Source organism: Colius striatus, chromosome Z, assembly GCF_028858725.1.
Source record: "Colius striatus isolate bColStr4 chromosome Z, bColStr4.1.hap1, whole genome shotgun sequence".
Taxonomy (NCBI): domain Eukaryota; kingdom Metazoa; phylum Chordata; class Aves; order Coliiformes; family Coliidae; genus Colius; species Colius striatus.
Window position 1 is genome coordinate 53,725,566 of NC_084790.1, and position 123,247 is coordinate 53,848,812.

The 123,247-nt window shown below is 38.0% G+C and overlaps 1 protein-coding gene and 1 long non-coding RNA gene across 19 annotated transcripts; both read left to right on the plus strand.

Annotated features, from left to right (window-relative positions):
• Nucleotides 1–13,522: 13,522 nt before the first annotated feature.
• JAK2 (Janus kinase 2) lies at nucleotides 13,523–108,694 on the plus strand. Of its 18 annotated transcripts, none has more exons than XM_062017515.1 (26): nucleotides 13,672–13,836; nucleotides 14,453–14,517; nucleotides 59,930–60,074; nucleotides 65,099–65,349; nucleotides 74,035–74,158; nucleotides 74,944–75,061; nucleotides 75,632–75,777; nucleotides 78,348–78,669; nucleotides 80,981–81,100; nucleotides 83,754–83,911; nucleotides 85,307–85,418; nucleotides 87,625–87,811; nucleotides 89,071–89,198; nucleotides 89,670–89,804; nucleotides 91,341–91,428; nucleotides 92,890–93,017; nucleotides 93,789–93,927; nucleotides 95,201–95,352; nucleotides 96,402–96,552; nucleotides 97,167–97,303; nucleotides 98,512–98,701; nucleotides 99,630–99,754; nucleotides 102,145–102,317; nucleotides 103,451–103,568; nucleotides 104,021–104,134; nucleotides 106,213–108,694. In XM_062017515.1, the coding sequence occupies exons 4-26, from the start codon at nucleotides 65,145–65,147 to the stop codon at nucleotides 106,318–106,320; spliced, it is 3,378 nt and encodes a 1,125-aa protein (XP_061873499.1). In that variant the 5' UTR covers nucleotides 13,672–13,836; nucleotides 14,453–14,517; nucleotides 59,930–60,074; nucleotides 65,099–65,144; the 3' UTR covers nucleotides 106,321–108,694. The 18 variants fall into 18 exon arrangements, with proteins under 18 accessions (XP_061873515.1, XP_061873514.1, XP_061873503.1 ...); XM_062017518.1 differs by lacking the exon at nucleotides 13,672–13,836 and adding an exon at nucleotides 13,942–14,216; XM_062017514.1 differs by lacking the exons at nucleotides 13,672–13,836; nucleotides 14,453–14,517 and adding exons at nucleotides 51,386–52,414; nucleotides 52,656–54,352.
• An 8,050-nt stretch (nucleotides 108,695–116,744) lies between these two features.
• LOC133628737 (uncharacterized) lies at nucleotides 116,745–120,082 on the plus strand. The gene is made up of 3 exons (XR_009820812.1): nucleotides 116,745–117,135; nucleotides 117,973–118,138; nucleotides 118,466–120,082. It is a non-coding gene; the product is annotated as an uncharacterized LOC133628737 (long non-coding RNA).
• The last annotated feature ends 3,165 nt before the right edge of the window (nucleotides 120,083–123,247 follow it).

Below are 123,247 nucleotides of genomic sequence, written 5' to 3' on the forward strand. Positions count from 1 at the left end.
TTTGTATCCCTTTTTTTGATGTTGTAAAAGCCATCTTCACAGCTATTTTGTATGTCTCATTAAAGTATTTCTATTTTGTCTAGATCTTGGGGGGTTCCAAGTGAGACATGCAGCTGTGTCAGGGCAACTCTTAAGTAAAAGAAAAAGGTGGAAGTGGCAAACCTTTACAGCTCCTGCTTTGGTCTTGGCAACCTCTGTCTTAAAAGATCACTCTTAGTGGCATATGCAGTTTTCCTTGTGTCTGATCTAGAAGCAGCACCAACAAGCTCTGAAAAACACCTATTAACCTGTTGTCAGTGAGAGGGGTAAAAAGACAGAGTCCCGTGGAGAAGAGAGTATGTGGGCTGAAGTCTGCAGTGACAGCACTGTACATGCAATGAAAGTAACTCATGCACTGCATCAAATCATCACAATGTCCAAGTAGCACCTGTGCTGGGTAAAGTTACGTTGTGACGCTGTTATATCGTTCATCTCTCTCCTGGGAAAAATAAATTACATATACATATCAAGAAGAATGCCCAGACCTGTATTGTATTGCCTGTGTAGTAAAGAAACAACTGTGTTTGTGGAGGTAGCAACAGACCCATAAAGAAAATGTTTTATTATAAACTGGTTTTGGTCAACTGCAAAAAAACAATGGCCAAACACAGCTCTTTAGATAGGGTGAATGGTGCCTAGGAGCCCACAAAAGTGAGGAGCCTGACACTGCTGGCAACCCCTCTGCAGAGATGTGCAGCTGCAGAGAGGGACCCTTTGTGCCCCTCCAGGGCAGACTGGTGTCTTTGGACATTTGCTCTCATGCTCTATGTCTGCCAGACTGTCCACACTCGCTCCACTCTACCATTTTGGCCACGCTTCCCTAACAGCCTCCACTGTGCTGCGCACATCAGCACCCCTTTAACAGTGGGCCCGTGGTGAAAATCTGTAGAGTTCTTGTGGAGACTGATCCATCTTAACTATGGATGAGCTAGTAGGACTGAGGGCTTGATTCCAGTGGTGATCAGTAGGTGCCAGTGACAGGTCCCATTACACAAAATGTGATGGGCCCATCAGGGCACAAACGTTTGCAGGCTGCATTAAAAGTGGCAACATCTGAGCACATATGTTGTGCTCCTCCTTACCTTGCTCCTAACCTGCAAGCACTCTGCTCTATGAAAATTGCTTACATATTTTCCAATCTTGAAGTGTCTCCATGGATAAGAAGAATGTTTCTTTACCCAGTGATGAATGTAAATATATCCTGTAAGGTAAGGCTTTGGAATTCCTTTCCACGTCTCTGGAAATGTATTTTTGATTGTGTATAAAGTATTGTTCATCTACAAGCTGAGTCTAGATCAAAATATGCATGAGTTTTGATTATTTATTCTCTCTCTGCTTCTTTTTTCACCTAGGTGAAAAAAATAGGGAAAAAACCCTCCTCCTTACAGCACCAGCATTCAGAAGGCAGGAGATACCTGATTCAGTAAGGCTTTCTGAGAGATTTAAGTATGTGTATTTAGAAACACATCTATGGATTCAGAACGCACCTGTGAGAAATGGTTTCAACTGCAGTGTTTCTGATCACTGAATGTAAAAATACACTTAATTTACATCACAGGTTTATTATCCACTATTTTCACCTTATTGTTTGTGACTTAATGTATGTAATGTACTTTCAAAGAACACATCCACAGTATAACAGGGCTAAATCAGACAGCTTATTAAATGTTATTCTTGTTTCTTTTGAAAGCCCATTTGTCAGGTTGTTAATAAAAATACTGTTTCCTCATCCATTGCTATCAATGCCAGTAGCAGGTTTCTCTTGAAACAGTGTCATTATCTTGTTCTAGTTTTTTCTCAATATCTGTAGTCATCTTCTTAATAATGTGTTGTCATGGTTTTGTAAGGAGCTGCTTTTGCTTGGTAACAGGGGGATGAGGCTGCAGTACAGACCCGGTAAAGAGTTCTCAGACTTTCCCCCAGCTCTGGGGTTCACACCCACCTGCAGCCTGGCTGGGCCAATATGAGGCTTCTGCCAGCACTATTTAAGGATGGGAATTTGAGGTGTGGAGAAGGAAGTGGAAGGGAAGGGCAAGATGCAGGTGCCCATGGGGCCCCCACAGTCAGGAAAAGACAGGAGTGATGCCAGACCAGAGACATCCTTCCAGCCCACAACAAGAAGTAGAGACCCTGTGACAGAGGGGGTGAGAGCTGGAGACTCTGAGTCAGAGGGAGTGAGCAGTTCAGACCCAAACCTGGAGAAGATTGAAGTTGCAGCAGCCCATCAGAGTGGCCTGTGCAGGGCTGCCCGGTGTGTGGGAAACCCCAAGCTGGAACAAGGGAGGACTGGTGAGGAGCACTTCTCAGGAGTGCCATAAGTGGCAAGAGACGTCAGGAAAGGACTGACTGCACACCCCATTCCCTGACCATGGCACTACTTGTGGGGGGAGGAGATAATGACACTGGTCTCAGGGCTCTGAGCCTGGGAAAAGAAAAGGAGCGGGAGAAAGGTGACCTTACAAGCTGATTGCACTTCTGTCATTCACCTCGCTCTGTATTTTTTTTTCCTGTTGGATATTTTTGTGTGTTATGTTGTGGTTGAAGGCAGAACAAATTAAGTTTCATTTTCCTCTCCAAGCTGAGTAGCCTTGTCTATTTTATCTGGGACCATAAGCAGCAATTAAGCCCCGCTGTGCTTAGGGAGTTTCAGGGTCTGTGGTACTTAATTGTGGTCTTTTATCGCTGGATGGGCCTAAACCAAAACAGGTGTAGATTCAAAGTGAAGAAGAGCTGATTTGAAAAAATCTGACTTTTTCTATGGTATGTTGAACATCTTGGAAGAGCAAGTTATTACACAATGCATATGCTCCCTACCAGCTTCTTAGTCAACAAGAGAGTGATGGGAGCTGGGGGGCTGTAGGGTGTGCTGAACTAAAGCTACACCATCTGGGGCTGCACTTGTCACAGAAAGAATGTGGCAGCTGTCTAAATAGTTTTTCTTCTTAATTTTCAGTTTCAAGGTACAAATAAAGAATGAACATCTGTTTCAACTTGCAGAGTCAAATAGGTGTCATAGTTGGACATGACAGCTGTTTCTGGTAAGGAGGAAGGAGCAGATGTTTTTTAAGACTTGAATTTCACAGTAAAAAGTGTTCATGAAAAGAGGGTGTAACTAATAATCAAGGAGATGGACGTTACAGAACTTTATTGCCCTACTTTTCCCCCACCAGCCCTACAGGTTTATATAGAAAAGAGCAATTTGGTCAGACATTGCTGAATAACTGTTGAGATGTTGTAAGGAAAATACAGGAAATTATCAAAATCCTCACTCACCTGGCTGAAACAAGGGGTCAAAACTTAACCATGCATGGCATTTTCTTAATTGACTCAGCTTTTGAAGAGCTACTGTGAGAGAACTTGACTGGAACTTCTATTTTCACACTTGTTCAGATTTTAGTAAAGTCTCTCATTAATTTCCTCAGCCCTATGTTTTCCCCAGGCAAGAACAGTACTATTAATTAATGAACTAATCTAATTGTTTTTGCAAAGTCATTGGCATATAGATATAAAAATGTATATTGTTTGCATTAATGTAATGAAACTCTTGGCTTTCTGGAATTTTGTCCTCTGTTCCAAAGTCTGTGTTTTGGAGAGCTGCTTTTGTGCTTGTGATACAGAAGAATGAAGTGACTCACTTATATCTCACAGAAAGCTGGACTAGAAAATATCATAAACTATGGATTCTCAGGTCATTGCAAACATTTCCCTCACCTTATGAGGGCTGTAAGCATGTTGTAGCTCTACAAGTCCAAATCTCCCTGGCTTATTTCTGTTCCTTTTTTTTTTTTCCTGTTTGTTTGTTTTGTTCATAAGATCTATTTGGGTTATTTTGGCTATGTTAGATTCTTGTGAAGACTAAACCTTGTCATTTCTAATTGAGAAATGTTTCCTTTGTGGCACTTTTCTCTGATGATTTGTTCTCTCTCCTGTTAGCTCTGTGGCTTTCCCTCTATGCTATGAGCTGGAAGAACAGCCCTCACCATACTGTTGTGTGGCTTTGAGTTGCTGGATCTTTTCCCTTCTCTGCTTCCTGGCATGTACACGGATTTCTCTGCAGGCTGTCTCCCTGGCCACTCACCCAGATAACTTCCTTCTCTTTTGTACAGAGGTCATTCATCTGCCTCACTGCAGAGACTTTCATCTAGGGTTCATAAAATTGAAAAGCAAATAGATACATTGGAGCTCTTCTAACTAAATGTGCCCTGGTGGTCCCTGCTGTGGAAGCAAAGCATCGTCTTCATTTCTTCCATCTCAAAAGTCTCTTTGAAGGCTTGCAATCTTGAAGTCAGAGAGTTTATGACCAAGACGGGTTGCTAATTACAGAGTTTGACCTCCTGTACGTTACCATGCTCTTTCTTCTTCAAGGGAAATGACAATGTTCAGAAGGGACTTCAGTCTTCAGCAGGAAAACTGAGACACAGTATTTCCATTACAGCTTTGTGAATTTGTTCTAGCATTTAATCACTTGCTCTTTAAAAGCAACTACTTATTTTACTTGGTCAGCTTTCAGGTCCTGGTTCTTACAGTGTGAGATAGCCTTGTGGATCTTATATATTTCCGACCCATGATTAACTCATGAAAGTCTGCAAAGGAAAAATATTTCTGCTTTGATATCAGAAAGCTTTATCTGATACACAGATGAAAAGTTTTCTAGCTGGATGCTCTGAGTTTTAAAGTGGATCAAGAAAATAAACTATTTACCAACGCTCATAATCAAAGTTTCTTGCTGATTGGCATTAAAATGCATGGGCTGATTTAAAACCAGCAGCACATAATGGACAATGTCCATGTTCCTTTAAAGTCCTAGGGCTATGGGTTGCACAGAAGAAAAATCTTGACACATGGCTCCACTCTTACAAGGCTGAAAGACTGCATTCTTTTAAGACCCTCTGTTAAGGAAGCAGACCTAGTGTTGTGTTTACTTAGCAATATTGTGGGGGTTTCTCTCATTGACTTTCCACTAGCTAACGGCCAGGCTGTGTTTCATTGTATAAGGTGTCCACCACTGCTACTACAAAGACTATTTCCAACACAAAGACAGTGTTGGCTTAACAGTAGGACTTCCAGGGACTAGATACTGCTTTTTAGCTCCTTGCTTTCCAAAAGCAGCAGGGCAAGGGAATACAAATTAGAAAAAAACAAATGGGGAAAAAAGTCATAGAGATACAAAAGCGCACAATATTCCCCTTATATTGAAAATATTTCAAAATATTAGTTTTTATCCCATTAACATTTTATAGGGAATAAAAAAATAATCAAAACCCTTGCCAGAATATTTTTGCAGCACTAGCTGATATAACAAACTAAGAAATGGAGATGCTAACGATTTCAGTAGCTGTATCTCACCCATCACTCTCATGACAATTCACTCCTGCTGGTGTTACTACAGCTGCTAGCCAAACATTAAAATACTCAGGTTGTATGTGTGTGTGGCACAACATGTTAGTTTCACTTTTGGGAGGAAGCAGAAAAGTGGTTGTTCCAAGTAAAAGCAGCCTCCTTTGCAATCTTTCCAGCTTGCTTCCTCTGACACTGAACTGCAGTCCATCAGTAGAGTATTTAGTTCTGTTGCCTGCTGCAGCATTTCTTCTATCCAAACAAACAACTTTCCAGCTTTGGCTGACTCAATTGGGCAGCAGCAGAACAAGCTGAAGACATTCAGATGCCTGAGAGACGGACTCACATGGCTTCTTTCAGAGGACTGGGCTTGTCTCCAGGGGCTACAGGGCACTCTTGTGGCCCCTACAACACCAAGAATGCCAGATTCAACATTTTTCATCAAGGGATAGGGCATTTAGCAAAACACTGAAAAACAGCTTTCCTTCAGTTCTGTGGATGAGCGCTAGTTATGCTCCTTCAAGCAACTAGGTAAACATTTCTAATTGGCTTGGTCTGTCAAGCGAAATTTACCTTGGGAATCACATGTTTTGAAGCTATTTCCTGTAACAGTTAACTACTGTTTCTGCCTTCCATACAGCTACCTCAGGGATGTGTTCTCTTAATTCCACAGCAGGCAGGTTAGGAAGCTTGATAGCTAGTGATACATACCCTTTTGCCTAAGGGAGACCTTTCATGCTGTGTTCCATGTGTTTGACTCAGTGCGAGGGAACAGTTGCCGGAACTGCCTATCTAAAAATCTTCCTTCTCCAAGAAGGAAGATTTGTAGGAGCTATTTCTAGATCCTGAATTGCCCTCCCTGAGAGCTCCAATATGTTATTTATTTCCATTATGCTACAAAAAGTGGAATGAGGAACCAATGCTTTTAAATATAATAGTTGCTGGTTGCCATTTTTTTGGAAACAGGAAATGAAAATAACTGAATTTTATTTATGTTTTAATTTCAAAGAAAAGACCTAACCAATGTGACTGGAGTTCAAAAACAAAGAAGAAAAAGAAGAGCAACCAACACGGGTTTGATGTTGTAATGTAATTCCAGAGCAATAATGAAAGTTACTAATTCATTAAAATTATGTAGAGTCTGACCCCACAATTGATTAATTAAAGCAGTGTTACCCAAGTGGTGGCCTGTGAGACAGACCGCTGTTTTTACAAGAAGTGCTTCTTATCTGCTTTGCACAGGTACCTAACAGTGTACCTTTTTGAATTCGGGCAGGGAAATTTCCTTCTTTGTGAAATGCCTATGCTTCTGCTAATTTTCACTGAAAGTGACCAAGAGATTAAAAAACAAAACAGCTATGCTAAAGATACTTGATAGTTTACATTTAACCTAAAATGTTTTGAAGTTACGGTTTTAGCAGTGTACACATTTGATGCCAACATTGATATCTGGATGCTTTCTGAAGTAACTTACTTTTTCTGAAGTACTGATAAAGTGTCTCATAATGACTCTCATTTGAGCAATAATTACCTATCACTTTTGAAAAATCAGCATGCATATTTTCATGATTTTACTTCAAACTGAGATATGTTTCTGATTTTAAATTAAATGCTACTTATCCTTTTCCAGGACTGTAAATCAAAACACAACTTACTATTACTTTGTACAATTAACCAGAAGTAAAACTGAGTAGAAACAAAAGTGAAACTCAGTGTCTTCGCTTCACAAAGAAGAGAACACCAAGCAGAAAAATAAACTGCAAACAAATTAAATGTTTCACTTTGAATTTACTGTAGGCAATTTAAAGAGTTTTGGAAACAGTTCATGAAAGGTTATTGTTCTTACATATATGTGTGTGCATTAAAGATTCTTGCTCCTCAAAGTCTCTGGTGACTGATGTAAATACAGTAGGCAGTTTGGAAAATGTAAAAGATAAACTTGGTTCAACTTTATGACATTAGTTTCTGTATTGCATTCAATCGCCTGGTAATTGTATCTTAATCATAAATAAAAATGACAAGAGAAACTTGTTCAAAAGTATCATTAAAATTGAATTCTTCAGTGAGAAAATTCCAAAATTTCAGCAGTTGACATTGAAGAGATTTAGCCACCTTCTTCTATTGTCTTTTGTCCATTCAGTTGCTAACTGTATCACACTCATGTTTTGTCATGCTGGCTAAAGCAGATTACATTACAAAGTTTATATAAATTTGTTTCATTCAGTAATTTCATCATTATTATTATTATCATCATCATCATTATTATTAATAATAATAGTTCATTGCATTTAAAATCAGGTACCACAAATCAGTACATATTTGACTTCTAGAAAACTCAATTTGAAAAATCCGTAACAGAAGTTAAGGATTTAACTTTGCATCTAAAATGTCTACAGATACCTTGAAACATGAGAAAAAAAAAATCTAACATGCATGCACATTTGAAAATCTCTATTTCAGACTTACTTTCTATAAACTGATGCCAAGTTATTATGCAATCCTGAACACTGCATGGGATGAAGCCCCGGAGAAGGTATGTACATTAAATGAGTGGGAAACTTTAAATTTTGTATTAGAATACTTCTGGTCAATTTTTAAGTCCCTCTAAATGTTTGGAAACTTCAAGCCTGAGAACAGAAATACAAGTTTGTGTACATGAGGGAAGTGCGCTGTTCCCCTTGTTTGACTAATCTAAGAAAGGTTGAAATGATTTTGATTATTTTTTTCAAAAGTAAAAAAACTCAAACCCCTTTCTCTCAAATGACACTAAAAGAGATTTTTCAAGACAGTAGATTTCCCTATTGCCAAGGGATATTCAAATATATTTTTGAGGGAGTTCTAACCTACTTTCCTGGTGATAGATAGACCCAGGAAGGGGTAAGTTTATGTCCTCTTTATTATGAACACAAATAAATTCAATTTGTATAACAATGTAACAAAGACCCATATAAGATCCCATGTCACTGTGCTTAGGCATCGTTGAAACACAGGATATTCTGCTTTCACAATAAAACAGCCTTGGGGGAAAATACAACAAAACAAGGCCTACCAAGCAAAATTTGATCAGGAAACAAGCGTAACTCTATGGAGACATGTACTGATGGATGCAAAAGCATCTGTGTGGCAGTCACTAGGAGTTTTGACTGCAGAGCTGCTGCCAAGCACTGCAAGCTGAAGGGCTGCAGTGTGTACACTTCAGCTTTCTCCTTCAACTGGAGTTGCAGTTTTATTTATTTTGTTTCATTTCATTCTATAAGCAGATTTTTGTTAAGGAAGAAGAACCTCAGACTTTTCTTACCGACTCTTTTTCTCATTGATGGTGCTAGCATACATTGCCATTTACTATGATGCTAAACAAAAACAGTAAATTTGTGGTTCCTTGCAATGCCATTTATACCACACCACTTCCTATCAGTGGATGGTATTCCAAAATTTATTTTCAAGTAGTTCTAAAGTCAAGAAAATTGCTTGCACTTTTTGCCTGCCTGCTTTTTCCAGCTATATAACTGTTGGCTGCATGCTAGGTTTTATCCTATAATAGGAAAAAGGCACATGTTCCCTAAAAGGAATCCCATGCTGCCGCTCAGTTGTGACTCAACTAAGTTGTCGAGAAACGAATTTGCTTGTCTCCTGAGAAGGTTCACACCAAACTGTGCTGAGCCACATGGATGAGAAGGTTCAACATTTGGAGTCATGGGCAGTGTGGAGATTGGCACAGGCATTGCTGTTCACATGGGCCAATCAGTTTTATTAGAGAGTAAATTTAAAAAAGCACATAATCTTTATTTACAGAAAATCTATCAGAATCTACTGAAATCAACAAAACCAGAGTAACTCAATTTGAAAGAGACAGATGAAAATCTTCTGTACTATGTGTGGTTGATCTGTAGGTACTACCGATAGGCAAGCTATACAACATTGTCACTACATCCTCTCCTTTTAATCCAAGTTTTATTGCCAGGGCACACCTGGCAGACCCTCACGCTCTCCCCCACTACAGAAACCAAGAATCTGTCAGGCAGAGCACTAATCCTGATGACTATTGGCTATTAAGTGCACTTCTTCACTGTATTCTCTAAAAACGTTTGGAGGAAGTCCTGGGGAGCTGTTGGAAATTGGCAGCTTACCTTGCCCCTGGGAAATGTGGTGGCCAGGATGTAGGGCAGTTATGGAGGCAGGAGAATTATCTGATTTTATTCATAGAATCATAGAATCACAGAATGGTAGTGGTTGGGATGGACTTTTAGTCCAACACCCCTGCTAAAGCAGGTCCACCTAGATCAGATCACACAGGAATGCATCCAGGCAGGTTTTGAAAGACAAGGAGACTGCACACCCTCCACGGGCAGCCTGTGCCAGGGCTCCCTCACCATCACAGTGAAATAGTTTTTCTTTGTGTTTAAATATAACCTTTTATGTTCCAGCTTCTTTCCATTACCCCTTGTCCTGTTGCTAGCTACTATAGAAGAAAGGGATGCCCCAACCTCCCGACACCCACCCTTTAGATATTTGTAAATATTAATGAGATCCCCCTGCAGTCTCCTCTTACCTAGTCTAAACAGCCCCAGTTCCTGCAGCCTTTCCTCACACTTCTGTTTTATACAAGTCCTTGTACTGCATTAGTCATTGCAGCATCTGAATACTTCTCAGTTGCTCAGCACTTGAACTGGTGCCTGCTTTTGCAGGTTTTTCTCCTGTTTTATTGCTTTAGTTTTGGTTTTCTTACTTTTTCTTCTGGGACTGTTGTACGGTGAGGCATTTTGTACCCAGTAAAGAACATAGGGGGCTGCTAGAGAAGATATTATCAAAGGAATGCATCTTCCAGGAGTGGTATTCAGGATTGAATTTAATGTCTGGGAAGTACATTTTATATTCTTCAGCATATGATCCAAAAGCAGTCTTTGCAGAAATGCCTTATGCAGTTTTTTCTTAGGTGCTATCTACTCTCTTTCAGGGGAACAATTATCAAGTGAGTGTTCTCCAGAAGACAACAAACTTGTGCATACCATTGAGACACTCAAAGCAGAAAGATGGCTCAGTTTCCTGGGCTTTTCTTCCCTCCCTAAAGTGTATTAATTAGAAGTGTGTTTGATTTCAGGAGACGAATCATGCAAAAGCCTATATTCACAGATGCATGTTCCTCTTTTCTCCTCCAGGAAGGAGGTATTCACTCATATCACTGAAAGAAATAGATTTCAGAGGAAGACTATAAATAATGAAAAAGTTTCCTTCAAGAGTGTTCTTTGTGCCTTATATTTAAAGCATGGGTTTTTAACCAAAATGTGTTTTTTCTCTAAGCCTGACCTACACAAAGAGGAGAAAAACTATGACAACATAGTTATCTTTAAACATCAAGAATTTTACATGCTACTCCAAAAGCAGAAGGAAAAGTGCAGACAGTGCAACCATACTTTTGACTTAAGTAACTTTCTTAGCCTTACTCTAATTTGCAAAGGTTTTTCAAATAATAACCCCCATCCTGAATACAGTATGTGCTTTGATTTTCATTTCATCTGAAAATGACAAATTTAAATACAACTGTGAGAATTTTTAAAGCAACTGCAACAACAAAACTGCTTTTATTATTTTTAGCCATGTGAATATCAGAATGAAACAAAATCTGTTTCCTGGTCTGTATGCTAATCTTGGAATTTGGAACACGGAAGTAGTGAGGAAAGTAAAACAATCCTTTTGCACAGATGGCAAGTTTTGTAACTTGCTTTGAAAAGCAAACTAACTCTGACGGAGTTGTTACATTTCTTGTATAATTATTGCTACTTCTATCCATTATTTGGGGGTATGTTTACCAAGCTTAGTGGTTTGCATCCCTGCTTTAGGGTCCAGTGGTTACACTTGAGTTACTACACCCTACACATATTTGTGTTCGACAGGGTGTGAACATGTGAAACTTGTCAACAGGATGTAGGTAAAGAATACTTTGTTCCTTTTAATTTCCCACCTCAGTGGTACATTATCATAAAAATGCAAACGTATTTAGATTGTGTATAGTCACTTAGCAAAGCGAAAGGGAAATGCTTCAATGGTAGCAAGATGAAAATCTGAGATGATGACAGTTTTTGGGTGTAGATGCCTTCAAAAGGACTTGTTAAAAACTAACAGAATAAACATTGTTGAAAATTCTGAATAAAGAGATTAGTGTAGAGGGATTCTTCACAGGACAGTAGTGTTGCTAAAATGTGTTTGGACTAATTATGATAGAAAATAGAAGTAAAAATGGCTGGTATTGTCAGATAAACTGCAATGTTTGGAGCCCCAACACAGACTGGACTTTCACAATCGGGTCAACTGATAGTGTGCCTTATCAGCCAAGGGCCTGGCAAGTTTTACAGGTCCAACTAAATCTGACCCTGACAAAATGTCGAAACTTGGTAATATAAGGATTTCCCATCTACTTCAGTAGACTTCTTTGCATTTGCAGGGTTCTGTCTGCAGAGAACTTGATGACCTACAGTGAGCACAGTCAACTCAGTATGCCACTCTCCTAGTCTTTTAAGTGATGTGGACACCAGTGGTTTATTAGATTATTATATCTGGGACGCATAAAAATATTCTTATCTTGCAGTTCGTTTCCTTTCTCCATTTGCAAGAAGTTTTTGGTGTCACGGTAGTACATATTTGTATGACTTTTTGCCACATTGCAGCCTGGAAAGACAGACATATCAAAAAATGAAAAGCAAGTTATTAGAGGATATCGAGCCACAGAAACTTCTAGTGCGGTCAGGGACTAGATGTACTAGAAGAAAACATTCAGTAATTAGTTTCATTTCAAAATCAGCAGGTATTCCTTAATCTGTATGCTAAAGTAAACAAAAGACGCAAAGCAATGCACACACTGAGCTAAATTCGAGTTCTGAATTGGCCTAGATTTTGATTTCTCTAAAATGATGTCGTTTGACACCGGCATACCCTTTTGTTCTGCTCAAAGATTAAAAAACCCACACATAACACTGTTGAGCCTAACAGTGGTAAGCTTATCCTTGAGTAATAATTTATCTGTCAGTACCAAATCATTAGCTGACAGTTAATATCTTGCTCTGAAATCTGTGAAAGTTATGAGTCTGTTGGTGGTTTTGAGACTCGTCATGTAAGAAAGTTCTACACGGCTTTTCAGTTCTTCCCTGTCCCAAGTTCTCCCGGACAGAGTTCACAGTATGTATTTTGTATTTGTCAAGTCTTCTGGTTGGTGTATTTTCCTTGACTCAGCGTATCTTCAGGTCAGCAATCAAGCTCTTTCTCTTTTTGCTTGTCTGTAACAGACAATCTAGTTCCAGAGCTTTCAAATGAAGCACGTTTACTTGGCTTGGACAGGAACACAAGGAACAAACTAATCGTGTAAGAAGTTACCGCTAAGTGTTACACTGGCAAGGCTCGAACTGTGCAATAAATCCCACGAGCTGGACAGAACTAGCACACCACGCACTGCTTAGAACAACCCGTGCATTTTTCCTTTGGCCCAACTAACACATGCGCGGCTGCAAAGCCAGACCACATGTGCTGCGTTTGTTTACCACGGCCGAACAAGGCAAGGTCTGTCCCTCAGACTCGCGCGCGCTGGTCCCAAGGCCCTTTGCCTCACTTCAACTCAGTTTTTACCCCCACAGCGGCTCCCGCTTGTGAGGGGCCGAAGAGAGCCGAAAAACCCCCGCACCCGCTGAGGACAGGGCGGAAAGTAGCAGCAGCCACCAGCAAGGGAGATATTCCCGTCCCTGCATTCACAGGACCCCGGTACTCTCTCTGGTGCCCACGAGGGACGCGGCCGCCTCCGTGGGCCAGGAGCTCCGTGCCGACCCCGGGGGTCCGGAGAGGGCGGCCCCAACGGCGGCTTTCCTGAGGCGAGCAGCAACCCGCCGCGTGTCGGGTGAGCGCGGAGCCTAGGCAGAGAAAGCGCTCCCTCCGCACGGCCGCAGAGCCCTTCCGCCGGGCCACGCGGGGCAGGGGAGCGCGGCCGGCCCGCGGGCCGAAGGGGCCTCGAGCCCCGCCCGCCCCGCGCGTCGCCTAGCAGCTGCGTGCTGACGCAGCCGCGGGAGCCTCCGTGCGCCCCGCCCAGCCCCAGGCCGTCTGCCCGCCCCCCCCGCCCCCCCCCCCCGAGTTGAGGGCGGGGCGGCCGCGCGGAGGCAGCGGGCTGAGCGCGGCTCGGCACGCGCCGCCGCCGCGTCCCCCGGCGCCGTGCATGGAGAGGGAGCGGGCGCCGAGGGGGAGCCGCGTGCGCGCGCCGGTCCGCCCAGCCGCCGCCGAGGTGAGTGGGGCCAGCGCCGCCCGGCGGCCGCGGCCCGCCGGCCCGAACGGCCGGGGGCGGGGGGAGGTAAGAGAGTAGGCGGGTGAGAAGAGCGGCCGGGGCGGCGGTTACGCCTCGGCGCGTCCCGTCCCGCCGACAAGGAGCAGCGCCGACCGGCCCGAGAGCCGTGCGGGGCCGCCGCCCCTGCCCGGGGCCCGCAGTGTGTGAGTTTGGGGGGCGCGAAGGCGGCGGCGCGCGGCGGGGCTGGCGCTAGGCAACGCGGCGGGGGGCGGCGGGCAGCGCCCGCGGGACGGGGCGGCCGCCCCGCTCTAAGGCCGTACCTGGGGAGGGAGAGGGGCAGGAGGGCTGTCGGCCGGCACGGAAGGCCCTCCTCGCCCGGCGGTGTGTGCACGGGTCACTCCCCTCCCCTTTCCCCCGCGCGTGAACACAAGCGAGATCGGGCGTCCGACCGGGCCGTGTCCGAGCTGCCCGGTGGACGATATGGATGTCCGCGGTCCCTGCCGCGCCTCGGCGGAGGTGGTGTGTTCTGCCGCAGAACTTCCTCGACAATACTGAACTTGTGCCGTTAAAAAAAAAAAATACGGTATGGTTGCAGAACGAGGGCAAACAGTTACAGGCATCTGTGGCTTTGCTCCGTATGTCTGCGTTGCATTTGCTTCTGGGTGGGGAAGTGTTCCCTTAGACGGGGGTTACGAATTAATGGATTTCATTCTCACAAGAAGAAATTTTTTAAGGGGGGAATTGCAGATAGAACTTCAGATTTCCTTATTTTCTTTGTTTTGTTTTGTTTTGTTTTGGGTTTTTTTGTTGCAACTGAAGTCTAATCAGAACCTGATTGGCTCTGTCTTCGGATTTCCCCGTCCCACCTCTGCAGTCTTTGGCAGGTGAAAAAATAACGCCTCGCTTTGCTTATTCGTAAATAATTTGTTGTTGGAAAGAATTAGACTCTATTCTTTTTGGTTGTTGGGCAGAAGGAGATTCTGTGAAGACTGTGATGGCTCGTTACAGTTTCAAAACGAGTCTATTCTGGAGATTAGTTGCTTAATGGTCACTCTGTCTGACATCTTAACCCTGGACAACTTTCCAGTTTATCGTCTAATTCTCTGTTGGTTCCATTGTTAGTCAAACTTGTTGACTAGTTTAGATGAGAGAAAAATATTTCTAAAGTTTGTGTTATGGAATATCATTGTTAACAGGATATTGTACAGAGATTGTGTGCACTGTTAAAGGGGTAATTTGGATCAGTTATGTGGATTAACTTTTTTTTTTTTCCCCTCTGCTGAGTCTTCTTGGCAGTTGTTATGGGAGTAATAATGTAGTGTTGTTTATTGGGCATGCCTGTTTATCTTCGCTCCTTAGGACTGGTGACAGTAATTTGAGGATTCAGTAGGAACATAGTAGCTGTCACTGTTGTCTGCTTGATAAGAATGAGTCCCGAGTGACTTCAGTGGTGGAAATGGAGCACTTTGTGGTAAACAACTTCGGTGCTACACTGTGAAGTGATAGGGTTTTTAAACAGTGATGAAGTTTCCAGAGAAGCCTTAAATCTGAGCTATTTACTGAGCTTTTCATTTTCATAAGTGCTAGCAACAGCAATGTAGAGAAGCTGTATTTACTGCTGGGAGGGGAAGTTTTAATGAGCAATACATTTACACAATACGGAAAACAGTTAGACATTCTTGTTGATCAAATCGGATTGACTGAAACTGCAGAGTGGAAAATGAAAGCTGCTCCTTCTCATGTGTAGCTGTGAAGAGTGGTGATTGGGCTAATAAAAAACAAACAACCCACAAAGTTGAAGTCTCTTTAGAATAACCATTTCCAAACTATGTGGAGTTCATGTTATGAGTGACCAGAGAATACTGACAAAGTGAATGTCACTGCCATCTTGTACTAGCAATGGCATGAAGTTGCTATTACTGAAGCATAGCAGTTACTGAAGGGAGCTGTCATTTTTGCCATTGGTCTCTGAGCTTTGAGGCATTTTTATGGTATGATCTTGTGTAAACAATAAGCTAAGTGATGACGTTTGCAGTTACAGGAAATAATATAGCATCTCAGCTGAAAGAACCTGAAGAGGGAAGTAAAAAAAGATTTAGAAATTAGTAATATTAAATTGATATGTGGATTAAATGGTATTAGTTATGGATAAAAGGGAACTACCACTGAACCTTACAAAACTGTCATTAAAAAAGCAGATTAAAGTAATTAAACATGCAATAATTGGAAAAATATATCTTTTATTGGTTTTTAAAATATCTACTGGTGTAGCAGAAAGCAACAAAGACCTTGTGGCTTCTTTTTTTTTTTTTTTTTTGTAAAAGTAACTGAAATTTTGGGTAACTGGTGGTTGAGGTAGATGACCTCCTGAGGTGTCTTTCAACCCAAATTATCCTGTCCTGGTGCTACTATGCTGTTACAGGCTAGCATTTGTGTTGTAACAACCCCTGTTCGTTTTACCTAGGCTTGTATGCAAATGTTAATGCTTATTAGGCAGTATGCAGTTATATTTTTTCCCATTTAACTTAATAGAGCTGCTGTTTCAATGCCTCTGACCCTGGCTGTGCACTGATTTCAGTGGGTTCTGTGTGAATTCATATGTCCACCCACAGGTTTCTCAGCATGAGCCCAGTAAGATGAGTAATATGACTAAGACTAGCAAGATCTGAGTCAATATTTGAGCTCATGCTTACATTTCTGTTTCTCTAACTTGTTTCAGATGTGATTTCTTTATCAGAAGGTAAATTTGAAGTTTTCTTGACTATCTGGAGATGAGGTTTTGCAGATTATTCCATAAGGTGTATCTGTCTTTATGGAGACTTGGAAAACAATTAAAAAAATGTGTATATACAAGGAAGCTTTTTTGTAGTAGTTCTGCTGGGAGAACAGCAATCAGTTTTATTTATCACCTAGGAATGGGTGGTAAATGGCTTCCTACTGTGTTGATCCAGAGAGTACATGGTATCTCTTACTTAGACGGGTTATAGGCCCTGTGGTGTGGAGAGAGCTACAAGTTGCAAGTGTAAGGTATCTTGTTGCTTTCAGTTACAACCTGTTAGGTGCTGGAAATAAAAAAAGTGATACCTCACTCCAACTCCAAGGTTAACCTGTCAGGGTTGCGCAGTATTGAGTTCAGAGAGTCTTGGTACACGCAGACAATGATATAATCCCCTTGTGTTATCATGGGTATTGAGATACATCTGGTTTGATCTTTAAAAGCATTTCCTAGCGTTCTTTCTGTCCTGCTGACCTGTGCAGTTTTCTGTGGAGGAGAAATTCTTAAGTACTTTTTGAGTAGACAAGTAGAATGACTTGTCTGGAAGATAACTGTCCATCTGATTTTGGTTATATACTCACTGTATCATACAGTCACACATGAATATTTGAGTCTGACTGTAGAAAAAAAAATTCAGTGTGGTGCTGTCAACTATGGATTTAAAATCAATACAAGCATTGTCTAGAAATGACGTGACTTGTCTCTGCAACTGTGTCTTTGACAGTGACTTTCATGGTAGTATTACGTGGTTCCTTTTGTTGTTAGCAGATTGCATTTTAATAACAGTTGAACATTTCCTTGTATTAAGAATAGAGACATTGGCTCTTGATGTTTTGATTTTTTCATACCTCTATCCCTTCTTCTGGGCTTTCTTCAGTTTTTTATTTTGCTTTTGATTTTTGTCATCCATGTCATTGCCCCCCACCCTCCCAGTATCTTTAGTATTTCTCCATAGCTCAGAAATCCATGAATTGATTTAGGATTTTTATGTTTTCCTTGTTGTCACAGAAGACAATATTCCAGGTGATATGAGATTGTTTTCGATCTCCTTCTTTGTTCTTTGGAACACACTGTTTGTTGTCTTGCTTGTGCCTGTATTAAGCAAAGGTTCTGTTGAGCTGCACATTCTGTGCATGGTTATTTTTTTTATCTACTTATGTTTGGCTCAAAATTAAACACCATGTGGGAATAGCTGCAAGTTATTCTTTCAAGAGCTTATTCTTTTGTGTTTGTTGACATCGGATGTTTTCTGTCTTCTGTTATTTCACTCTCATTTTTGATCCAGCTCATGTTAACCAGTTATCACCAAAGCTGGTTTTTGTTTACTGTTCAATAGCTAGTAGAGAACTGACAAATACATTCAATGGCAGGCCTAGAAAATAGAGCTGGAGCATTTTATGGACTTACTAAACTGAAGTTTGATTGCGTAGGCTGGGCCTTTGAAAGTGCTTATATGCTTGCATAAATATGTATAGTGTGCTATTTCTTACTCTGTATGCATCCCTGTGTGGAGACTTTTCAGATATTTACCTCAGTTCTTGAATGGTGTGTTGTGTGTGATGTAAAATCTTTTGCTGTCAATCTAGTGGACCTGTCTAAGCCAATATTCCCTTTATATATTTGCTGAGACAATTGCAATAGATTTCAGACTTTAAGAAAGCTTTTTCTGACTTTTAAAATAAATGATTATATTATATATGCTCAAAGTGATGTGATTACAGTTACTTGCCTTTATAATTAAGAATTTCAAAATGTATGTGACTTTTTCATCTCGATGACTCCTTTATTTTTTTTTTTCCCTGGACTTTAATTAGATAATTATTAAGTCCTTTGAAATCGATTTGTAAGACTTTTAGCTCAAACTAATTCATCCCATTTCTCAAAAAGAGAGGATGAGGGCAAGAACTTTGACTGAGATTTAAAAAAAAAAATAGAGGAATAATGTTAACACTTCTTAGTTCAGTGTTGACACTTTATACATACAAAATAAGTCTTTAAGAACATGTCCAGTAGCCTTTAAATGAGTATTTTCTATGTTTGTTCACCATTAATCATAGTTGACTGCTAGGATTTCACAGTTGTGATCTAAATGTTCATCATTCTTTGACATGCTGTGCTGCAGCCTGAGTTTACAACACTATAAGACATTTTTAAAGTAAGAAAAACTTTGACTAATATCTAACAGTAAATTTGGTGCCTATATTTCTTAAACAGTTTTGAGAGGTCTTAGTTGTTGAAGGGCATTTAGACGGGGAGCTCTGTTAATTTCAACATGATATTATGGAATTGCTTGCATGGATTCAGTTATAGAGATAGGGCTGCAGGTGGTGTCTGAGTTTTACTGAATATATTAGGTAAAACTTGACTAGAAGAGTAATGCAAGAGTATTTGAGGACAAAGACAGCTGGAAAACAACCATTGATTCCTAATAAAAGACAGTTTTTTTGTGAGTTAAAAAGGTGCTTTGGAAACCTATTAAGGTAATAAAATAACATAGGAGGCTCTGAGGTTATAAAGACAAATGCCTCTTAAAAATACAGCTTTCAAGTATTGGAGTATGATGGTCAGAAAAAATATGAAATCTTTTATGTGTGGTGTTGTTGGTGTATTGCATACTACAGTAGGCAGTATAAGCCAGCAAAAATATCTTTTGCAGTATTTCCCAGCTGTGGGAAATTCAGATGTTCTCTGATATTTGGTACGGGTTTTGCAAAACAGAACAATACTGTATAAAGTTTGTTCATAAGTTAACTGTAACACAGTTGCAAGTGACAGCAATCCCCACCTCTGTATTTCTCTCTGAAGCAAAGCAGCAAGAGATTGTTGTAATGCAGAGAGGAGATAAGGCCATTTGTGTGTTTGTGACATCCCGTTTATATGAAAGAGTACTTCTCTGTGCTCAGAAATGGGGAGTCAGGGTCAAATAACACCTGGGCAGTATGAGAGGGCAAGCAGTTAAAAACATTCCTATTCCAGTCCTATAGTCTACAAATGTAAAGAAGGCAAAATGCTATCCTCAGAAAAGTAGTTGAATTAAGTGAAACCTTTAAAACTTTTTCATTCTCGTTGAAGGAATCAAAATTTGAAACAAACCTCAACTATTTCCATTTTATAGGTTGCATAAAGGCTGTCAAAAAGATTGGTGAACCTGAAAGCTTGTGTGTTTTTCAATTTTATCATGAACTACTGAAAAAATTTCTCTCATTGTGTAATGTACCTCACATGGAGAGAACTGCTTCGTGTACAAATCAATTTTGGAAATTATAACTGGCATTTCTGTTCATATTCCTGATACTGTTTTGCCATACTTTGCAGTACTGACACTAAACATTCTCTCTTTGGATTATTTTTTTTTAATCACTAGATATTTTATTTTAATATGATATGTATAATAATATGTACATAGAAATATCTTCAGTTTTTATTGTGAGTCAGATTGTGAAATCAGATTTAAGACTGTTCTACAAGATTATACTCTTTAGAAACTCAGAATAGTTGTGTGACATTTGGTGCCCACTTCTGCAGATTAAAATTAGTGTTAATATGCATTTTTAAAGAATCAGATTAATTTCTTATTATTATTATCATCATCATAATCACCATCATCAAATTTTATGCTATGCATATTTTTCAGATTTCTGCACTGATTAAATCAGACATTCTTAGGGTTTTTATAATTTGATTACTTGAGGCTTTGGTCTTTGGAGCAGTAGTAAGCAAACTCTACATATTTAGCAGCTGATGGCCAAGAATCAGGATTGTTCTTAATGCTGGGGAAAATGAGTGAGGATCCAAGCAGACTAAGAGTTGTGGCCTTTCTATCAGGTATTATTAACCATGAAGTGCAAGAGACCCAAGAGTAAGATAGGAGTTGTAGTTTTGTATGTGTTAAGTGTCCTCTTAAAACTGCTTGTGGTGCACAAGATGTTTCTTTCCTCAGCCTCTCACACACACTGGAATTTTCTGTTCTCTCAGTTTTGGAAACACAACAGCTTTTCATAAGGCTGTACTGTAAACTGCATCACCACTGTGATGGGGTTGGGGTTTTTTTTCTCTTTTGGAACAAGTGGCACAGGGGAAGGGAAACGGACAGGATAACTTCTTAAGCTGATTTGCAGTGCCAGAGAAAATGTTGTATAACAATATCCTGGGTAACCTCAAAGATGGGCTGACCTAGAAAAAAAGAAAGTTTGGGTTCCCAGTGGAATCCAAGGACATGGGATTGCTCAAGACCCATATCCCCAGCTGTGGGCAATAAAGCATGTATCAATCCACAGCTGTCTCCCGACAGCTTGGGACCTTGGAACTATTCTAACAACTGTGTAAATAGGTGCACGGTTATCTTTCAATTGCTCTATACCTGAGTCTTCAGAAATCTTTGTAACTATTCTATCTATCCAGCATTTTGTGAATAAATACCTCTGACTGCTTTTATCTCAACCTGGCTTCAGTTAAAGGTGATTTCAAGGCAGCTGGCTAACATTAGGACATTCTATTCTTATGATTTTTTTGATCCCTAAAACTGGAGCTTGGCACACAAAAATAGTGGTTTGGACATTGAAAGGATGAGGGAGTTGCACCGAATTCTAGTGAGTATTTTGGAAGCATGCTTGTACAGGTTGGGGAGAAACGTGTTAGACTTAAGCTTGTGATAATGAGAGTACAAAACTGTTAATAGAATGTGTGGGCCCTCTGCCAACTGGGTATAAAAAATGAAGTGGCGTCTTCCTTGTTCATTGTTATGCATTGGCAGACCTGAGAGTAGTGTGATGAAATAGATTCAGGTCAAAGTAGAGAATGAATAAACTACGGGTTTTACAAGATTGCACCAGTATAAGTCAGAACCAAAGAAATTTGAAGCTGTGTCTGCAATATAGACATATGGATGTACCTGAACTGGCTTGTATTACAACAGCTGGAGGCCACAGCAGTGTAAATTACCAGTGATAGTGAAAATTTTGTGTCGCTCTTGCTACCCAAACTCGTTCAGGTATATTAACAGTGTTTAGAAGGATATCTTTAGACTTCAGGAGGCTTGAGCCATACCATAATTTTGTTGGCTTTGGTACTTTTCCAAGTCTGTTTTCTTAGAGCTCTGCCACTTGGTCACCCTGATAGCTTATCAATATTCTTGCCCGTGAACACACAAAATAGAATATTAAAATGTTTTTACTTTTTTTTTTTAAAGAGATTGTAATAATTGTGAATTTTACAGTGTTCTGTGAGTTTTGACACATAATGTTTTGGAACCCTTGAATCTGATGTAAAAAATTTTGAGTAAGTTGGTACATGCTGTCTTTTTTTGTCATTTAAGGTACTATGCTGTGATTAGAAAACAAATTTGCAAGGTAGTGAAATAACATTTTTTTACCATCAGACTATTTAGAAGGAAATTTGAAGTTTTATTTATTTTACTTGAAGCCATTTCTGGAAACACGGAAAAGCTTTACTTTGGAGCAGCACAGGGCACTTGGTGCTTTTTGTTGATGTGTCAAACCACTTTCCTCCTCCTCCCACATCTGAAGTTGTCTTGGCTAAGAAACTCAGTATTGTTTTGACTTGCCACAGTGTAGCTGAAGTATTTGTGACTGAGAATGCCTAAGGGGAAGTGACTGAGTGCCTTTTAACCTACTGTTAAAAGAGTTTAGGTTAAATGTGCATGGAGCCAGGTGGTCTCTTTTCATGCTAAACGAAACGGAAGAAGGAAAACAGGAGCATATCATCCCTGATCTTGGGTGGACAGGTGGTTAATATAGACAAAAGGAATTTTTTTAAATTACTCTTACTTGCTTTAAAAACTAGTTTGCTTTAAAGAAAACCATTTGGAGGTTGTTATTATGATTCTGCTAAGGCCTAAACTTAGTCAAATAATATAGATTTTCAGAATAGAATTGAGAATAGAATCATTGAAAAATTTAGCATGGAGGAGACTCCAGTAGATTTCTGCTCCAAGTTCCTGTGAAAGGCAGAGTCAATAATGAGATCAGAATGGGTATTGAAGCTGTATCTAGTCAGGTCATAAAAACCTCCAAGGATGGAGACAACTACATCCACTGCTGGGCTGTCCTCAGGATGAGACACTTTTTCCTTATATCCTCTCTGAACCTTTTGTGCTTCACGTCTGTGTCCTCATGTCCTGTAAAGAGTCTGACTCTCTTCTAAATAACCTCCTTGTTGATACTGGGGACTGCTATTCTAGATGAGACAGGCCCTGACCCTCCAGCTATCCTCACAGAGTCAGTGCTACAGTCACCAGCTGTATTGTTGGCCTCTGCTGTGAACTATTTCCTGTTAATCAGTATTTTTTTCTGTTTTAGGGTGATGGATTAGGGCCTGGATGCAGAATTTTAAGTTCAAGCAAGATCTGAATATTGGCAGGACAGAATACTGGCAGTCAGAAACTGTTCAACAACCAAACTAGGAACATTTTCCTCTCCCAGTTGTATAAAAATAACCATAAGATGATGAGATACATTGGTTTTTAAACTTTGAAGAACCCCTGACCAGAAGCAATCTGTTCAGTCGAAATAATTGAAGTGCTCAGTTTGAAATGTAAAATGTGTTTCAACAAATTTATTTGAATATGTAGCATTTCTTTAAAATTGTTCTATTTAATAATGTCAGCTGCATATTTTTCTTTGCTTTTATGTATGTTTTTGTTACATTTCAATTTTCTAAATGCAGCATGCCAGACATAAGTTAAAAACTACTGTCTTGAAAACCACAGCCAATGTGCTTGTTAGCAAAATGTGATTAACTGGATCTCAGAGTCTAGATAGAACACATAAAGTTCTATCACTTATTACGGAAAAATGCAACTTAATCTATCTTGTTTAATTAAAAAAATAGTATAAAGGACTATTTGACTGCTTCAGTGATTAAATGTACAGAACAGCAGCCTAGAAAAGAAATGTGTGAAACGAGGTTTCTATGAAATGTTCCATTCAGTTCCAGTCATAAATTAAAGAAGCTATTCTAAATTAATTCAAATAAATTAATCTGTCGTGCTTTCAGATTGCTTAGTACTTATTTATATAGTTTATATGCAGGTGATACATATATTTAGAGGGTTGTTTATTTTTTTAACTTCAGGATATTGGCCTTTTGTTTTATAGCTTTTTTTTTTTTTTTGTCTAACCATTAAACTTCAACCAGTGAGACCAATGCATTCTGTTTTGCTGAAATGTCTTCCAAAGCTAGTGGCAAGGCTGTGCAGGTGGGATTTAAGTCTTTCATCAAGCTGGATTCATGAGTATGAGTTTACAGGACATGTTTGGTTTAATATTTACCTTACTTAACAGTTGCTCCATAACTTCTTTGCTTACTAATAAAATTAATTGTGGAATGTAAGTTTCTTCCTTTGAGAAATATAAATATGTGATGAATCAGTATACAATTTCTTGCATAATTTAAACACACGGGAATTTGTTTAATAAGAGCTTGTGCTATTGATATTATTTATTCCTAAAGTTCTTTTATTTACTGTTGTACTTGAGAAATGAATTACATATGTAATGTTAGAACTCTTGCCTTCTGTTTTATATTTCTTTTAACATTTTGTGTTGCTACCTCTTACCTGATTAAAATAAGATAAATATTAGGCAGTTTTCTTGATTATTTAGGATTAAATGAAAAGGGATTAGAAATTTTAATAAATCCCAAGTAGTTAATCAAAATATTTTTGTCTTAATTGTTTTCTTCAATTTATTTGGAAGCAGTAAGCATGCATATATTGCCTCTGGTGTTACTAGTTGAAACTGTCTTTGCATATTTCTGTTTCGAAACAAATATAAGTTCTCATGTAATTGTTCATTGTAATAGATTATGACAAATTAATTTGGAGTACTGATATATTGTTTGTTGCAGTATCTTTCTTAACTTGATGTAATTTCCTGTTACACTTCACTGAACTCAGTAGTATTCTGGAAATAAAATGGCTTAAAATAAGGAGGGAACAAGTATTTAAACAGCTTTGTCTCCTCATCTCTCCAGATGCCTCTCTGTTCTTTACTTTCTTACCATGTCTTTACTCTTACTTTTTGTAACTTTTCTGTCATGTTCAGTCACATCTCACATTTTATTGTTTCATTACTTTCTTATGTTTCTTCCTCCAGTCCCATTTATAAGAGCCATTCCATGCTGCTATTCTCAGAGTCAAGTAGGTTTGAGGATCACTTTCTGATTTTGACAGTAGTCAAGGTCTGATCTACTTGGAACCAAACTTCAGGGCCTAGGTCTAGACAAGTGTTCTGTCTCTCAGATTACATTGTTAAAACAACCCTTTTTCTTTCTGGATCTATTGTCATCCTCGTATTTGCCAAATCAAGCTCCGTAGTCCAATTTTGGATGCGTCTGGATAAGAAAAAGTGGAAAAAAAAAAAAAATAGCTAATCAGCACATTATATAAAAGAAATAATAAGATCAGAAACTATATGTCAAATATAGTTATATTTGCCAGATGGGCTAAAATATATTAAAATTGCCCGGGAGGTTGGAAAATTGATTTTCAGTTGGAGAGCTATTGCTGGTTCTGAAAAGGAAGTTAGTTTGATATGTTTGTGGAATAAACAAATTGCTTATAAAAAAGATTGTGAGAAGACTCAGTTCTGTTAGCTTCAGTGGATAAGGGTGTGGTATTGTAATTAAAATACATTTTCAAATGTGGTGAATGAGAAGAATCAATATTTGTCTGGAAGGAAAGAGACTACCAGGTGGCTTGGCAGAAGACAGGACAAGAACTGGTGTTTAGTCTAAATATAGATAATGTAAATATAAAAAACATGAGGGGAGGAAGTCAAAGTGTATTATGAATGAGGGTAAAAAACTCCTTGATGACAGAGATGCGTAAAAAGGTGCAAGAAAGCATAGGTAGATGAGTGGTCTGTACTGGAAATACAGACAGTGCAAATGCTTGTATGTGTCTCTTTAATCTTAACTGTTAATGTAGATGTTTAATTATTCTGGAAGCTATAGCTGTTGGAAGATACTATGTAATTTTAAATTTCAGTGAAGGTTGGTGAGATGAAGTCCTTTCTTGTGACAAGACACTGGAAATTTTCTTTTGTAACCTCAGTATAAGCAATTGATCTAGGGAAACATTGATGCCAGTAGACTTTTGAGGCTGCTCTTCATGCTGTGCTTGAGAGTCTTGTTCACTTCTGATTCACCACAATTGAGAACCAGACATTCTGACTATATTAAAGAATAATTAAATAAGAATATTGAAGCATTAATGAATTCTTAATTAAAATGAAGTTTATTTCTAAAATAGAATATGTTTTCCCAACAAATTCTTTACCTAACACGTATGCAGGGACACACTCCTTTCTTATTTTTCACCAAGTGCTCTGTAGTTTCATAACAGTGGAATGAGAAGCCATATGTATTTCAGACTGGTTCCTTCCTTATTTGTACTGTGTGGTGGAATAAAGTAGCAGTTTGACAAGCCTTTTTGTTTTGTCACATCTGTTTTACTGTTAGAGATGATGTACAGGATCAGTTTTGCAATTGTAGTTCATGATCTCCCCTTTCTTTTATTTCCTTTTCTTTTATCTGTGTAGTGTGTGAGGTGATTTTAAAGGCATAATTAAAATACCAGATCACAGTACTAACAACGGGTAGTAAGTTGTTACATAGGACTAGGTTACTGAAACAATTCTGTACTCATAAGTACATAACTGTACATACGTTGTTCATAGTAGACTGTTACACAATTGAAATGTTTTTTACAAGAGAATCTAGTAAGTATCATTGCATGCATACCAATTATTACTCTGATATTAAAATTATTTTATGGAACATGGAAGTTAATCTAGGCGACAGAAAATTTTACATGCTTTCAAAATGCAGCTAGAGTATTTACAAATGTATTATTACTAAGCTACTGTTTCTTCTAGTTTCAAAACATTTCAAAAGTATGCTCAGTATTTATCAAGTACATAATAAAAATCTTCCCGTTGGACTAGTTCATACAAAGTCTGGCTTTGGCAAATCTCATTATATGATTACAGCCATACTTAGTGTTAAATGGTGTATACAAGTAATGAAAGAAATGGCATGTCAGTCATGGATTACTCAGACTCTGTGTGGGAGGGGCAGTTAATTGTTGATCTTCTTGGTTTTACCTTTGTAACCTGGAAGTCCTGATTTAGTAAAAACAATGTTTGCTGTCACATCTAGTATGGTAATTAGACTGTTTATTTGGAACAAATGCATGACATCTGGAGTCAATAACAGTAACACATCATTTGACACCCGCAATTGTGTTTCTTTCACACAAAAAGATGATGAAAGAAAAACATTTTTTTTTGTCCCACTGATAGTGCTAGAACTAATGAAAGTAACACTGTAACCTGAACTTGATCATAGTTTGGTAGAAATGAAATAATTTGCAGTGCATGAGCAGTAAAAATTTGTCACAACTACTCTTAATGGTAGCATAAAAATATTTTTTTCTAGAACCTTTTTCTAAATATATTTTCTACATGTAATTCTAGGGTTTGTATAAATATCTAAGTTAACTTGTTTTCCCATTGGAAACCAGTCTCTGAGTGCAGATTGTTTGCAGTTAATTCTGTTGTGTAGAGTTCAGTGGTTACATAAGTAGCCTCATCAATAATTTACACTTTTGATGAATTATTTGTAATTATGGACTTGACAGCCATTACACAAAATGGCATTGCAGACTATCAACTCCAAAAGCAATTTGTATGCTCTTCATTGATAAGGAAACAAAATATTATGGAAGACCTGGCTTTTTTGGTCTTCTATAGAAAGAAAAAACCCAGAATTCTCAAAGGCACAGAGTGAGTTCCTTTAAGGAGTTCTGCTGCTAGGAAATGAAGGAGGAAATGAGAAACAGAGAATGCCCAAAATAAACAGAGAAAAGGAATTTAAAGTGGGGAACTTTTACAAAGTGCAGAATAGAGCAGAGATATAGGTTTAAGTTGAGAGAACAGAAGAGGGTGTGAGGTTTCTTTTTCCTCGCCTTTTTTTCTCTCTTTTATCTGTTTGTCTTTTTGAAATCAGGGAGAAGATTGTGATGTATAGAAGGTAAGAACATAAAACCAGAGGAAAAAAGTTGAAGGAGTGTTAGCTGCCAACGTAATTTTAGTACTGCTGGATTATATTTTTCAGTTTGAGAGTGTTTTGAGGCTTTGCAGGCCCACTATAGGCAATATATTTGCATTTTTGTGGTAAAGGATGAAATATTTAGTCACTTAGACATCTGAGTCATGCTACCACATTGGAAAAGCTTGTGGAATTAAGGCCCAGTAAAGGGGGTCCTCAACTACTGAACAAAAGCAATACAGAAAGATCTGACCTGAGAGCAACTGCAGCATTAGGAAGACACTTGCAGTATGTATGGGACAGATTTGAATTTGTATTTAAAAAAAAAAAAAAAAAAATTCAACTGTTTTGGCCATGGTGAAAAATATACTTGTTTTAATTTGTCATCTTGTCCATTCACCAGGATCTGGCACTGGCATATAAAACCTTTGACTGGCTATAGCTCTATCTCCCATATTAGTGATGTGACACACGTTTCTCATCCACTGTGTCAGCTACAAACACACAAAAGCAGACAATAAAGGAGAACAACAGCACAAACAGTTACTGTTTTTGTTTGCTTATAGAGTAAAATTGCTAATAAGGTGAGGCTGACGGTTTAAGGGGAAGAGGTTGGCAAGTCTGGGATGAGAAGGTATATGGAAGTTTAGTGTCACTGTTATCAATGCTTCCTTCAAGCAAGCCCGATAAACAAGAGGAATGAGGCCCTTAAGTAGAAAGCTTGAAAAGTTGAAAGTTTTGAGTACTGGCACTTTCTTCTGTTTTGGAGGCCTAGCAGATAGGTAAGGCCATAGTACTGCAGCTGTTCCTGAAGAGCTCCACAGGGTGGGGTTTTCAGTGCTGCATTCTGTACTCAGTTGACTAAGCCAAAGGACAACTGAATAGAGGGTAGCCCTCTGTCTTAGGGAGTGTCTTGACTGTTTTGAGGTCAATGGTGGTGAGGATTAGGAGTGTTTATGGGTCAGAATAAAGTGGAATGACATCAAGGGGGATGTTGTTTTAGGAGTCTGCTATAGACTGTCCATCTAGGATAAGGAGATAGAGAAGCTGTTCTTTAGGCAACTGGGAAAATCTTGGGATCACTGGGTCTCATTCTCATGGGGGACTTTAACTTACTGGATGTCTGCTGGGAATACAACAGCAGAGAGGAGACAGTCCAAGAGGTTCCTGTAGTGTGTGGAAGATAACTTCCTCACACTGCTGGTGAGAGTCAACAAGGGAAGATGCTTTGCTGGACTTGGTGTTCACAAATATAGGTCTGGTGGGGGACATGATGATTGGAGTCTGCCTAGGGAATAGTAATCACAAAATGATCGAGTTCTTAATCCTCAGAGAAGCAAGGAGGGGGATCAACAGAACTGCCACCTTAGACTTCCAGAGGTCAGAGTTTGACTTGTTTAGGAAATTGGTTGCCGATGTCTCTTGGGAGACAGTCCTGAAGGGCAAAGAAGTCCAGGAAGGCTGGATGTTCTTCAAGAAGGAAGTCTTAAAGGCACAATATCAAGCTGTCCCATTGTGCAAGAAGATGGGCCAAAGGGACAGAAAGAAGACCATCCTGCCTGAACAGGGAGTTTCTGCTGGAGCTCAGAAGGAAAAAGAGAATTTACGATCATCAAAAGAACAGTCAGGCAACCCAGGAGAACTACAAGGTGTTGTGATGTCACATGGGGAGAAAATTAGACAGGCTAAGGCTCATTTCAAACTTAAGATGGCCACTACTGTAAGAGATAGTAGAAAAAATTCTACAAATGTATTAGCAACTCAAAGAGTGCTAAAAGGAATCTTCACTCTTTAATGGATGAAGAGGGATCTTAGTGAACAAAGATGAGGAAAAGGTAGAGGTACTTGATGCCTTCTTTGTCTCAGTCTTCAATAGCAAAACCAGTTTTCTCTGGGCACCCATCCACCTGAGTCAGAAGACAGGGACAAGGGACAGAATGAGACCCTCATAGTCCAAGGGGAAATGATGTCTGACCTGCTGCTCCACCTTGAGGCACACAAGTCAATGGGGCTGGATGGAATCCACCCAAGGGGGCTGAAGGAGTTGTTGGAAGTGCTTGCTGAGCTACTCTCAATCATCCACCAGCAGTCCTGGCTTACCAGGGAGGTCCCAGTCGACTGTAGATTGGCAAATGCGACCGCTGCCTAAAAGAAGGGCTGGAAGGAACTACAGGCCTGTCAGCCTGACCTTGATGCTGGGGAAGGTTATGGAACGGATTATCCTGAGTGCCATCATCAGGCACATAGAAGACAGCAAAGCGTTCAGGCCCAGTCAGCATGGGTTTATGAAGGCCATGTCCTGTTTGACCAATCTGATCCCCTCTTATGACCTGCTTAGTAGATGAGGGAGAAGCTGTGGATGTGGTCTTCCTGGATTTTAGTAAGGCCTTTGACACAGTCTCCCACAACATCCTCCTGGAGAAATGAGCTGTCCATGGCTTGGATGGACCTGCTCTGAGATGGGTGGAAAACTGGCTGGATGGCTAGACCCAGAGAATGGTGGGGAATGGAGTTCACCAGTGGTGTTCCCCAGGGCTCAGTGTTGGGAGCTGTTTTGTTTAACATCTTTATCAATGACCTGGATGAGGGGATTTAGTGGTTTTGTCTGAGCCAGGTTCTGTTAGCAGGGGGCTACAGGTTTGTCTTCCTTAAAGAGCGAGCTGCCAGAAGCTGCCTCAGTAGCTGACAGGGCCAATGCCAGTCAGTTCTAAGATGGAGCTGCCGCTGGTCAAGGCCTGGCCAGTTAGTGACTGAGGCAATGCCTCTCTGAATAACGTATTTGAGAGCAGAAGAAGTTGCTGTACAGTTGCTAAACTGCAGCAGCAGCAGAGGGGAGTGAGAGTGTAAGAACAAAATCTCTGCAGATACCAAGTTCAGTGGAGAAGGAGGATGAGGAGGTGTCCAGCCACTGGAAGAGAGATTCCTCTGTGACCTATGGTGAGGACCATGCTGAGGCAGCTGTTCCCCTGCAGCCCATGGAGGACCATGAGGGAGCAGAGATCCACTTACAGCCCATAGAGGATCCCATGCTGCAACGAGTGGATGCCTGAAGGAGGCTGTTACTCCGTGGGAAGCTCACCTTGGAGCAAGGACCTGGGAGAGACCATGCCAGAGAGCAGGTTTGCTATCAGGACTTGTGGTCCCATGGGAGATCCATACTGGAGGAGTCTGTTCCTGAAGGACTGTTCTTCCAGTGGATAAGCCATGTTGGGGCAGTTAGTGAAGAGCTGCATCCCACAGGAAGGATCCATGCTGGAGCGGTTTGCGAAGAATTGTAGCCCATGGGAAGGACCCATGCTGGAGAAGTTTGTGGAGAACTATCTCCCGTGTGAGGGACCCCACACTGAGCAGTGGGAAGTGTGAGGAGGCCTCCCCCTGAGAAGAAGCGGTGGCAAAGTCCATCTGCAATGAATTGACTGTAGTCTGCGTCCTCTGCTGCTGGAGGGGAGAAGGGAGTGTCCTGGGAAGAAGAAAGGGTGAGGAGCGGTGTTCTACGATTTGGTTTTATTTCTCATTTTCCCTGCTCTGTTCTGATTGTTCATGAATAAATCAAACCATTTCTTCCGAAGCTGAGTCTGTTTTGCCTGTGACGCTAATTGCTGAGTGATCTCTCTGTCCTGATCTCGACTTGTGAACCTCTTATTATATTTCTGTCTCCCCTGTTCAGTTTAGGAGAGGGAGTAATAGACTGACTTAGTGGCCTTCTTGCACCCAGCAGGGCTAAACTACCACAGGGTACTGAGAGGACCCTTAGTAAATTTGCTGATGACACAGAGCTGGGCAGGTGCATAGACCTGCTTGAGGGCAGGAGGGCTCTTCAAAGGGACCTGGATGGGCTGGAGTGATAGGCCAACTGTATGAAGGTCAACAAGGCCATGTGCTGAGTCCTGTACTTGAGCCATAACAACCTCATGCAACGCTACAGGCTTGGGGCAGAGGGGTTGGAAAGCTGTCTGGCAAAAAAAGATCTGGGGCTGTTAGTCAACAGCCTTCTAAATATGACCCAGCAGTGTGCTAAGGTGGCCAGGAAGGCTAGTGGCATCCTGGCTTGTACCAGATGGTATTGTACTTGACACTGGTGAGTCTGCACCTTGAATACTGTGCCAAGTTCTGGGCCCCTCATTACAACAAGGACACTGAGGTGCTGGAGTGTGTCCAGGTAACAAAGCTGGTGAAGGTCTGGAGAACAAGTTTTATGAGGAGCAGCTGAGGAATCTGGGGATATTTAGGCTATAGAAGAGGAGGCTAAGAGAAGATACAATCACTCTCTACAACTGCCTGAAAGGGAGTTGTAGTGAGGTGCAATTGATCTCTCCAGAAATGAATGATAGGGCACAAGGCAATGGGCCCAAGTTGCAGCAGGGAAGGTTTAGGTTGGCGATTAGGAAGAACTTTTTCACCAAGAGGGTTGTTAACCACTGGAACAGGCTGCTTAGGACGGTGGTGGAATCAGTATCCCTGGATGTATTCAAAAGATGCATAGATGAGGAACTGGGATTTAGTTTAGTGATGGGTTTGGCAGTGTTAGTGATTCTGGACCCTGCACTTGGTTTTGTTGAGCCTCATGCAATTGGTCTCGACACAGTTTGTTTAATTTTTTTGGTAATATTTTTGCTGTCAGGATTCAGATACTGTTACATTGCTTGGGCTTTCAGTCAAAGCCTTATGAAATCAGCAAAAATAATTTGGATGCTTTGCTGTTTTCATTTCAAGCTATGTGGACATGATAAACAAAAATATTTTAGTAATATGTGACTTGACTAGTAGCTGGATACATCCAAGTTAGGTTTTGCTGAGGTAATTGAAAGATTGGTTCTTTAGACAGAGAAGATACAGCCTTTTGGAGACAACCATCAGTATATTTAGCTCCCACTAGGCTTGTTACTTTGAGAACATTTCTGTGTATCAGATCCAGTTGTTTATTGTTAAAGCCTTGAATTTCTTGGTATAGATTTAACAAGCTTCCTTGTCCCAGATATTTCTTGCAATGTAAGTTGAGTTCTGTGAAGAGGTATGAGAAAACTCCCATACCAGTTTCCACTTGACTTGAGCCCTCTAAAGGTAATAAGGGCTAAAGGCAGGAGGGCAGAGTGGGCAGGAAGAGTAGGTTACAGTCCTTGCTTTTATTTATTGGCAAACGAAATTGCAGGGGTAGACAAATACCCCTGCAATTTGGTATATCTCTTCTTCCCTCTGAAATAATTTAATTCCATTGTCAAATAGAGAGTGCTTACTTGTTGGTTGATGTAAACATCCTACAACCTGTCCTGGTAAAAAGGGTCGGTTTGAATCTTTTTCAACCTTTGTATAAAAAGAGTGTTTTTGAATCCTCTTCTGGCCTTTGTGTAGAATCAGAAAGATACTGTGTGTTTTCAGGCATCAGTCCATGTCTCTGCCTTAACTTTTTTTTTTTTCCATTTACAGATTCAATTTACTGGCTATTGATGTTATATGGAGTAAAAGATGAGTTTCACTCATGTAGTCTAACAACATGTATTGTAAAGTACTATGAAACATCCTTCGAGTTTGAGGGAAGGGATTGTCTTATTGTAAAGTTTGATTTGGTTGAAAAAACAATAAGTCACATTATCCCAAAGAAATGTTAAAACTGAACTAGCCACTTTGTGTTTGGTTTTTGTTGCATAGCAAAGGTTTTGTGTAAGCACAGAATTTTTGGTTACTGTTCCTTGTTTTTCATGCAGGTCTTGCAATTATTTTGCAGATTTTTACTCCAGCAAATTCAATGATTGCATCAAATGTCTGCAGCTTCAATGATGCCGACAAATGCTTATGGCAATTTTATTCTTTGATTAATCTTTACTTTTTACAGAATAGAATAATCCTAAATAAATGTCACTCCAGCAGGATCTAGTGGACTGTATTCCAGTTTTGGATTTTAGTTGGGTGGGAAATAAAGATAAAATTGTTTCCACCCCTGATGACTAAGTCATATGTGTATTTTTATATATATGAAGTTTATAAGTGAAATTGAATGTGTGTAATGTTTTACATAGAAGACATAATCTGTAGGATATGTTTACTGCTGAATTACATAGTTCTTATTCAAACTTTCAACTTTTCAGGGCATACTCTGTTGTTTCCTAGGTGTAGGGTATTTATCTAACCTTGGGTATCTGCCTTTGCATTTATATAATTAAAACATACTTCTTTTGAAATAATGTTTTATTTGACAGGATGTTTTATTTGAAAGGGGAATAATTTTGTCTGATAGTGCTATTCCAGTTCAGAGCTTCTTAACACTAGATCAACAGTGGCATGCTGGAATGAATACAATGAAGGACTGCCAAAGATGGATAGAGGTGGAGTGCATGATGCATGAGGGATTGAGAGAACTACGTGTTTCCATTTGAGGAAGTCTGAGGTGACATCTGTTTGCTGTCTTCAGCTATCTGATGAGAGGCTATGAAGATATGGAGCTAGACTTTTTTTTGTTGGTTACATGGTGTTTGGATGAGGGACAACAGACACAAGTAAGAACATGGGAAATTTTTGTTAGATATTAAGGAATTTTTTTCAGCAGGAGAGAGGTCAAACACTGGAACAAGGTATCTGGAGGGGTTGAATTGCACCTGAGTATAAATAATCATAACCCCAGGGCAAGCAACCCTACTTGGTTTTAATTCCCTGGTGATAAGTTGAGACTCTAACTAGTACATATAACAACCCATCCTAAAGTGTATTTTTCATTTGTTTCTTGAAGTGGAATGTAATATGACACCAAGCTGAAATCCTTGCAAAAGCTTGCTGAACCTGTATAGATATTTAAGTGGACTTCCTTCTATTTATTTAAAAGCTTCTCTGCTTTTTTTTTTTCTTTTTTTTTTTTTGGTGAGGTTTAAATGGTTAAATGTATCTGTTGATGTACTGAAAAGCTATTGTGTAGAACAGTTAATGTAAAACACATACTGGAAAAGATCAGGTTCAGTTTGCCTTCTTAAACTACATGTGGATCCCTCATGTGTTCAAAATACTTCATTTATAGTTGGAATAATGCAAACTCTGCCTTCCCCTGACTCCTTGGCTTTGTTGGCAGCTCACTTATTTCAGTACTGTAAATTGTGTTGATGACTTGAAAAACGCATCTTTATATAAGAATTTTTTCTAAACTCTTTCAGAGCTATTTGCATTCTCCTCATATGTTAGCAAGATGCCTAGCCTTTGTGTCTGAGAATCGAATGTGTTTGAGTTCTATTTGTGTGTGCACCACCTATGCATACCTAATATCCTTAATCATATGTTATTAATTTAACCCTGTCTCTACTGCTGTTTGAGTTAGTCTGTACTGACTAGTGCCCTATGAGAGATGCAGGCTTTCCAGTTCATGCAGCTCTCTCTGTTGGTCAACCTGAATAATTGGATGTGCCTTAATAAAAGCACAACCAGGATTTTTCATTTAGTGTGCCTGTCTTTTCCTACCTAAAGGTCAGGAAGTGTCATTGGGAAAGATCAGTTGCTGCCTTCTTCCAGTTCTTTTAAAATTTCTGAATAAGTAAATTGTATAATTCTGCCCCACCCCATGCTGTGTTCCAGAGTGAGTCACTGTCCTTGCCAAGTGGATTTGCTCTCCTTTCTAATCTTGCTGTCATGTTCTGTACCTTTTCTTGAGGAAACAGCCTACTTTCTTTCTTTTCTTCTCTTCTCTTGCCCTGTTAACCCATTTATTTTAGTATGGAGTTCTTACTCTATAATGACTTGTCTACCTTAAGTGATGCACAGAATGCTCACAGTAGCTATTTTTTTTTCCATGTCTGAAAATATTTGTCAGGTGTGTTGCTTTGAGTTTGATTTCATTACTCTGAAGTTGACTTGTTGAGTAGCTGATAATGACTCTGTCTTCTAAGTTAGCTAAAGGATAGGAGGAAAAAGCAGTGTATAAAGTGACAAGCAAAGATAGAGAGAAGAGACATTAGAAGAGAAGGAGAAAATTATGTGGAAATTAGGAATGATGTGGGATCTTAAGGTTAATCATTTGAGGGAGAAAAAAAGTGCAAAATGTCTTTAACGTAATGCTAGAGGTCTGGCTTTCTTTTGCTCTGATGAGTTGTGTGTGATTCAAAGGCTAGAGGGATTTTCAGAACTGTCAAACATGCCTAATGTCCACTGAAATCGATTAATTTTTAAGTGACTTTTATATTTTACTTCAGCTAAGTGCACCCTTGTAAATCTCTTTTTGAAAAGAAGATAGAAGTTGGCCAGAAAATGAAACAGTCCCAATCTGTGACATACAATTGACAAGACATAGATGCATAGCCATCTGAAATATTAATCTGGCAGATAACATTGCATGTCCGCATATTCCTACAAGACCTGTTACTGCCATTTTTTTTGTTCCCACCAATGTACCCCAACAATTATTTCAATACAAAATTGTCTTTATCCTGAGTCCAATACTAGTATTCGGTGAGAAATGAACATTGAATTGAATTGAGTGGAGACAGAGATCTGGAGTCTTGCAGTTATAAAAATACCATAATACTATGTTTTTGTCTTTTAGCAGAACACCACGTATGATTTCTAAGTACTCATTTCCTTTTATTTGCCATCATTATTACAGTGCCAAATGATCAAAATCAGTTCAGTCCCATTCCACGTACTTCATTGCACATGCCTTATATATTTTAGTTTAGGGATGGGATTCATCTCTCCTGTAAAGGCACTGGATTATTTAGGAGTAGACTAGCAAATTTAATAAAGAGGTCTTTAAACTAAGGGACTTGTGGGGTGGGGGGAGAAGCAAAACAGAACAAGCTGTCCCCTCTAGCTGGGAAACAGGGCAGGACAGGGAAAGCAATGATAATGCCCTTCATCTGCACACTGGGCTGAGATACGGAAGGCTGATCACCCTGAGAAAGAGCCAAACCAGGGAGGAACCTCCTGCACCTGTCCAGGAGAACCTGTGTGTTTGAATAAGCCCCTGCGCTGCCTCTACACCAATGCACGCAGCCTGGGGGATAAGCAGGAGGAACTGGAGATGTGGGTGCGGATGCGGGGCTACGACCTCATTGCGGTCACAGAGACGTGGTGGGACAGCTGCCATGACTGGAGCACAGCCATGGAGGGTTATGTATTGTTCAGGAAAGACAGACTGACAAGGCGTGGAGGTGGAGTTGCTCTCTATGTGAGGGAGCAATTAATGTGTACTGAACTGTGCCTGGGTGGGGATGAGGAGCGGGTAGAGTGCTTATGGGTAAAAAATAATGGGCAGGGCAAGGCAGGTGATATTGTTGCAGGAGTTTGCTGCAGGCCACCTGATCAGGAGGAGGATGTGGATGAGGCCTTCTACCAACAGCTGAGAGCTGCCTCACAATCAAAGGCCCTGGTCCCCATGGGGGACTTCAACCACCCTGATATTTGCTGGGACAACCACACAGCCAAGCACATGCAGTCCAGGAGGTTCCTACAGATTGTTGATGATAACTTCATGTCGCAGGTGATTGAGGAAGCAACAAGGAGGGGTGTGCTACTGGATCTGGTACTGACGAAAAAGGAGGGCCTGATTCAGGATGTGAAGGTTGGAGGCAACCTCGTCTGCAGTGACCGTAAGATGGTAGAGTTCAAGATTCTGTGTGGAAGAGGCAGAACACAAAACAGGACCATGACTATGGATTTCAGGTGAGCCGACTTTGGCCTCTTCAAAGATCTACTTGGATGGATCTCATGGGATATGATTCTAGAAGACAGAAGTGCCAATGAGAGCTGGTCAATCTTCAAGCACCACTTCCTCCAAGCCCAGGATCAGTGTGTCCCAATGCGCAAGAAAGCAGTAAAAGGAGGTAGGAGGCCTCCATGGATGTGGAAAGATCTGCTGGGACAAATCAGGCAGAAAGCAGCCATATATGAGAGGTAGAAACAGGGGCTGGCTTCTTCGGAAGAGTATAGGAACGTTGCCAGGGCATGCAGGGGTGCAACTAGGAAGGCTAGAGCCCTTCTAGAATTAAATTTAGCCAGGGATGTTAAGGACAGCAATAAGGCATTTTTCAAGTACATCAGCAGCAGAAGGATGGTGAGGGGGAATGTGGGCCCGCTGCTGAACACTGAGGGTGCCCTGGTGACTGAGGATGCAGAGAAGACTGAAGTACTGAATGCCTTCTTTGCTTCAGTCTTTACAGCCAAGGCTGACCCTCGGGAAGCCCAGTCTGGCAAGGATAACAGGATGGTCAGGACAGCAGAGGACTTGCCCTGGGTGGAAGAGGAAGAGGTTAAAGACTTGTTGACCAAGTTTAAGGCTCATAAGTCAATGGGACCTGATGAGATGCATCTGAGAGTGCTGAGGGAGCTGGGTGATGTGATTGCTAAGCCTCTCTCCATCATTTTTGAACAATCATGGAGGACAGGCAAAGTGCCTGAGGACTGGAGAAAGGCCAATGTCACTCCAGTCCTCTCAAAGGGCAGGAAGGACGACCCAGGAAACTACAGGCTGGTCAGCCTCACCTCCATCCCTGGATAAGTGATGGAACAACTCATCCTGAATGTTATCACTGAACATATGAAGGATAAGATGGTTATCAGGGGAAGTCAACATGGCTTCACCAAAGGGAAATGCTGTTTGACCAACCTGATATCCTTCTATGAGTGCATAACTGGCTGACTAGATGAGGGGAGAGCAGTGGTTGTCATCTACCTTGACTTTAGCAAGGCTTTTTACACTGTCTACCATAACATCAGAATGGCTGAATGAAAGAGCCCAGAGGGTGGTGATCAATGGCACAGAATCAAGTTGGAGGTCTGTGGCCAGTGGAGTTCTACAGGGATGGGTTCTGGGGCCAGTCTTGTTCAACATCTTCATCAATGACCTGGATGAGGGGACAGAGTATACCTTCAGCAAGTTGGCTGATGACACCAAACTGGGAGGACTGGCTGATTCTCCAGAAGGCTGTGCTGCCATTCAGTGGGATCTCGACCAACTTGAGAGTTGGGCAGAGAGGAACCTCATGAGGTTCAACAAGGACAAGTGCAGAGTCCTGCATTTGAGAAGGAACAACCCCACGCACCAGTACAGGCTGGGGGTTGAACTGCTGGAGAGCAGCTCTGCAGAGAGAGACTCGGGAGTCCTGATTGATAATAAGCTAAATATGAGCCAGCAATGTGCCCTCATGGCCAAGAAGGCCAATGGCATCCTGGGATGCATCAAGAAGAGTATGGCCAGCAGGTCAAGGGAGGTTCTTCTCCTTCTCTACTCTGCCCTGGTGAGGCCTCATCTGGAGTCCTGTGTCCAGTTCTGGGCTCCTCAGCTCAAGAAGGACAGGGAAGTGCTGGAGAGAGTCCAGCGCAGGGCCACCAAGATGATCAGGGGACTGGAACATCTTTCATATGAGGAAAGGCTGCGGGAGCTGGGGCTTTTTAGTCTGGAGGAGACTGAGGGGTGATCTAATTAACATTTATAAATATCTAAAGGGTGGGTGTCAGGAGGCTGGGACATCCCTTTTTTCTGTTGTATCTACCAACAAGACAAGGGGTAATGGGATGAAGCTGGAACACAAAAAGTTCCACTTAAATATAAGAAAGGACTATTTCACTGTGAGGGTGAGGGAGCAGTGGCACAGGCTGCCCAGAGGGGTTGTGGAGTCTCCTTCCTTGGAGGTCTTCAAGACCCACCTGGACATGTTTCCATGCAACCTGATGTAGGTGAACCTGCTTCTGCAGGGGGGTTGGACTAGATGATCTCTAAAGGTCCCTTCCAACCCCTACCGTTCTGATTCTGTGATTCTAGTTTTCTTTCATTTGAATTATAAACTTAATTTTCTAAATGCTACAAATCTTCTCTATCAGGAAAGTGGATGAAAAAAATTAATGTACTTTGCAAATTATTAGTATCCCACTAGGACAGACAGATGTTAGCTCTTATTTTTCTTGCACTTCTTTCTTTGTAAGGAGGAAAACAGATCTATTTTGGAAACTTTCTAGTGCTCAGATTTTTATTACTTGTCTCCAAAGGCCAGTAATTATCATCTACCTCAGAAATTAGAACTCAGGGTTTTATGCAATTGAAATATCATTTCATTTTAATTGCTTGAAAGAAAAAAAGCAAAAGTAAATAACATGTGGCAATTTGTATGCGTTTGGAACAAAAATAAGTTAGTCATCTAAATGTTAACATAAAAATGTCTAGTTCATCTTGGTATTAGTATTTATCACTTAGTAGGAAAGCATCTTTGTAAAGTCAAATAATTAAGATAATGGATCAATTGGTATGTGATTCATCTTCCAGTCTATTGTGACACACAAAGCTAAAGTGCAACAAATAGTCTTTTGTTGGAGAAAACAGTAGCTCTTAAGTACTACACTCAAGAAGTTGTATCTGTCTTGCAAGACTTTCTTAAACCTATTAGGTAGCTTTAATTTGTGCAGTTTTTTCTGTATAATGTATTTTCCTAGGTATAACCAATGTTTGTCCAACTTCTCAGAAACTCTAACTTGGCTGAGGACTCTGCTGCATAGGCAGAACAGAAAAATTGGCCTAGACTGTACACACAGACAGTATACAGCAAATACAGCTGGGTGAAGAGAAAGGGCAGGGGGCCAACATTGATTGTTGGCAGTGTTTAAATTTTTTTTTTTTTCCTTTTTTGGGTAGACACTCAAATCTTAAGATGGAAACTGAATGCATATGCATCACTAATATGATGGATGTTTTAAAGCACGTGTGTCTGTTGTCAAGAGAAGCAGAATGAGAGAGTTTTATTTCAAATGATAATTGGGATAGGGAGAGTGGGTTTTTGCATCAGTCTGGTGGGGAAGGAATTGGAAATGGAAACTGCTTGTGAAGATGAAAAGAGTAGAACAAGAGGAAAGAATGAGCAAGATCAGAAAATGGAATGGACTTAGTGAAAATAGAGAGATCAAAGGACAAGATCAAATAGGTCACTTTGTGTCATCATCAAGTAGACAAAAAGTAATGTAATGAAAAAAACACTGAGAAGGGTACAGAGATAAGACCATTCAGCAGTTTGTTTGCTCTGGGAAAAAAATGGGGTAGGAAAAGCAGAGGTAAGAGAACAGAGTTTGAAGTACAAGTTAAGCAGCACTGAGGTTCAGTTATGTTGGAGAGAATGTTTTTTCCCTAGAAAAATCACAACGTTAGAGAAGAATCATACGTGTTGGAAACTCATGCTGAGCATTTGTAAGGTGATCTGCAGCTTTGGGTGGAAATAGAAGCTTATGGAGGTGTTAAAGTGAGGTGAGAGATAGAATGAGACATGTAAGGATGGTCAGAAATAAAGAAGTAAGTGGAGAGATTCAATAATGTGAGTAGACTAAGAAAAGAACAGAAAGGAAGTAAAGTGAGAAGTGGCTAGTGCTGATGGAGAGAAATTGAGGAATGGGCTAAAGACTGTAGAAAGGTGTGTTGTAAGAGAGCAGTTGTTCTGTGGAGGTCCTTTGGCTGAGTGTGAGAATTAATACCTGATTTGGCTCTGGGAGAACAGATAAAGACAGGAATGCGACAAATGTGAACCAAGGTGCAGAATTTGAAGTTCTCTGGACTGTCAGGGGAGCTAGAAGGACTTGTTCATTTGCTTTTGAATGAGGGTAATATGAATAGAAATTGAAATGAGTGGAAGCTGAGGAGGAGAAAGGATCTATATTATGATAGGTGCTAAGAGTAGTGTGTAAGGCATTGTACAGAACCATAAAAATATCTTCTGTGTACTGGAATAAGCCCAGTTAACTTTGTTAGTATTAACAGAAATGATTGTATTAAGAAGTTTGAATAATTGAAATTGGGAACGTTTCGATATTTACTGTAGTCGTGATTAGGCAGCACAAAATAATTTAATCCATTGTCTGACAAAGTGAAAATACATTATGTGACATTGTTTCAAAAATACAATGAAGGGTTTTACTTCTTTTGAAAGGTTTTATATGTTATAACCAAATAATGTATAACAGCACTGATCAGTCACTTTTCACTCAGAACTGGCTTAAGAAAATGAAATGCAGTTATTGTTTTTTTCCCACGTTCTAGGACAACTTGATTGGGGGATTTTGTTTGGGTTTTTTGTGTGAGGGCTTTTATTTTATTTGTTGTTTGATTTTTTTCTTTTTTTCCTGCCTTTTTTTTTTTTTTTTGCTTGCCAACTGGCAATATCTTTTATCTGCCAAGTGCTTAAAACTCTCCTGTATTACAAGTTGCTAGTCTTGATCAGTGCCAAAAACAATACTGTATGCTTTTGGCAGGCAGGTGGGAATGGTGCTCCTGGGTAAAGGATTAAAGATACAAGGTGATGTGCTGTTAGAGTAAAATATATAGGGAAGGAAAAATTAGTGAAACTCTCAAATAAAACATCTTCGAAGTACGAAGTCTGTCTATTGTAAAATCAGGAAAGAAGGAAGGCAACAGAATGTGTGAAGGCAATCCCTGCAAATAATAGAATCCTCTTTGGTCTTAAACATAAGAGATTTTCTGAAAATAGAGGAATACAAGGAAGTCTTGAGTGTGGTATTAACAAGGATTACAATAGATATACTGTAAAGAGCATGACCAACAAACAAGCACTTTGTCTACCTCCTTTTAGGTCTTATTTGGAAGGAACACAAAGATGATTTTGTGTTCATCCTGGCTTAGGCTTTGTGTGCATGTGCTCGTTTTGTCTGGGACAGAATTAATTTTCTTCCTAGTAACTGCTACAGGGCTATTTTTTTTTTGGTTTACACTGAAGAGAATGTTGGTAACAGAGGGATGTTTTGGCTATTGATGATCAGTGCTTCCACAGCATCAAGGCTGTTTCTGCTTCTCATCCTACCTTGAAAGTGAATGGGCTGAGGGGAATGAGAAGTGGGCTGGTGTGTATACAAGAAACTGGGAAAGTACATTGCCAGGACAGCTGACCTGAACTAGCCAAAGGGCTATTCTGTACCATGGGTATATAAACTGGGGTGGGCTGGCCAGGCAGGGTGGATCACTGCTCAGGCATCAGTTACTGGGTGGTAAGCATCACTTGTCTTTTTCTTGGGTTTTGTTTTTCTTAAATTGCTATTGTTATATTCTATTCATCTTACTGTTATTATATTTTAGTTTAGTTATTGTGCTTGCTCTAATCTTAACCCACAAGTTTTGTTTTCCTTTTCCAGTTCCACTCCCCATCCTACCAGAGACGTGGGGAGGGAGAGTGAGTGAGCGGATGTGTGGTGCTTTGTTGTCCACTCGGCTTGAACCAAGACAAAACCACCCCAAACTGCTATAAATGTATGTTCATAAAGAACTACAAAAAACCCTTACTTTCTGTAGCTAAATTCTTTATAGATATTTTTTAAAAAAGGGTTGGATTTACAGATGTCTGGATGGTTGTTGTCTATCAGTTTGCAGTAAAGGTCTGAGTCCTCCATATAGCTGAAATAAATGGAAGGGATAAGCTAATGAAGAACTATTTCGTAACTAGAGAGTGTGAAAAATTGAGCCTTTGTGTATTAGTTATCACGGAGTGCAGATTTTCCAGAAATATTTATTGATACTCCTTTATTGTATGAGTACAAGTACCATCTCAGACTTTGAAGATCAAGAGACATTAAAGACCAGAGAATGGGGTTGATTTGGAAGGAAGCAAATATTTAGGAGTTCAGTTTTTGAATCAAGAAAGATACATGTTCTGGGTGTTCAATGAAAAAGCATGAAAAGAACGTAGTTAGGAGATGGCTGTAGTACAAAAGGCATGCAACAAGATAGCTTTTGATGATGTGTCTGTCCAGAAAATATAGCCCATGTTTGTTGTCTTTGGTAAGTTCACATAATTGAAAATGATGTAGTCATAAGCACTTATTAATTTCTGTCATACTCTCTGTGCTAGTAGAGAATAGCCTATTAGTGGTTTTGTCAAAAACTGGGATGTATACAGTGGCCACTGGGCTTCAAGCAACCACTGTGAGGAACATCCAAAGAAGTATTAAGTAGTGATAATTAATTAGTAACTTACTAGACCTCACTGCCCGTTTCTTTCCCTGTACAGTAGACAATTGAATCTTGGCAGTAGTCAGTAAGAAATTCATATCATATACTGCTGATGGAACAAAGTGAAATTTTTCAAGTTCATCACATTCGTATTCTAGAGAAACTGTTAATAATCATAAAATAATTTCTCATGAATTGTATCCCAATCTGATACTTACTGATCGTAAAGCTGGTACTTTACTGATCTAAAAACTACATACTGTTGATTAAAAAACTCGACACTAGTCTTACAGTTTAGGCAAGTGCTTGAAATAAAAAGGCAGTTTTCTTTAATTTCAATTCTTTCCAATGTCTGAAAAAAATAGCTACTTGAAAGGCAGATACCAATCTCTAGCTTTCCATAAATCAGTCATATATATTTTATAATGGTATATAAAACAGCTGAGAGAAGATGTACCACAAGTGCATTTAGTTTACTTTGACAGCCCCTTCAGTGAACAGATAAAATATATGCCATGCATCATGGGAGGATTTGGTGTGTTGAATATGCTACAACTTCTCTCAAACTTAAATGAACAGGGCAGATGAGGAACTGAACAAAGGAAAGACCTATATGAACTTAACATTGTCCATCAAGACCACCAGTGAGCAGAGCACTGAGAATTGTTGTACTGATTACATGTCTGGCTAGAGAAGAAATTGTCTGACATTTTTGTATTTGGTATACTGGTTCAAAGATAATGTGTAGAATCACTGGAATAATTGACACACCTTGCTGAAGCATACTTATATTTAGACTGGATGTTTTAAAAATTCTATGGAAATCTAGCTAATTGCTTGTGTCCAGGAAGAGGCAAAACTGATTTATCTGAATAGATGTTTGTGTAGGCTGCCCAAGAGAAAATGGAACAGTTATTAAATCCACACATGCGAGCTGGTCAACTGAGCAGAACCATTTCTTCAGTTTTATTTCGTATGCACTTGTGAGATAGCCAGATTATGATAATCATTTTGTAGTTTGGCACATTCTATATTCCAGGTGGTAAGAAAATAACACAGCTACTTCCCTATCTCTCAGTTCTGCTTGAGAGTTGCAGATCACAGAGTACCTGGCTGGAATTAGAGCTATTTTGTTTTTCTGGGGGAATATGTTGCTACAAGTATTAACTGATCTGGTTTCTTTCAGTAAGATTGGTTGGCTGTTGTCATGATTTAACCCCAGCCAGGAACTAAGCACCTTATAGCCTCTCTCTCCTTCCTCCCCCTGTCCAGTGGGATGGTAAGGAGAATTGAGGGGAGGGGATAAAAAAGGTAAAACACATTGATTGAGATAAGAACAATTTACTAACTAAAATGAAAGAACATATAATAATATTAATAACAACAACAATAATATATATTATTAAAAATAATAGTAAGGAAACTAAATACAACATAGAGATAAATAAACCCCAAGGAAAAAACAAAGACAAGTGATGGACAAGTGAGCAGTTGCTCACTACCTGCTGACTGATGCCCAAGCAGCAACATATCCCTCCCTGCGTAACACTTCATGTTATGAAACAGTCCATTGGCTGGCTGGGACCAGCTGTCTTGTCCAAGCTCCCTCTCAGCTTCTTTCACAACCACAACCTGCTCACTAGCAGGGCAGTGTGAGAAGCTGCAAAGGCCTTGATGCTAACTGCTCAGCAATAACCAAAATATCTCTGTGTTCCTAAATCCAAAAGCTAGCCCTGTAGCACCTACTAGGGAGAAAATTAACTCTCTCCCAGCTGAAGCCAGGACAGCTGTGCAACAGGTAACATATATTAGTAGTTGAGACTACTTTTCTGTAATTGAGAGTTATGTGTAGCATGTCCTCTTGTTCCATGCTGGCTCAAGTTTATTGAGGAATAACAATCACTTTCAACTGTTAGTTTTACAGGGTTAGTTTTACTTCCATGAGTCACCTCTGAGGGTCTTTCTTTGTCTCATGAAGATCTTTTCTCCCACTTATTATCTATCTGCTTAAAATATTATTTTATAGGTTTTATTTATCCTGCCTTCATAAGAAAAAAAAGGTCTGTAAATGTCAGTAACAATGGGGTGGCACTTGTAATTTTAATGCTCAAAGGCATTAGCTGCTTTCTAGGTGTCTCCCATTTACTCACTATGTTTAAAGAGAAGGAAATGGCAGAAATGGCTTAAAGGTCCTAATCACCACCCCCTGAGGCTCAGCAATGAGATTGAGTCCTCCATCAACTTTTTCCAGCCCTCTAAAGGAATAAATAAATGTTGCTTGAAGAGTGGTGGAAGAGCCAAGGAAACATTTGAAAGGGTTAAAATAATAATTTCTTCTTACATCCAAAAAGGAGAGAAGTGGAAAAAAAACACCCAACCACTTGTGGTATATTTTTAACACCATCTCTTCCTGCTACTTATATCTGCTTACATATAGCTATAATTTGGACACTGTAAAAATAGAAAAACTAATAGAAAACTAATGAATTTGTTACCCTGTGGTATGGGATGTGTTCTCTGCACTATCTCATTTAGTAACCTGGAAATGCTGGACAGACTCATAGAAAGTAAGGGACCTGGGCAAAGTGAATACTTGATGAGAAGTTGCATAGAATTAATTTGCTTTGTTAAGTTTGGGACCTGATTAAGAGAGTTTGTATCTGCCAGAGATGGGATGGGAATGAAAAAGTCCTATATATGCTTTCTTACAAGACAAGAATGCGGAGGTGTAGGAGATAAAGTAGGGAGAATATCTACCCTTCTAGTAGTTTCTTGATTTCTGTTCCACTTACAACTCTGTGGGCTGTTTTGGTCTTCCACTTGATCTGAGCTCCTGTATTTATTTTACTCATTTTCCATTGTGCAGTATCTCATCCTTCTGTTGTCTGCCACTGCCTCCCAGTGAATAATCACTGTTGAGAAGGTATTTTCTTCTCAAGAGTAGATTAAACTTCTTCCCAAGTTTTCATTTATGTTCAATTACATTTCCAAAGGTTAGAAGAGAATGCTTTGGCAGAAGTTGATTGTGGCAGTGTGCCTTAATTTCCTTCTTTTTGTATTTTTCTAGGAATCAAAGGGAGTCCAGACTTTTGGTCACATTCAGTAGTTATGATATATTTTCCTGTACCTACTGAGATCAAACAGGTTCCAACCTACTAGTTTTTCTTCATTTGCCTGTGCACAATCATGTTTCTTCTTGTGTGTATTAAGGTTATGCCTGCCTAGCAATCCACTCTCTTTTAACTAGTTTTAAACAATTTTAATTAGTTTTAAACAAGGTGGAGTAAATGCTAAATAGCTGAGATTATTTCAGTTAAAACTCAAACCTTTTTCTGGACCCAGTTGTGGGTGGGAGGTGAGAGAGGAGATTTTATCTCTATTAAAGAAGCTTGGTGATGAGGTCAAATAGGGATGAGGAAAAGAGGAGACGCAGATGTGTCCTAGTTTGGCTAGGACAGAGTTAATTTTCTTCCTAGTAGCTGGTACAGGGCTGTGTTTTGGCTTTATTATGAGCATAATGTTGATAACACACTGGTGTTTCAGTTGTTGCTAAGTAGCACTTATCCTGAGTTAGACTTTTCAGTTCGCCGTGCTTGAACAGGTGCACAAGAAGCTGAGAGGGAACATGGTCAGGACAGCTGACCCCAGGTAGCCAAAGGGCTATTCCATACCATAGAACGTCGTGCCTGGTATATAGATGCAGTGGGGGGGAGAGACTGCATTGTGCAGCACTTAGTTTTGGGGGTTTTTTTCCCCTTAGGTTTTTATTTCTCTGTCTTTTTACTATATCCCTTTGTGTTGTTGTTACTGTGTTTTATTTCTGTTATTAAATTGTTCTGTTCTTAACCAATGAACATATTTTGTTTTTCTCATATTTATTTTCTGATTCTCCTCCCTATCCCACAGGCATTGTGGGGAGGAGTGAGCAAGTGGCTGCATGGTGCTTAGTTGCTGCCTGGGGTTAAACCACAACAAGCTATCTTCTAGAGACATCTGGGCTCAGACTTGGCATACTAATCTGTGCGTTTGACCTAATAACACATTCCAAACTTAAGGACTATTCAAGCAACACCAGGTTTTAGATTAAGGGATTCTCAAATCTTTGTGGAAGATTTCACATTCTGTTGTAGTTGTCAGTTTCTGATATGTCATCCTGTCTCCTTTTCTCTCGATTCTCTCTTGTTTTACTCAAGGATTTCCTTGTTTTTTCTGTGTCCAGATGTTTTCTTTATGGCAGAGGCTATGTACAACATGAAACAGACTGAAATTTTCAGGTGTGACTCAGCTGCTGTGCATACATTGCTTAACAGGACATGATCTGAAAGAGATAATTTGGCACTAGGAAGTTTCCACATCAGATGAGATGGAATCCCTCACCAGAAGATGAATCTTTCCATTACACTGCCTTGCTGTTGGCAAAAGCATGTAGCTGGGAAAAGGAAGTGCAAGGAAAGACTCTGTTATGCTCTACCACTTTTTACATTAGTTTTGGTTTAGAGTGCTTGTAACTTTTATGAGAGTTACCAAACTACCTTGACTTCTTTTCTGAAAAAAACCCTACTATACCATTATGACAGCTGTACTGCTATGACTGTATCTGTCTGAAGTGACTGGCAGGATCTGTTCCATCTTATACTATCCTTACATGTGGTCATGGTGATGTATGCTGCTTATGCCAGTAAGCTGATGAGGTCAAGTGTTAAATGGTGATACTGTCTATGAACAGTTTTCAGGGGAGTGGGAGGGGAAGCATCTGCTAAATGAGATAACCTTCACTTCATTTAGAACCTATGGAACACTAACAAGAGCCTGTTTCTGTGAACTTGTTTTATTTACTGCTTGAAATAGTGCAGAGGCATTAAGTCTACATGGTAGTGGCATTTAAACAGGTTCAGTACCACAGAGCCACTAAGAATCCTCTTTCTGTTGAAGGCATGAGGGATATCTAGGTCACTTATGAGTTACTGAACAATACACTTAACAGGTTTCGCTACAGATGTTCACAGTAGTGTCACATTTGTTGCCTAATTGTCTTTTTACTGAACTTTAAAGAGTGATTGAGACTAGAAGTCTGAAGCAGAATCATTGTGCTGTGTTGTTTTATCTGTTAAATATATCTGTTTATGTGTTAAATATATTGCACCTATGTCTTTCCTTTGTAAAGCTTTTTTTTTAATTTGGTGTGGTTTGTTGGTTTGATTTTTTTTCTTCCTTACACATGCCTTTTGTATTGAACTCTGCTTAGGAGCATTTATTTTTCTTTCCCCTGCTTGAGATTTCCTCTGTATACTAAAACTGAAAAATGAAACTGAGATACTGTGAATGGCAAGAGTTATGGCAAGGGTTGAATTTTAAAGTGGATTCAGTGTTTAATCAGTTTGTACATTTCAATAGCAGTTGCTTTATGGTGTTACTTAATTGAATGAAAGAGCCCAGAGGGTGGTGATCAATGGCAGAGTCCAGTTGGAGGCCTGTGGCCAGGGATCAATTCCGGGGCCAGTCTTGTTCAACATCTTCATCAATGACCTGGATGAGGGAACAGAGTATACCTTCAGCAAGTTGGCTGATGACACCAAACTGGGAGGACTGGCTGATTCCCCAGAAGGCTGTGCTGCCATTCAGTGGGATCTCAACCGGCTTGAGAGTTGGGCAGAGAGGAACCACATGAGGTTCAGCAAGGACAAGTGCAGAGTCCTGCATATGGGAAGGAACAACCCCATGCACCAGTACAGGCTGGGGGTCGAACTGCTGAAGAGCAGCTCTGCAGAGAGAGACCCGGGAGTCCTGATTGATAATAAACTAACCATGAGCCAGCAATGTGCCCTCGTGGCCAAGAAGGCCAATGGCATCCTGGGATGCATCAAGAAGAGTGTGGCCAGCAGGTCAAGGGAGGTTCTTCTCCTTCTCTACTCTGCCCTGGTGAGGCCTCATCTGGAGTCCTGTGTCCAGTTCTGGACTCCTCAGCTCAAGAGGGACAGGGAAGTGCTGGAGAGAGTCCAGCGCAGGGCCACCAAGATGATCAGGGGACTGGAACATCTTTCATATGAGGAAAGGCTGCGGGAACTGGGGCTGTTTAGTCTGGAGAAGAGGAGACTGAGGGGAGATCTTATTAACATTTATAAATATCTAAAGGGTGGGTGTCAGGAGGTTGGGACAACCCCTTTTTTCTGTTGTATCTAGCAACAGGACAAGGGGTAATGGGATGAAGCTGGAACACAAAAAGTTCCACTTAAATATAAGAAAGGACTATTTCACTGTGAGGGTGAGGGAGCAGTGGCACAGGCTGCCCAGAGGGGTTGTGGAGTCTCCTTCCTTGGAGGTCTTCAAGACCCACCTGGACATGTTTCCATGCAACCTGATGCAGGTGAACCTGCTTCTGCAGGGGGATTGGACTAGATGATCTCTAAAGGTCCCTTCCAACCCCTACCATTCTGTGATTCTATGATTCTGTGAAACTTGTCTGAGATTGGAACATAAATGAAAGCCCTAGACTTAAGGACTCAGAAGCAAAATATGTTTTAGAATTTTACTTACTGAGAGATTTGACTGTTTTTTTTTTCTCCTAGTTTTCTGTCATTGGATAGACTTTTAAGAATAATTGAGTATTTGCTGATTGGGAATTTTGAAATATACTTGTTTATAAACAGTGTAGAATTTGAAAAATACTGTAATGCTATAACTGTTTAATCTTTATTTTGTAATGCCTTCTCATAAAGGAACTGATAATAGCATAATCTATAGAAGTATATTTTGAAATCCAGAAAAGAACACCATCTTCTTATCTGATCTTTTGTATATCATAGAGCAGTTATATTTTGTCTTTCTTCCTCTACCAAGCTCAGTAACATGGGTTTATCTAAAGTCTGTTTGCAACAGTGCATCTATCCTTAACCTTTTAAACTCAAGAATTTGAGAATCGACTGCTTTCTTGACCATTTTTTCCAGTAGTTTGATATTCTTGTTTCTTAGAGAGAGAAAAAATGTTGTATTTCAAATAGGTATTTATTCTACAGATATCCCCTATTTAAATCATTGTGTACTTTTCCATTATGTGGGTTTTTTTCCTGAATCCATGTCAGATAGTCTGCTGGAGCTTTTTGATCTATTGGGGTACAATTTCCACAGTCTTGCTTTCTGCAATTTCCTTATGCCTTTTCAGGATATAGTATCAAGCGTCATGAAAAAAGTTTCCTGTCATTCTTTTTTTAGAAGTTGGGGAAATATGCAATATGAAAATAGTGAGCTCTTTGTATCGTGAATGGTAATACTTTCCTTTGTCTTTAAAAGGAAAACATAAAACTGAATTACATAATCATACTTAAACCAGAGTTCTGTAAGTACTGGATACATATGACATAATTTGATTTTTCCAGTGTGTGTGGGGTGCATCAGTCTGTCTTGGTTTTGTTTGTTTTATTTGTTTATTTGGGGGTTTTTAGAATGTATTAAGAGAACACTGAACCTTTGAAATGTTGTGTTGTGAAGATACATTTGTCTTAACTAAATTTTTCTTTCTCATCTGTCATTTTCTTTAGAGTTTTGCAGAATCTCCGCTAGTGGTACATTTTATGACGAATCTTTGTTTACTTTCAGAGCCCTGGGTTTTTTCACTTCCATTTTTTTTCTGACAATCTGTGTTTATAGAGATAACATGATCTTGGCAAAGCATGTAGAGCTGTATCTTTGTAGAAGCTGGCTGGTGTTTCAGATAGGGAGCAAGCAGAGAGCTCTCAGGCCATTAATGATTGAGGAAGCATTAAGTAAACTATCAAGCAAGTACATTTCCCTGAATTATAAAGATAAAATGTCAACATTGCTATCACAAATAATTCACCAATATGAAGCATTAAAATAGGGTTAAAAAACATATTCCCTTTCTAAAAATACTTAAAACTTTCTATCAAAGAAAACCAGAAAGCGCAGTATTTATACATATGATAATTAAACTCTAAATCATTATTTGGTAGGCTTGTAAAAGCATTTATATTGTTTTGGGGTTTAGAGTATTAGTATTTAATCAAAATTTCCTTTACAGAATTCATTTGGTTTCATACAGTTTTGTGTCACTGTCTTGTGATTGTTGCTTGAATGTCTCAGAGGATCTTTTTCTTGGTATTATTTGTACTGCATTATATTGTCAGGCCCTGCTTCTGTAAGGATTTATAAATGTGATTTAGTTCATGCATAATGCCCACTTGTAGCTTTATTGAATCTGTATAGGATCAAAGTTGAAGGGCAAGGAGGAGGATTTTGTGGTTTGGGGGTTTTAGTGGGTTTTTTTTTGTTTTGTGTTTTTAAGACAGGTTTTTTTATTTAGCTGGTTTAGAGCTTTAGGCTCTAATCTTGCCTGGGTTCTCAGCTGCTCCTGCAATACCTACTGAAACTTAAATAAAAATGCCAGACATTTTATATAGATTGCATTGCATGGAATTACATTTTCTGAAAACAAAGATTATTAAAAGTAGATTATTAAAAGTCAAGCCCTTTTAATTAATATCAGTGTTCCAGGATTCTACATCTGATGTACCATTGTAAAGAGCTAGCTTTGTTTCCACTGCAAAACTGGAAACACTTTTCCAAAGGTGATGTGGAAGAAAACATTAAAAGATCCTAGAAAGTCATGCATATTGAGGAAGAAATTTGTACATGAAATTTGCATCAGATCTGCCCTGTCAATATTCAGTTTCTAAAATGAAACTGAAAAAGCAGGGTAGGCTGCAGACAAAGAGAGTCTTTCTGCACAGTCCAAAGGAGACACTGGCATCTGTTGCTCTTGGCTGTTTGGTAGAGATTGCTGATTCACTCTGACTTATGTTATCCTTACATGCTAACAGTTATTTCTGCAAAGGGCTAGTTTACTGTAGCATATTTTCAGATTCTCTTCAGATAGTGTAAAGCTGGGATAGAAGTAGAGGGACAACTTCCTTCATCCAGATCATAGAATCATAGAGTGGTAGGGGTCAGAATTGACCTTTAGAGATCATCTCATCCAACCCTTCTGCTAAAGGAGGTCGCACGGGAATGAGTCCAGGTGGGTCTTGAAGACCTCCAAAGAAGGAGACTCCACGCCCTCCCTGGGCAGCATATGCCAGGGCTCCGTCACCCTCACAGTAAAATATCTTTTTCTTATGTTTAAATGGAACTATTTGTGTTCCAGCTTCATCCCATTACCCCTTATCCTGTTGCTAGATGCAATAGAAAAAAAGAGATGCCCCAAACTCCTGACACCTACCATTTAGATATTTGTAAATATTAATAAGATCCCCTCTCAGTCTCCTCTTTTCCAGAATAAACAATCCCAGTTCCCGCAGCCTTTCCTCATAATGAAGATCCTCCAGTCCCCTGATCATCTTGGTGGCCCTGTACTGGACTCTCTCCAGAAGTTCTCTGTCCTTCTTGAGCTTGGGAGCCCAGAACTAGACACAGGACTCCAGATGAGGCCTCACCAAGGCAGCGTAGAGGGGAAGCAGAATCTCCCTCGACCTGCTGGCCACACTCTTCTTGATGCATCCCAGGACGCCATTGGCTTTCTTGGCCATGAGGGCACATTGCTGGCTCATGTTTAGTGTATCATCAACCAGGACTCCCAGGTCTCTCTTTGCAGAGCTGCTCTTCAGCAGGTCAATCCCAGCCTGTACTGGTGCATGGGGGGTTGTTCCTTCTCAAATGCAGGACTCTGCACTTGCCCTTGTTGAAGATGTTTTCACATTTTTGGTGACACTCTTAGATTTACTCTCTCTTCCCCCTTCACATTTTTGACCAAAAAAATGTTAAAGAAAAAAAGGTCATGCATATTTTATCATGCAGCATATTATGCAATGTTCTTGTCCAAGACCACTTTATCCTTTGCTTTTGTCAGTAGTGAAAACTGGGTGAAGAAAGAAACAAGCCACAAAAGTAGGAGCAGCAAGGGGAACACCTTATTGTGAAGAACACAGTGAATCTCTCTTTGTTTTCTCCTTTTGTAAGCAGAAAAGGTAGATGGACTTGTGGTTACATTCTCCCTGGTATTTACCCTGTATAGTAAATTGTACTTTTAATTTGTAAAGGTAGAGGTTTAGAAGTTTGACATTGAATAGTAGTCTCAGTCACGTTTTTCTGGTTATTAATATAGAATAATATAGGAAAGAGGTGTAACAATACTGTTCTCTGCAATTGTTTCTCGCTATATATAAGGTGGCTGAAAATTTCCTTAATCCATCTTTGAGGTTTAAGTACAATCTTTTCTTAAATTTTTCTGATATTTGGCTAGTAGTAAGAAGAGAACAAGCCATGAAATAACAGTGGCGTAACCCATGGAAGGAAAAGAAAGGTTTAAATGTTGTTTTGACAGTTTTTGTCTTTATTTTGAGTCTTCTGCCTTCTGTGTACCTCCTGCATGCCTACAGGAGACTAGCAGTGGCACTGCCCTTCCCTCCCTGCCATGTAGTGTGCTACACCAGGTTTACAGGAAGAAAATTCTAGCTCTTCAGCCCTTGTGAATTTCTACACGCAGTGTAAACACATATGACAGTTACTGTAGAGGCAGTGTTCTACTAACCTCTGAGGAGGGAAGTTGCCAGACTGGGGAAGTGAGATAAGAGAGCAAGAAAAGAGAGATGACAGAATTCAGAAGGAGAGTCCAAAAGATTTAACTCTTTAAAATCCAGGTCTTGGGAAAAGCTTCCTGAAAAATTGCAAGATGGGCAATTTATCTTAATAGCACGTGGCAACCAGAAGAAGTAACGACGGATTTTCCTTACAGAAATATTTGCTGTGAGACACTCTTTAATCTTCTGTGAAGGAGGAGAACCTTATATTTTCTACCAGGATATAACTCTGCTTGATGAAGCTGTTCATTGTTATTTACCTAGAAGATACAATTTTTTAATAGACCTGGAACTCCAGAGCACCCCCTTAGTTGGAGAGGAGAAAGAACTTTGTCAATGGTCTGACATTCTTCCAAAGAAGTGCCAAATTACCACAAGTGGTAGGTCTTGACTGTTCCCTTTCTTCCACAATTAAGCTGTTGAGGGCAGACACATACTTGAGAAATCCTTGCCTGCCACAGGAAAAAAAGGACAGGTCTTTGGAAGTTGAGGGAGGAGTAACAGTTTTGGAACCTTCTGCATCGCAATATGTCTGGTGACTGCTGTGCCACTGTTCAGCACTCTCAGACATCAACATGAAATGCATATGGCTTTGGATAGCTCAGTGTAGCTTGGCTCTTGACAGCATCTGCTATACTGCTATCTTGTTCTACAACTGTCTGCTATTTTTTGGCCATGAAGTACTGTAACAACAACTGTTGGTTTGTTTTGACAAATCCTTCTTCAATTATGATACTGGAAATCACATTTAGAAAAGGATAGCTTGCTTTCTTCAAAAATGTCTTCCAGCATCACCTCTCTGCTATCTCAGTCCTGCAATGTTTAAGAAAAATCAAGCAATCTGACATGCAACTTTGCTGCTGTACTTATTGCTTTTGTTTACACTTTCAATATATATCGGAATTTGTGAGTGTAGCTATAACTGTCATGTGCACTCTTTAGAGGTTGTTGAAGGGTTTTTCCTCTAGACTGTGCTTTCAACAAAAATGCTTTTGAATAGAAGTTTATATTTTTCCATTTCAGTAGCAAGTCAGAATATTTTTTTCCACTTCAAAAAGGGGATTTTTTAAAAAAACCTCTTCGTAATTGTTTCCTGATTTCTTAGTAATCCACTGTTGTTGTTGTTTTTACACCATTCTTTGATGGTTCAGTGTAAGACACTAATTTTCCGTTTCTGTTAAAACCAAAAGCCACCAAGCAGAGTGAGACTGTTAGCAAACAATGGTCAGAAACACGTTTTAATTTCAGATTATTTGCTCTATGCAAACAAGACAATTGGCAATTACTTTTTAATGTCATTTTGAAAGAAATCAAAGAATTAAGGAAGACTTCTGCTCTACTGACTAACCCTTATTTCATGGTCTGAGCTACTGAACAGAGTTCAGTTTTCTGTACAGTTCATGAAACAAAGTCTAGCGTGATGTGGTATACTTGTGAAACTGTCACTTAGTCCTAATTTTGCTGTTGTCATCTTTTATTGCATCACTTTAGAAGAATTTGTGAGATATGTGGGAAATGGTGACATTCCTGTTACTTTTCCTACATCATCTGTGTATATAAAGCTGTACAGCTAATGGTGGCTTTGAATGGACTGAGGATCCTCAGATGCCATTGACCTGGGAGATAATCTTTGCCAAAATAATTGGGCGACCGTTTAGATTTCTTGGATGTTTTCTGAGGAAATAGCCTTTTACTGAAATTTATCGGCATGGTGAAATTGATATGTTTTTTTGACACAGACTGACTTTTGCAAAAGTTCTGAAGCAAACTAAGCAGAGCTGTTGCTTGTGACAGATGTTTGATTTGATTGCTTTTCTGGTAACTCATCCACTTGGCAGGTTGCTGTGATGCTGAGGCTTCTAAAATGTATTGTTCGTTCTGCTTTTTTTAACAGCATGTCCAGGCATATTTTTTCCTGGGATAAGGTAGAGCAAGGGTTTCATTCACTCTTAAAGAACTTAGAAATAATGTTTACTTTTTTTGTTCCTAATATTGAAATCCTCATACTGATAGCTTCTGTCCACTTAGTTGTTGTGTGTCGTGTAAGTGGCTCAGACCAGGATCATTACTATTTCTTTGTGCAAAAGTTCATGGACTCTTGCTGAATTGCTGATACACGTAGTGGTTTGCCAAGTGAAAACTGTATTAAATGTTATCTTTGCTTCTCCACTTTTTTTAGTGTATTGACATGTTAATCTATCATCTTCCTTCTGTATCTGCTTGCTACCATATTCAATCAAATTTTAATGTATTTAAAATCCTTGTGTGATATTAATGTATAGCTGATAAACCACAGAAATATCTTTGGAGTTATTTAACTTTTTGCAGTTTATTGTATGAGCAATAATTTTTTTATATCAGTGGCGTTACCTTGTGGCAGGGCAACTTTTAGGTCCCCCAAAAGGCAGAATATGGTAGAAAAAGACAATGGAAACTGAATATATGCTTTCTCTACAAAATACCTTATATTTTTGTGAAAACTATTTTTAAAATCAGAAATATATTATCTGGGAAAATACAATAAATGTTTTCTTAATGCAGATGATGCATTGAAAGCATATATTGACTTTATGTGTAAACTTCTTATCTATTGTTTAAGTGATGGAAAAAGTTCTCAGATTTTTCCAGATTGCTTAGTATTTTTAAAAGTATTGCTGAACACTTTAATAAAGTTAGTCAGAAGGATGTTTTTTAGTGAATAGATGGTGGAAAGATGTGGATCTGTTGCTGTAAATTTTTTCTGAAGTAGCTGATGTAATACATTCTATCCAAAAAAAGACCTCAGAATCTGCCGTTGGTCCATTAAGGAGCAGTGGTATTTCTGAATATACTGGTGTTTGACAGTTAATAAAGTATATTTTTTAAAGTAGCTTATGGATGTGGTTATTTAAATTGTGTATGCTTTTGTGTTTAAAAAATGCCACCAAACCAAATCTGCATGCAAGCAAATCAGATCAGATATGCAAGGAATACTGCATGTTGTGTGCAGAATATGAATACTATTGTTATATTTTCAAAGTTTTCATAGCATTACAGGCCCTGCTGGGTGCATGTTATGGGTAAGTTTAGTTGAACTCCATTTGTCTGTATTTTCAAAATGAACTATGAAGACTGTAATTAAATACTGCATATACATATTAAATGTAAGCCAAACAAACTAGCCAAAACATATACAAGTAGGAAACTGATTCACTGTTCTTGGTCTAATCTTGTTTTTTGAGGTAAAAAAATATTTTAGTGATCTTTTAACAAGACACACAGTATTCCTTAGAACTTAATGTTGTTCTCCTATTACTACGCACTAATGTAAGACCTCTTAGCGCTCTGTGAGACTTTTCTGGTCTCTTACCTGCAGTCTTAACCACCTACCTACCATTACTTGAGAAGGCTTTGTGATTAATGTTTACAATGTTTACTCAGATTTCTTGTAAGAAGGATGTGTGTATAAGCAAATGGAATGTGTACACATTTTTTTAATCTTCAGTTTACACAAGTTATAGTCTACTGGCAATAAACATGTTGAGTTGTTGGGTGACAACCTAAGTCCTTGAGGTCTTACTTCAATAGAAAATGCTATTTTGTTCTTTCTCCTCTCTTGCTAGTAAATTTGAGTATTCAAGGTACTCGGTGACACAGGCACAATAAACACTAACTGCATTTATAGGAATTCTGAAGGCTTGCTGAGAAGTGTCTGTTTCAGATTGTAGAACCTCCTCTGCGTAACAAATTCTGCAGATTGTGGCAACTTGGAGATGGTGGACTAATTTATTTTGACTGAATTTCATTAGATTCTAAGGTCATTTTGAAATTGGGCATTTAAATTTTTGTAGCTGCCAAAAATGTTAAGATGGTGTAGGCTTGAACAAATTGGAGGGAAAGAGGAAAAGGGGAGCTAGGTCACTGTCAATACAGCACAGTCAGATTGGTTCTGTCAGGAGTGTAGGTAACATTCCTTGTAACTATGCTGCAAAAAGGACAAGTTGTGTCAGATGAGACTTACTCAGCTTGAAAGTATTTAAACTGAATAGTTCGTAAGGTCTTGATGCAGATCCCACAAATAGGTATGTCTGTAAAGGTGTGCCAAAGAACAACTGGTTGACTCTAAGAAAAAAACAAAGGGAAAGTATTGTGTTGCTATAATCTTTGTAAGCCTGGTCAGCTTGGAGTTTTAATCACCTAAGTTTGTCCAGAGCTATGAGCTACTCTTTCATAAGCAAGCACTTGTTTTTCTGTTTGTCATGTGAAGAAGGATAGACTTGATATTAGGCTGCTTTATCTGGATTTTGCATTTAAAATGCAAACCACAACATCACTGAGCTTATTCAAAATGTTGAAAACATTATTTCAGTGTGCTGTGCTTGGCAGAGAGTTGAAGTGGCTTGAGTTTTTAGCTTAACCTGATTTGTCCCATCAGTTAATTGTCAACTGTCTCCTGTAGCTGAAGATGTTGTGCAATTGATCTGGAGTTTCTAAAAAAACTACATAATTAACTACAATCAAGTAAATATTTTTTACTCCAAGTCAAGAGCCCGACAGAGAAAGATGAATGCAAGGCAGTTCTCAGCATGTACCAGTACTTTTAAAATAGAGAAGAGTTTAGAATACTCGCAATGCCCCTAGATCTGAAACCTCTATGAGCAGGTGGTGGTTCTGTGCTTCCTTTCAAGCTGGTGCTGTCAGATCATTGTACACAGAACGCATGCTCAGTAGGTCAATGATAGACTACTCTGCCCCAAAAAACCTCTCTGTCTCCTCCTTGGCACTTTAATACAGGTCTGGAAAACTTGTATTAACTTGGCTTTGGATCTTACCTTAATTGGCTGGCTAGACAGCGCTATAAGGATAATCCCTGGAGGTGTATTGAAAATATGTATCTGACCAAACAAAGCAGAATTGCTTCTCTCTGAGGCCAGTATTGTATTGCAAGGGGAGAAATACTAATCATTTCCTTAACAGTCTGACTTATGTGGGGAGAGCTCATTGAGATGGATTCCTTTTTCTTGGAGTATTGGTAGACTCGGTACATATTGCTGAGGAAATTGTGTTGATTTCCTTCTCTCCTATCCCGGGAGATTTCTGTCTGAAGAGTCATCAAATATAAAACTTGCAGAGTTCTCCCATTCTGCATTCCTGTCCCCTTTGAACTTCCATTGTAATTTCCCCCCCCTCTATTAAGTTTTTGTGTGATTTTTTTTTTTTTCTTTGTTGAGCCCATATATTCGGAAGGTCACAAGAGGGAATTTGTCATTTTTTTCACTGGTTGAGGAGGCCTATGTTGTGCTTAAATACTTTCAAGTGGTTCTTGCAACCACAGAAATGTTGTCTAAAGAGAGCAACTGAGGGTGTTCCTTTGTCCTTCCTGCTACAAGGCACTTGGTCTTAACTTCCACATGAATTAAAGTGAGTGTCTGATACCAGTTTCCAAATAGAATTAGTTGTTTTGGCTGAAAGGAGTGTTACTATCTGAAGTGAGTGTTACTATCTGAAGTGATTATACCATATCTCTTTTTGTAGATATTTTTCCTTTTTCATTTATCTTTTCTTCACGTAATGCCATCAACAGTTCTTAGACTGATGCTGTATTCACAGCAGAAGAGAAAAAAATTTTCTCACACAAGAGAAAAAACATGATAAATGTAAAAAATAGATTGGTAATTATTTTTCAAGTAAGTTGTCTGTTCTATAGACAGTTCTATAATTCTTGGTAGAACTGAGGAGCAACCTCATTACCAAAAATGTGAGGTTAGGTTTTATTTATTTTGTTTTTAAAAAAGATTTTTAAATTTAGGTGTTTTAAATGCTAAGTTCTTGGCAAAGAAGATGGGAATGTTGGGAAATAAGTTAGGAGTGGATCACTCTATCTGTACCTAAATACAGATTTGAATTCTTAAATAGTGATGCATTATGTATTGTTCACAGCCATTAATTTTTGTTAATATTGTGTGGTTTTATTGCAGTTACATTATGTTTCACTGCTGCTTGTGTGCCTGCTTTTTCTGACCTCCAGTGGATACCAGCAGCAACTGGGTGACTTGTGAGGTGTTTATTTAGAGGGCTTTGTCACTCTCCTGTTTCATACAGAGATTTCTCAAATGATAAAAGGTAATTGACAGGTGGGGATTTATCTGTGTTTATCTCCAAAGCTGTATTTGAAATTACAGGACTTAAGATACTAGCCTTGGAGGTTTCTCTAGAAACTCACCAAAAAAAAAAAAAAAAAAGAAAAATAATACAATAATTGAAGGCAAGGGAGGATTATTTTTAAGAAGAGAGTTTAGATTTCACAAAACTGATAGAGTCTGTAATTCAAATTGTCCATAAGAAGAAAAAAAATATAGTTCTGAATGCAGCTGTGAGTGCCATGTATTACTAAATAACAAGGATTTTGTGTGTCTTCCATATTTTAATGAAATTACTTGTGTGAGTGGTGGTTCTCAGTTTATTCATTGATTTCTTCCCAATTGACTTTAAAAGAACAACATGATTTAGTGCAGTCTAATTTAGCTGGTAAAATTAATCCTCAGTTAGGTGCAGTGGAAGTAAAGACAGCAACAGAGAATTGCATGTAAACATGTTGCATTATAGATCCTGGTACTTGTGGATGGAGCAGTGTGGGAAATTATTAATCAGATCTTTTAGAAGCTTGGACTTGAAATATTATACAGATTAAAAACATTAAAGTAATTCTGTTGGTTCACATCCTCTTTTTATCAGTACCAGAATCAGATCTGTTATAGTTAGTAGTTTTGATCTCTAAGTTAAGATGTTTATATTCCTTGAAGATTTTGTTACACATTCTTTTTAAGTGGGGAAATGGACAGGGCGTTTTTCACTTTCACCGAGTCTTGATTATGCAAGACATCCACTTTCGGACACATATGGATCCTTTTGGTTAGCAAATACCTCTATGGTACTGTAACTTACCTACAAATGTCCCATTGTGGGTATATTAAATATTTTATACAGCTTTAGAAATTCTTTACACAAACATTTACATTCTTTACAACACAAATTCCTTTGAATTACAGTATGATAACAAGTCTATTCTGTATACCCCAGAAAATGATACTCAAATATGTTCTGCAGACACATTAATGTCTCCCAGTATATTTAGTCTCTATATTTAGATGACTAGATCTTATATATTCTAGATGAACAACATTTTTTGTCATTGAGTCATAGAATGGTAGGGGTTGGAAGGGACCTTTAGAGATCATCTAGTCTAACACCCACACTAAAGCAGCTCACAGTAAAATAGTTTTTCCTTATGTTTAAATGGAACTTTCTGTGTTGCAGCTTCCTCCCATTACCCCTTGTCCTATCACTGGATACAAGAGAAAAAAGGGATGCCCCAACTTCCCAATATCCACCATTCAGATATTTGTAAATATTAATGAGATCCCCCCCTGCAGTCTTCTCTGATCTAAACAGCCCCTGTTCTTGCAGCCTTTCCTCATAAGAAAGATTCTTCAGTCCCCTGATCATCTTGTTGGTCCTGTACTGGACTCTCTCCAGATGTTTTCCATGTTTAATATTTCTCTTGTACTGATACGATGGTCTCTGGATACAGCAAAGAAAGGGGAAACCAAGACTTTCCTATTGGAGAGTTGTCTGCTAAGAAATACAGATGAAAGCAATTTTGTTAATGATGCTCTTTCACACCACCAGTGAGACGTGACCATGTGTTTCAATTACTGCACATGTGAAGTTCTTTCCATAGAGCTGACTTACTTGGATATGTAGGAGAAAGGCCAAAAAAATGTGTGTTCTATTTTTCAGTGAAGAAATTGATTTAAGGTTAGTTCTTGTTTTCACTTGTTTCATTAGCACTTTGACATAAAAGACGAAGTTGAAACTTGAAAATTATTTAAGTTGAAATGGTGGCATAGTTATATGAATTTTTGAGATTTTGAGATTTTTTCACATTGTCACATGGAAAGTTTGAAATTAGCCCAACAAAAGAGCAGCGTATGGTATTTTGTTATAGTATTTACTTTGAATTTTTTACTACATTTTGATATCTCACATTCTCAGATAGCAAGTCTCACTTGGTTTATTGAGTTCTTTATATAAGAATGTGGAGAGAATGATAATTTTTTTGTAAAAAAATGAATGTTATGAAGAAGAGCTAGGCACAAGTGTGTATGTTTAGTTCATTTTTGAAATTAGACATGTTTTCAGTTAGTTTTAGAAACAATATTTCCAATCAATGTTGAGTAGACATAATACCAAGAGACCAAGGTGAAAGAATCTGTCAGTTCAGGTGAAGGTTTTTATTCAACAGAGGGTTAACCTTAGAGCATTTTAGCTATATTACTGTGATTATTAAAGGCAGCTTGCTCTGGAGATTAAAGCGTGAAAGTTTTATATAACCAAGTGGTAGATCACAAACATTGCATCTTACATATTGTTGACAGAAGTAGTGAGAAATCTTTTAAATATGTCTCCAGAAAAGAAACTCATCCGTGATGGGTGAAATGAAGTGCTTTTTTTCCCCCTAATTGAACACTTACTTGTTAACCTGTATGCTGCCTTTGCAGCTCAAATCAGAAATCTCACTTAAAGGTGGCTAGCTCCATGAATGAGGCATAGGGAATTCATATTCCCACCCTAGATCAGTACCTAAGGCATATAGTTAGTCACACTTGTACCTACAAAATTCAGATTTATATGTCTGTGATAGACTGGCTCTGTGTTATGTCACTTGGGAAATTAAATAGTGCACTTTTCTCGTGGTGATGGTGTCTTTTTTCTTTATCCCAGAATTACCATCATGCTAGCATAGTTCTGTCCTGTATGTATAGCCATACACTGATCCTTTCCTCAGTAATTGTAGTTAGGTGCAGAAAATTTAAAAACAATTGTGTTCCAAACAGCTCTTCTACGGTAAAGCAACATAGTTTAATATGAACAAAAGCAATTGAAAATTGCACTTCAAGAATGTAACATCCATCTGCCTATGCAAAACAATAATCATATTTTAAGTTAAACAGTAACAATTTTAATTCAATATCTTAAACTATTCTGTATATTCACCAATGATATACAGCAGAATTGAGTGCACCCTCAGCAAGTTTGCAGATGACTTTAAGCTGAGTAGTGCAGCTGATGAGCTTGAGGAATGGGATGCCATCCAGAGGGACCATGACAGGCTTGAGGAGTGGGCCAATGTGAAGTGCCACAAAGCCAAGTGCATGTGGGTTGGAACAATCCCCAGTACTGATACAGATTGGGGGATGAATGAATTGAGAGCAGCACTGGAAAGAGCTTGGGGATATTAGTAGATGAAGAAATGAGGCATAAGCTCTCAATGTCTGTGTGCAGCCCAACAATCCAGTTGTATCATATGAAATGAAGCACGGCTAGCAGGTCAAGGGATGTGATTCCCCTCTCTTTTGTATATGTGAGACTCTACTTGAGTTTCTTGAGCCCTGCATCCAGTTCTGGAGTATTGAGCTCAAGGTGTGGAATGGTTGGAGTGAGTCCAGAGGAGGGCCACAAAATTTCAGAATACTGGAACACCTCTGCCATGAAGAATGGCTTAAAGAGAGTTGAGATTGTTCAGCTTTGGAGAAAAGAAAACCCTGGGGAGACCTTATTGAATCTCAGACTGTTTTATGATGGTAAAAAATAAAATCTTTATAACTGATGTCTTGTTTAGATCTATTTTACAGTTTCAAAATACAAAACGTGGAATTCCAGGTGGTAGCTACTTGGAATTAGTTTTAATAAAAGCAAGCCTTCTAGACTGTGGTCAAAACTTGTATCATAATCATGATGTATACTAATCAAAATTACAATGGAGTTGTGGAAGAGCGAAGGCGTTATTCAACTGGCTGTTGGAATATGCTGTCAATCTCAATTTTTTCAATTTTTTTTTTAAAAAAGGTTGTTGTCATTTTCAAGTATACTTGTGGTTAAATAGAGTCCCTAGTTGCTTATTACATTGATTACATTGATCAGAATTTTTAGCTTGAGTTTCATATGAATAGATGATTAATCTGAGAGCCAGTCTTGGAAGTCCTCCCATTTATAGATATAAAACAAGTCTGCTTACTTACGAGTCTCACTTCCCTTAGCACGTATTTTAAGTGTCTGCTTAAGACTAAAACTCAGCTGAAAGGTATTGTTCTTACCCTCCTGTTTATCAGTTCGTGACCCAACTACTTGTTCTGTCTTACAAGTTCTTAGTGAAATCTTTGCATTTAAATTGTGAATATAATGAGTTGCACAAATGTCATTGTGGTAGTTTGAGCCTGGCTGGATGCCAGGTGCCCACCACACCGCTTTATCCCCCACCTCCTCAGCAAGCCAGGGAAGGGGACAAAATAAGATGGGAGTCTCATGGGTTGAGATAAAAGCAGTTTAATAAATAAGCAGCAAAGCCGCGCGCACGGGAAGCAAAGCAAAAGAAGATAAGCTGTTACTCTCTACTCCCCATCAGCAGTGATGTCCGGCCACCTCCCGAGAAGCTGGGCTTCAGTACGCGTAGTGGTTGCTTTGGGAAGGCCAGAAATGAATCTCGCCTCCCCTTCCTGCTCCTCTCCCCCAGTTTCTATTACTGAGCTGACGTCATATGGTATGGAATATCTCCTTGGTCAGCCTGGGTCAGCTGTCCTGGCCATAGTCCCTCCCAAGATCGTGCCCACCCACAGCTATTGGTGAAGGTGGGGGAAGGAATGCTGGAGGGACAGCCCTGATGCTGTGTGAGCAGTAGTCATAATATTGATATCAACAGTAAGCACAGCATTGCAAGAGCTGCTGTGGAAAATCACTACCATCCCAGACCCACTACAGTCATCAACGGGATTATTTTGGCTTTTGGATTTAGCTAGAATGTTTCAATTGGACAAGTGATTACACCCTCTCTAAAATCCAGTGAGAGATTATAAATCTTCTAGATGGGTTCCCAATGTCTTTGTTTTTCCAGTCATGATGTCTCCTTATTTTTCAGAATAAGGCTATGTAATAAATGAAATAGAAACTCAGCTTCTAGTAGACCTTCTAAGCCATTCTCTTATCCTCAGCTGTAAACAGTTTTTTTTCTGTTTCAGAATGGTACTGTCATTAAATAGGAGTATTACAAGAAAAACAAAACACAGTCAGTAATTTTATATTTCTTTTAGGCAAATGCTCTGAACAGAACCAAAACAAACTAAGGCTTGTCTTACAATGAGAAATATGGAAGGTACAGCAACTGCTACTGTCCACCAGAATGGTGACATCCATGGGAATACCAGTGCACCCAAGCAGATGGACCCATTGCTTCGAGTGTACCTTTATCATTCTCCTGGGAAGACAGGAGGAGATTACCTTCAGTTTCCAGCTGGAGAATATGTTGCAGAAGAGATTTGTGCTCTTGCCTGTAAAGCCTGTGGTAAGTACATATATAACATATATAATTTTCCTAACAAAGGAGTCAAATATAACTTAAAGCAAGAAAGTTTTTAATAACCCTGAGCTAATCAAAATGGTGACATTTGAATGGAAATACTCATCTCATTGTCCTTTCAGAAGTAATCAGTATCAGAAGTAATTAGTAAATTACTGCTAAGGAATTCCTGTCAGAATGGTTGTGGAACTGAGATTATAATTGAGTGACTACCATATTTTTCCAAATAATTTGAGAGTATACTACCCTTTACTTGGAATTCTTTTGCTGGCCTGAGATGCACTTTGAAAAGTTTAATCACAGCAAGAGCTGGGAATAGTTTGAATTACTTTCTGATGCAACCCTGAGAAACAAATTATTCTTAGAAGTTTTGTGTATGTTGTATATTCTACATGCTTAATCACTTTGCAGACACAAACTCTTCTATTAAATAAAATTACTTGTTCTGTATCTGTAGCTAATACTTCTCATAATTGTTTAGGAAATATAATAAATGACAGGGTAGTATATTTGAAAGAAAGAAAGAAAACATTTATCTCTAAGAATGCCTTTGAATTGTTAAATTTACCTGGAGTTTATGTGAAGAGGTGCTGAGACCTGTAGTAAAATAGTTCAAAGATGCATTTTGTGTCATGTGTTATTCATTGCAAAAGTACATTAAATTTGTGAATATAAAAATTCATTACAATAAACTTCAAATATTAAAGTGACTGTCTTTTTGTTCCCTACACACATTTGTGCACACACACATTCACAGAGTATCTTCATACCTTCCCTTGGGCTGTCAGTAGTGTAAGGCTGGATTTGTCTTTTAGCTTTAAGTGCCATATTTCATGTGCAAATGAATTTAAATGGATTTAAAGGAAAGGCTTAGTAGTTCAAGGTATTTCTTTTTCAGTGGGTTACAAACACAAAGCGCTGACTCAGTATGTTTTTTATCTTATACTTTTGTAATTTTTTTATTACTATATTGTTTTTAATTATGTTTTTAATGACTTTCTTTTTGAGAGGGATCTGTCGGTTTTTTCTCTGCTGTTGAATGTCTTGTACTAACTGCATGCATGCTGCAAGTTGGTAATTTGCTTGTATATGCTAGCTTCACAAAGATTCTTTTGAGTTTCAGCTCCTTTGTTTTTTGGGGCTCTTTAGGTGTGCAGAATCTAAGATTGGAGTTTGTAGAGTTGCTCTTCATGTCATATGAGAGCTTTAGGCCGGTAACCACGTACAACGAATTTATCAGAAGCACGGTCCAGGATTTATTCTGGAAGACCACTAGGAAGTAGCGTTTTCAAGTTTTAAATGTGTGAGATTCTGATGCTGTAATGACTTTGTAGGACCTGAGAGTGTTTTTGATGGTGGCTCAAAACAAGATCTTCTAGATAGCCTCCACTGTGTCCCTGAGGTTCTCTGTCTCTTTCCTCTAGAAGAAAAAAAAAAAAAAAAAGCAAGAAAGAAAATTACAATTAAAAAAAAGTATTGTCTCACCACTTTAGAAAATATACCCACAATCATTTCTGTAATAGTGATAGATTTCTTACCATTAGTGGCCATGTGTTTAGGGGCTTTATTTTTGCCTCTGGTAGTATTTTTTAGTGTAGTTCAGACCCTCCGGTACAGCATCTAAAGGTGTATAAGGCTGGGGAGTGTATGTGTGTGTTTTTCACTTTCTGAGTGTCAAAGTGGTATTGAATCCTTATGTTAGGTGATAGTTAAGTATTTTTTAATGGAAATAAATACTGTTATAGTCACTGAAGGATAGTGCCAACGAAGTGAAACAGATGACAGTTTTACTGGGTGGTTGTGGGACAAAATGCTTCTTGTTTAACTTAGATATTCATTGACCAACTTGCCAGAATGTTAAACCAATTAGAGATTGTATCCATCAAATTCAGTATGTTCAAAACAATGCAGTCTTTGAAAGAATATACTGTATTATCAACCGTGACATCAGGTGCCTTGCTTCATTTTCTTGCCATCTCACTTTTTTTTTCTTTTTTTTTTGTTTGGTTTTCTTTTTTTGTGATAGGGGAATAACAAGTCATCTGAACACTCTTCTAATTACTCTTCTAATAAATCAGTTAGATATCGTTCGCCTTCCAAAAAAATCTCCCAACGTAGTCTGGATTCTCTGGAATAGTAACTTCCATGGTAGTCTAATTAGCTGTTTCTACTGTTATTACCGGCCTCTCTGCATTTTTCTTCCTTTTTCTCTGGTTTGAATTTTCTTTGAATCAGTTTTTTCATGTTGTTTTTTTATTAAATTCTTCTTTGACCATCACCAGCCCTAGGGAGATATTTGTGTGCCATAATAAAATTATCTTTAGATCTTCTGTTGCTAAAACTGAAATGGATTGATTTCCTTAGCTTCAAATCATAGTTGTTTTCATTTTTACCTATGTTCTGCACTATCCTGTTTCCCAGGAAGTGTGCAGCCCGGGCCATGTGTGATATTCTCACAGCACAAACATACAAAATTCAATTCCTGCTAATTCAAAAGTTGAATTAGTCGTATTTCATGTGACACCATCTGAAGGTTTCATACTCTGTTGCTTAAATATGCCTTACCAATCATCCTCAAGGCTTCTAGCTTTGTGAGGTACCAGTTTCTCTTATGCTGGTATGGCAAGTACCCAAGACCTAGATGTATCCTTTTATAGTTTATTGTTTAAAAAGTAATTTTGTATCAATAGTACTCCTTATCAAGTTGATTTTATATTTTTTCCATTGTTCCAGTATTCTTCACCAGAGTTCCTCAAATATGTTGCTAGTGATTTACATTTGTTTGTATTAATAAAATGTTCTATCATGTTGAGCCTTTATTCTTGTAGAGCTGAGACAGACAAAGTCCTTTGAATATTAGTTTCTACTTGGCAGCTACTGTGTCAGTATTATACAATCTTTTTCTCCAAGGAATTTATAACCTCATCTTTTTATAAATTGGTGGGAAAGACTGAAATGGATACAGGTTTTTGTTCTCTTTCATAACAGTTTTACTGCTTAAATCATTAGGTACTGCTTCTTATTATTTTCTGTTTTTTCTAGGCAGTTTTGTAGCTGTATTCAAGAACACTTAGGTCTGCAAACTTCATACAGTCAAATGGTGTTTATGTTGGTAACACATATGTTTATGTTGGGAGGTAGCTATGAAACAGAATACTTCAGAAAGAGAAGAATGGTTCTGGTAGTAGGTGCATCTAAAATATAACAAACTTGGTAATTGTTAATGAACTTTCTGTGTGATCTGAGCAGTTGTTAGGTCTCTAGATAACAAAGCTGGTTCCATCATAGTATGGCTGTTATTGGTGGCAAGCAGTACTGGTTTTAGGCAAACATCAGCAGTCTTGGAGTCAGTCTTGTTATAAAACATTTACACAGTTCAAACAATTGAAAGTTTTCCAGTCTGTGCTGACTTGTCTTTAGATCTGTTGCATATGGCATGTATTAGCTATATCAATATTTGTCTAAATTTTATTCTGTAGCTCCTTGCCAGTTTGAGGCATGCGTGCAGAAGCAAAGTCTTTTCTTTAAAAACAATGTTCCATTAAAAAAATACAATAAACAATAAATACAGAACTTTCAGTAGATCTATATTTTCACATGTCTGAAAACTGTCTGAACATTAAACTGAATAGCACATTTTCTAATCAGAAGTGCAAGAGTAAATGAAGTGTCTTGAAATAATTTCAAATTGATTAGTCAGTTTTGTGTTCAGCTCTTGCATGTTAGCTGGTATGTTAATTGCCATGTAAGAAATTGTCACGGCAAAAGCAAGGGGAGTCTCTGCTCTCAGCCTAACAGAAAAAGTGATATTAGAAAAATAGTGGAAATGATGTATACCAGAAAAATGGTTCTAGAGAACACAGAATCATTGTGTTATATATGTCTTCTAAATTCAGTATGAGAGACTTGTTTTCCCAAGTCGTAATCTTAAACCTTTTGTTTTCTCCACTCTTTCAAATAACCCTAAATGAAATTTCTCTTCTAGACTGTTTTTAATGTGTTTACAGTCATTTGATTAAACTATCAAGCAGTCAAAGGCATTTGAATATTGGTAGTAATAATGGATTTATTCCATCAGCTGAATGAGTAAAAAAATACAGGCATAATTTGTATGTGTAATCCAAATTGCTACTGAATTAAAAGTAACAAGGTGAAGGTATTCTTATTTCACACCAGTTAAGTATGTTTGTAAATCACATTTAAAACACTTACAAATATAAGCAAGACATTACCTTGGTGTTAGCAAAATAAATTTGTGCCATGTTCTTGAATATCTTAGTAAATTATCAGCAAGCAGAGCTAGTGGCTTTATTTAAATGTAACTGTAGCAATTAAATAACACACTGAAAAATGTTTTGACAAATCCAAACGTAGAGCATAGTTTTCTTTAGCATCTAGCATTTCTGCCATGGCTTGCCTGGTGTATATGAACCCTAAATTTCAGTATATAACTTGATCTGCTTTCTGACAAGCATTTGGTCTGATTTCCCTCTTTCCCTTCTGTTACAATCGTTAAACTCTGAAACTGTAACTTTTAAGTGGAACTAGAATCCCAAGAGGGAACCAGTTTGATAATCCTGACTCAGTTGCTGAGTTACAGGCAGCTAACAATTAACAAATACCTTGAATTTGTTGGCTTCTGTGTTTATTTGGGTTTTTTTAATGCTAATATACTGAAACTCCCCCTAGGAACTGATTAATTCTTGGTAATCTGTTTGCAAATCAGATGGGAAGTTCCATGGTACTTTCTTTGAAAACTGCTGATGCCTCTCAGAAAGCTGTAAGATAAACGGAGAATTTATAATTCTACCAAATTAAAAATGTTTCCAAACATTTAATGTGAATTCGTGCTGACAGTGTCTGGAGGTAATTAAACATTTTCAAGGGAGCAACTGTGTTGCATAATGTGATGACAGTGATGATCTCTAGTACCTCTTTGCTTTTATGGTTCAGAGGCTATTCCTTGTTAGTATCTGGAAGGTTTTAAGCAGATTTTCCTTAATGTGCTGATTTTCCGTAATTCTCATGGCTCATAGTTATTGGTTATAACTGCCCCTTAGGGATTTTGGAGGTTTTATTTTGAAAACACAAAGCCACAGACCCCTGCAATGTGAGAAATGAATTAGTCAGAACTCTGAGCAGCTCTGTTAAGCTGAGAAAGGAAACGTGCTTTGCTTTAAGTGTTCATAAAATGCTTTATTAATATTTAAATGATATTAAATGTGTTGTTATTGTTCAGTAAGCCTCCACTTTACATGAAAGATGAGGGTAAGCTATTATTGTTAAGAAGAAAAGCTAAGCAACTCTCTAGCCGGTATATGCAAGGTGTCATTTTAGATACTTTATTTGACAGATGTGTATGAGAATTGACTAATGGTTGTATTGGACTTTGAAAGCTGGAGATTTTAAAATCCTTTTTAATCATCTGCTCCATGCAGCTAATTGCTCTTATCTGTATTTATCCAGTGACTTATTTATATGCTTGAATTAACACTGTTTCAACTGTAGACTACATATGGCTACTACACTTCATAGTGATGTCATGGCCTTTTATGATTTGCAGTTTTCTGTTGTGTTTTGGTTTTTTTTTTTCTTTACAGAGGGACTGAATAGAAAATGTACTGTATAGGTGGAAGGGTAGCTAATGTCAACAAATAAGGAAATATATAAAAATTGTATTTCCTTAGCTGGTTCACAGTAGATGAAATAGTGTGACTTGTTTGGATATAAAGCTCCAAAATGATAATAAGGAAAGGAATAAACCACTATGCAAATAATTCTTTTTTTGTGCTTGATTTAGACATTTGAGGAATGAATTTCTGCTGTGTTGCAACCTTTCTTGTTGTTACTTTATAGCCTAGTGTGTCTGTAGGCCTTACTTACTAAATAAAATACTTGAGATAGTCATGTTTTTGTCTTTACAGTAGTCCAGAAAAACTATTTAATAGCCCTTGCTGGAAAAGCAAAGTGGAGAACAATTCTGATTTTTTGTGTCTGAGTTACAGTCTCCTCTCCTAGTTAATCTTTGGTTGATTTGATAGCATGGTTAGTGCAGTGCAGAGATTCAGAGGAAGTTTTTGAGTACCTGCTGCAAACAACATTTCTGATTTTACTTTTACAGTTATATTGACTTTACATTTCTCAGAAGTTTTCACTGTTGTTGACGTGTAATCAGAAAAATTTGATTCCCCATCCTACATACCTCCACTCCCACATCAAGTCTTTTGGTTTTCATTGATTCTCAAGAAAACTGTTTCTGGAAAAATACTGCAATTATCATTCACTTGCAAAGTCCCTGCAGTTAATAGTTCTGGTTTCATCAGACTTTTGTGGACAGTTTTCAACACTCTAGAAAGTAATTTACTTTATTTGTATAATCGTTGAACTTTTTCAAGTATAGCAATGTACTGGCAGAAATGCATAATTCTTAAGGAGTACAGTGAAAAGAAAAAAGCGTAACTTTAAAACATGTATGATCTATATGTCATTGAGCATAGACAGTGAAAAATATAAGTTACTATTTGGAATTACAACTGCTAAAGTACAAGGTATGTGCACATAGCAAAGAGTATTTTTGTGGGGGTTATTTTTGTATGTTTGGGGGAGTTTTGGGTAGAGTTTTGTGGTGTTTTTTTTGGTTAATGCAAACATTTTTTTTTTTGTAGAGAGAATTCCAAAATTATCTTCCTTGATTATATTTTTTCAGAATGGCAATGAAATGATCTGGACTGAAATATCTCCAGTTCTTTTTGTTTTGGTTTGGGTTTTTTGACAGGTGGGGGTCATGTGGGTGATGTCTGTAATATATTCAATGAAATATGGCAGTTTAATGTTTGAATTTATGACTTGGAAATTTTTTCCTGGTTCAGTGTACTTATGTTGGAATGTTAATAGTTAGAGGAAATGTATTAATCTAGGTAAGCTTTGACTTGAATGGTGTTTAACATCTGACTAGAATCTGGAAATAGACTGGCAATTCACTTGCATTACAGTGTAATTGATCTGAAGTTATTTGGGATTTGGACTCTGTACAGCCTTAAAACTGCTAAATCAGTTGTTAATACTTTATAGACAAATCTTTAATGTAGTCTAATTGATCCCACTTCATGCATCAAATAAGAACCATATTTGATTGCATGGGATAGATTTCTTAGACAGCTGATCTGTAATGTTTTACTGCACTATAAATTTGCAACATATAGATATAGAGCCAATCCTTCAGTTACTAACTTGGTTGCTTCTTGTGTGAATTTCAATTATTTCTTTCGAAGTCTTGGGTAGATTCATGGATATTTTACCTTTTCCCATAATTATTTTGTCTCTTAAGTTAGTTTTTTTGTCTTTATCTGCTATTTTTTCAATATTTTTGCCTTCTTCCCCCAAAGTGTCTTCTCTGATAGAAACATGGTTTTTTTTCATTATGGTCTATTATGACTTCCACTCTAATTTTCATCCTACACTGACTTCTAGACCTGTATCACTTCCTGTATTCAAAATGCATTTGTCAGTGGTTGAAGTTCATCTTTTTTTTCTGTCAGTTGTGAGGTATTTAGCGTGTTTTTTGGATCATAGCACTAACATTACATGGATGCATAACACTGCAGAATAGTGCAGTGCTGTGGCATCTGTCTCATGTTGGACTGTATCTGCAGCTGAGAGCCTCAAAGCGAAATTAAAGTTGTGGTGCTGACAAAGAGTTGATGCTCAGCTGATATCCATACTTTGTGATTAAGTAGGATTGGTTGTCAATTCTCATTAATCCTTAACTGCTGAGTGAAAAAATATTTTCCAGTTTTTGTTTAATTAGCAGTGTATGTTTGATTCTGTTCTCAACTGAGCTACTAAAATAGAAATGGCAGGTGGTTGTTCTAGTAGTGATGACTTTGTGTTGCTTTACTTCAGATTTTTTGCTAGTCTAGAATCTTAAAATCAATGTTTAGATGGATTTTTTGGAAAAGGTAAAGACAAGGGAAATGTACTGTTGTTAAATTAGCTGTTACTAAACTGAGCGTTTAAGAAGACATTGAAGTAAATGCCATACAGTCATAGAGTCATTACATTTGAAAAACACCGTTGAGATTCAATCCAATACATCCACCTGGATGTCTTCAGCAAACTTGCTGAGGATGCACTTGATCCTTCATCCAGATCATTGATGAAAATGTTGAACAGAATTGTCCCCAGTACTCAGCCCAGGGAACACCACTGGTGAGCAGCCACCAACTGGCTATAACTCCATTCCCCACCACTCTCTGTGCCTGGCCGTCCAGACCTTTTTCCACCTATCTCAGAGTAGGTCCATCAAAACAATGGGCAGCCAGTTTCCCAGGAGGATGCTGTGGGAGACTGTGTCAAAGTCCTTACTAAAGTCCAGGAAGATCACATCCACAGCCTTTCTTGTAATCTAACAGTGAGGTGTAGGATAATATGTAAATACAGTCTGCAGTCAGATAACATTCAGGAAGAATGAAAAAATAAATGAACTGAAACAGTCTTAAGGTTATGGGATGATGATTGCAATGTTGTTGACAGAAATAGAGCAGTGCACTGAATATTTGAAGAATGCATGCCATTCTGCTGCTTTTAACCCATGATTATTTTTTTTTAATAAGTTTGGTTCTTTGTCAAGACAATTTCCTTTAAATATTTGCTTCTCTGTTCTTTGTTTAGGTATCATGCCAATGTATCATAACATGTTTGCACTGATGAATGAAGCAGAGAGAATGTGGTATCCCCCAAATCACATCTTCCACATAGATGAAGCAACCAGACTCACCCTGATTTACCGGATAAGGTAATTGAAATCAAATGTTACGCATTTTTCATGGTAAAACAAAACCCTATGAGAAAACACAAGCAATAAGATAGTTAGTGGAACCGTTGTTTCTCTAAGAAGTTGTGGGCAGATTGTTGGTGATATCTGAGTAAGAGATAGATAAAAGAATCAAAATCATTGGAGTAAATTTGAGTAACATATTTTATCGATTGTCTGTATACCATATTTTTCCATATCAGATTGAACAAACAAACAATAAATACAGCAAAAGTAAAAATATTTTTGTTAATGATACATCTTGTCTCCTTCATGCTTACCCGTTTGAAGTTAGTAGCAGTTCCAAAATGCAGAGTAATTATCCTTTGTAGTCAGGCAGATGTCTGAAATAGACCAATTTTTCTCTAATCTCATTTTTTAATTATGACATCTAAAGCTAGAGTTAATAAAAGATTTAGCTTATTTACATTGCATAATGTGGCCTGAGTGTTTCTTTAGGAACTATCTCAAAGGAAACTAGAATCTAGACATATGCACAAAAATTTCTGTGTTCTGATTAATGAGGATAACTTTGCAGAGCTCTTTGTGCCAGTACAGCTTATCACTCTTCTTAAATGTATAATACTTTTGAGACACCAAGAACTGGATCCAAAGCCTTCCATTGACTAATTGGGGTTTCATATTGGTCATTCAAACCAGCCATCACTAATTACACGTCTGTAAAAGCGGTAATGTCTAGTGTAGTGGTAATGTCTAGTGTTGGTAAATGAAAGTATCTTTTAATTTGTTTAACTGTTTCCTAACAGGTTTTATTTTCCCCACTGGTATTGCAATGGCACCAACAGAGCATATCGGTATGGCATTCTTCGAGGTGCAGAAAGCCCTGTTCTTGATGACCTTGTCATGTCTTATCTATTTGCACAGGTACGATTTGCTTCTTTGTTTGATTGGGTTTTTTTAATATGGATTGGTAAAGGTTGTTAGTATTTATTCCTTTTAATATCTTCTGACAGTAACTGTATCAACTCTTTGGGTGGCTTGAAACCCACTCAAAAGGAAAATTAAATTCCATGTCATATTGTGTATTTGGAATGATGAAACTCAAATGGCAGTTATGGGAAAAGCAGTGAGAGTGTGTAGCTCCTTTCTTGTGCCACTACGCTGTGTAAGTCTTTCAGAGTGACCTTCAGTTTGGTCTAAAAACGTAGAACTACATCCTCCCCATATGGACTTCCCTAATTTGAAACAAAAATATTTTTAAACAGTGTTTCTAAGCATCATGGTAGCTGGTATCTGTTATGAATATGGGTAGCTTTTTGTAGATGGAGAAGTTCATTCGGGAGCAGGTAGTTGTTTAAAAAAAACAACTAAGCCCAAACAAACAAAAGCCACAAACAACAGAAGAAACCCCAAACCATCACACCTCATAAAACTTTTATTGATGAGCAGCAGCGGTATGTTTTTAATTTACTTTCATACATTCTTCTTTCTCAGTGGCGAGATGATTTTTTGGAAGGATGGGTGCAGATGCCTGTTACTCATGAAACACAAGAGGAATGCCTTGGAATGGCTGTTCTGGATATGATGAGAGTGGCCAAAGAAAAGGACCAAACCCCACTGGCTATTTACAATTCAATCAGGTGACTTCATACTTCATAACTGTATCACACCTATCTGATGTGTCAAAACAATGGTTTTGCACATTAGCATCTGGGAGGAGACATTCAACTGTGACAATTTATTCCAGCATAATGAATCCATACATTTACTTATAATGTAAGCTATGAATCAATAGAAAGCTTGTATCACAATGGCCATCCGTATTTCTGGGTATGTGGATTTTGTTGGTTTAATGAGGAGTAGATCAGCAGCTATTCATATGGGAAGGAGGTATGCAGTAATTTTTTGGGGAGAGAGCTATGAAAATTATCAAATGCAATCTGCTATTCACATCAGGGCCAACTTCCAAGTTATATGGAGTTACTCAGGGCCTTGTCCATTCAAGTTGTGAAAATGTCTAGGGTTGGAAATTCCCCCATACTTCTGGGAAGCTTTGGCCTGTATATGGTCACCCTCACTGAGGAAGATTTTCTCCATATGTATTCAGGCTTCTCTGTGATACTGCTTATTATTTGTTACCTCTTGTCCTTTCACTGTGCATGTTTCAGAAGAGTCTAATTCAGTCTTCTCAATAACTGTCTGCTAGTTGAAGACAATTAAAACTTGCTACTTAGGCCTTCTTTTCTCCAGGCTGAACAACTCAAGCTCCCTTTTGACTCTTCTGCCCTGTCATGTGCTCCAGATGCTTAACCATCTTGGGCAGATCTTTGCTTAAATTACTTGAGTTTGTCAATTGACTTTGGTTTCATTTCACCTAATTGTTTTCCACTCCCATTGGGTTAATTCTGTCCCTGCTTAGTACTTAATGCTTGATATTTGCCATGAAATGAAACCTATCTGGAAGAATCAAAAGCAAAATGAGGTAATGAATTTGCCAACTCACTGCAAGTAACAAACTACTCTTTTGCTGCTCAGTATAGAATATAGGAACTCCAGTAAGAACCATCCAGTGTTCATAGAATCATAGAATGGTAGGGGTTGGAAGGTACCTTTAGAGATCATTTAGTCCAGCTCCCTGCAGAAGCAGGTCCACCTAGATCAGGTCACAAAGGAGTGCGTCCAAGCAGGTTTGAAGACCTCCTGCTCTCCAGCAGGTCAATTCCCAACCTGTCCTGGTGCATGGGATTGTTCCTCCCCAGGTACAGGACTCTGCACTTGTCCTTGTTGATCTTCATGAGATTCCTCTCTGCTCCTTTTCCTACTTTCCTACATGTTGGGACACACTGATCCTTGGCTTGGAGGAAGTGGTACTTGAAGATTGACCAGCTCTCTTGTGCACTTCTACCTTTTAGAATCTTATCCCATGAGATCCATCCAATCAGGTCTTTGAGGAGTCCAAAGTCAGCTCACCTGAAATCCAGGGTCACAGTCCTGCTTTGTGTCCTGCCTCTGACACACAGGATCTTGAACTCTATCATCTCATGGTCACTGCAGCTGAGGTTGACTCCAGCCTTCACATCCCCAACTAGACCATCCTTATTTGTCAGCACCAGATCCAGCAGCACACCCCTCCTCATTGGTTCCTTAATTATCTGTGACAGGAAGTTATTATCAACAATCTGTAGGAACCTGCTGGACTGTGCGTGCTCATCTGTGTGGCTTTGCCAGCAAATATCAGGGAGGTTGAAGTCCCCCACAAAGACTAGGGATTGTGACTGTGAGGCAGCTCTCAGCTGTTCACAGGCCTCATCCACTTTCCCCTCCTGATCAGGTGTCCTGTAACAAACTCCTACAACAGTTATCACCCACAATTTTCACCCACAAGCACTGAACCCACCCCTCATCCCCACTCAGGCAGAGCTCAATGCACATTAATTGCTCCCTCACATAGAGAGCAACTCCACCTCTACGCCTTGTCAGTCTGTCTCTCCTGAACAATACATAACCCTCCATGGCTGTGCTCCAGCCATGGCAGCTGTCCCACCACGTCTCTGTGACCACAATGAGGTCGTAGCCCCGCATCCACACCCACATCTCCAGTTCCTCCTGCTTATTCCCCAGGCTGCGTGCATTGCTGTAGAGGCAGTGCAGGGGCTTACTCAAACACACAGGTTTCCCTGCATGGATGCAGGAGGTTCCTCCCTGGTTTGGCTCTTTCTCAGGGTGGTCAGCCTTCTTCATCTCAGCCCAGTGTGCGGATGAGGGGCACATACCATAAGTGTTCTACTGCCCCCTGTGTTTTCAGCCGAGAAATCTATCCTCTACCCGTGTCATTGCCTCTGTGCAGTAGCCTCTTTCCAACTGCTATACCAATCAAAGCAACTATGTAACTGCTGCTGCCTTACCTCAAAGCTTCAGTAATGACTAGAAGGGACATGGCTGGATTCATGGATGATGTGTTGCTTAGTATATGTTGAAACCATATGAGGAGGGAAAATGCAAAAGGAAAGAAGAGAAGGGGCTGTATTCAAAAGAGCATACTACAGATTGAAGAAAATTTCCTTCTTATCCTATAGCTCAAACAATAAGTTTATGTATGGTGAAGAACATATTTCCATGTTGACGTTTTTAGCACAGTTCTAACTGTCTTTGCTGGCTTTAATGGATAAAATTAATCTTTTTTTTTTCTTTGCTGGTTATGTGTCCACAGCTACAAAATGTTTTTACCTAAATGCGTGCGAGCAAAAATCCAAGACTACCACATTTTGACACGCAAAAGAATAAGGTATAGGTTCCGCAAATTTATACAACAGTTTGGACAATGCAAAGCTACTGCCAGAAATTTGAAACTGAAGTATCTTATAAATCTGGAAACCCTTCAGTCTGCCTTCTATTCAGAGATTTTTGAAGTAAAAGAACCTGGTGGAGGTCCTTCTGGAGAGGAAAGTTTTGCAACCATTGTAATAACTGGAAATGGTGGAATTCAGTGTTCAAGAGGAAAACTGAAAGACTGTGAGACACTGGCAGAGCAGGTAATTTCTGTTATTATTTAATATTTTTGCAGTTTGTCATGTTTCAGAGTTATTAAATTATGTTAGAAGTTCTGATTTACTCCAGGTAAATTTGGTAGGTCAATTTTAGTTCACAGTGATGATGTAATTTCCATATGACTGAGACTCACAGAAATGTATTGGCTTAAACAGTGCAGGACTTTAGGATTAGGGTTTTTTAAATTGAAGTAGTAGAAGAAAGTCAGTACTTGAACATGTAATACTTCTGTTCTTGACAAATTAAAAATTCAGTGTTTTGCCTTCGTTACTGTAAAAAAAAAATCAATGGGGAAAAGTAATGACCTTGCCCCTAGGTGTAGGTAAAATGCACAAATTCCTCAAATTCTTCAAAAACCAGATAGATTTCTGCTGCAGTTAGGCACCTACTAGTGTCTGAGTTAGCAAATTTAAAGTGACATTTCTGTGACTGCAGAGTCTATACACTATTGGTTCAGCTAAATGGTTCCAGTAGATGCTAGCAATCGTGTGCTGCTGCATTTTTATCATTGTTATTTCTTTTGTGGGTGATTTCCCAGTATGACTATCCATTTTGTTGAGTTTAGCACAATCTAATACAAACTCATAGCAGTATACATTGAGAAAGTGGCAATTTTCCAAAGGTAAAATTAAAAGCAAAGTGAAGCACACGTCAGTTTTCCAAAATAATTGCATCCGTTAGTTTTGTGGTTTTGATGCATAACGTATCGCAGTCAAGACCAAACTACAAAAGGTTACATTTTTACAGTGTGCTGTCATAATGTGTAAAAGTGCTATTTTGTAGGTAATAACTCAGCAAAAAAAAAAAAAAAATCTGGTTATATACACAGATTTTAAAAGTGTGTTCTGGAATGTTTGTAGGTTGACATTAGGTACAGTTACCTAATGCTACTTATAGTTACAGTTACAATTGATATGTTTCAACCCCCTGCCTTTCCTCAGTTGCCTTTTAACTGCCAGCTGCTTTGTCAGGAGCTAATGTAAACTACAGATTTTACAGTTTCTGGTTTTAGGTGTACAAAATCTATGCATACTATTCTGTTAGGCCCAATAGTCAGACCTTTAGTAAAAGTAGTGTTTAAACTAATCATACTAGTTATAGAGATTGTGAAATTATTTTAAAATAATAAATAATGTTGTCATCTCACTTACTGGAAGAGGCATAGTGTAGATGGCATATATTTTCACTGATTTATCAAGTTGATTATGAAAAATTAGTAAATTAATAAGATTGCTTATAAATGTGATCATAGATCTTGTTGCAGCAAACTACGTTGATGAATCTTTATTAAAACAATGAATTGGAGCAGAATTTTAATTTTTTTTGAAGGCGGGAATGACACATGGAGTAGATTGTGAAGAAATTTAGTTTGCCAGTTCATGTTTCCAACAACCGGATGATCAAACGGTTTTGGGACTTCAGTGCATTTGAGCTGATTTATTGTGTCTCACACTCATTCAGTTTTACAGCATCGATTATTACAGCTCTTCGTGTACTAGGATATGCTTGCGTATGTTTGGGATAGTCTCTCTTTAATAAAATCTATTTGCTTTGGAAGGATACCTTTAGATAGGTAAATCTACCTTTATTTAAGGATATTATGTACCATCTGAAGTTCTACTAAAAAGTATTATATTTATATGCTGTTGTGATTTGACTTGTGGAAGACTGAAGTGGTACAGAATGTCTCAGTGCCAAGATCTACCTGAACTTGCTATCAAAAGAAAATCTCTCCTGGATCTCGCATGTAATTAGGATCAATGCTTCAAGTTACCTAGTCATTGATAACCATGACTGATTGAACAAAGTTCCCTCAGCCACTTTCTTCATTGATACCACATCTCTCTCTTTGATAGAAGATTTTGCAGCTTGTATCACTCTGAACAAAGCCATGACATTTTGGATTGTTAACAGTATGTCCAAACCTCTTTAATCAGGATGCAAATAACAAATTTTGCTTCTTTTTTAAAAAGCACCCCCACCCCCTCTCCCCCTTAATCAAAATGTTCTGTTGCTAATCCTTACAAAATACTACAGAACAAAGAAATATATAAAAGAAATTTCTGTTCATAGTTCCTGTTTTTTTTTCTAATTTTTTAGTTGAGGCTCCTAGTGATGGTCCAATAAACACAAAATTCCTTTCTTTATTTCTAATGGCATAATCAAGGTTTATGATCCTCTTCATTGCTAACTTGCAAGTTCAAAGTTGTAGAAATTCTAATGGTACTAATGTAGCTGATTTTAGTTGCTATTTTATGTTGTTACTGATGTTAATATAACCAATGTTCATTACAGGATTTACAAACATACTGTGATTTTCCTGATATCATTGATGTCAGCATTAAACAAGCGAGTCAAGAAGGCTCCAGTGAGAGAAGAATTGTCACCATTCACAAACAAGATAGCAAAAATCTGGTCTGTTAACTTTTCTTGCTGTTTTTTTCTAATAGATATTATTTTGAGCAGACTGTGTGATTGTTGTGGTATTTATAGTGTTATATAACCAATTACCATGTCATTTAAGGATGAGGTAAAACTTAATACATTTCATCAGTGTAAGTGATGTATCAGAGCACCAAAAGTCTTTTGCATTCAAAACTTTGTACATGGGCTGAAATAGAAATATATGTTTATAAATGAGGGTAATTTTTGATACACAGATTGGTTTTTTTATTGGGGTCTTAATCTGGATCTGTGTTCTTAGCCATCAAGCATACCATGCTGTCGTTGTAAGCTGTCTACTAACATATTGAAAAAATACTCTGAAGGAATGATGATACACAATAACTGAGTATTGGGACAAAATTGTCATTGCTTTTACTGTTTAAAATTATTTGAAGAAGATCTTTAAAGAAGATCTGGAATTGGACTTATCAGGCTTTCCAGTAGGTATAATTATCATATAATTGTGTGGTGGGTTGACCTTGGCTGTAAGCCAGTTACTCACTAAGCTGCTCTAACTCTCCCTCCTCAACTGGACCGGGGAAGAAAAATATGCCAAAAGGCTTGTGGATTGAAATAAGAATAGAGGGATCACTGTCACAGGCAAAACAGACTCCACTCAGGAAACTTGTGTACAGCTTATGTACTTCTTTTCTGTAAAAATCGTTTTAAAAAAATCAAAAAATATTTTAATAAGCATTAACTAGTTTTATTGTCTCTCTAATGATGCTTTTTCAAAAAGAGGCATAAGGTTTACTTTCATTTATGGTATAATTATGATTTATATTCATTTCCTACATTAATGGTATGAAATTAATGACCTATTAAGGCTTTGACATTTTTTTCAAGGCTTTTTATTGTAACATAAGAGTAGCTGAAATATCTGTGATGTGCACCTTTGATACTGAAAGCATAATAATATTTCAGATTGGTGGAAGAGGCTTCATTAATTCTGAGTCATTAACATTCTCTTTAAAAATTCTCAGTAACAGTAGTTAAGTACTTGACTGCATATGCTTCTGAGGGTAAAAGTGACCTTCTAAGAGCTTGTATAAAAAAGCTGTTGAAGGTAAGACACAGTAGAATAAAATGCAGTAGCTGCTGCTTTGGTTATGATTTGTGTATGGACACTTTACACAATCACAATTGGCTGTTGGTTAAATTTGTGATTTAGTTTAACCTGTCACACCGCTAGTAGAATTCATTGTTAAAGTGGGCTGGCTTTCTAGGTCTATTATTCGTGTGGGTTTTCCAGTCCTGTTGAAACAGCTGGAAAGATGGCTGTTTCCAGGTCCTCTTTTAATATGGAATTTGAATCACAGAATCTTAAGGGCTGGAAGGGACCTTTGGAGATCATCTAGTCCAACTCCCCTGCCAGAGCAGGGCCACCTAGAGTAGGTCACATAGGAACTTGTCCAGATAGGTTTTGAATGTCCCTGAGAAGGAGACTCCACCACCCATCTGGGCAGCCCTTTCCAGTGCTCCAGCACCCTCACAGTGAAGACATTCTTCCTTGTGATTCCTTGAAACCTCTTCTGTTCCAAGTTATACCAGTTGTCCCTTGTCCTGTCGTTGGACATCATTGAGAACAGCCTGGTTCCATCCTCCTGACACCCACTCTTTACATATTTGTAAACATTAATGAGATCACTCCTCAGTCTCCTCCAAGCTGAAGATCCCCAGCTCCCCCAGCCTTTCATCATAAGGCACATGCTCCACTCCATCATCTTCGTGGTCCTGCACTGAACTGGCTCCAGCAGCTCCCTGTCCTTCTTGAATGGAGGGGCCTAGAACCGGACACAGTATTCCAGATGTGGTCTCACGAGGGCAGAGTACTTTAAACAGATTCTTGGCATGTGCTCAGAAACACTAGCTTTTCTGTTCAGCTGCTATTTCCCCAGTGTCATGGGCAAACGTATGCACCACATACTAAAGCCTGTTCTGTTCAGCTATGCTACTGAATGAAATCTAGAGTGACTCTGTAGACTTGAAGTAAAAACAGCTTTAATGCCTTCTACAGCTGTCAAAATATGAAGAAAATACAAATAATTACATAAAAATATATCTGTTTTCCTTTATTAGCAGTAATAGATATGTTTTTACGGGTGGATTTAATTTTACTACTACTAGTAGTTAAAATTTTAGGTATGTACTTTTCTAGAGATTTTTCTTTGCTACTTGAAGACAACCTCACAAATGTTTGGTAAGCAAAAGCTTTCCTTTAGGAAAAAAAAACCAAACAGAAAAAAGACAATGTATGGCCAGTGCAGTAGATATCTGCTATACTGAGCTGCATCTACTAATTTTTTCCTTGTCAGATGTTCTCTCTTGTCAGCATTTCTCTGCTATTTCAGGTATTTAGAGTAAGGGTTTCTGGTTTTTTTATGGCAGATTTATCTAGTTTGTGTTTAAGATTGCTAACAAGTTTTGGGTGGCACCAGGAGGGTAGAACTGTATAAACAGTAGTTAAGAACAATTGGGATATCTTCAATGTTTGAATATATTTTTATATTTGATAATGTTATGATAATCAGGAATTTTGTGTTGCCTATTAAAAACTGAAATTTTCTCTTTCTCTCTGTCCACTCATCTCCTTGCTCTTTATTCTCACCTGGCAATTTAACAGGAGGCTGAATTTCAATCGTTAAGAGAAGCTCTCTCCTTTGTATCACTAATTGATGGATATTACAGATTAACTGCAGATGCCCACCATTATCTCTGTAAAGAAGTAGCACCACCATCAGTCCTTGAAAATATCCAAAGCAACTGCCATGGACCAATTTTGTAAGCACTTTTTTAGCAATTTAACAAGACGATACTATTTTTAAAAGATGAGCTTTAGTTGAATGTGGGCTGTGATGGGCATCTTGAAATGTGTATTTATTATGTTTATGTAAGATAAAATGCTATACATAATCCATCTGACTTTTCACTTTGCAAAATACCTTGCCTTCTTGATATATTATAAAAAATAAATGGAACTATTCTGATTTTCATTTTTTTCCCTTAGAATTCTCTTTTCCTCAAGTGAGACAAGCAGGAAAGTCACGATGCTGATTTTACAGAATTATAGTAAAATTATAACACCACCATCCAGTGTCATAGACAGAAGATCTTGTGTTCTCACTGTAGCCTCTAGTATTTTCATTATCTGAGTTGCCAAGGGAAAAAGGGCAAATTCAGATAACACATGCTTCAATATTTCAGCAAGAATTGCAGTAAACTGCTAGCCATATGAATTGGAGAGCTTTTAAAGTTTTTATTTTAAGGAATGTTGCCTCTTTGTTTGCTTTTGTTATTGTCTTTTAGAAGAAGAATTTATTACTTTCATTCAGTTTTTAAAAAACTTTTAAGTAGTTCACATAGTATTGTTTATTGTTTCCAGAAGTACACATGGGAGCTTAGGAATGTTTTCTAAGTCAGAATAAAATGGGCATTTGGTCTAGCTACAGAAAGACTGAAAGCTGATGAATGCAATATATGTTGCATGAATCTAGCACTATCTACTCAGCTAATAAAGAATAGTTCTGTAAATTTCCCAGTGACAGAAAGAGCATAGGTGCTGTAACCTTGAGAAGAGACTGAGGAGAAGGATGGAGACCTATATAGTACTAGATGCATTTATTGCACTAATGCTGTAAGTGAACTTTATTTAGGACTGTTTAGAAGAACATGCAATGACTCTAGACCTTTCCAAACCATTCTATTCCTAATTCTCTGAGATGGATAGTCAATTAACAAGCCTTTTTTTAGGGGGGAGTTGGTTCTTATAGTAACTTCTCTTTCATGTTAGCCCTGTCCCAAGTTAAACATATCTTTTTCACCCATGCAAATATTTTGCTAATTTTGGCTTATTTGGCAGTTTTATTACAGTTTCATTCATAATGTATATTTGAAAATCCTATCATAGGCGAATATTATTTTTTAGGTTGCAAGGTGTCTCATAAAATAAATATTTTTGTTGTTCTCAGTATTAAAAATATACTGCTCTCTACATAAGCAGCCGACTTGAATACTGGAAAATAAGGGGACAAAAACATTAACTTCAAGAAAACTATGAAAAATTGAGAGTTTGAATTGTTGTTGTATTAGATATCTGATAATGATGCTCATTGGCCAATCAACAATGTTCCTGGGTTTTGAAATTATTCAATATTAAACATTTTCTCTTTACTCTAGCATGGACTTTGCTATCAGTAAGCTGAAGAAAGCAGGTAATCAGACGGGTTTCTACGTTCTTCGTTGCAGTCCTAAAGACTTTAAAAAATACTTCCTCACTTTTGCTATAGAGGTTTGTATTCTGCCTTAAATAGTGCCTATATAGTCTTCATTAAAGTTATAATAATGAGCTTGAGATGTCAGTACCTGATTCTGAATTTTCTCTTCAGAATGTTTATCTGATGTGGGTATTCTATAGCTACTTTTGTGAGATTTGCCAACTTTAAGAGTCTTCAGAGAAACATCAAAGTACTTGAATGGTAAAGAATCACTAATGACATGTACTTATGACAGAAGTCAGGTGGAGAGAAAAAAGCTTTAGGCTTCTGTGGTTGGTGACATAGCTCTTGGGACTGTAGATGGGTGATTTGAGCTGTTGGGGGGCTGGGGGTTCTTCCTTTTTCTCAAGGTTTGGGATTTTTCAGTTGGATTTTTTTCCTGGGATTTCTGCCCCCCATCCTGAATAGGTCTTAGATTGTGTATACAGACCTTCGTGATTTGAGAGTGTCTCTCCTTCACAGGTTGTTCTGGGTTTGGGTTCTGTCTCCATTCACAATGCTGGGCCAACCAGATTGTGGCAGCTGTTACACCAACACAGATCTCCTTCTGGATATCTGGTGTTAGCTGGAATGGGAACTGACCGCAAAATGCCTGCAATTCTCAAGCAGCTAAAGAACCAGATGTTCCTTGCCTCTGTGAGATTGCAGTTAGTTAGCACATCACTTGAATGTTGCGGTTACATAATTGCAAGATCATGTCCCAAAGGTAGACTTCTGTTAAATTAAATTACTAGCACTACCTTTGGGGTTTTCCTGATGGTTTGTAAAAAGCTATCAAGTTCACTAAATAATGTTGAAGTACACCTCTGAAAATGGCAAAATAACGTTGATGTGTTGATGGAGAAGTAAACAGCTATTTAAAGATCACTTTCACAAAAATTTGATTTCCTATCAGTGAAGTGTGATTTTTCAGACTAAGAAATCAGTGTCTGAGCAAGCTTTGAGAGTCAAAGCCTGAGAGCCTGGCTTATGAGTTAAGCCTGTCAATAAGTGACTTAGCCACTTTTTTTTTTCTTGTTCTGAGGCTTTTCAGATTCAGAATTTGTTGGAACATTTTCTGCAATGTTGACATGAAGGACCATGAAATTACTCCTCTTGTTTAATTGCTGTTAATTGTTGTTAATAGCTCCTCTTTGTTTAAAAAACATGCAATAGGATCTTTTCAAAACTCATTGTGATAATAATTTAGTGCATGTTGAAAATCTGTGCTAGAAACTAATTGCTTAGATCTGTACTGTAGATGGCAAAACCAGAAATACAAATACAGATCTCACAGTGCTTGCCGAAAGAACACTGAGCATGAGCACCTGGGCTATTGCTTTCAACAGAATTTTGTTTTTATATTACCCCTTGTAAGGATGAAGAAGCTTTCATTACTACCTCTGTAGGATTTTTCCTAGGATCTGTTATATGTCTTCTCAGCTCCATCTTTGCAGATTTCATAACATTCGTTTTTGTTAGCATCAACATAGAATCACAGCATTGTTTAGGTTGGAAAAGACCTTTAACATTGAGTCCAACCACTAGTCTAACACTGCCACCTCAAACCACTAAACCATATCCGTAAGTTCCACATCTACACATCATTTAAATCCCTCCTGGAATGATGTCTGAGCCAGTTCCCTAGGCCACCTGTTCTAATGCTTGACAACCATTTCACTAAAGAAATTTTTCCTAATATCTAATCTAAACCTCCCCTGGTACAACTTGAGCCCATTTCCTCTTCTCTTGTCACTTGTTACTTGGGAGAAGAGATGGATCCTTTCAGACTCTAGACTGAATAGCTCGAACTTGGTCATCCACTTCTTATTAGACTTGTTCTCTAGACCCTTCACCAGCTTTGTTGCCTGTCTCTGGACATGCTGCAGCACCTCACTGTCCTTGTAGTTAGGGACCTGGAACTGAACACAGCACTTGAGGTGCAGCCTCACCAGTGCCAAGTACAAGGGGACAATCACTTCCTTGGTGCTGCTGGCCACAGTATTTCTAATACAGGCCAGAATGCCATTGCCCTTCTTGGCCACTTGAGTACACTGCTGGCTCATATTCTGCTGGCTGTTGACAAAACATGCTGATTCCAGTGATGGGAGTAGAATCATGTTTTCTCAGAATTAATATTACATAGTGTGAATGAAATAATGAATTATAATATTTTACTGAGTGCTGTTTATTCGAATACTAAACATTGATCAATTTTATTTTCAAAAAAAATCTCTGCAGCATGAGAATACCACTGATTATAAGCACTGCTTAATTACAAAGAATGACAATGGAGAATATAATCTTAGTGGAACCAAGAGAAGTTTTAGTAATCTTAAGGATCTGTTGACCTGTTACCAGACAGAAACTGTCCGTTCAGACAACATAATTTTCCAGTTCATCAAATGCTGTCCTCCGAAACCGAAAGGTAAGAGAAAGATTATTTCTAAGCATAAGGTTTTCCAACTTCTAAAGACTTAAAAATAAGTAAACATTAAATTACTCTCAGCTGGCTAGATAGTATGTTAGTGGTTTTAGTGGTTTTTTTTTTTTTTAAATTTCACTGTTCATTTGTCCAGCTTCTTAATCATAGCTTTCAGTCCTAGTGTCTGCCAAATTATACTTTATTCTAAAATGGTCTTCCAGAAAGAATCATGGAGGACAATTTCATGATTAAAAGCAAAACTGGTGTTTTAATTGCAGTGAATTGTGTACAGTAGCATTTCTTCTTCAATCTTTTTCATGTCTTGAAAATGAAAGAGCTACTAAATGTATAATTTCCATAAGCAATGGAACAAACAATGTCAATTGATTTCTTTCATTGTTTGTTAACATCTTAGCTGAACTATGCTGTGTCTGCAGTGTGATTTCAACTTCTATTTAAACACTAAAAAATACATGCGGACAAGAGCTCCTGCCTGAGGAGTGGATTTTTCTTGAATTTAGATTAAAGTTTCTGCCTAGCATTGGTACTCATAAAATCTTCCTCCTTTATGAATTCTGATAATGTCTGTCTTTTTGCTTACTATTTGAGAAGTAAATCGATATGCACATTCCATTTAGACCAGAAATGTATATACATCAGAATTATAATGGTACATGCATGCATATGTATACCCACTAATACTTGCCTATCAGCTTTAGTTTTTCTGACAGACCTATTTTGTAGAGAACCATTTTCCAAAATCACTTAAAGAATAAGTACTCTGCTAAATGGAAGGCAGTGAGAATCACTGAAGTGGTGACAGGGTAGAAGTGTGTGAAACTTTAAAGAGGCATCAGAAAGATATGCAGATGTTTAACAGAATGACTTTGTAATAAAAAAAGAAGAGATGACTTACACCCCTTACCATCCCTGATTAGTGTTAAAAATACGACAGAAAGTTAAAATGTGAAAGGAGGCAGAGTTATTTTCAGAATATTTGTCAAAAATTAGAGTACTTCAGAAAGTTAAAAGAGCTGAGTAAACCTGAATGTTTTTGCTGATCAGAAAAAAAAAAATCAGACTTTGAGATCAGTTTATTCAAAAAGCCACACAGTACTTCACTAAAATGTTCAGTGTGATGACTTTGTTTTGTGGGATGATGAGCTTCCCATTAATAATCCTTCTGAGATAATGTTGGTTTAGTTTTATATATTGCCAAATTTACATTGTTTTTCTTTTCCCTACCCCCTTTCTTCTCCCAGATAAATCAAATCTCCTAGTCTTCAGAAGCAATAGTGTTTCTGAGGTACCTTCATCACCCACGCTACAGAGACACAATAACGTCAACCAGATGGTCTTTCACAAAATCAGGAATGAGGACTTAATATTTGTAAGTCCATTAGTTGCTTCTTCCACTGCAAAGGGTTGGTTGAATACACACTAAGGTTCGAAAAACTCAGTGTGAGTTTTAAAAGAGCTTTAGCTAGGAGATTGTGCTGTAATCTTTCCTTAGAGTTGTGAGAGAAAATGATTTTTTTACGTTTTCAATTAATATAAATAATTGGGTTTTTTAAAAATAAGTGTCTTTTTCAATGAAATAGTTGTTTTCTTTTTTTGTAAGGTTGTCTAAATACATCTTTAACAGCAAGTTCTTCCTCTCAGATTCTTTCAGCAAGTAATTCAACAAAAAAATGGCAAAGATTTAAGCTGTTTCTAATATAGTTGCTTCCTTGCCTCCTCAGTCTGACTCTAGAGGTGTGCTAGCTCTAAAGATTTTAATATACATCACTTAGGCTGTTTGTTCATGAGATAAGAGGCAGAGATTTCTGACTTTCTCATCTGTATTGTTCCTGTCTTTTAGGAGGAGAGTCTTGGACAAGGCACCTTTACTAAGATTTTCAAAGGTATAAGGAAAGAAGTGGGAGACTATGGCCAGCTCCATCAAACTGAAGTTCTTTTAAAGGTGCTGGATAAAGTGCATAGAAACTACTCTGAGGTTGGTGTGATTATTGACTGCTATATAATGTTTGTCTATGCTATGTTGAGCCATACTTTTCTTAACGTAAATGAATTTTTGTTAAATGGTAGAGGATTGTATGTTGAATCAAGCTCATTCTTGGACTTGTGACACTGAGAGAATGGATTGAGTTGGTTTTGGGAAGTACATCTATGCACTACTTTTACTCTCTCCCCACCATCCATCAGAGTATTCAGACCTACAGAGAGCCATAGAGCAGTTTCTCTGTATATGTACTACAGGAGAGGTGGTACAGTCACAGAGCTGCCTTTGCCAGTCAATTCATTATGTAGATGAGGGACCAACATTTGTGGAAAATTACTTTCTTTTGCTAGACTGTATTCAACATTTTGGAATCACACTGGTTCTCCAGTAAAATCAACATTTCCCATCAATCCATACGACGTCGGACATATTTATGTATGAGAAACACTTGCTGTATGTATTCAGTTAGAATTTCATAGTTTGAGTGAAACTGAGAGCAAACCTGAAATGCCTTTGTGCAAAAGCTGATAAACTGGTATTGTAATTGAGCCCAAGATTGTGTATGTGAGAATTTAATTTAAAAGATTTTAACAAGGTGTGGTAGCATTTAGTATATTAACAAATTTATATAGCTGTAGATTATTTTGATAGTATAGTTGTATAACATTCCTAATTAATCTAGCTGTATTTACAGCAAGCCAAGACAACCAGTCTATTGTTTACAGAACTTTTCATTTACTTAAGACAAATCTGTGTGATATATAAGGAAAAAAGATATTCCAAGTAGCTAATATTCATAAGCAATGTAAGTGTACACTTTGGACTATTGAAAACGGTAAAGAAACTATAATTTTACTAAGCTAATATGTTTACATTCTAAAGTTAAACAAAAATCAGTTTTTAAAGGGACAGAAGAGTACAGAAATACAAATACAGTTACATGAAGGAAAATGTTCTAATTTTGAGAGTGTTTTGTTGAGTTGACCAGTCAGTACACAAGCAAGTGTAGTTGGAAATGCCACTGAAGAGAATTTTTTAAAATGATTGTAGAAATAGAAGTGTCTGAAACATCCTGACAAGATTAGGTAAGGTCTCACAGTGGTGGATGAGTGATGTAATACTTCTTAGTAATGCATTATGGAGAAATAAATTGGAAACTGAATAGTGGATCATGAGAGAATAAACTGGAAGCTGAGTAGTGCTTCTTGAGCTTGGCTGTGGTTTACTTAGTTAACTGACGTGGAAGAAACATTTTTTTAAAAAAAGTTGAGGTACACCTGCCTACAGAAAAAAAAGAATGCTAACCTCTCTGGAATGTGGATTATCAGTTATTTAAAAAAGAACAAAACTGGAACAACCTCAAAAAATAACAAATATGTTACACAAAGTCTTTGTGATGAGATGGAAGTAGAATTGTTTTTTTAAAAAGCATATGGTTTTAGTAAATTTATTAGAACTCATGTAATGTGTTGGGTTTTTTTTCTCACTAATACTTACTGGTTTTTAATATCTCTCTTTCCTTCCTCAAAGTCCTTCTTTGAGGCAGCAAGTATGATGAGTCAGCTTTCTTACAAACATTTGGTGTTAAATTACGGAGTCTGCGTATGTGGAGAGGAAAGTAAGTAAAAATTGTCTTTCTGTACTAATTTTATACAGTTGTTGTTAGAGTTTGCCATTGATTCTCGGTAAAAGCAGGGAAGAAAACCAAACCAAAACAACCAGTCACACGAGCTGGACACCCATTATGTGTTCACATTGCAGTGGTATTAGCCTTAGTGCCTGAGAACTAGTTAATATGGTGATGGAAAATGGAAAAATTTTGTGAAGTCAGTTGCTGTGAATAGTAAATGCCTCATAGTCATCTCTGTTCTATCTGAAACTCTCACTTTTGAAAACTTTGATGAACTTCTGAAATGAGTTTTTGAAATGCCAGGAAACTTACACCCATACCTTGTATCAACTGTGATTAGTCAGAAAGGGAACTGTTTGACTATGCAAGAAAGTATTAGTTTACTGTGGTCAGAAACACAGACACTATCACCTTTTCCCACCCACGTGCTGACTTTGTGAGCACAAGTATAACTTTGAGAAGTTTGTCTGAAATAACAAGATTCCATTATGTCAACAAAAATGCTACAGATGTTAACAAAGGTAAAACAAAGAGGTAGAATATATTTTCAGTTTAGCTTACTGCATTGTGACTACAAATTAATATGGTTATTTCAAGAACCTGAAATACATTTAGAATGTCTTTAATGAAATCTTAATTTTAGATGGTTGTCATATGTTTACGTATGCTTCACTCAGTTGTAAAAAATAAAGTTTACTGTCTGAAAAAAAATAATTTGTTGAAAAAATCAGTTTATTTGTTATAACAAAACTGGCAGTTTCCAGTGTCTTTAGAGTCTAAGTGAGAAACACTGCAATGTAACTGTCTTGCACCTGAAGGTAGGAGCTCAGTCATGCAATATGAAATTATTGAGTTGAAACTGACAGAGACAGCATAGTACTGTGAAATTGGTCTTATCTCTTGGATTATTCACTGCATGGAGGCATATGTATATATATGTGTGTGTGTGTATACAGAAATTTTTTAGTGTTAATATTTATGTTTTTAAGAGCATCTTTTGCCAGCAAAGCATTGTATTTTTCACTGAGAATATGGATTGTAAATGAAGATGAAGTGAATGCCTTAAATGTTACTCAGCTCACTACACTGATATTGTTGCACACTACGATGCTTTATCAGAAGTTACAGTCTTATTGTGTTTTTCAAGTGGATCTGGAAGGATGCTCAGGATGCTCACTGGATTTTTTAAGGTGGAAACCTATACTGTGAAAAATGATTAAAGCTACTAATTTTGCATTTGAGAAGAAATTCGGCAAACTTCCACACCTCGAAGAAGTGTAAAGAGCAGAATATTTGTGGAAATACTCAGATGTCTTATAGCTACAGGTTTATAGTTCACCACCAAGAAGTCAAAGAAAGATACGGATAGTATTAGAGTAATGAATCTGTCCTGAAATGTCATTATTTTTGTTGGATTTAATTGTTACTCTTTTTACTATTTAAAATCAGACATTCTTGTACAAGAATATGTAAAATTTGGATCCTTGGACACGTACTTGAAAAAGAACAAAAATATTATCAATATCTTGTGGAAGCTGGAAGTAGCCAAACAGCTGGCTTTAGCCATGCATTTTCTGGTAAGCAGTTTATTACTCAGTTTTATTAATGGCTGAATTTAAGTGTTTCAGGCTACTACAGGTAGCCTGACTGAGCTATTTTTTTACCCTACTTGTAACTCTGGGGGATATTTGAAAACAGACTGGGCATATACCACATAGTAGATAGCCAAGGACAGACCTTTGTGTCTTGCACAAAACATGATTGAATTTCCCATTCTTTTTTTGTGTTTTAGCATGAAATACAAACACATTTCCAGTATTTTTTTTTCTTTTTTCCAGGAATCAGTCCTTCCTGATTTTACCACCCCAGTTCATGATGCTAAACATAAACTATGTATTGGTAGTGTTAGTAGTTATCCACTGGGAGGAGAAAACATTGTCATGTTTAAACTGCTAGTACATTCTTTTTGTGCATTAGGTCCCAACCTTATAATGTACTTAATAAAGGCCATGATTCAAGACAGGATATGTGATTAGAATAATCTTTCTTCAAGAGAGTTTAAATGTTTTTATATTCATTTTAAATGGATCATGCTGTTGACTCAGTATTCTTTTTTGACATAATAGATATCAAATAGTTTTAAACTCAAAACTTTAAGCAGATAATAAAAATGAATGAAAATTGTCTAGAACCTGTAACTCAAGAGGAAGTGATGAAAAGTCTGAGATTTGACCAACTTAATTGATGTTTCCTTGATGTTTCCTGCATGCTGTAAAGTATTGGTTTTTAAATACCTCTTCAACCATAACATTTTTGTCAGCACATGAACGATGCATTTCTTTCCATAGGAAGATAAAGGCCTTGTTCATGGGAATGTCTGTGCAAAAAACATCTTGCTTATCAGAGAGGAAGACAGGAAGTCTGGAAACCTTCCATTTATAAAACTAAGTGACCCTGGCATCAGTATTACAGTTTTGCCAAGAGACAGTAAGTCTTTTTATCAGCTTCTGATGTGAAAAAGAAGTTTGGGTTTGTGGGGTTTTTTTCCTGACTCCCTGCTAAGGTACTTCTGTTACTCTAAGTTCTTTCATCCATCTGTCCCTTTCAAATAATCTCTACAGTCTAGACAGCAGTTTTGAGTGTATCTTCTTTATCAGAAAATAGCTACATGAAGTAAAGCCACAATTCTTCATTGTGTGAGGTTTTTTTCCTGCTCTTCTCATTTTCAATGGGTTTTTTCAATGTTAGTACTCTTAGTATGCTATAATGTACCGTGAGGAAGTCTATTGCATCTACAGGTAGCTGCTAGACTTAATATCCCATTATTGATCAAGATTAAATTGTTGTATTTTATACCTTGAAGAAGCTTTCTGAGCTGAAAGTAAATGCATTTTGGAAAATGTTGCCTGACAGTGAAAATAGTCTTCAGTGCTTTTCTTGGTGAATATTTGAAGCCACCTGATGATGTTAGACATAGTGGATTATTGTCTACCATTAAGGCTATTTTAGTGCTTTATAAAGAATAAAATTAATTAAATTATATGAAAAATATGTTCAAGATTGTCATGCTAATGAAACTGAAATAACCTTACTATTCTCTATCTAGTCTTCTAAAGATTTTTTTGAAAAATAAACACACATTGTAAGTAGTAATTGTATATATGCTGGAAGAAGTAAAGCATCAAAGACACTACAAGCAATAATGCAGTACCATTATTTTCCAACAAGCTGTTTAAACCATCCCTTTCTGAACTGGAAGCCTATGTTAATCTTAAGAGATTTCTTTTTAAACGGCACTAAATATATCAGTAAAAAATCATCTTTTAACTTGTTACTACATATAGCATAAAAGCTTTAGAAATTCCTCATTATGGCATCTTTTGCCAACCACTAGCAAAGTACTTCTTAGTCTTTGCCATGTAGTTCTTTTTGTAGTAGCTACTAAATCTCGGTAACTTTGGGAGAAATACAAAAGCTGAAGCAAAAATATAGTGTGAAAATGATGTTATCGCAGTTTTATAACATTAGGCTTATTTTACAGTAAAACTAGTGGTCCTCCACTCTGATTTATAAGTACTATGCTTGTACATGTTCTGTAGCGCTTTTTTTAGGCAAGAACAAAATCTTGGAAAGGTATTAAAAGCACCTTACTAAATTACATACCTGTGTATACTAAAGGATTTTACTAAACTGAATGTATTACAGAATTTTCTGGGTTTATAATTCATCTTAACATGATGTTTCCTTTGTAATTGCATAGTTCTTCTTGAGAGAATACCGTGGGTTCCACCTGAATGTATTGAGAATCCCAAACAATTAAGCCTGGCCACAGACAAATGGAGTTTTGGTACTACTTTGTGGGAAATCTGCAGTGGAGGAGACAAACCTCTGAGTGCACTAGATTCTTCAAGAGTAAGTATTAATGGGTCTTCAGTCATAACAGTTCTTTGGATACTTCTAACTTAAAACATCAGTTGTTGTATTTATATCAGTATGTAAAGTGATGTGACTCATGACCACTGCAGGTAAAATACACTTTTATTGGTAGATAATGATGAGATATGATGATTTGAGGTTTGCTTTTATGTTGTTTATTTTGATTTTTATGGGGACAAAGTACAGTGTTGCCCATATTATCTTTTTCATGTTTCCCTTGCTTTCTTGCAACAGTGTATCAATTGAACAAAAAATATTCCTAAAAATGCACATGGATTTTACTTAGCATTATCCTAGTAACTGAACATTTGCAATACTGTAAGACTTTGTCTGTTGCAGACAATTCTAATATTTTACCTAAACCAGAAATGTTAACAGGATAAAGAAGAGGAACACGTTCCATGTAAATTATCATTTCTTATGTATTTGTTTCTCTAATTGGAAGCAAAAAGCTTCTTTCCTTTAATAGGCTACAAAAATATTTGGAGTATTGTTTTTATAAAGGGACTATTACCTTCTCACAAAGCCTGATCTGATTCCTCAGGTGCTGTAATCAGCTTTAACAGTAAGCTCCAAAGTCTTCCCAGACTTACCTTATAGATATCTATTTATTTTGGAAGTTTCCTTCCTTTCCTGTGCTAATCACATTCTTTCATAATACTTACAAAACTTTTTACAACTGGAGGAGCTAAGCCAACTCACCAGAGGACATAATTTTCTGTTGGACTCATCCAGTTAAGGAATCATGAAATCATCAATAAAGGAGACATCATCTTTCTCATGTTAATCTGTTTTCTTATCTTCCACCTGTAACTGTGAAATTCTGAACCAATTCGTCTCAGTTATGCCAGTCTTGCTACTTTGTCCACCTTTGCTTTTGACGTAAATGATTCAGGTCTATGTTTGGTGAGATAAGTCTAGGAAGAGAGCTGTATTTTTTTTTTCACTGCTTTGGTGAGAATCTTAAGGCTTCTGCAACTCTTCATGGATGTGTGTTAAAGTGGCTTTTATCCCTTCAATTACAGAAACTACAGTTTTATGAAGATAGACACCAGCTTCCTGCTCCCAACTGGACAGAACTAGCAAACCTCATAAACAACTGTATGGATTACGAGCCAGATTTCAGGCCTTCATTTAGAGCAATTATACGTGACCTGAATAGTTTATTCACTCCAGGTGAGTCTGTGGTACAATAAGAACACACTAAACAAAAAGAACCCTGATGGATTCATTTTCATATGATGCCTGCCTTTTTGATATGTTAACCCACAATACTATGTTACTGCTTTCAGCTTGTTCTAAAAGACGGCACATTAAAAGTTTTAGCATTATTGTCCAAAGCAGTTTTGATTAATGTCTATCTCATACATTCTAGTCTCCTCACCAAAGATGTTACATTTGTGACTGCTTTTCTTTTTTCTCTCAATAAAAATAAATAGGTATCTTTCTTTTTTTCCAAGTGGAAAATACATATTATTGCAAGGCTTTGTGAAATTTACATTTCTTCTCTCTATGGTAGTGGAGTTGTTGAAAAATAGTTGTTAAATTTGAAGTTACCATTCATCTGCAAAAAAAGAAATTTGGAAATTAAAACAGAATTTACTATGAGTCAAGACAACTCCTTTAGCTTTTCTGTAATGCATCTTTCTCTTTGACTGCAAATTACTGTATAGAAATTAAGGTGGTGAGCTTGGGGTATGCCATGATTGTAATAAGTTCCTTTGCTCTTTTATTTGCTTCTCTATGCCTCCTGTTCTTTCCTCCCTTTCCTTCTTCCTCCTATCCCACAGATTATGAACTATTGACAGAAAGTGATATGTTGCCAAATATGAGAATTGGAGCACTTGGATTTTCTGGTGCTTTTGAAGATAGAGACCCAACACAATTTGAAGAAAGGCATCTTAAGTTTTTACAACAACTTGGCAAGGTAAGGTGTTTCAAAATTCTCTAATTGCCTAGGAAACAACTTATCTTTTCCAGTTATCTTCCAATAACTCTATATACATTGTTTACACTGAAATTTCTGTTACATAAATTAGTCATTTCAGTCATATCTATGCAGGTCTTTTTAGACCATATTTTTGTTTCACAACAGCGTTATATAGAGGAAAAATAGCTGATATCTACGATGAATGCAATTATGCCAAAAGGCTAAAGTCTTCTTCAGTAATGCAAAGCTACATCTAACACAATAATATTATTGTTTCATATACTTCATTTAAAAGTGGTCCAGAGCAGTCTTTGCATAAAACTCTAGTGGGGTTGGGTTTTTTCTGTGCATGCATATTTTGAGAAGTCAGAATATGCAGTCCATAAATTCAATAATGTCTTTGAGATATACATAGGCCTTTAACTTCTGAGACTTTAGAAATCAGCATTTGGTTACTAGTTTTGCAAGTCATTGCAGCCTGGCTGTGTGAAAGCATGTCTACACACATGCAGCTACCAGATCCACTTTTCCAGAATTTTGGAAATTCCTTGCTATTTTGTTGTTTTTATTGACATCATGTGTATATATTTCTTTGACTCTTGAGTACTACTGAAGCCAAGCCTGAAAGTTAAGCAGCAGAACTACTTCTATTTGCAGATGGTTAGTTGTTGACTGCAAATGATAGCATAGCATAAGGAGAGGAACAGAGTGATAGGTCACAACTGGGTAAAGGAAGATAAACAAAACACACACTGTGTTACACTAGAGAAGGAGAAGAAGGTAGAACATTGAAACAAGTCGGGGAAGAACCACCAAGAAACTGGAAAATTAACAGGAAAGATAAACCTTAACAAAAAAGGTTTTCCTAGTTCAGGAAAAAGAGTATGCCAACTGACAGTTTCAAAGTACAAGTGGAAAACTGTTAAGGGAGAGAAAATTAAGGAACATCATCACCTATCCTTGTCTGCATTTCTTCCCATGCTATTTGCTTTCTTTCATAGAGCTTGTTTCTTACTCTTACAGAGCTGTTACCTGTGATCCTCTACTCTTTTGCTCTCAGGCTTCTGTGACATTTCACTTAAATAATCAAATGTAGTCTCCTTAATGCTAACAGAGTGAGCACTAAGGAAGTATGAGCAACCACTGAGAAGGAGACAATGATGTGGAACTTGTTTTTAATTCAAGTATTTCTGTTGGTGATTTAGGGAAATTTTGGCAGTGTTGAAATGTGCCGGTATGACCCGCTGCAGGATAATACTGGGGAGGTGGTGGCTGTGAAAAAGCTGCAACATAGCACAGAGGAGCACCTTCGGGACTTTGAAAGAGAAATTGAAATACTTAAATCTCTGCAGCATGACAACATTGTTAAATACAAAGGGGTGTGCTACAGTGCAGGTATGTGCTATAGTCAATACACCTTCAAGTATACACTTAAGTGTACATACTGAGAAATTCAGAGGGGTAAGTGCTTATGAAAGCCACTGACTTGTCCTTACTTTAAGCAGGACAAATCAAAGTGCAAATCAAAGGCAATAGTGTCTGTTGTATCCTACATCTCAGTACAAGGTGGTCATCTTATTTGGTCAGCTTATGGCATAATTTTATTGATAAAAAAAGTACCTTTTTGAATAGTTGTCCAGTTTCCTAGTTTCTTAAGGCATAAAAGTCTTTGTAAGTGGGAAAATACAGCCATTTACTGACTGTTGTTTTTTGCTCAATGTATTGTCCCAGAGTGGATATGACAAACTATTGAACAGCCTATACAGTAAAAAAGTAGACAGGAAAATGTTTTAGAAATAGATGTGTTTGAATGGCTGATTGGTGCTATTGAAGTTGATGAGTGAAAGCATAGGTTATGCCCAGAATCCTACTGAAAAAGAAAAGTCTTGGGTTCAAAACTCGACTAAGGTTTTAAAAGCAGTAAAATTGCTGACCAATTGATGATAGTTGTCATTCTGAGTTTCATCTCAGCAGTGGGGAAGAATTACATAAACACAGATTTATACATGTGGCACTTTTGCTTTGCTTTGGCAGTAGTACCCAAAGTATTGATGAGATGATTTTGGTAAGTGATGTGCTGTATATCAAGCATATGCACATTATTGCTGTATTTAAATAAACTTCATTTCCTAAACAAATGCAGTTAACTCTGTCAATATGTGAGAAAGTTTATAGTGTTGTATACATAATAAGTTAGATCTCAGGTACTAAGACTATTTGCCATTACTTCTATTCATAGACGTTTGTAAATGTTGACATTTCAGAAATTTTTATTGGAAAATGACAGAAAAATGAAGTGTGTTTTTTGTTGTTGCTGTAAAAGGTCGTAGGAATCTAAGACTAATTATGGAATATTTACCATATGGAAGTTTACGAGATTATCTGCAGAAACACAAAGAGAGGCTGGACCACAAGAAGCTTTTGCTGTATGCATCTCAGATATGCAAGGTAGGAAATTTCAGATTGACATTTTTCCACAATTTTTTGTCTCTTAAGTCTCATCTCATTTTTCTCAAACCAACCATCGTTGGTTGTTTTGATATATCTTTCTAATAGCAGGCAAACTGTTTGTGACATACTGTAACATATTTTCAGCACTTGGACATTCAGCGATAAAACTACAGTAACAGCATGTATATGTTCAAGAAATTTACTTAATATTAGTTTATTTATTAACAGAAAGAGTAAAGATACATGATTTCTGTGTGAAGAACTAAACACCATGGAAGTACCAAAAGCTGTACTAAAGTTTTTGCTAGTCTCAAGGGTTGGTACTGAATTTTGAAAAGGGGGCAAGCATCTGATTTTTATTGCGAAATGGCATTTCCTCAGAAAAAGGGCTAGTTAGGCCCTACCCTGTTGTTATGCTTTAGATACAAGAAACTCATTGCATGTTTGGTAGTTTGGGGAAAGAAAAAGACACAAAAAGAAAGCAGGGAGGGAGGAAAAAAATAAACAAGACCTTTCCCTCTGAACACACATCCTCAGGGCATGTTCCAGAGGTTTTTAAAAATCCCTTCCCCAATACCCACATCAAAGATATGGCAATAGTAAGTTATTGTCTGGTAATTATGCCCTGGTTTATTCAGAGTGAAAGACCTCACTTCCGCACTATCTGCGGAAAAAGCCTGACCAAGGATCAGGCAGGAGAGTCTCCGCTGGAGCCAAGATGTTCTCCAGGCATTCAGCCTTTCACCTGGTGAATAGGGCTTGATAATTCCCTACTTGAAAATGGACTGACTGGGTAAATTTAGCTCCCAAACCTGAGGCATGTACAGAAGGATGCTACATATATCTTTAGCAGCTGATTTCACCTGTTCGTGTGTTTCGCTGAAGCAGAGCTATGTCAGTAGTCTCCAGCAAAAAATCCATGATGGGCAGGCAACATGCAGTGAGGCGGAAAACAGAAGATATTCCCAGTTATGTGGCAAGAGAAGGGTTACACATGTGACCACCCGCTCAAAGAGGGTTAAAACGACTACTGATAAGAAGGCATAGGAAAATTTCTCAGTGTTATTTCTTACACAAAGCAACTGTTATTGTCAGTGCTGATATGTCACAGAAAAGTCTTTCTTCACTCAAAGAGCTGAAAGAGTCTTAACACTGGGCACTTCCTTAGGAGGACAGTGATGGTGCATCTTTCATAGAAGGAAGGTGCAACAGGGATTTGTCCACACGCAAAGGCTGCAGCTGCTTACCTCTTTTACTCTGTGGCCATCTCAGCCTATGATCTTAAGGATCATGAGGTACCTGTTCTGTTCACAGAAGTTGTGAAGCTTGCATAGATAAGTCTTCAGGCCTTATCCAAAGGCTGAAGGAACAACGGTGGTACCTGGTGTGTTTCAGGATAGTGGTGAATAAGCAGCTGGGACTGGGGGTTTTTAAACAGTAGTTTTGAGGTGGGATGTGGATATGCAGCAATGTCACCTGATGATGCAGAGAGGAAGGTCAGCCTTTGAAGTCAAGCTGTTTCTGAGGTTTGTCTCTTCAAAAAAAGTTTTAAAAGAGAGAAAGAAATATTTTGGAATTAAAAGTATAATGTTAATGTTAAAAACATTTGAATTTAAGAATGCTCCTAGTGTAATTTGTTCATTTTCAGTTATGTTGAAGGAGTGAGGGACTTTCTTACGAAACTTGTGTAACTGTCAGCTTTCTTTATGCTTCCTTTCACATATTAGTCAGGTATCTATTGACATTGTGTGTGCAGTCTCAATTTCTATCCATCATTAATTGCTGTGTAAGCAAGACCTTCTTTTGCTGCTATACATACTGGCTTCCTTCCACATTTCATTGTTATCAAAAAGAATTACATGCATTAGTAAGAAGGGAGTAGATGCAGCAAAAGACAACATGTCTTTGGGCCAATGTTTTGTTACAGCAACCCATGGAAATAAAACAGTAGGCAGAATTGGATGGGTTAGTAATGGTCCATATAGAGGAAAAACAAGACACACAGCTGGAAATACGAGAGAACAGTTATCAAATACAAGGAATCATAATACAAAAATTATGTAGGACAATCTGCCCAGAACTGTGTAGTTTAGCCCAAATTTTGTTTTCCTTCTGTGCATCACTGTCAAACTACATAAGCTACATAATAAAAAAACACCTCTCTCTGGCAAGCACTTAACATATCTCCCTTCAGTTAAGGGAAGTCTCGGTGCTTGGAAAAAGTATCTCAGAGCAGAGAAATGTACTTCAACATTTGCAGCAGGCTGATTTTGAGAACAATCTGTGTTTGGTTTCAACTTTGAGGTTAATTAACCCCTTCAGGGAAAATGCAGCTACTTAATAGTAAAAGTAACTCTTCTAATTGTATTTGTTAACTTTACACCTAGGGCATGGAATATCTGGGTACAAAAAGATACGTTCACCGAGATTTAGCCACAAGAAATATCTTAGTGGAGAATGAGAACAGAGTTAAAATTGGAGATTTTGGATTGACAAAAGTCTTGCCACAAGACAAAGAATACTACAAAGTGAAAGAACCTGGTGAAAGTCCTATATTTTGGTAAGTCTTCTTTTGGTTTAAAAAATTATGGCATGTTTTCAGTTTTTGCAGTTTCAGCCGATTGTTTTGCATTTTGTGGCATTTTTTAGTACAAATTTCAAGTCCAGCATTGTGAAAGTCACATGCATGATGTTTGACTTTACAGAACATTATGCAGGACTTTTCAACACATTTTCTAAACAAAAAACCCTAAAATTTACCAAAATGTTTCAAACAAACAGTATGCAACAGGAAAGCTACTCAAAGATAAAAGGAATCTAAAAGTTCCCTGGGATGCTTCCGAAGTTTTGGACCTTTCAGTTACCTAAATACTGATTATCCTTATTTTTTAGTTGAGAAGTTAATGTCTATATTTGGGCATTGGGCTTCCAGAGAAGGTCAAAGTTACTCCAAATATAGTAATGCTCTAATGAACTGCACTTAGCATGGAAAGGATAAGAAGACTGTGTCCAGCCTGTGGGAGATTAGGGGATTATGAAATTGGTAGACTCTATTCATAATGAAAAATATATACTTCAGTTCTGTAAAGATATATAAATACCTTATAAAATACACTGACAGAAAATTGTGCTTGAAAACCACTTTATGTCCTGACAGAAAAAGAAAATGCCATTCCAGACACGTGATATTAGTCTACATTTTAGTCTTCCTTAGACACTGTAAAAAACGTCATATTTAAAGGATAAATAATACAAAATGGCATCTTCAGAGATGTTACTGGGAGTTGTAAAATTTAAATGCAGGAGTACCTGGGACACAGTTCAAAGTTCCCTGAAAATGATGGAAGGATGATTACTGGCTGTAATTTTCTTTCTTTCCAGGCTATATCACATCAAAATATAGTTTACTCACAGTACAGATGAGAAAAATATCTACAACTTTATTTGAAAAAAAATGGAACTTGGACATAGTTATCACTAACTGTGTGTGTTTAAGGTGGTTTGTGCTTTCAAAACCAATTAACTATTATTAAAAGAATAGCTACCAGTGAAGGTAGTGGAAGGAACTGAGAATGTGCTAATGCCTATGAACAAGGAACACTTATTCTTGAAAAAAATCAGTCTTATTAAAAGATGTGGCTTCAACAGGACACAAGTCACACAGGGAAGTGTTCCTTTTACCATATGTTGCAGGTATGCTCCAGAATCTCTGACAGAAAGCAAATTTTCTGTGGCCTCAGATGTGTGGAGTTTTGGTGTGGTCTTGTATGAACTTTTCACATATATTGACAAGAGCAAAAGCCCACCAGCCGTAAGTACATAGTTAATGGTTCTCAGAGGTTTTTTGTTTGTTTATTTAAATCTTTGAAAAGATAGATATTATTCATATACCAAAATAGGTTGATATTTACTGATCTTTTTATATATATATATATCTCAGTGCTTATGAGGCAGCATAAACAGAAGCAGCAAGGTCATATTTTAATGTTTCATGGAGCTGTTTAGAATTATCTGTGAGGTAGATGCCTTTAAAACTAGTTAATAGTGAAATAATGATAAAAATAAAAAGATTTTTTACTTGTTGCTTTAAATTGCATCTGTATCATCCTATTTTTATCCATAAACAAATCTGTAGTTGTTAATATGTTATCTTGACTTTTAATTTATAATTTTATCCTTGTTATGTAGTATTCTATTTATTCTCAAATAAACCATTTTTTTTTCCTTTAAAAACTATTTTTGACAGCCAGCCTTCTTTTTCAGGAATTCATGCGCATGATTGGCAATGATAAACAAGGGCAGATGATTGTATTTCATTTGATAGAGCTTTTGAAGAACAATGGACGACTGCCAAGACCAGATGAATGCCCTGATGAGGTGAAGTATTGTACTAACATGTTACTGTAGTCTGAAAGGTGCTCAGTCAGGGTGAATACCTTGTAGATGCACACTTGGCTGTACTGTTATTTTGTCAGTTGCGTAATGAGTACGATCATATTCCTTTCCAGATTTTTTAGATTGCCTTCCCTCAGAAGCCTAGAATGCAGTCTTTCTAAATAGGTGATGTAGGACTATTACGACTGACTACTGTACTGGGGCACCCAGAGTTCTATTTGAAAAAAACTCTTGTATTAAGGCGGTGAGATAAGTATGGAGAACTTCTCCAATGGATATCCCATATAAAGATTCTTGTTCAGACTTCAAAAAAAATTCCACAGTTAGTAGCATTTTCACATTTAAATAACTTGTTTATCTTGGTTATTTTCCTTCTCTTGCTTTTCCTTCAGGCATGTGAATGCCTATATTTATCATGTCTGTTGTTTTCTGTCAAGCATTCCAGCCAAGACTTACCTGCAAACTACAGGCACAGTTTAAGTATATGAATCAGATTTTGCATGTTCAGGGCCCTCAGGTTTGTGTTCATGTTCTTCATGGATATTGAACTGTATACATATGTAAAGCCATCGTAAGAGCACACAAATTAATTCAGTGTTCTTTTGTTTTTGCTAATACACCAGATGTTTAAAAAAGCAGTTTCATACTACTCTGAGTCTTGTAGTTCTCTGTTCTCAGAGCAGGATCTGCTTCAGCTTAAGTAAATTAGTAGGGCTTGGCAGGTGAATCAGCAGGGAAGGCATATAAGTAAAATAGTTATGCTTTTTAACATGTATCATTTCCATCTGAAATCAATTGTTTCATCCCTTTAAAATCAAGCACACTTGGCAAATATCCAAGAAATAATCTATTTGAAACAGGAGACAGAGGAGAGATCAGAGTCAAATGGTCTAGCAGATAAGAGCAAGAATGGTACAGGTGAAGCAGGGAAGCCACAGGGGAAGAGGTAGTCTACAGAGAATCAGAAGAAAAGTCTCTGAAGCAACCTTTCTTACATTGTAGGTATGAGTACAGGAATTATTGAATTGTAAAGGTTTGGCTTTTTGTAGGTAACCTGAATGTCATTTATATAAGAATCTGTTTTACTGAAACTGTATCCAAACCAAGGTAAAGGTTTCAGTGTCTGTCATTTCATCAGATATCAAAGCAAGATGGAAATGTCTCTCGTTTGTCAGAAACTCTGCACTTCCTGTTAACATGTTGAAAGGCCAGTCATCACAGATATGAAGTCTTCTAGACGTCTGTAACTTACAAGCTGCTTGAGACATGGGGAATTTCAGATTTGCTGAAAAATAGGGAACTAATGCTTTTTTTTTTTTTCTGGGAGCTGTGCAGATTGTTCTTAAGCAACGTGTAAAAAATTGTTGCAAGTATGACAAGCTGATAATAATCATCTGGGTTAAATTAGTGAGAAGTGCAGAGCTTGGCAATTTGTTTTGTGACCAGGTATTGGGTAAATGTTTGTTAAAAGGGAAAATTTTTGCCAAATGCCTGTTGTCGTGGAAATCTCTTCCAAAAGTAATTTAGAACTATTTCTAGAAGTGAGTTCAGTTTGCACTGTAACTTTTCTGGGTTATTTCTCATTAAATACAAAGAATTATTAAGAACTTAGTGTAGAAATGTGGAGTTTGTGTCAATGTTGTCTGAGAAGCTTAATTTAGAATTGCTGTTTGTAAATCAGATTTTTTGTCAGACTTGCAAAGCATTTGTAATTTTAAACATTTTTGAGCTTTCAAAAAATATAAGAGCAGGCAAAAACTTAGGAAAATAATGTTAAGTCTCTTAAAAGTTTCAAAAACTACCTGCGTGAATTTCCATGCTAACATATTTTATACTCTGCTTTTATAATAAGGGCTTTTGCAGAGGTAGCTCTACTGACTTCTTACTGTCATTGGGATCAAGCAAATAAACTGGTTGGTGTAGCACCACTTTAGGCACTTTGTGCTACTGTTGCTTGGAACTAGAAAGTTAAGTTGGATCTTCTTTGGACTGGTTCAAAGTAACTGCTAAGCATTTGTAGTATTTGTTTACCTACTACCAATTTTCTGTTTCTTCTCCAGATTTATGCTATCATGAAAGAATGCTGGAATAATAATGTTAACCAGCGCCCCACCTTTAGGGATCTTGCTCAGCGAGTGGATCATATAAGGGACAACATGGGTGGATGAGCAAACTGTGATTCCTTCAGAGGACATGTTGAAATGCAGAACAAAATGTGCTTGCTCTGCTGTGTATGATTGACATATGTATACATGTGCATCTTACCTTTGCTGGAAGTAAAATTTGTGTGGCAAATATTCTATCTCAATCTGCATACTAAAGAATCCTGCTGGTTTTCTTTATCAGGATATATTTGTTACTATGAGAACATATTGAAATTCTCAATAGGGAGAGAAATTATTTTTCTAAATAAAGTAATCTAATATATGATCAGACTACATCACCATTATTTGCCTTGTTTGGCGATGGAAAAAAGAGGTGACTTAAAATATGTTGAGATTAAGAGATAAAAAGACAATCTATTTCCTTGTTGAAATGAAGGTGCACAGAAAAGACTTGTAGAGATCTTTTCGCACTGAGTATATAATCACTTGGCACTGTGCTTTGTGTGTTGCACAAGGGCCTGTTGCACAGTTTTATAAGACTTGCATTGTTGATGCAGAAATTGCTTCTCTGTATAACAAAACAGAAGTGGTTATGTAACCCAGAAACTTTCAATGTGCCTGCCTCAAGCAGTTTTCTGCCAGCAATATATGCAAAGAGATATAGTGGGCTGTGCGATGTACTGTAAGTACTTTGGGGAAAGGGAGCAAATTCTTCTTAATCTGGAGAGCCAATAAACCTGCTCATCCAAGTGAAAATTTTAATTTGAAATTAAAAAGCAAATTTGTTATCCACTTTCTCTTCCTCTTCCTTTGTGGAGTAATAGATATCCTTTACATAATTGAAAATACAATGATAACAAGTAGAAATGAAGCCATTTTATACAAGGTGGTGTCTTTAGTTTGTTTCAGATTATGAAAAAGCTAAACATACTGCTTTAAAATGCTGCTCTTTTATTCCTTCTGTCTTTGTAATTTTCAGGCAATCTGAAGTGTCTTTATAAATTTTAAACTTTTTTAACCAGATTAAAAATCCAGAAAATGCCCTCCATCTCACAGCTCCTCACTTTGCTCTTAAGATGATCACCTTCCTTCCAGTACACAAAAAGGAAAGCTTATGGCCCAGCGTCTGATGCAGCTGGTCATAACTGTGTCAAGTCTATTTTGTAATGAAGTGACGCAAGTTACCTTGGATTTCTTTCTGTGGTAACACACAACATAAGACTATTTGGGAAGAGGAATTACAAGAGCAATTGCTCCACACTCTGCGAGGGGCAAGGACATCATCCCCAGTTACAAGTGAAAGGAGATCAGAGCTACCTGCACAGATTACTTATGCTGTACAATTCAGCTTTTAAAATGAACCTAACAAAAATTTATGGACAAAATGACTCTTCGGTTTTGCCTCCAGGCATAAAACTTGGGGATAATCTTCTATCTTAAAATAGTAAAAGTTGCAGATTTTGTTTACTTTTAACTCAAATAATCTTTTTGTGTTGTTTGTTTTTACTTACTCCTAAGCATTATGGTTTGTGAAGTACAATACTTGTTGTTCTTGGACTTCTTCTGAGAGGAGTTTGATTAAGGGGATATACAACTGACCTGGCATCCAGATTTCTATTTAAAGTGAAATGTTTGTTTTTAACATTTGTAGCAATGAGTGAGTGAAACAGAGGTGTTAGTTTCACTGTGGGGCCTCCTTAAGTTTCATGGTTAATAACTACACCCATCTTACCATAAGTTTAAGTATCTCAACTTGAAAAAATAAACAAATCCTTACTTAGTGTAACATAGTGCCAGTATAGTAATGTTTTGTACCACTATGATGTTTCTCTCCCACAATCACTGATGCAAAATCATGATTTTATAATATGTGAGATTGATAAGTAGGGAGGGCAGCATCAGACCTCTTTCTGCCCATTGCGTTTAACAATATTCCTGTTGTTTTTCTTGCCACCAAGCACTTGTAGATAATTTTAAAAAACTAATTTCACAGTCTTTAACCTGCAAAGGATTTTAAAGTGCTTTGTTCCACTTAATATTTGTTTTCTCCATTTCTATACCTTGCTCTGAAGATTTAAATTTTTGTGCAAAAAAATGTCTTTGCATTTGCAGTCTGTTGTGTGTATGTGATTTTTCGTAACAAAAGAAGATAAAGCTTTAAAGCATTGAAACATAAAGCATTTTAGCCAGATAACATATGCAGGAGTTATGTAAAATTTGCAGTGTATAACACTCAGTAGCTAACAGGTTTCCAATATATCGTAGACAAAACATAATTTATGTAAAAATCTCAGGGAAGTTTGTGTAATGCAATGAAGAAATCTTCCGGTCTGCTATTTTTTCAAGTGAATAAAAATTCTTTTTCTTGTTCTACTACAGTATGACTGATTACATAATCTATTTGGTTGTATAAATATAGTGTTGAACTCAAGGATAACTTTTAAGCGTGTCATGGAATTTTTTTCTTTTATTTTTAATAGTTTACAATTTTTAGAGAAAGCCGTATCTTTACACTGAAGTATAATTCTGTGGTGTTGGTCGGAAACATACAGGTTTTGTAAAAACTCTGTCTTTGCGAGAGGCTTGATCATTCAAGGTGAGCATTCTTAACTGGGTGAATAGGACCAAGTTCTGCGTAGGACTCTTGGGAGATGTGTGATCATCTGTAGTGTGAATGTTTAGGTCCTGGATTGGACTAAATGGTTTTATCAAGAAGTTGTTGGGGATGTAAATGCAGTGATTTTGCCAAACTTGCTTCTGCCAATTGTAGTAACCTTTTTAAGAAACAAACAAGATACACTGCATTTTGAAAGCTCTCAGACCTACAGTAGCATTGTATAATGCTGTATTTTGCTATAAACTTTGTATTAACAGACTCAGTTCTTTGTTTTAGAAACTTTCTTCAGCTTGCATAGCGTTTGTTACACTTTAGTGTAATCATTGTGCTACCCAAAATACTGTGGGGTTTTGTTTTGGTTTTTTTTAGAAAAAGTGCTGGTTTATGCATAACATGACTGCTACTACCTTTTACAATTAAAATGTTAATTACTGCTTTGCACTTGTATTCAAAGTGAAGAATTGTTCTTTAAGTGCATGATATATATCATAGAATCTCTGTGAGCAAGTATTGTCAAGTATAATATTGGTTTATTGGCTACCAGTATAAATACTTCAGGTTTCTAAATTAGTTTTTAAATATTATTCCACAACCCTTCAACAGTCCTGTCACAAGCCAGAGGTGGAATGCATTTTCAGGAAATGAAACCCATATTCTTGACAAGTCTTGACATTGGTTCAAAGCTTCCATAGTTCAGATAATTATCACTAAACGTACAAATTAATATAACTCTAAAAAGGTACGCAAAAATTATTTTAAGGGTTTTTTTTTTCCCAGAAATTAAGTTTTTGTTGCATTTAGTTCAGATGTTGGTCACCTGCCTTGAAATGTATGGGAAAAGATGTTACTATATGAAGTATGCAGAAATGTAACTGTTGTGTAAATGAAGCAGGATGTCCAGGAATGTATGACCACAAACACCCAGAGGATAGAGTTCTGAGAGCAGAAGTGTAGAAGAAAAGAAGACTGATGGGAAAAGGCTGATGTTCAACACCGATGAAGCTTTCTGAAATGTGAAATGCACAATGATTTATGAAAATCTGATGACTACTGAAATGCCATACCATGACAAATATGCGCTAATATCTTTCTAAACTGTGTGTTTGCTGCCTTAAATCTAAAATACTCAGACACCTGACTGGAATGACTATATCAAAAGAAACTGCTTAATGTTGTGCCATGCCAGATGGCAATTTTGAAAAAGTGTTTGGCTAAGATGTTTCCTCTCAATTTTGGCTTTTTTGAATAGGAGGTTTACAATACTTTAAAGTAGAAAAGGTCTCCTGTGGCAATGGGGTCAAGGGAAATACCTGCTACTCGTGGTTGTGGTGTGAATATTTGAACACATGGTTTATTGAAGAGAACATGAAAGGGATATTTTTTAGAAAACCGTGTATTGATACCTGAAACTTAACTGCATTTCTTTTGAGCTTGGATAGAGAAAATAAAATAACTAAATACAATGAATGGCACAGGCCTAACAAAATTTTCTTTTATATAATATCTAAAAATCAGTCACCAGTGTTTAAATCACTCCTGAAGAGAACTGATCTGTTTGAAGGGGGAAAATGCAGCACATACAGCTTTGTGATCTTCCCCAAACAGCCATTTGTAACGTCTATCTTTGGGAAGGAACTTACGTTTGCTGAAGTAAAGGTGGTGTATTGGGTGCTCCCTAACGATAAGACTGGGCTTTTTTTGTAATTTGGTTTTGTTTTTTGTTGTTGTTTTAAATTTCATTAAGCTAATTATTCTGGGATAAAGAAGTCTACCCTTTACCCTCAGTATTTAGAGAGATTCAAGTGTGTAAGACAGTGATGGATAACATTGCCTGTTAGCACGCTACAGTTGTTTAGAATTTCTAAACAACTTTGAACAGAGATGAATCCTGTTGTTACAATTTTGAAGTATGATGGCAAAGTAGAGAATATATATATAAATACAAATGTGCAAATATATACTTAAGCTATTCAATGAGGTGGAAGTAAAAAGTTAGGCTAGTTCAGTTACTCCTTCCCACATATAATAGCCAGAGTGGATTTTCTGAAGATTTTCTTTTCTTGTTATAAACAAAATAACATTCCACTGAAGTTTAAAGGTGGTTATAGATGTTGTTCCTACTGTTCCTCCCAGCACTCCCTGACATAATTGGGGATCTTTAGTTGTTCTAGAGAACAAATTTCTAGGAAAATGAAAACATTTGAAGAAGAAAATACAGTAGGAGAGGTACTACTTTCCTGAGGCATGTTGTCCCCATGCCATAAAGTATGTGACAATATAGCTTCAATGCATGTTATGCAATACTGTGCTATTCTGCTCATACTTTGTGATTCATAGTGCGTTCAATGAATTCTGAAATTCAGTTATAGAGCTCTGTCAAACTGCAGTCAGGCAGTTGAGTGAAACATTCTTTGCAAATAGTAATAAGGAAAAAAAGAACACCACCCAGTATTTTCAAAGATTACTCCAAAATAGTGTCATAGACTCAGGAAGGCATTAAAAAAACCCACAAAAACCAAACAATGCTAATTCTGTTAATTGTATAAAGCAGCTAAGGGAGCAGATACTAGTTCAGATAGCTGTCTGTTGTAGAGTACTGACAGTGTTGAGTCTGAGCTAGAAATGCAGACAAATGACTGAATAGTATCATAATGCCAATCACCAGGAGCAAGAGCTGGAGCATTAAATGTTAGGGTTATAGCTAAATAATACTAGCAAAAGCAGAACAACAAGGAAAAGCTTAAAATGCTTTATATGACTAATTATTCTGAGCAATGCATCCAGGAGTGGAAAAGATTCAAGAACTTGTAGCTAAATTAGTGCTGCAGCACAGAAAATACTGAGTTCTGATGAAGTGTGTCATATTGAGTTTGGTTCTTTTTTCTTTTCAGGGAATGAGAGAGGCTGAAAAAGATATAAAACTGAGCTGTTACCTTAAAATTGTGCAAGGTTGCAGTTTTTGTGTGTATCTAATTACCTTTTGCATATCAAGTTGTGCCATAAAACTTCAGCCCATTGAAGAATATCAGTCAAAAAACCCAAAGCAACTCATGTATAAAACTGTATATTCCCACTCAGAGGAAATATAAGTATTTTTTCCCTTTCATTTTATAAAAGTTATAAAGATGTGAAACTTTTACTAAATGTACAAAAAATAAAAAAGCTGGCATCCACAGAAGCTTACTAAAAAAAGTCAAATATTGGTCTCTGCAACAAATCAAAATCACCACTGCATGTCTGGGTGGTAGTGGAGCTGTTATTGGGATCTAATACTGAAATTTGCATTCTGCCCAAGTCTTGCCTGAGATGTGGTTTTGCTGGGTTTGGGTTTTGCTGTTTTATTGTGGCTTTTTGTTTTTCATTAAGCAATGCATCACTCCTCTGAATTACACTATTTGTACAGAGGAAGATTTACGTCTGTGGAATACTTCAGTCAATGAAACTTCATTCCAATTGTCAAGTTTATTCTGAGACTCTGTTGAAAAAGCTGAGCATGCTGACAAATTTGAAACTTTGTGTGGTAGTATGTTCTGTTCTGCAGTTAAACCGGAGTAAGGTTTTTGGTTTGAGAAGGTAGGTGCATGCATACGCTGAGTTGCCAGAGATTTTACAGTTTCTCATGTGCAATGTGCAAAGGCACAGTGCAGCATGTGAGGAACAAGCTACCAGGGCAAGTGCGGTTTCTGTATTTGGTCCTGTATTTGTACAGGAGGTAACTGCTTTCAGAAAGCCATGAAACCTGTTTGTTACTGCACTGCACATCTGTCTTGTACTTTTGTGTAGCATATGATGTGCTACACAGTATTAACTACAGAAAATAGGAATTAAAAGACAAACAACAGCTAGAAAGGAAAAAAAGTCTGTAATAAAGCCAAAGAAAATTGGACTGAAAGATAAAACTTGTGGAAAAGCAGGTGTATAATAACTCCATGTATTCAGTTGACGGAATCAGGTACTGCTAATATGAATGGATCAAAAGGAACGGGACTGGAAGAATTACGTCTGGAAGACACTACAAAAAGGAGTAAGATCTGGAAGACATCACCCAGTCATAAACTAGTTTACTTTCTGACTCTTTCTTCCTAGAGTATCTGTAAAGCTGTAGTGCTATTTACATGCCTTCAAACAGCTATGCGAACTACACTTGTAGTAATGCTAACTCAGAAGCTTTACAGCACCTACCAGAAGAAAGACGAAGATGAACCAAGGAGGTCTGAGCAGCTCAGTGTTTGCTGTGGCTGCCTGGTGGTGCCTGAGGCAGAGGTGCATCTGGGAGGCTGCTGCCCCATGTGTTGGGGTCTGCCTCCAGTGCAGGAACGGGCAGGATGCTTTAGGAGTCGTCCCTGTGACAGCAAAGAGATGATGGTTGCCTCAGCAAGCAAAACTACAGGCTGCATACTTCAAAGGGATTTTGGAGGTAGCTTGCATACCCAGTAATTCTGGTTCACAGTTGTTGCTGTCTGGGCAGTGCAGGCACATAAGGACTGGAGCTCTAGGAGCAAGGCTTGCTCACTGCCAGGCACAACTGGAGGTGTGAGGAGAGGAAGATCGCTAAGCAGCTGTGTGACAACCAAGAGTTTGCCAGGACATTGTGTAGAATCATAGAATGGTAGGGGTTGGAAGGGACCTTTAGAGATCATCTAGTCCAACCCCCCTGCAGAAGCAGGTTCACCTAGATCAGGTCACACAGGAACATGTCCAGGCAGGTCTTGAAGACCTCCAAAGAAGGAGACTCCACAACCCCTCTGGGCAGCCTGTGCCACTGCTCCCTCACTCTCACAGTGAAATAGTTTTTTCTTATATTTAGATGGAACTTTTTGTGTTCCAGGGGACAATGTGAGTCTTTTGTGAGCCCTGGACACTCACCTTTCTGGAGTGCATCCTTTTCCACCATGACTGCGGTGCACATTGTGATAGGTGGCATAGATAGTTTGGTTTTTTGTAATGCTGTCATTAAAAAAAGATGAACTCACTAAGCTAAATTGTAGTTGCTACAGAGCATCAGCAAAACTATAGAAAGCATGTGTGAGGTTCTGCATCAAAACTGCAGATTATTGGAGTATGAACTAGTGTTCAGGAGTGTGAGGTTGTATTTAGAACACAGACACAGAGTTTGATGAATGAATAGCTTGAATTGAGCTTCTCTAGTTTTTTGCATCCATAGTCTTGGCTAATATTGTTTTCTCAGCAGAAGAAAGGACTGATAAATGGAAAGCAGAGCAGCACCCAAAATTAAAAGGTCTTTATTAAGTGCGACTTAAATTTCAAATCTATGGAGAAGATCTGAATAAAGAAAGCTTCTACATGAGCAAGGTACTGCATATGTCCTTGGTTTCTCAGGACTAAGCAATATTTTGTTACTTTTCTATAAGGTATGTAACCCAAAGGCTACAAGGAATTTAGTATGGGGAAAGGACTGCCTCTTTATGAAGGCTTTTGGGACACCCCATGTTGCAAGTGTCTGGGCAACTATATTGTTACAGGAATAAAATGATACAAAAGAAACAGGCTGCCCCAGAGGAGGTTTATCCTCTGATATTGGCATGGTTGGGTACTTGGGGAACTTGTGGCTCCCAAGCTGGTCAGACAACACCTCCAACCACTGTTGTGCTTGGCTGTTAAGTGTACAAGGATTGTGACCATGCTGGCTAAGGTGAAGCCTTGAGTTAGGAAAGGAGAGCAGTGCTTGAGCATGCTCTTCCATTTGGCAAGGCAAATTGAAAGGAACATGGAAGTTCAGTACTGAACAGAGACAGGATGCAGCTGAGGTGGAGCTGTTCTACATTGGAACTGAGCTGACACTTAAAAGTCACAGTGTGGAGGGTGGGAAGGAATGAAGGAGTCCCTGGGCTTAACTGCTGGTGCACAGGGCTGATAATTGGGACTGGTGTCAGGTAATTGCATATGAGTACACTAAGTGAGTGAAAAGCCTGTCCCACACTTGGTTTGCTTGATACATTAAGCCTGGCAATGTCAAACAATTGATATTGGGGGTGCTGGTCAATGAAAAACCAAATCTGATCCATCAGTGTGTGCTTGTAGCCCAGAATGCCAGCCGCATCCCGGACCACATCCAAAGCAGCACGGGCAGCAGGTTGAGGGAGGGGATTCTGCCCCTCTGCTCTGCTCTGGTGAGACCTCACCTGCACTGCTGTGTCTAGCTCTGGGGTCCTCAGCACAGGAGAGACATGGACCTGTTGGAGTGGATCCAGAGGAGGGGTATGAAGGTGATCAGAGGGCTTGAAGCACCTCTCCTACAAAGACAGGCTGAGGGAGTGGGGATTCTTCAGTCTGGAGAAAAGAAGGTTTGAGGGAGACCTTTTAGTTCCTAAAAAAGGCTTGTAAGAAAGCAGGGAGCAGTTTAAAACTGGAAGAGGATAAGTTTAGATTGGACAAAGGAAGAACTTTTTTACAATGGCTTTAAAATTAAGATTCTACTAAGAACCAGTTGTTTTCAGTTTAGAATGAAATCTCTTGACAAATTTTATAAGTACTTTTCCCTTAGACACCTAGCCAAGACTTTAGAATCTCTCCAAAGCACCTTCTCATTCCAATGATCATATTTACCTTTCTTTCTTGCAACTGTATTTTCAGATCTTCAAATTGCATGATTGAATAGAGAGGAAGATGTCAAATATAACCTACTTGGATCACAAGTAATGGAACAGAAAACTTAAAATCTTCAGTCTTGGTTCTTAGACTAGTGCATCTGTGGAGATAAATCTGATTATACTGATGAGGTCTTAAAAAATTTGTTTCTTCATAATAATGAGCACTAATAAGAATGTAAATATATCAGATGACTTCAAGAAATACAGCTGCCACCTTGTAAAGGATTCTCAGAAGAACTGGAAATGTGAGGTGAAACAAAATCTGAATTAATTATGCCAGAAGAAACAAAAAGATATTACTGCAAACTTGTATCAGAATTGCTGCAAATCAGACTGCCTAAACAAGGATAGCAAAAAAAATCCCATTTGAATTCAAAGTGTTTGGTCAGTATATATTCTAGGTACATACAATCAGTTTTAACAAAGTGATGTGTGATCGAATGCTGCACAGTGGGAGAAAATTAACATCATGTTTCATTCTCTCTGTAATACAGCTACAGTCATACTGCTGATTTCTTATAAAAAACCCACAAAACGTACAAATGTAATAGCTGTTAGTGATTTTGCTTTGCCACTATAATCTTGTCTGCTGTTTTACTGAACCTTGACAGTTCATTTTGACTTTATATAAATATATAACAATTTTTACAGAGCTTTTGTAAAACTTTATGAAGAAATACTAACAAATCAGTCACATTTAAATGAGTTAAATGTAACTATGTAGCTCAAGTGTGTTGCAATTCATTTCAAATTGCAGTAATTTCTCCCAACAAGAACTCCAGCTAGCAATCATCTAATTACTTGAGTATATCTAGCTTAAATGATGAAAGATTAAAAGCTCAGCAATTAACAACAAGAGCAGTTGAAATGTGGATGCAAGGTGTTTTGCCTGAGCTACAGTTGATCAATCTCTAATCAGATCAATGTGTTTCTCTAACTGTCATTAAAAACTCACTATTGGAAGTGACCTCACCAAAAATACTGATCTGTCCATTAAAAAGATAAATCAAACTTAACATCTCATCCATGTACAGGGAAGAGTGCTTACAAATAAGCACCTGCATGTTCTTACCTCTGAATGGACCTCTGAAAAGACCTTGAATAAAGTTTAAACCTAAGCTTGCTTTCAGTCTTCAGGAAAAAAAGTACCTGACATAAGGACATGAATCCACTTATTTACTTAGCCAAAGATGTTGTTGTTTAAAGGATGTTTTGATAGCTTTTTCAAAAGCGAAGAGAGGAGAGGAGAGGAGAGGAGAGGAGAGGAGAGGAGAGGAGAGGAGAGGAGAGGAGAGGAGAGGAGAGGAGAGGAGAGGAGAGAAGAGAAGAGAAGAGAAGAGAAGAGAAGAGAAGAGAAGAGAAGAGAAGAGAAGAGAAGAGAAGAGAAGAGAAGAGAAGAGAAGAGAAGAGAAGAGAAGAGAAGAGAAGAGAAGAGAAGAGAAGAGAAGTTTTCCAAAGGCTAAGAGAACTCCTCCATTAAGGACTGCACAGGTCTGGAATGCCACTGCAAACTGCATTCCTACATGAGGAAGAAGAGAGAAAAGTTTGACAAGTCTTTTGGAAATCACAGGACAGTTTTCAAGTTGAGAGAATGCCAGATTCCTTAGATGTAGATGACTGACAAGTGGGTGACACAAGCATCGTTTCAGTGTAAGTGCTCACAATCAAGTCCTCTTATCACGCCACTTAATAAATATCTCACATTGATAGTTTTCTGCTCATTATAAAGAAATTGTAATTATGAGGTCCTGTAAAATGGACTAGGGTTTTTTGATGTCTTTGCAAATCTACTTCTCTTGTCATATTGAAGTTATTCTTGATAGATATTTCTCCAATATGCAGTGAGAACTCCATAACCTCTATGAGAAGTCTATTCCAGTGATTATTTTTACTTACCCTTAAAAAAATCTTTTTGGATCCTGAAATATATTTCTATACTCTAAATACATTGTTCTTTGTCCTGCACTGGTTGTGTCAAATGTATGTCTTTCATCTTAACTGCTAACTTTATATAGCTGAAAACTTCTTCAAGTTCTTGCCCAAGTTGACTTTGTATAAAACAACAGCCAGTCTCACATTCTTTCTTTATAAGCCATATTTTCTGTACCTGTGATAATTCTTATTACTGGATTAGAGGTTTCCTCTTTTCTGAACTGCAGTGTCCAAACCTGGTCATGGCACTGCGGGCCCTATTTGTTTCCAGCAGAGGAAATATTTCACATACCTTACAGTTAAAATGTTCATGTACATAAACCTGCATGATGCTTGCCTGTTTTTATGATATTATATTGTTATCTCATTCTGAATCAGCCACAACCCCAAATTCTTCTGTATAATCAGACACCGCTTGTATTTATAGTTTTAATTCTTCCTAAATGTAGAAAATAATTTTCCTCATTTTTAAGGTCAGTCTGAACTGTTCCAACCTAATTGCAGTCTCTTTCTCTTCAATGCCATCTGCAATTTTCTCTGCATCTTTTTTTCTAGTTCTTTTTGCATCTTCATTGTCTCCCTTCATGCAAGCAACTGATTAAAATGTCAAATAGTACTAGACTCTTGTCTAGTAGAAGACTCTCTGAACTCAGTTTGGTCTGTCTCTTCTCCTTGACAGCACACCTTTGAAATGACTGGAACACCATAATAAAAGGGTCTTGTGAGTACTCCTCTTATTAATAGTTTAGTTCAGTTTGTGCTACTCTGGATTATTTGCAAGGATTGTCAGTTTAGATACTGAGATATGTAACATCTTACCTAGGCACAAGATATTATAATTTTTTTAATCCATGATGGTTGTTCTTCATCATCTTCTAAGTACTTGCATATTGTTTATTTGCTGTTTGTCACATTTCCTCTTGCCCCTGACTTATAGCCAGACTGATCTGTATTTTCTGTATTTTCTCTGTCCACCTTTTAAACAGAGTTTATGTGGGTTTTTTTCCTGCTACCTGAAAATTCTGTTTTCCTCTTTGCATTCCCACAGGTTAACAGTTGACAATTCTGTGATCTCAGCCTGGGAGATGCAAACATTCTATTTAACAAGCCCACTCTGAGTCATTCCTTCCTTAGCTGTGATGGATACATTTGTCCTCTATCCGTATGTTGATTCAGGCTAAGGAGCAACAGAACTCATGCCCTGTGGTGAACTGGCAAGCTGGAAAGCTCCTGGCTCACAAAGGAGTGAAAGTGCCTCAGAAAAATCTTTCAAAAGGTGGTTTCAAGACCCCAAAATGCAAGATCACTAATGTACACATCAAGACACCAGAGCTGAAATGAGGACATTGATCTTATCAATACTGTTGAGTGGTGTATTGGAGCTCTCCCTGAATCACAGCTGAACTGCACATCAAGTACCTCTCTGCTGGAGCAGGGACACATCTCAAGGTTTGAGATCCCTTACTTGAGACTAAGAGGTCCTTCCTTACCCAAATCAAAGAGGTCTCTTACTCATAATACATCTTCTACAAGTGACAGATAGCACAATAAACTGACACTGGAGAAGTATTATTGATCCATGTAACTACTCATTATTATAAACATTTTCTAGATAATTCCATTAGGAATAGTCTATTGTCCAAGTCTGAGATTAAGATTGGACCTAGCTGCACCTAGGCTCTATCAGGAGTTTAGAAAGCAAAGGGGTCTGCTCTGAACCTCATGACTCAATAGGAAGGTTTTTGGTCTCTTTGCATCACATGTCTCTGTAAATCATTCTAACTCAATTTTCCTCTGTATGTTTCTTCCATGCAGTAATTGCTAAGGTGAACCTTGCCATCAGGACTTAGTGGACCTTGTCAAACCACTGTAAAACTTTATTAAAATCCATTGAATCCATTATTGGACTCCATCAAGTTATTATTTTACCTCAATAAAACATACTGCAGCTTCTCCCTTTTGAGTGAGATGCATTTCACACATCTGTGACATTAGCCTAGTCTCAATTCTCAGCCCAGGGTCACTGGTGCAGCTCTGCTAGGTGATTGCAGTTTGTAATTTCAGTAAACACTGAAGCATGGGAGGAGGCATTAAATACATAAAAGAAAAAAAATAGTCATTATTTGTTTTAACATTCCTTTATTTTCTAAAAATGCTGACTCTACTATGGTCATTCTTTCTTATGGTGGCCACCATGCTCACATTTTCAGCCACATCTTTTGTAGTGGTTGTGATTAAATATCACATTCCCCTCCAGTTGTTTTGTCCATCATCTGCCAAGTGTTTTGACAGCTTTCCAGTATTTTCTGGGTGGTTTGTGTCCTCTTGTATTGCTTTCTCATCAAAATGATAATTGGAATTTCACATTAGTATAAAGATTTTATGGTTTTGATAAATGCTTTGGTCACCCAGAGAAAGACTCATAAGATTCTTCTCCATTATCTTCGTTGTTTACAGCCTACTGTAGTTCCCTATATGACAGCAATATCGCTTTTAGTGAGAAATGTTTAGTTACTGTAGCCTTCAATAGCCCTTCTGGAGTACAGAATAAGCATACATGTCCTTGAAACAGCCTTTTGGTCTTCTCTGTTTCCTGATCAGACCATACTTGTCTGAACTGTTCAACTAGATCTCTATAATGACAATTAGGACAGGATTTTTAATATGATTTAAGATATCTAGCCATTCTTGTTTTCTACCCTCTTACATTACTATGTAATTATAGCATATGAGTATATATATATATATATGCACTGCTTATCTATTAATATATACTGAACAACAGCATATAATGACTATAAAGTTGTACATAATGAACTAAGACGTTTCTGCTGACCTCTCTCAATGCCACATAAGGAAAATACTGCTTTCCACATGTGAGTCTTTAGACAGATTGCTGTCTTGTATGTGACTCCTTGGCCCATACCCTTTCTGCAGCCAGTCCCAGCTGTACTCCCTCAGAGGAAATCCCAGGGACCTCGGCAGGGCTCCTGGCCTGCACCTTGCATATAGCAGGCTCAATTAAGGGATCAGATCAGGCATTTCCAGGTGTTGTCCTGCCAAGGCCACAGGCAGCAAAACTCCCCTGCACCCTGGCCTCTCTGCTGGGCTCTCCTGATGGGCAAAAGGCTGCTTCTTATCTCCCACCTGAGCCTCTGGTGTTTATCTTCCCTGTCTCATCCTCTTGCCAAGGCTGTGAAAAGCCTTGACTCCTTGATAACATCTTCATAGAGAGCTGGGGTCTCTGGCAAGGGCTTTGGTCATTATTTTGGTCCCTCAATTACCTATTTTGATCTGTTAATTTAGTTTAGATGTAATTAATACTCTGGAGCACCATGAGTATTCTGTATATGATCAGGCTTACATCTTATCATCATTTAAGGTGCTTGGTTCTAGCTCCATCTCAATCTCCATGTTCCTTAATGCTTACATGAAGCATTCTGTCAGGTTTTAAACAAGGCCTTAGCAGAGGACAGTGCTGGAAAACCTGTTCTATGTACTGCTGTGGACTATTCCAATGTCTTTGGGTATTGTTCAAGGAGTTTATAGCCAGACCTGAATTAGACCAACTAAAAAAAAATCCCCAAACCACCCAGAATAGTAAACTCTTGCAGACACTGACAGTGCTTACACGGGAACATGATGCTGTATCTTCTTCTACTCATAAACTCAAAATAACTTTTCAGAAAATATTCACACTAAATAGATCCACCCAGAAATTGAACACTTCTGTGGGTTAAGACTACATCAATGGGTCTACAGTTTCTGTTAGTAGCAAGTTACTAAAACAATGCTTTTCTCAATAGCTAATCACTCTGAGAAAGAAATGGGTAAAAATAAAGCTTGTTTGTTGTGAAAAAGACGTCTGCTTCTGGACAGTTGCAACATTAAGCACAGCATGTGGTGTCCAATGGTTGCACTCCTGTCTGTGCTGCCTTGTGCAGATGGCCATGCTCCTGGAGGAGCCTTCAGCAGGGACAAAGCCTATTTGGATCTATGGCCAGCTTGGTCACTACTTCACATTTTGAGCTGTCCGTGTTTGTTTCCCCTATGTAACTACCTCATTTCAAGTAAAAGGTTCACTTCTGGTGGTAAAGGTGTGTTTGCATACTGAGTTATGTGAGCAGGAGGCATCCTCTTGACCTGTTGCAATCAAGTGGCACAGACTTGTCACCTTTGGCTATGTTGCAAACAAACTATTTATAAAATATCACTTACTCACACAAAAAACTTTCGAAGTCTTTGAAAACTCAATTTACTTTAAAATAGAAGATAACCTTTGCATGCTGTATCATGTACTAAAATGCAGAATGAATCTCAGTTTCTGCCATGTGTGTGTCATGGCTTACCTGCTAAAGCTATTGCAGGCTATCACAAGGCCTGTTAAGAAACCAGATGAAAACACAAATGTCACCCTTTATCTGGGTTATGCATACTGATGTATTTTGACTCACACCTCTGAGAAATGCCCATTTGTGTCAGATAAAGACTGATTTGCCTATTTATAGCTCTGTCTCAGCATGCAACAGTTCACCTTAAAACTGATTTTCACTTATGGTTACATCTAACCTGGCAAGCTAATTCTTGAGCAGAACAATCTGGAGTTTAAGCTCACAAACTTAAGGTTTTAACTACATTTGTTCCACTCAGGATGAGAAAGCCAGCCCACGCTGTATGTACAAAGTTTTCTAACAAAATGAACTATGCAGACAGGCTAATCTTTGCTTTCATCAAGCATGGCATTTTCATGTTTTCCCTTCCCTTAGGGATTCTATATATTCTCTAGTCTTCATCTTACTGAAGAATCTTAACTCCCAAAGCCCTGGATCCTACTCAAAAGCAATACTTCCACTCTAACTACTCCTGTATTCTTTTAGGAAACACTGATCTAAACTGGGAGTATTCAATGTGAGGGGAAGTAGCTGGAAGCTGAGAGGTATTAGTTTAGCTAACCTGTTGCAAAGAAAATTATAGCAGAACTTTACACAGTTACCTTCCCTACTTAGTGACAAAAGGTATCCTATGGTCACAACAACAATGCTGTGGAGGAGGACAATTCACTCCTTGCTAAATGTTACTGTTACAGTGATGGAAGACACAGTGTGTTTCGTCTGGAAGATAAGAGCATTCACAGATAACACTCATTTTGCCCAGCCTCTACTGAATAAAACTGATGTGGTTTAAAAAAAAACTAAAAGGATTGATAGATGCCTAATTCCTGGAATAACACCACCACCTTAGGAAAAGGAATAAAAAGTGATGCAATAACATCACTAAGCAGTACTTCAAAGAATGGTTTTCAAAAGATGACTCGAAGAATGAAGCCAAAGGTAATAACTCTGCAGTCTAAGCTATGAAGTTTGTTCCGAGGTAGCTACTGCTTCAAAACTAAGCTACTGTAAGCACCATAAAGGTCAGGAAAAGGAAAGCCTCAAGTCATCAACAACAGACATAGAAATACAACTTGTTACAGTTGAGAAAGACAGCCAGAAAGACAAAATGCTTAGAAACAACAAAGATTAAACTAGCTATTTACAAATACAGGAGCAATTGGTAATTTAGAAATACATCTAAAGTAGTGCAGACCGCCTTAAGAGCACATCAAAAAGTGTCCGTGCGTCTGTAGAATAAGTTACTTGAGCCACATGCAACACTGCCATTTAGCAGCAGTAGGGAAAAAAATCATGGAAGTAAGGAAAACAAGGACTCATTAAAGTGTTATTACTTCACCTGGTAACTACTTAAGCCCTTCTGTGAACATGAAGAAACACTTGGTCTGCAGGTGTTATACTGTGGTAAAGTTTCAAGAAAGATGATGTTTCATAAAACA

Bases quoted from the DNA above. Each gene is read 5' to 3' on its own strand.
- JAK2 (XM_062017530.1), top strand. From the start codon at position 65,145: ATGAGAAATATGGAAGGTACAGCAACTGCTACTGTCCACCAGAATGGT. The intron at 89,199-89,669 runs GTAAGTCCATTA...CCTGTCTTTTAG, and splicing joins GGAATGAGGACTTAATATTT to GAGGAGAGTCTTGGACAAGG. The intron at 99,755-102,144 runs GTAGGAAATTTC...CTTTACACCTAG, and splicing joins ATGCATCTCAGATATGCAAG to GGCATGGAATATCTGGGTAC.